Below are 144,179 nucleotides of genomic sequence, written 5' to 3' on the forward strand. Positions count from 1 at the left end.
CATTTTTTAATTTATAAAGAATATATGAGATATATTTTAATATTTGAGAGATAATTTTTTTCTTTTTCTTTGTATTTGAATTTTATTGACAATATTCTGCAATTAGTACCACAAGTTACATATGACCATGGAAACTCATTTATGCACACAAATATCTTAATTATAATTAAACCACACTGAAATTTGATCTTAAACACAGAATTACTTTTGTTTTAGAATTACAGCTTCTGTTCAATTTTGCCTATACTATTTTTCTGAATTTTTAATATCAAGGTAAATCCAGATACATACCAAATGTCTCATATTTTCTTTTAAGAGATCTACAAAACATAATGAGAACAGACACACACACACACACACACACACACACACACACACACACACACACACACACATGTATTCAAAAAATACTAAGGGCAACATGTCACTTAGTGAATTGAGACATATTAGAGACACAAAAAACTTCCATTGTATGTCCGAATTTTCTTGAAAAAGCAAATGGTTTCATACTGAACTACCACCATCTCCAGAATAATTATTTTAAAAGTTTCCTAAAAATGTGCTGTGAAATTCATGATTTAGTTACTTTATATAACCCAGTTAAACTGACTGTTTCATTTGTATTGACTCTCAATGGAATGGTATGATAAGCAATTCCAAAGGTGTTTTGTGGTGTGTTGGTAAAACACCAAAAGAAAAATATGAAAATTTACAAGACTCATCTCAGAACTATTATGTTGCTTTCTATGTTTTAGTGGCCACAACAATTATTATTTGATGTACTCTCTTCAGCAGACACAGTGAAGAGACAGGCCATGTCCTATAAATAGAAAAAAGGAAAGAGAAAGAAATAGATCTGGACAGAGTGAGATGATTAGGATTGTGTGATTTTAGTGCCTCAGACAACCTGGAAATGAATAGTGGAGTCAAGCTAACTTGAAAAAGTATGTTTGATTGGGCCATAACGGCTGGAGTCTTTATTTTACCTTACTGATTCACTTTAAGCATGGTGACCTGGAAAGAAAATGAATCATATTTTTCTCTAGAACTGAGACAAACTCTGAACCAGTTCCTAGCTATGTCATGTCTATAGATTGTAGACATTATAAGTGAATAGTGACTCTCAGCTTGAAGGGAAGTCTGAAAAAAGTCAGAACACTAACCAAGATTCAGAGAGGCCCAAGTCATTTCTGTTTTATTGCTAACGGCAGGTGACATCAACCACGTCCTCACATGTAAACTTTCACTGTGTTCAAAGCTACCAAGGCACAACTTATAGTTAATAAATGTAACTAGCTTAATGAATTTCTAAGTACCAAATAAGGATTAAAAACCACTACTAAGCATATTTTGTAGTACATGTAGAGACAGTGCATTGGGCTACTCATTCCAAAGTGAAATTGTGTGATCCTCTTCTTTCTAGCATAGGTCTTGCCAGCTGTACACTTAGAATCATACATAAAATTCTTAGGATGCAAAGTCATTTTACATAGAAATTAATGGCCTTATCTTTTTTTATTTCAGACTAGACAGGCTAAGCAAGCTAATGCATTGATTGTCAGTCATTGACTACTGACATCTGATATAGCCAATTTCACTCAAAAGAGGATTTAAACAAGAGGCGAAAAAAAAATGGGCATAACATCAGGTATGTTCCTTTCCACTTTCTTGGGTTCCTTTGGCAGAATATGTACCTGTTGTACTTTCTTCTGCTGTAGGTCTGAGATTCCTCTTTCTTGCCTGGACATGTCTTTCGGGCCTTGGTGTTTCACAAATTATGTGACCTATCATTTCAAAAATAATTTTAGCGTGTGGTTTAGTTAATCTATAAAATCATTTCTGTTAAATTTTTAGCTATGGTATTCATTTATATGTGTCTAAAAGATATGCTGACTTTTACTAGAGTGTCATTCAGAAGTCTATCTTGGTACCAGCTTGCTTCTCATTTTGCAGAGGTGAGTTATCAGATGGGAGATGCTCCAGACATCAGTCTACTTGCCGTATGTTCTCATCAGCAGAAGTAACTGTGGATGGCTCAAAGCAAGCATGACATTGTGTGGAAAAAAAATCTCTTGAGAAATCTGTTCTTTACCTTCAGTAATTCTTGATAACTGGTTGCTTATGTGGAATGACCCTGACTGTGCAGTCTTTGGGGAGATGGTCTGTGTTGAAAGTGATTGGTCTCAGCTGTCAGTGTGATAGTCGTCACTTGTCACAAAGAAGCTAAATTCACACTCTGAATCTAAGCATGATGCCACCAACATCAGGAACTGTGGCCCAGACATGACAAATGCTGATAAAAGACAGAGATTGAACAGTTATCTGGACACATTTATTGCTGCACAACCAAGATCCAGTGTGGCAATCATTGTGCCGAATTTCATTGTACATATTAGTACTGGTGTTAGAATACTAGGAAAATATATCTGCCTGAGATGGAAAGACTGGAAAGATGAACAAAAATAAATAAGTAAATAATTAACCCATGAGGTATACAATCTGTTATTAATTTTAGTATATAGATAGTTTGTCAAGCAATTACTAAATGTTTAAGATAAATAAGTAGCAAAACCGAAAATTTGGGTCCTTAACTAAAATTATAACTGATAATTCATGACATAAATAAAATCTATCTCCATTACTATCCATGAATAGTAATTTAGTACCTTCAGGTTGGTTCAAATGTTCTCTTTGGCAATATTGTAATGGACTGTGGTGAACTCTTTGGTTGAATTTTTCAGTCAACTCTTCTGAAGGAGAATCTTCAAGCTGAACTTTAATGAGATTGCAGGCTTTCTTTTCCTTCATTGTTGCAGGAGAATGAAAGTCTGTTAAAAAAAGGATACCATTACAAAATGTTGCAGGGCAATGTTTTAGAAAAATATTTACTCAGAGAACAAATCAAATTGAGACCAACAGATCAAAGCATGAAAACAATATGAAGAACTTGGTAGCATTGCCTCATGACTTCTATTACCAAGGAACACAAAGCCCCTTCACTGCTATATTGAGTCTGTGCCTCCAAAGTCCCTCTGTTCCTTGACACAGTGAATCTTTGGGAATTTACCAGCATTATTCTATTATTAAAATCTGACTTTTCTCCTAGAATCTTACAGCTCACAAGTTATTCATATATCCCACTGACTCAATTTCTCTCTTAACTATGGGAAATACAAAGCAATAGAAAACTTAACATCTGGCAGAGCTCTTTACTGGATTAAGAAACAGTAGGTAGATTTATCTTACATTGATTAGTGTTGCACTGTAAGATAAAAACAATATTACCTCATGATTTAATAAGGAGTCTTCCATACATGTGAGGGGTTTGATAGGTTTGTTCTAATAAAATATTTTTACAATTTTTATTAAATATTTTTACGTATACATTCATATTATTTCACATATATACAATAAACTACCTACAGCAAGAAGAACCACAAGCAAATAAGAAATTATATATATATATACATAAAATATATAATGATATCTGTATTTGGCAATCTTGAAGAAAACATCTTTCCTATCTTGGTGAGTCTAAAATTCTGTATGTAAACCAATATCTATCATATCTCATCATTATCCACTTAACACATCTATCTGGACATAAGAACATCTTAACCCCTAAACAACTAAGCTTAATTGTAACACTAAACTATCTGGTCTTCAACCCCATCAGAGACTTGAGAAGGAAAATATTATTGAAACATTTTTATTACATACCTTAAATATTTCTGAATATACTATTACAAGTTTAACAGACCAAACTTCTTTTTCATAAATGCTAGGTAACTTAAGAAATTAAATTCCCAAACTACTCCCCCCGCCAAGCTTAATTTTCCACTTCCTTAAATTGGGTCATTGTCTTACCTGGAAACAGATGTTTACTTGGGAAATGTTGCAAATTTGAATGCCACATCTGTTAATATCAACTAGGTATTCATTAAGAAATCTGATTCTTTTCATCTTAAGACAAAGAAGCCAAATAAAGCACACAGGAAAGACCGTTGCGTTACATGGTTACACGTGTAAATTCTAAGATGTAAACCTTTGCTTACATTCCTATAGTTAACCTGGCTACATTCTGATTGCTTTTTACTTATGGCCTTTTCTTAGATGCTTCAAATAAATACATCAAAACCAAGAAAAGAGCTTCAGCATACATTACTGTGACTCGTGAGGTTAAGGACAGCCTCCACATGAGATTCGAGCCACAGTTGACTACTCACTCTTCCCGGCACAGAATCATGCCATGTTCTCCACTCAGCTCCAGAATAAAGCGACAGATTTTAAAGGTTGGAACAGGAGAAATCACAGGTGGCACCACCTACTGTAAATCTTTTCTGTTCTACTTAGCTCTGTAACAGCTGTTGGTCTTTTCACAGTCTGTTAAAAGCAAAACAAGGAATAGAATGTAGGCTATTGAGACGTACAACAATGCCATTTGTTTTCTCAGACCATGACAGCCAATCAACTTGAGGAGTTTCCTTTTCAGTTTTTGGAGGAAAAAAAAAATCATTCTATCTTTACAGCCTACCTTGCAAACAGTGAGGGTGATCAATTGATTAATTTTGTAAAGATTTTAAATTGCATAACTACCATTTGTCTTAATCACAGTATTCTGAGACTTTATATTATATATTTTAAAAGAATTTTAAGAATTAATGAGCATCTGTTTCACCCTGTTGAGGCATATGGAGGAGGTAGGTGAAAAGAAAAGAGAACAAACTGTTTGGAGACTAGTAACGTTGCCTTAAATGCCCCGGTTCAGTGAGGATAGAATTTCCGTTTTTTCTCTACCATATGATTAAAAAAAAAAAAAAAGACTTTCTCTTCATGGAATCTTAGTGTTTGAAAGAAGAGATGAATTTCATACCTTTTAATAGGACTGAGCCACCAAGGGAAGAAGCATAGATAAAAGACTGCCCCACATAGTGGATCAAAAGGACTTCCAATTAAGATAATTAAAGGAAGGTGACACATGTGGGCTTAATTCAGGATGTATTCAAGATCTAAGATGATTAAACTTGGTGGGTAAATCATGCAATAGGATATTTTATGGGGCAGTATTAATCATGCAGGTAAGGTGTTGTACTTCTAGTTGGTCTATTTTGAAACAGGATCCTAATTAAGCTGTAATGAGAGTGGAAAGCACTCGAAAATAGCCTCTAAGGAGCAATATTTATAAAAACAAGACTAGTATCAATCTGTTCTGCCTGATGAGTCAGTGAATGTTAATATCCTGAAAACTTATTCAGGATTAGATAAGAAACTACATACGGCAGAGTCTATGTTGGTAAGAATTGAGCCAAGAGTTGTGAAGAATTGAAAAATGCGAGAATGTTTAAATGGAGCCAGTCAGGCTGAGTTTGGTGGCACAATATTAATCTCAGCATTTGGGATGCTGAGGCTAGGGCACATCTTTGACTTAAGTATCAATCAGCACTACATAGCAAAGTTGTAAGTCAGCCATGAATACACAGTAAGAACCTGTCTGGAAAAGGGAGGGGTTCTGTTAATCAATACACCCCATGCTATCTATGCAGAGGATGATGACAAGTCACTTAGGTTCTAGCATCAGATTCAGGACTTTGCATCTTAACTCCTAGGAAAATTCAATGACAGAAACAGTTCCTTTTTATGAATCATAATTTAATGGTATTGTTTATTGTCTAGAAAGAAACTAAGTATATCTAAAAAAATGAGAGAAAATACACACATGTATTATAATAGAAAAATTTATAGCATTTCAGATGTCTAGGATGGTGTTAGGTTATTTTCTTATTTTTTAAAAATTTTTATTAATTTTATTATTGTAACATCTCAATGGTTATCCCATCCCTTGTATCCTCCCATTCTTCCCTCCCTCCCAATTTCCCCTTATTCCCTTCCCCTATGACTGGTTATTTTCATTCATTGGGATCAAGCTAATCTACAAACACTGAGCTTTCATAAATAATAAAACATCTGATGTCATTGGTAGCTTGCGGATCAAGATAGCCTGGTGATAGAGGATCCTCCCCAAGGAAGAACATAGCAACTGATTGTACAGTGTCAAATGGTCAGCCCTGAATACACACACACACATGCACACACACACACACACACACACACACACACACACACACACGTAACAATATGTGAACTGAACAGGTTAACTTTCAGAATTTATATTATGTATTACATACTAATTATGTTCATATATAGGTATATGTGTGTAATATATGTAATTATATTATATACTAAATATATTTAATGTTTATATTTGCATGAAATAACAACTAATGAAAAGAGGCTAAGGATTTGAAAGAGAGTAGCAAGAGCTATAAGGGGATTTAGGTGGGGAAAAAGAAATGTAATTAAATGGAAATCTCAAAATTAAACAAACTGAAAAATCACCACAGCTAAAATTTTAAAAGAGAGGATCAATTAAGTGAATAATGAAAAGCTGATGTAAAGAGACAGGTCCCACTTTGCAACGCAAAGATAAAAATTTCAGATAATTTACCTCTATAAATGTGACATTAGTCACTGAGCCAAATCCTCATCCGAGGGGATTTAAAAATTAATATTACTGCTTTAAATTATGGTTTTAGTATATGTGTGAGTGTGTGTGCATGTGTGTGCGTGCGTGTGTGCATGCGTACGTGTGTGTGTTTATGTGCAAATGTGACTACAGATACCTCTGGAGGCCAGAGGGATCTGCTCCTATTGAAGCTGGAGTTACAGGAAGTTATGAGCTGCCCATCATGGTGTTGGGAACCGAGCTCTGGACCTCTGTAAAAACGATGTCATTTCTTAACACGTGAATGATTATCCCAGCTACAGGTCTGGGTTTCTGAGAGAGTTTCGTTTTGTAGTGGTTTCTGGGAGTTAACTCAGTTGCTGTGCAAGTGTAGGATGTGCTCTGATACCTCTGAGCCACCGTCCAAGCACCAACCACTTATAATTTAAACTAGAGCCGATGATTTCAGTCACTTACAAATATTATCTTCCTTGAAGTTCGATATTCTGACATTCAGCTTAAATAAGAAGTACATTATCATGGATCATATGGACATTTTCCTTATCTATTTACTTATTGATTTTTAAAAACTGCTATCATCTTGGCTGAAGCTGATGCTTCAACATTATAGAGAAAGAAGGGGTGACTGACCAGGCAGAAAACTGTCTCTGTCATCTTTTAGTTGTAGAGGCTGTTAGCCTTCTCTTCCTACTTAGATAATAATTTAATTCCTTCTCAAGTCTTTGATGGGATTGAAGACTAGATAGTTATAATTTCAGTTAGGCTTAAGTTGGTTAGGGTTTAAGAAAATGTTTTAAGGTCTAGAAAGATGTTTTATAGGTTGATAAATACAAGGCACGTCAGAGAGTCGTTTAGGCACAAGCTTTTAGACTCACCTGGATAGGATAGATAGTATTTTCCTCAAGGTCGCCAAATACCAATAAGCTAAACATTTGAATGTAAATGTGGTATATTGCTTTTCTGATTATTTTACTATTGTTCTTAATGTATGTAGTTTATTATAAATACATAAGGTCCATGTGCAAAACAAAACAAAACAAAAAAAAAAAAAAACCCGCTGTCACTAATCTTTGCATCAAACTATTCAAAACAAATCAAGTGTTATTTTTGTAATTCAAGAATCACTTTCTGGAATTTGTAACAAAATCCCAGTTAGGGGAGACAATATCATTAGACAAAAGGAAGAATTGTATTAGTTAACAGTTTTTTCTTTTTGATAAATAGAAGAAAATACACAGTATATATACACAGTCAAAAACATATGTGAAAAATGTGAACCGATAGACATGAAGGAACAACACTGGCTCTCTCCACATGTGCCGTAAAAGATTCATAGATTGCTGTATCTGTCTATCTCTCTACCTGTCTAAACTCATCTATCTTAGACAGATCTATTATTGTCTTTCTGGCTAAGGGTTAAATTATTTATAAAATGCTCTTAAACTTTAAGTGAAATTTCATTCCCCCCAAAGGTTAGACAAGAAACGGAAAAAAGTTGAAATGAGAGCACATAAAATGTTGCAGCCAGCCACAAACCTATCACTCTTAGAACACAGCTTTGAGAGAACATAATTTTTTTTTTAATTTTGTGGTTGACATTTATTCAAGTTGATTTCTATCTAATGTACTTGATTAAAGATTCTGTGAACCACTGGGTACACATAACATTTTACTGTTAATTCTATTCATTCTCATTGTCAATATAAAATATATTCAGTGGTAGAATGTTTTTAAACAATTTTAATCACACAATATATTAGATATGATTTAATGGAGATATTGTTTTCTGTTACTACTAAGAAACTTTGACATTATATTCAGATTTTTTTGCTAACTAATAAAATCTTCAAACAGTAAAAACAAAACAGAAGACAACAACAAAAACCTTTAACTTCTATATGGGTTCCTTGATATCCAATAAGATATAAATTAAAAGACTACCTCGGACGTCTTTCTGGAAATGGAACCTGCCATTCTGCCTAGAATTTGCCATTTCTGTAATGAGTAGTGGTATTTCAAAATTATATCTGAATTCACCTTTCATTTGATGTTTTCAAAATTCTCTTGAATTTTGAATATCTCTTATGTGTTTACAGTCTACATATAGAATTGTTTGAGTATAAATATCTTTAAATTCATTATCTCTTGTACATCACAGATTTGAGAAGTGTTCTATAATTTGACATAACTAATCTCTCTCTCTCTCTCTCTCTCTCTCTCTCTCTCTCTCTCTCTCTCTCTCTCTCTCTCTCTCTCTCTCTCTCTCTCTCTCTCTCTCTCTCTCCCTCTCTCTTTCTTTTAGCAGAGTAATAGTTCAACTGGCCTCATGATACTTTGTAATTCCTGTATCATTTTCTCCCAAACCTTCTTCCTCCACCTGCATCATTTCAATGTCCTCATTTCCTGCCTGCTAGTTCCTCAGTCATATGTTCTAATCTCCTTGGGAACTCTCCATTGAACTTATTCCATTTATTAAGACTTGACCTTGGAATTGCTTTGTTATACAACAATTGATATTTTTGGTCTTCTTTTCTTTTTTTTAATTTACTGATATCCGTTAGTTATCGATTCTTGCTCTCTCATCACTTGGCAAGTGGTATACAGGCTTATATTGAGTTTTCAGCCACAGTCTATTGGCTTTGATTAAGTGATTACTGGTGCTGTTCTGATTTCTTTGGTTATGGTTTGTGCTCTTGGTGCCATCGTCTTCATACTCCAACCTTCGCAATCCAATGTGTGTCCAGTGGTCGGAGAAGTCACCTCATAGCCTTCAAGGCTGGGTTACTCTTCAAGGCTAGGTTCAGCTTGAAAATCTCCTGAAGCAATCTGTAACTTCACGACTTCAGTGGAAAGGCATGCTGGTATTGGTTGTTTTGCACAAATGTCCCTGATGCTAGCTCAAGTCAGGCCTGATTCAGCTTGATTTCATGATCTACAGCTGTACATGTTTGAATAGGATGTCCTGTTTCTTATGCATCTAGGATGGTGGCCCCATGATAGATTTCACAGTGGAGTTTGGCTGAGGCCCACATCTGCAATTGAACCTTGAACTAAAGGTTATTTATATACATGGAAATCATGCAGGTACCCATGGTAGGTTGGCTTGTGCCAGAGTCCGTAGACTGGTTTCTTCTGAGGGTCACAGATAACCACCGGCTCAGTGTGCTATTTCTCTCCTACTTATAAAAGATCTCATATTACTCTGCAATCTGGGCTCAAATTAAGAAACTTCAATTCATGGTTCCTAATTATAAAGATATTTCTGTGATCAGAAGAGGGCAAGCACCTCATATTCTGACATGGTACCCTCACCAATGCTAAACTGCAGTATTTAAATGCCAGTGGCTTCACAGATATTTTGAATCTTTGATGTGATTAAACTTTCCATGTTTTATAATTCTTATGAATCTTCAAAGGGTTTAATTAATTTTGGTAGTCTTTTCACCACATCTGAAATATAGCCTCTGTGAAGAGATCTCGTGTTATTTTAGAGTCATTAAACACCACTAACCACAGTGTAATATGCGATCTCATTTTTAAATTGGCTGTTCTGTTTACAAAATTATACATTACATATTTTAGACTCTGATACCTTTCCTCAACAACCAACTAAATGTATACAGATTCTTTACTGTAACACTTACATGTTTCTTCTTTTTCTGATGTCTTTCTTGATGTCTGGGCTTATTTCTATAAGGTTTTGCTTAACAATATTTTCTTCCTTGTGCTTTTAAAGTATTATTTAATTAGAATTAATTGTCTACATTCCACAATAATATTTTAAATATTCAATTAATGTGTAAGTTAGAGAGACATATCTTAAAATTTCCAAAGTTTTGGACTGTAAGGACAGACACCCCATGTTTGAAGTAAATGTATTAAATGTTTACCTCATACCATAATGTGTGCTTGCATCTAACATTTCCTTGCAGAACACTTCCCACAACATTGTGGCAGTAACTGTAGTCTGTTGTTAATGTCCATAGAATGGTTTATTAAAAGTCCTTCTGAGGCTATTCACAAGCTCACAGTGCCACTCATGAGCTGGTTTTATTAATTTTATACAAGTCTCTCTCCTGTAGAGCTAAACAAACCAAATTAACCTTGTAGAGTAGGTTTAAGCCCTTTAACACACACACACACACACACACACACACACACACACACACACACACAACCAAAATTTTAAACCATATTATCTCCGTGGCTTCTATAAAGAATGCACTGATCTATACAATATTTTTAAACAATATTTTATTTGAGGTAAGTCAACCCCAAATTTCTGAATTGAGATTAAAGAATTCCTTTTCTAAGTATGGAAATGCTCTGCTTACCCCTGCGTTCTGCATTAATCAAACCACCTGCTATATTTCCAGGGGAGATTCCATTCACCAGTTTAAAATACAGTTCTGTACATGACGAATAAAAGTACCAGGAACAAAAAAAAGGTCAGAAAGTAAACAACAGCAGGCTCTATTTGATATAGAATAGTTGAAAATTTAGGCTTTAAACTTTTAGTGACATTAATGAGGATGGTGGGACAAATCCCCTTCTGTTTTATGCAATCTATGTTTATGTGCAAGCACACAGGGGAGACAAAAATACCTGGCCTTAGCTGACTCCACTGTGCTGTGATATTTAGAGGAAAAGTGATGTGATATGTATTCTTCCTACTGATTTCTTGTATCGCTGTTTCTAGCCTTAGCATGTAATAGAAAATTGATTTCTGCAGAAGCCAGGTGTGTATGTGCATGCGTGTGCTCACACGACATGATCAAAGTAAAGACCTCTAGATTTCCTATAGATAGTGCAGTGCATATATTCTGGCCAGTAAATTACAAGTCTCAGCATGCACTGATGAGACAGAAAGTTATTCTTCATGGGAATGCCAGCACTAAACAAGTCCTTGTTTCACTACTAAAATGGAAAACTTCTTCTTCAGCTAAATAAAAATGCATTCCAGAAGCAACACACTTAATTTTAAATCATTGTTTATTACTTCTTTGTATGTATCTCAATGTGGGGGTGGAGGGAATATGTGTAGACATGAGTGGGAGCATTGCAGAGTGCAAAAGGTAATGCTAAATTTTTTCCCTCTCTTTTTACATTTAATTATTTATTTAAATTTTTTTTTTCAGTCAGGGTCTCTCAGTGACCCTGTGACTCAGCCTGAGTTTAGGCTGACTATCTTCTTAGAGAGCATTAGGTCCTTTTTGTTTCAGCATCCCCAGTGCTGGCACCACACACTAATTTACTGCCATTCTACTTTGTGTGTTTGTGTGAGGGGGTCCACAGAACCAATCTTAGGTCTTTGAATTTATAGGACAATGGCATTATAGACTAAGCCATCTCTGTAATACTTCTTTGACTCACTTTAATATTCCTGTACTGAAAATACATGACAATGAGCTTATGTTTTTGAAGTTTTTTTAAAATTTATTTTATTTAGTAATCCTCTCTCTCCCCATAACTCTATTTTACTATACTCTACAGTGATCAGAGCTAGCTTAGAACACAGATAGAAATGAACACTGCATTTTATGAATCTTGATGAAGATTCTATATTTCATATGAATATCAACACTAAAGGTTTTAACTTAAGTAAAAGAGCAAAGCATTTTAACTTATAAAAACTAGGCGATGTCTATGTGTTTTACATTTGTAATTTTTCACCTCTTTGGGGAAAGCTTTAGTTTGACCACTAGGGGGCACTAGATATACTGGTTCCATGGACATCTTGGCTTTCATTGACCGAGGGCTTTGTCTAATACAAGCAAAGAAAATAGATTATCAAGATACTTTATTATATGGACACACACAGGTCAAGAAGTTATGAAGAAAATTACTATATATTATATATATAATTATATATTTTTATATTTTGTAAGGTCGATGGCAATAACTGAAATAAGTGTCTTTGATTTGATTTCAAAACCATCATATTTATTATAAAATGTAATTAGATTTTATAACATTTGGAAAATATAAATCAATAAATGACAGTGTTTTTAGTTCTGGAAATTTTGTTATTTAAAGTGATTGTTTTATTTAGATTTTTCCAAACATTCACATTATCATTATAAAAGGGTACAAAATGTATTTACATTTTCATTTCATAGCTAATTATTTATATTATCCTTTCCACAATATTTTTCTTCTGTAGATTTAAAAATACCTTTTACATATGTATAGCATTTATGGCTTACATTACCATATAAAAATGTCTCCCAGCCAAATAAATGTTTATGTCTTACAGAAGTATTAGATACCACTGACTTTGAAGAAATGTGCCATAGACACTCCATGATTATCAGAAATGTTTTAGCATCATAACACTTAAAATTTTTTGAACGAGAACTGATACTGTGTGTTATTTATTATATATTTATGGATACATGCCGCCACCTATCAGTAACCAAGCAAAATCAAATACAAAATGACAAGCTCAGAAACACTTGCAGACATTAACAAAGCCTCTGTCACAGTAACAGAGTGGTTCCTTACAAAAGGAATAGCAAGTTTCTCACACACACACACAAAACAAAAAACAATGGACAAAAGTTCATGAGGGAGTTTCTCAGGCTTCTAAACACATGGATGTATGGTTACACTAAGATTTCATTTTGCCGTATAACCTTATGTAACAGACTTATCCTGGGAAGACGGGATACATACTTCAACTCACCCCAGATAAGGAACCTATGACCAAGCAAAGTATATATACTATGGAAGTCCAATTTGACAAATCAATGAATCTTACTGGAGTGACTTACAGGATTATGAATGCAGGTTACTTATTGGAGCAAAAGTGCCTCAGAGACAGCTGCATCACCAAAGGTCACCCACTATGGATGTGACTTCACATCTGAAACACACCATATAGCATGCCGGCAGCTCAACAGGTTACAGACTGTCCTGTGCTGTGGACTCAGGTGTTTTCTTCTCCTTTGAGTCAGCTTGGTTGGTTTATGTTTCTTGTAGAGTGTGTAGATTGTCTTTGGTTTCACTGCAGGTTGGTTTATTTGACAGTGACTCTCGAAAGTCTTTACCATTTATATGCTTTAGTGGAAAAAGGAGGCTATTGCATTTCTTCAGTTTCAGGGACTTTTGGAAGCTATTATGAGCTGTTTATTTTCTGTTCTAATGAGCTTCCCTGATGAGTGGGCTGTTCAACCTCAGTATCTAAAGTATGGCTAAGATCATTCTACTGGCTTTGATGTTTAAAATTTTCAACTTTCATTTATTGCTGCAAAGAAACTTGTCATACCTTCCAAAATAAATTAATTGTTGGTCTTGGCATTTTATATATGTAACACCAATAAGGATATTTCAATTATGAGGGAAAATTTTTGTATATTATATACCATGATAGTATAATAATGTCTACATTTATTTATTCATACTATTTCCCAAAAGATCAGGTGTAAAGATACAAAAACTAATTCATATATTAACCAGAAATTGTTTCTCCATGTTGTATAAATTTAATGTTCTAAATACAATTAAAACATCAAATTTCTTCATATTTTACTTGTGTAAATCTCCAACACAAATTACTCTATATAAACATGGTCTTTAAATTATGAAAACGATAGACACTAAGTGTAAACTAGTACTAGTGTAAATAACTTTCAAAAAGGAATAAGAAGCTTAAATGCTATGGACATACAATAGGGTATACGACTTTTAAATTGTGAATTCCGAGGATACTTTACAAAGCTCACTTGTGAATATCAAGAACTCAGCAACATTTTGAGGGGAAAAAAAGAAATGAAATGTGTTCCTTCCTCATTGTGATAACTACCTATGGCAATTGTATTATGTAATCAACGTCATCATTAGTATCTAGCATATAATGACAAATTTAAAAATGATTTCTCTCTTTTTCAAGACCTCACAGTGTAGACTCAGGAAGGTAAAAAACAACTTATTACCAGACATTGACAATAGTGATAGATATAAAAATCCTGTGGTGAGTAGAATAATTTTCTTACATAGACTTTTGTATTTTGGATTTATTTTAATATAAAACAATGTAATTCTAAACAAGAGCATTTACTGGGTACCTCTTTCTTCGTCAATATCACCAAGCACTAGGTGAGAAGAGTTTATGAATAGGCCAAAAGACATGTTTTAGTTTCCATTCCTCTTACTTTACAAAATACATAACAAAAGCTAGCCAAGGGATGCAGCTTTTCTTGGCTCAAAATTCTAGGTTTCAGTCCTTTGAAGGGGAAGTCATGTATAACAAACATAGCCTTGAAGCTATCCATCACATGAAGACCATGGTGAAATACCTAGTGCAACACATTAATATGCACATGGCCTTGCTTGGCGCTTTTCTCCTTTTCATTCAGTTTAGAACCTAGCCCATGAAAGTATGCTCTGCACATGGAATATGTCCTAAGGAATTCACTGAGCCTTATATTTTCATGGGAAACAACTCACTTCTTTTTAAGGGAAGTTGTTATGAACTGTTCCTGTCTTTGAGACACATACACTCACTTAGTACGCTGTATTGAAAAATCAGTACTGTCACATGCCATGCATTCTTAGCATTAAGAATTCATTAGTATTAAGTAAAAATAACATTATGAAGAGAAGATAGCAATACTTGTAGTTGCTTATTTTCTTCCATGGTGTATATTATGCAATGTGGTGCATATTAACATATTGGTAGTGTCTTAAGTGGATTTCCACATATATTTCCTAATTTCACTATCAACACCAAACTGTTTATATACTTAAGAAATTTTTGCCTCATCTTCCTTCTCTACAACTCTGATTTTCAATGGTAAATAATAATAGAACTATCTTTAAGGTTTGTAAAATTTCAATAATCAACCATTTTACGGTTTCTAAAGCTGACACTGTGTACTACTCGGATTAGTTTTTTATTTACTATATTGACTTTTTCTTTTTAGGGACACATGGATTTTCTTTGGAATCCATGCCTAATCTTTTAGTTTGTATACTTAGATGTACTGGTAACAGTCAGCTGATTAGCACAAGGGCATCAATAATCCACTCCCATGCCCTATATTCTCACAGTTTATTATTGTCCAATTTATTGTGAAAATAAGACAAAAAGGATAAATGCTAATTATATAAATCATGAGGGAAGAAGAGAGAAAAACAATTACTAAACCCTGAGAGAGCAGGTGAGCTTGTCAAGGAGTAATCCTTCGAAACCACTCCCTGGTGCTTTATCAGAAAACATTAGTAGATCTCTTCAGGAATTATTCATTGCCCAGCCTGTGATATCGAAGAAGATGTCATGGTCTCACAGACTAGTCTCAATATTTTCAGAGATGGAAAGACACAGTATTTATATGTTGTCCCCATGATTCCTAGATAAGAAAAAAAAACAGTTTTATTACAAATTTTATATGAATTAATTTAATTAATGTACACTAATTTGCAGGGCATAACTATAATTTACTGACCAGTCTTGCTTTTTGTCTTCATGTTTTTACCTTCATTATAGATACGTTAAAGCATTCTGCATATGTTATCATGGAGGAACTCTACAAAGCAAGGTTTATAGCTTACACTAAGTGACACTTCCTACTAGATATGGCTGGCTACATAGGAGCAAGAAAAATAACACAGGAGAAGAAAGTGCCAGAAAAATTTAGTCACCCAAGCAAATCATTTTCATAGATAATTATCTAACAAATGCCCCTTTTATTCTTGCAAATGGTCTTGGGATAAACATGATAGCATATGTCAGGAAAATGAAATGCCCTTATTTTGATATTGCATTAATGTCATATTATTTCAGAGTATTAAGCTATATTTTAGTAGCTAAGTATTAAAGTTTTAATTACTAACTCAATATTCAAATAGAAAGCACAGGTTTTGCCAAAAGCAGGATAATGTGAAAAACTGAAATTGCAACATTTAGAAAGATGAAGGCCAACCATGAATGTTTTCACTTGAGGAATAATTATGTTTTAATGTAAAAGTGTCATAGAATTATATTATAGACTTAATTTACTGCCAGGGTGATCATCCTGCATTTCTGTATTATTAAGTTTGCTGCAGATAGAATGATGGTAGATAATTCATAGTACTTATAACATATATTATCTCTCCTATCTAAAGAATTATGTATATTAATATTCAAGGTAAATTCATATATTTCATTTTCCTTAATGGATATCAACACATGTCATATATTAAGGTTAATTTTGCTCATGTCTTCAGTATGTTTACATTTCTTGATTCAGTCTTGTCTTTTCCAAAGACAGTAATTTTTATTTCCTTACTTTTAAATTCGACCCCTGAACAATTTCCTGGAAAGCTTGACCTCTCTTTGCATATAAGAAAGATTTTTTGTTTTCTAACTATATGGTGCACTCAGAACATATTTTATAGTTTGGTAAAAATGCTCAAAAGCACAGACATTTTCTATAATAACAGAGGCTGGATCTATGGCTACAATTTATCAGTGGGACAGTTCCTGACAATAGAAAAAGTCAGATAACTTTCTTTTAGTTAAAGAACTCTGTGCATATGAAAAAATAAGTTGAAAGAAATGAGAAATATTATTAAAGCACAGAGAAATCCATGTACAGGAATTTTTAATTTGCATGCTAGAGTTAAGTAAAAATTTGACAACAATATTTTTTTCTGAATATAGACTTTAAAAGGTACAAAGACATAGATGACCTTTTGAAAGCAATTTGTAAAATTAACTAAAAACCAGCCCTGCTAGTCTCTGCCAGGAGAAAGCTCCCTTGCCACACACAAAATTGTAGTGGCTAAAAAGGTTAAATAAAATTAGTAAAATGCTTTGATAGGAATTCTTAATGACTCTATGTCCCAAGGCATGAGCTTGACTCATGTGCTGTTCTCCTACCATTCTTTTATTTCTTATAACATTCATGTTCTTTTATAATAACTAAGCTGCATAGATATATATGGACTGTGGAACTGTGCTGGATAACATTGAAGTCCAACTTTCTCCTGACAGCCATTTTGTGCGTGGTCTACGGAAGTGGCCTCTGTTTTCTCAGTGAAGTTCCCGCTCCACCTGATCTGGTAACCACAGATTTTGTAAGGCATATCACATAGCCTTCAAGGAAAATTACAGGCTCTACGCTTTCCAGATAAGGAACTTGTTCAACAAGCATAAGAAATTCCTGTAAGTAATCCACCCTGAGGATCCTAGCCTTCAACAAATGACCTTTGATCATGCCTAGAAGTCATTCCTTTACCCATAGGATAACTAAATACTGTTTTCTCCTTCCTATTGTAGGACCCCAAGCTACAACTTGTAAATGAGGTAATGTACCACTGTATGTAGATTAAATATCCTGACATACTTAGCCCTAGTGAATCAGACACATTTACCCTCAAAATCCCTCCATTCTGTTCAAGGTTTATAAATAAAGGCTGGCTGGCATGCTGGCCACTCTCTTGCTTGCCATTCCTCCACCTTGGCTGTCTGAGACTACATTTTTTCTGGGGGGAACTGCTGCTGGGCACTCAGTGGTCAGACAGCAATGGCAGGGCTGCCTTTGCAGGCCCTGGGACCTGCTCCACCACTGCTGCTAGTTTAGTGCTGACTCCAGGTGAAGCACCACCAAGCCCGAGTCTCAGCTACGTAAGGAGATCCTATTTTACAGAAATGACAGCTTGGAAAGAAAAAAAAAATCTCTCTTGAGGCCAATATCTCTTGAGGCCAATCTTGTGTTTTGAATGGGTCTCCAAAGACAGTATAATTTAGAAATTTAAAATTCAAGTTAAGAGTGTTAAGAGGTGGTTTGGATATGAAGGCTCTTTCCTTGTGAACGATGAAGGCTCTGTTCTCATGAGTGTGCTAGTAGTGGTATAAAGCACTGGACAGATTCCATATAAAGAGGACTTTAGTATTTTTGTGTTGTTTTTCCTTTCACTCTCTCTTCCTTTTCTTCTATTACATTTCTTTCAGATGGTCCATAATTCAGAAAGAAGGGCCTATCAAAATTTTGCATCTCAGAGTAGTATTTTATGTTATAAAATGTGTGTCAGATCATAAGACTACATCAAAAAAGATACATGGTTTTTTTTCCTTGCCTGAGAGATAAATGAAGTTTGAATGCATTGATTATTTTAATCAAGAAATTAAGTTTGAAAATAATAAAGGTTATATAAACTCCTAACACCAAAAATATATGTAATATATTTTAGGGTGTACATTTTGCACATATCAACACATTCCATCTGGCAATATAAGACAGACTAAAGGATGAAAATCCAATAGACATGTTTTTAGAGAGGTCAGCAGAGGGCACAGGAAAGCAATGCAGTGTTTAATATTTTGCGCTACCAAGAGCAAAGAGCTTCTACTAACTTTTGTACTAAGGAAAAGAGGAGGGAGAAAACTTAAGAATCTCGAGTACAGAGGTCACCCTAGTACTGATATTCGTTATGCAGCTCATATAGCTCCCTGGGGAAGTAGGCCTAGTTGTATTTCTTTTTCTCTCGAGTGATGTTTTAGCCTGTGCTTCACTGTTGTTTTATTTTTCCAAGGCAGGAAGGACAATGAATGAAATTTCCATTACTTAGTAGATTCTGACATAGAGGTTCTGTCAGGTACTACTTTAATATTTGATATGGATGCATAATATTTTCTTATTTTAAAACTCTACATAATAGTAAGTAAAATTTTTGCTTCCTCATATTAGGTATTAATAAATTACAGTTTTATTTAGTAGTTTCATAATAATCAATACATGAGGATTGAAAGCCATGACTGTTGAAAATATGTTTTCACAAAGGTAGTACTCAAGTGCAAAGTATATAACTACAAAGGAATAATTGTCTTTATTTTTTCCTTTTTATTAATTCATTCATATTACATCTCAATTGTTATCTCATCCCTTGTATCCTCCCATTCTTCCCTCCCTCCCACTTTTCCTCTGCTCCCCTCCCCTCTGTCTGTGACTGAGGGGGACCTCCTCTTCCTGTATATACTCATAGGGTATCAAGTCTCTTCTTGGTAGCCTGCTTTCCTTCCTCTGAGTGCCGCCAGGTCTCCCCCTCCAGGGGACATGGTCAAATGTGAGGCACCCGAGTTCCGGTGAAAGTCAGTCCCCACTCTCCACTCAACTGTACTTAATGTCCAAATGTCCTGTCCATTAGTGAAATTAAAAATAAAGTTTTAAGCGTAAGATCCTGACATTTAAAATATTGATAATACCAAGTGTGCCAGTTATGTAGAGCTAATATAAGTCTTTGGTCACTACTTAGGAAATTGAATAGTTTATACCATTTACTAGGTCTCTATACATGTATTTTATATAGAAGAACACAAACTGATATGCATATATCCAAACTTAGGATGAATGTTAACTAAAATAAATCTACTTGATGAGGCTAAACACCCCCTATATGACACACAGGTGGAATAAAGAAAATATGTATTGGTTTCACAATCACTGAACTAATAGTAACTGTGGAAGGGTAAAGTACTTTAAGAAATGAGAATTTATAAATAGTTCTTAAAAACCCAAAGCTTAGAGATTTTTAAAAATGAATAAGACTTAGGGAAAGACATCTGAGGCAATAAAGTATGCATCTTTAATTATACTTTAATGAAATTCTGGAACAGAAACAATAAAGCTGTGTTAAATTTAAGCTTAAGAGAACATTGTGAAGACTATACTTTCGTTGCTTTGATATTGCTATATATCGTGATAGAATACCTAATAAGACGGACAGGGAGAACTCTTAGAAAATTTTTAATGTTTTATACATATATCCAGTATTGATTTTATAAGTTTCTTCTGGTTTCAAAAGTTTATTGATTCTGATAGAAACTTTGAGCAAATATTAGCTATATTATACTTCACTAGCTAAAATTCATCCCAAATATATTGAATACAGCTTAAACTTTCATACCCACCTCTGTTCTACTGTATACCAATATATGTACATTAAAACATTACTGTGAATTTTGAGGTAGCAGGAGCTACAAAATGCTACATACATATTAGCTATTTGGTCATGCTAAAAACCAGCATGAATGTAATGCACCTACTGAAATTGAAAGAGAGCTATAAGCAGTTAAGCATCATAATATTTTCAAAATTTCTTGTAAACCATTAAAAGTTGCTGTAACTTGGGCAGTATCATAGGTATTTATATTGCCCAGGAAGCCATGTAGGAATCATTGAGAAATTAAAAGAAAGTAAGGGAGAAAAATATTATTAATGGTGGTTCATGTGTAGTCAGTAAATATTTGTCATCTTCACTGAAGTTTTTATTTTTATTTTTCTAAGTTGGAAATGAGGTTTAATTTTATACTGCAGGTTATAAATAAATTTAAGTTTAACCAGCAGTTAATTGGAATGGTCCTCATGTGTTCCATAGTATTTGATTATTCCTCTTCAGAACAAGCAATTAATATGATACTAGGAACCACAGAAAAATAATGCTTTTTAATTTTTTGTCCTACTTAGACATAAAACATGAGTATGCTATCCATAACCAAGAAATAATGTTCTATACTAGAATTTATTACAATCCTTATGTGCAATTTAAAAATTCAGGTAGGTGTTGTGGATGTTCATACATATCTATTATTCTACATTTGTATCTGTGATAATCCTCTTTAGAGGGAGGTACTATAACTAATTGAACTTTATCTGTAATTTCCTCTCACTTTTTAAGACTTGGATATGGACTGATTTAGCTTACCAGTACATGCTTTTCCTTCCTCTAGAAATCTTTGAATGTCTTCAATGTTACACACTGGCAAACTTTTGATTTCTTGTTATATGAACATGCCTGATTTTTCATCTTTCAGGTCTAGAGACTCTCTTTGCGCCCATGCTACACTTTTAGCAAGGGAGCATAAGCAATATCAGTCTCTAAAGCATGGAGTGAGGATTTCCCGGAGCACCTCATGTACAGCTTTTGGGCCTCTCCCTCCTTACAGCAGCTTCCCACTCTTGCACGTTTATATCAACACTTAACTCTGTTAGTAAGGTGTTGGAAAAGGCACTTCTTGTTTTGTCTTTACTCTTTGAAATTCCTAGCAAAATCAGTATTTTGTTTAGTTTGGGATTTTGTAAACCACAGAAGAACCATTGACTTAGAAACAAATTCTAACACCTAGACAATGAAACTCATTCAAGCAAAGAACTATAGTCTTCGATAAGAAACATAAAAAATTACATAGTTATTTTTTAATGTGTCCTTGTGAAATTTATACATATATTGGGTATGAAAGATTATATTACAGGTTAGAGGGAATATTCTTAGGATTTTCTCATTCTTTTGTTTGTAGTTTCAGGGTCTATTTTTTATGTTGGCACAAAGAAAGGATATTATTTCATCTTCAAGTGTATTGTACATTTCAAGTAAATACTTTGTATAATTATCATCCTCCTAAAAAACATCCAGGCATAGGAAGAGTTCTTAGTTCATTTCTAATCCAATTCCTCTTCCTTTTTCTCCTCTATTTTTAATACAATGAACCATATTTTTTCAAGCATACAGTTTCTGGTCTTGTAAATGTAGACTCCTGTAATTTCATTTAAAATATTCAACCACATAAATTTCCTTTCTCTTCAACTCTTATGATTTGAAATGAAGTAACAACCAATTCAAAGAAGTAATACTTTAGAGTTTTCATGGAGAAAATACTGTTAGACTGCTCATCCATTTCCACCTTCAGTAATGTGCATAGCACCTTCCATCACTATAGAAGTTGGCTATTAGGATTCAGTTATATTGTATGTTCAGCAACAGGCTTTTAGCAACAAATTTTGTTGGTTAACCAAGAACATTGACAAGAGCCTATATGTTGGGGGTCTAGGAAAACTCACTGGTTAAAATTTTTCAATAGGCATTTTATTCATGACACTTATTTTTATTTGATAATCCATAGTTTCTGGTATGTGTGTTTTCATATATAGGTGTGGTGTAGTGGTTTGAGTAGGAATGGCCACCATGGGCTCCCATGCCTAAATGTTTGGTTTGTAAGTAGTAGTGCTACCTGAGACAAGGAGGCAGGGAGACTAGGGGATGTATTCTTGGCGGAGGCTTCTATAGCTCACACAAGGCTCAGTGTCCTGTTGTCTTCCTGATGCCTGGAGATCTGGTTCTAGAACTCTCAGCTACTATGTCTCCCTCTGTGTCATCATGGTCCCACCATAATGATAATGGACTAAACATCTGACACTGTAACCTTCTCCCAACTAAATGCTTGCTTTTAAAGCTGTCATGGGACTGGTGTCTCTTCACAGCTAAGAAAGAAGTTGTTACCAGAAGTGGGGTAGGGCTGTGATAGCCGTGACCATGGTGCTCATTGGTGGAATGTGGACTTTGAATCAGAATGCAATTGAACATGTTTAACAGGGATTAATGATGCATATTTGTGGCAACACGTAAGACAGTGATATTGAGAACAATGTAGATTGGTATGGCACTCCTCAAGGAGTTTCTGAGAAGATGAATATTAATAAGTGGCCTAGAGGTAGTTGGTGTAATATTTTGATAAAAAATGTGACTTTTCTTCTTTCTTTCTTTTTTCTTTTTTCCTTTTTTTTTTTTTTTTTTTTTTTTTTTTTTTTTTTTTTTTTTGCCTGTGTCCAACAAATCTATCTGAAGCCAAAATGAAGAGGTTTTTTTTGGTAATTTTTAAATTTTATTAATTTATTCATATTTCATCTAAATTGTTAGCCTATCCCTTGTATCCTCCTATTCCTCCCTCCCTCCTGCTTCCACCCTACTCCCCTCCCCTAAGTCTGTGACTGAGAGGGATCTCCTCTCCCTATATATGCAATGAAGAGTTTGGATTAATGACACTGGCAGAGAGGATTTTAAGACAGCTTAGTATTGAGAGTGTCATGTGATTATTAATAGCCTCTTTTATGCAAATATATGATGAAAGGAAGCAAGCTGACCAAGGAAAGAATGTACAGTTTGAGAATAAAAGAAACCAGGAATGTAATGGAGTTAAGTCCTGTGCTCAAGGAGCTAAAACAGTTAAAGAAAAGTCTGATGCTAAATGGAAAAAAAGGGAGTGGTGAGCTCATGCCAATACCTCACATGACTAAACTTCCTATTTGTAGAAAATAATCAAGGAAAAGAAGAAGTGAAGGAATCTATAGGTGACAGAAAGCTGGTGAAAATATATTTTAACAGTGGCAGAATGTTTCAGGCCAAGCAAGCACCAGAACTTTTCAGTATCTGCCTACTTGTGCTCTATTTTTGTTTATTTATTTTTTAATAAAAAGAATGCACCAAGTACAGTGTATAAAGAGAAGGGATTAGATGTGGGAGAAGCTGTGGTGGAGGAGGTGAATAAGAAAAAACAGATTGTTCTAAAATTCCCAAAGGAACTAATAAATGTTTCCGTCTCAATGAATCATGATGAAACAGTGGGAGAAATTAAAGAGAAATTTGAGGAGATGAATTAGAAATTTTATAGAAACCAAACTCTGGAGAAAAGGTATGTCACAGCCCATAAATCAGATAAACTAAGCACATAATGGCAAACATATATTTTAGTAATCTAAGTGGAAATTATCTTCATATTGTATGAAAGACATATGACAGATGGAGTAACTATATGGCTCCACATACTAAAGACCAATATATTTAAGTTTTCAGCAACTTGTATGCTTTACATAACTGAAGATGTCTTCCTAATCCTCATTGAAATATTCTCAAATTGTTAAAAGTGAGAGTTGTCTCCGAGATATTAATAAAGCCACTTTATGTGATTAGCAAGTTTTGTTAGTAGCTACCATGTAAAAAGTTCAGCTTGAAGAATAGGTGGAGGTGACAGACTATGAACACGTGGGTTTAGCACAAACAAGAAAAATATTGTGCGACAAGAAACCCAACAAGCAGAACAGCAAGAAGACAATGTCTAAAACACAGCTGCATGTAACAGTTTCCTGACCTCCATGAACTTCCTATAGGGATTATTGATGAAGGACAGAAATATGTAAAAGTTGCCATAGAAGGTAAGTTCTCAAACACAAAAAGTATTTCTGAGATTAAATAATAATGATGATGATGATGATGATGATAAATAATGAAGGACTAAAATGGTTCTGATTCATCTCTTCTTGTAAAGTGACTTTTATCAGTGGTTCATAATGTGAATGCTACTGAAGGAAAAATGAAATAAAGATATTTAAACAATTTTGTTGATGGGGAAAAGGAAACAAAAAGGCATGAAACTACTTGTTAAGGGAAAGATTAAGTGATTAATTTAATGCTTATGCTTGGATTAATCTGTTTCCAAATTTCAGGAAATAAAGCATTTGGAATGATTTTCAGATCTTCAGGAAAAAATATGCATGCATATTGAAGATTGTGTCAGGTAAAAAAATAACCAAGTCAGCAGAAAGACTAATCTAAAGTTACTACTGATAATATAAAATCCAGTATCTGTAGGAAGAACAGATATAGAAAATATTGCAAAGTTCCTATAAAATGATTTTGTAGTTTATATAAATGGTGAACTTAGAAATAACATTTATATTTAAGACACAAGAGAAAGTAGTTGTTCTTATGCATTTTTGTGTGTATGTATATACACATGCATAATATTAGTTCATGTATAGTATTTGTATATGGGCGTCTGTGTATGAGGATAGACTGATCAATTGCAGGAGTCCTTCCTCTCCTTCTATCATATAGATCATCATATTTGCTCACTGAGACCAATTTTTCCCAATTATCTCTTTTCATAGTTTAGAGCTTTCCTTACATAAACGATGATACACTTAATGATTATCGTACCTTGAAGTTTGAATGTTCCCTATTGTCTCATGCATTTGGTTGTCCAGTTGGGGGACTTTTAATTTGTGCAGCATATTGGGAAGAAGCATGTCACTGGGGGCACCCCCTGACTCTTTCCAGTTTACTTTCCGTGCTTTGTGCTTATGGTAAGAGAGGTGAATCTCAGTATCCTGTTCCAGCCACCATACCTGCTGATTGCTGCCTTGTTTCTCTGTCAAGACAAACTCTTCCCCTGTAGAACCATAAGTTAAAATAAACTTTTTATTCTACAAGTTACCAATGTTTCTGTATTTTGTCACATAATCAGAAATGTAACCTTAAAAAGTTATATCCAGACATTGATGCACACATATTTAGTACATTGGACTTTTGTGAAGAATCTGATTATGTAGTCATTTGCAGAAATTAGAAAGACATTCGAATTTTAGATTAAAAAGTTATTGGATGCTGTAAGCAGAAAAAGCCTTTCCGGTAGGAGAATTGAATGAGAACAATGTTGATGGTGGAGATGTGGGTCAAAGATTTCACACTGGAAAGCGGTTAGCATCTGGACTAGGAGCAATTCCTACAGTAAAGGATCTGGCTTCATTTTGCTCTTGTTTAAGAATTTGCCTAGTCTGTTTTTATCACATCTTAGGTGCAACAGATAGATATGATTCTATAGAAACATAAGGTAAAATAGTAAAATAGTTTTACAAGGTCTTCAGAGACCTCAGAGGCATACAGAATATATCTTTTAAAATGTTTTTATTATTTTATTTTTTCATTTTTTATTATTTCATTCATATTACATCTCAATAGTTATGCCATTTCTTGTATCCTCTCATATCTCCCTCCCTATTGCTTTTCCCCTACTCCCCTCCTCTATGACTGAGGGGGACCTTCTCCCCCTGTATATGCTCATAGGGTATCAAGTCTCTTCTTGGTAGCCTGCTATCCTTCCTCTGAGTGCCACCAGGTCTCCCCCTCAAGGGGATGTGGTGAAATATAGGGCACCAAAGTTCATGTGAAAGTAAGTCCCCACGCTCCACTCAACTGTGGAGAATGTCCTGTCCATTGGATAGATATGGGTCGGGGTTCAATGTTTATTGCGTGTATAGTCCTTGGCTGGTGTCATAGTTTGAGCAGGACCTCTGGGCCCAGAACCGCCCTTCATAATATTCTTCTTGTAGGTTTCTAGGACCCTCTGGATCTTTCTATTTCCCCATTCTCCCATGCTTCTCTCACCTAAAGTCCCAATAGGATGTCCTCCCCTCTGTCCCACTGTCCTGCTAAGAGTAGACTTTCATGAGATGATCGTGTACATAATTGATCCCCAAAATTCCCCCAGAGAACTCCTACAGATGATAAACACATTCAGCAAATTGGCTGGATTCAAAATTAACTCAAAAAAATCAGTAGCCTTCCTATATGCAAATGACAATCATAGGAAGAAATTAGGATGTTTTCATTATTTTAAAGATTCACTGATAATGAGATAGGTTAGTTCCTGCAAACTCCCAGCCTACCTCAAGAGGATGATGAGTATAAAAACCTCCTTATGGAGATGGCTTCACATGTGGCAAACAAGCCACCAGGCAAAATGTCCTAGTTTCTACCACAGACAGAATTTTGCCTCAAAACGGGCAAGCTTGAATGCAGAGAGAGTTTATGGTCAAACTCTGTCAAGACATGGTAAGCATGTCCTCAATAGTTCCTGTCTCACAAATATGTTTGTCAGATATATTGAGACAGAAGGCTGAAGAAGATGCTTTAACATTATAGAGAGTTTTGGGTGACTATTTGGGTAGCAAACTGTCTCTGTCATCTTCTCATTTGGGAAGCTACTAACATACACCTCCTGTATACTCAGGTAACCAATTTCATTTATTTTCAAGTCTCCGATGAGGTTGAACACCAGAAAATGTAGTTTTACAATGAAGCTTAGTTGTTTAAGGGTTAAGATATTTTTAGGTTTAGATAGATGTTTTAAATTGATAATAATGAGATACAATAGTTATTGATTTACATTAAGAATTTTACATGCATCAAAATAAGAAAGATGTTTTCCTCAAGGCTGCCAAATACAAATAGCCAAAACACTAAGAATGTAGCATTTATATAATTCTTGATTGTGTCATGGTTTTTCTTGATATAGCTAATTTACTATATATATGTGTAATAAAATAAATGTATATGTAAAAATAAAATAATATTTTATAAAAATATTTAATAAAAAGTAAAATAATAAAAAATGATTTGTCTAATGTTAACTTAAAACATAAATTTACTAAAAGTATTACTCATAAAAACATAGTAAAGAGTATACAATGTATCATTTTAAGTACACCAGTAAAATTACTTATATGAAAAAAGTCCAAAAAATGAAGATAGACATGAAAATGACAGATTTGTTCAGAAGAATGCTTTGTGGTTAAGGAACCTTTGTGCTCCTCACAGGACCCAGTGTTGGTTCCCAGCATCCAAATGTTGACCCCAAACAATTTGTAAATCTAGCTCCAGAGAATCTGATTTCATTTTCTGACCCCTGTGGACATCAGAACTTTTTTAAAAGATAAATTTTATTTATTTTTATCTAAGTGTATTGGAAAAAAATAAACTAGGAAATAAAATGTACAACAAGATCATGTTTCCTATGTCCTTGTAAAGTCTAGTATATGTCTTTGTAAAAAATGTTTACTTCATACCATTTTGTAAACATTTTAAATAAAAATAGTGTCATAAACCTTGCAGCATTTATATTGGCTCAATAATTTTTGTTGGATTCATGATATATTCTACTTTTCTACAGCTTATGGAAGTTGTTCAGAATACTGAAATCAGAAGTTTATTAAGGAGGAAATTGGACTTCAGCACTTATACATCACATAGTGCATATATATGAAAATTTTATAAATTTAATGAAACAAAAACAGACATGCACATATTTACAATATACAATATATAACTTTAAGAAAATACAAAATTCTTGAAATATCAGCACAAATATTAAAGATGCTCACTGGAGGACTGCAGTGATTGCTATTTATTCTCTAAAGGTGATGGATGGATATATTTTCCAATTCTTTACTTGTAATTAGATAATACACAAATATTATATGTAGAGAATATCTACTGCTGTGAACTAATGTCACAAAATAAAATGAAACTAAAGATTAAGGTAACAAAAATCAATTTTAAACTCTAAATGTCGTATTTGCAGCCACCCATTAATGCATAAAGTCTTCATTTTAAAACAATCATCCTTACACTTAGTGACTGGCTTTTGATTTTCAAAAATGTTATATATTCCTATTTATTTTATTCAGTTGGCTTTCTGAAATACAACAATATGAGTAGCGGATTAACACTTAAAGACTGTAGTATACATTTAGTTTTACAAGACATAATTTTTGATGATAGAAAAAGGAAAACTTGATGTTTCTTATGTCAGAATTTCATACTAGTGTTCCTCAATTACTGAAGTGTATGTACTCTAAAGAAAATGTCTAGCAAAAATAAATAAATAAATAAATAAATAAGAAACATAGAATGATATAAAGTATAAAGGAACTTATTTGTATAAATAAGCAATATCCTTTAGTTCAAATCACTAAGTCATAACTTAGAGCCACAGGAAGAAAAAGGAACAGAGAAAGGGTATGGAGTCCAAACCACAGTAGATGGAGAAAAGTAATAAAATACTAATTTTAAAACAGGAAGCTCTACCCTCAAATTTGTCAATCTAGATAAAATCCATGCTGTGTTGTAAGTAAATGGGTTTGTGAGTCCATAATGCTCACAATTAGAGGTGAAAAATTGTTTCACTGGTTTTATATGTAAAATTAACTTTCTTCATTGGTAGTCAGATTGTTAATAAATGCTAATTATTCCTACAAAAGCACTTTATATTCTCTTCAATAAGGCTTTTTAATTTTCAATTTTTCATTAATTATATTTGATTTTAATATAATGTAAGTAAAATAGTAGGTTCCATTAACCATCAAAAATTAAAATGACCTTTCATTAAGACAAAATATTGCACATTAACATTTCACATATTTATGTTCAATAACTGAATATCAAAGGTCATAGTACTATTGTTCTATAGTTATACTTTAAAAAGTAATAAGCCTTGTGAATTTGGGGTTTTAAGGAGCTAAACTTTGTAATCACCTTCTATAACAAAGTAATTTTTAAGAGAACCTAACTGGATTTCACTTGGTGTTGGTATGGTCTTCCTCATGTTTCAGGGAATGGAATCTATGGAAGATACATTACCATTAAAGCTGGATCATAAAATTAATGGACATACATAAGAATATAAGTGACTTGTGTAAATGAAAGTATCATAAATTACACAACTATCCAAAACCAAATATTTTAACTAAACTATTACTTAAACAGTCACTGCAGTCTTCCACTAAGCATCTTTAATATTTGTGCTGATATTTCAAGAATTTCATATATTATGAATAATTTCTTTGCAAATATTTTCTTAAAGTTATATATCATATATTGTAAATATTTGCATGTCAGTTTTTGCTTCATTAAATATATAAAATTTTCATATATATGCACTATGTGATGTAGAAGCTTAGAAACAGAAATCTATTTCACATCATATACAAGCAGTAAGCTAATACTTATTAATCATCTACCATTATATTTCTCAAAGCATCATTCATAATACAAAGAATTAAAAAAAAAAGCATACTCCAGGCTTAGTAGTAAGGGTCAAAAGCCACAATTACATTCACTTCTTTTTTTATAACCTAATGAATAATTCACAACATGAGGTATTGGCAGTTAATTTAGCATAGAAAATGCAGGTGCTAGACAATTAAAGAGATTTGTAAGCATAAATACACCTGAATTTAACAATATTCTGATACGTAAGCATATATTTCACTTAATTCTATACTTAATAAAGCCTGTATTTTAATGGCAACATAGAGAATGTACTTTGAGCTGTATGTTAGGACTTATTTCTCTTAGGAATCTCGTTTGTAATTACAGAAAAAGCTACTCATTATTTAATGTACATTCATTTCTTCATTATTCACAATTAGCCATCTATTTTATGATTTATCTGGGCTTCTTTTCTATGCAATCATCTATTTTAAATTTTCAGTAATTTGGAAAGTTTGTTCCCCATTGAGACGCTTCTCAATTCCCCATTAGTTTGTTCCTCACATGCCATTCATTTTTCCCTATCCTCCCTCTTATAACTCCAGAATAAAGTCTCCTTTAGTTCTGAAAGGTTCTAACATAAGCATAATAGCATTGCTTATAGAGAAAATGTAATAAGCCATTCTTGATTTTGTTTCCTTCATTTAAAAGCTGTGAACCACAGGAGCTGGAAAGTTGGCCTAGTGGCTACCAATATTTACAGCTCTTGTGTTTGACTAAGAATCAATTCTCAGCACCCGGGTGGTAGCTTACAACCATCTGTAATTCCAAGGTCAGAAAATCTGATACCCTGTTCTAAATTCAGTCAGTAACAGTCATGTATGTGGTACATATACATGTACGTAGTTAAATGTTCATAAACATAAAACCAATTTTAAAATGTAAAATATAACACCTTGAAGATGCATAGGACAGCAAGGTGATTTATCACTAGAATACTTTTTTTTTGTTTTTTTGTTTTTTGTTTCTTGTTTTTTTTTTAATTTTTTTTATTAATATATTCTTGTTACATCTCAATGTTTATCCCATCCCTTGTATCCTCCCATTCTTCCCTCCCTCCCATTTTCCCCTTATTCCCCTCCTCTATGACTGTGACTGAGGTGGATTACCTCCCCCTGTATATGCTCATAGGGTATCAAGTCTCTTCTTGGCAACCTGCTGTGAATACTTTCCTCTGGTGTTTTTAAGTTGCTTGTATTTAGTCTTTCCCTACCTCATTGTTATACTTAAATGAACCAAATGCTACAGCACTCAGATTCTATTGTCTACTTTGTCATAAATAAACCCTCAGTTTCCAAGTGCCTTATGACATGTTGACGAATATAAAGCTCTCAGTAACAGTGAAGCCTTGATCAAACACCTTTGGTTCTTTATGGTCCATATATTACTTACTCCTTTCTTATTAATGTTATGTAAGGCAATGTTTCTGTGTCTTGCAGAATTTGTTTGCAGGAGGAAATTAGGACGAGGATCTAAAATTGGTGTGTAAGGCAAAAAATTTTACGAAAATAAATCAAAATAAAAAATACTCAATGTGTTTAGTCATCAGGGAAATGCAAAGCAAAATGACTCTGAGATTCCATTTTACATCTGTCAAATGACTAAGATCAAAAACTCAAGTGAGAGCTCCACAAGAACAACAGAGCTAAAACTACCCATGGGGCCAGAGATGTTTGTGGAGACTGAAGCTCCAACCGAGGACTATGCATGAACTGGACCTAGGCCCCCTCCACATATGTAGCAATGGGCAGCTTGGTCTTCATATGTGTCACCTAGAAATGGGATCAAGCCTTGTCACTGACAAGGTCTCTGGTGTTTGCTTCCTTGTTTCAGTTTTACATCACAATGTTTTAAATGACATTCGAGTGTGTTTCTAATTTTAATGCATATTATTGTCATACAAATTCAAATTCATTTTTAAATCCTTACAGGTAGATTTAGGATAGTCACTCAAATCCAAATTTATTGTTCATTGTTTATTGTTTATTGCTCATAGGTAAATTTTCAAAGTTATTTTCAAATAAAATAATTGTGAATATTGTACTTATATAGGTAACAAATTGACTTGTTCTTTTTTAACCTTTTTTATTTATTATATTTTTCAAATATACATTTATATTATTACACATAAATAAAATAAGTGCCATACAGCAGAATAACCATAAAAAATCAGGAATTATATAAATGTTACATTCTTAGTGACAATTTGTATATGGCAATATTGAAGAAAACATCTTTTCTATCTTGGTGAGTCTAAAATTCTGAATGTAAATCAATTTCTATCATGTCTGATCTCTATCAACTTAAAATAGCTATCTAGACCTAAAAACATCTTAACATCTAAACAACTAAGTTTAATTGTAAAACTAAACTATCTGGTCTTCAACCCCATTAGAGACTTGAGAAGGAATAAAACTTAAATACCTGAGTGAACCAGAAGTGCAGTTCAGCAGCTTCCAAAATGAAAAAAATGACTGAGACAATTTACTGCCTGAACAATCACCCAACACTCTATAATGTTGAAGCATCATCCTCGGCCTTCTAGCCCAATATAACTGACATATTTGGGAGGCAGGAGCTATTGAGGACTTGCTTACCCTGTCTTGGCAGGTGAAGAAGTATAGGGAGGTCTATGGAAAATACATTTCACTTTAGGAAGAGATTACTTTGTGTGAAATGTGCAATGACTCTTCTCTTTGATGAATGTATGGGGAGGCTTTAACATGAGCATTAAGCCTTTTATCAGCCTTTCCCCTATACCCCCTACTCTGTCTCCCTCCCCCGCCTCTTGTTTTTTAACAGAGGAAAAATAATTAACTTTTACATTGTTGATTCCACGTTGGTCTTCGGCCAACTCACTGTTGATTTTCCTTTCTTTGTGTGTGCTCAGAAATTTGTGTTTGTATTCTTCTTTTATCTACTTGGGGAGTCTGAATATTAATTGTTGAAAATTAGCTTTTTTGTTTATAGATGCAAACTAAGGTTATATAATTGATGCAACATTCTGGAATAACTAAACTAAATCAAAATTAGCATCCTGCATTTATTTTCCTTCATAAAAACACATGAGGTTAAAAAAATGAAAATTTCTCTTTAGGATTAGTATAGTTAGCATTACAAAGTGAAGAACAGAACACTGATTCTAATGAAAATAAAAGTGCTGCTCAACTGCACTTCCAGTTTACTTAGGTAATTAAGTTTTACCCCTTCTTAAGTGTCTGATGGGGTTGAAGACCAGATAGTTTCGGCTTACAATTAAGCTTAGTCGTTTAGGGGTTAAGATGTTTTTAGATCTAGATAGATGTTTTCAGTTGGTATATATGAGATATGATAGATATTGATTTACATTCAGAATTTTAGACTCATCAAGACAGGAAAAATATTTTCTTTAAGGTTGCCAAATGCAAATATTCAAAACACTGTGAATGTAACATTTATATAATTCATGACTGTTTTGTGGTTCTTCTTGCTGTTGGTAGTTTATTTTATTTATGTATAATAATATAAATGTATATGTAAAAAAGAAATATAATGAAAAATTAATAAAAATACGTATAACCATGATCTAAAATTACCTTATATGTTTCTATTAGTACATTATTAAAATATACTATATTCCTTTTGTTCCATTTTCTTTTATGATTTTATATTTTTATTAGTTTTTTTCAACATTTCGTAGAACATGTTTTGATCACATTCACCTTCTTTTACCTAACTCTTCCCTAACTCATGATCCCCTTCCATTTCCACCCAAGTTTGTGTCCTTTTCTTTTCTTTCTTTCTTTTTTTTTTTTTTTTTTTTTCTTTACTTTCCAAGAAGCACAATTTATACGGCACAAATTGCCAGAGCTTTCCACTGGAGCGTGGTTGACTTATCAAGGGCCTCACAATTGGAGAAAACTGATTCGTCCTCTCCCAGAAGCTGAGAATATCTAAGAGCTCCTGTGCTAGGACCTGAGATTCATGCCTAACTCACATTAATATTTCTGGGATTAGGCCTGGTATGGGCTTACTTATTTGTTGTATAAGCTGTCACATGTATTATGTGTTCATATGTGCAACTGCCCTGGTGTGTCCTGAAGACACTACTTAATGAATTTATCAACAGCTTCTATCTCTTGTAATTGTTAGTCCCTCTCTTTCACAGTGATCACTGATCTCTGGAGGACAGGATGAAGTATATGTTCTATGTAGGGATAGAATGAAGAGAAACCTGAACACCAAACCAGTTACAAAACTGTTGACCTATGTAATCTGTCCTGCCTGCAACATGCGGTGGGGCAAAGGTGACAAGAACTTGTGGGAGTGGCCAACCATATTTTGCTTATATTGATGCCCACACCACACATGAAGCCTATTCATTGCACTATCTGGAAGGCTATGAACCTGAGACTGGATATCCCGGAGACAGAATATAAGCAATCAGGACTGGGAAAATAATCAATGAAATTATTTCTAATGATATTCTGTTGCACTCATAGACCTGTATGTTGTGAGTCTTCTTCATCAGAGATGCTTCTTAGAGCAGCAAATAGTAGTGGGTACAAAGACCCATAGACAGGTATTGTGCTGACAGAGACTAAATTGGAAGTCTCTGATGCCTTCCTCCTCAGAGAGATCTCAGTACCCACAGAAGAGGGGAAGCAATAACTATAGGAACCAGAGGGTTGAAGGACACTAGGAGAAAATGGCTGACTGAATGAACTAGTCAGGGCTCACAGAGACTGAAGTGGGAAGCATGGGACCTGTATGGGTCTGCACCAGGTATTCTGCATATGTGTTATGGCTATCAGCTTGGCGTTTCCATGTGACTCCTAACAATGGGAGGGTGCTTCTCCAACTCTTTTGCCTACTCTTGTGATTATTTTTCTCCTCTTGCGTTACTTTGTTCTGCCTTGACCTGGGGCTATTCCTTGTCTTGTCATATTTTATTTGTCTTGTTTGACTGTCATCTCTTGGAGGTCTGCTTTTTTCTCAGGAAGAAACAGAGGGAGGGTAGATCTGGGAAAAGGGGGAGTTGAAGGAGATAGCTGATCAAAGTGTAGGAGAGAGGCTATGAGAGGAATGTATTTTCAATAAAAATTTTGAAGTATGAATTTTATGATTTCATATAAAAACTGTATGTTGAAAGTGTGACTCACTTGCTTAAATATAAATACACTTTTTAATTAAGTTCATAATATTTACTGAAAAGTATTATCAGATAATTAAGAAATTATAATTAAAGTTATTTTCATAATTTTGCCTTAAATAAGCTATTCTATCACAAAAAGTATTCTTTATAAAAGTTTAAATCTTTGAGGCTGAAAAGATGGCTCAGTGGTTAAGATCACTTTATTCTCTTGAAAAAACTTGGATAATTTTCCCAGTGTCCATGTATTTGGTGTCTCACATTCCTCCTAAACTATAGTTCAGGGGATCTGACACTTTTCCGATCTTTACTGATAACAGGAACACACATCATACAAATATATACATGGAAGCAAAATGCTCATATGCATCAAATAAAATAAATAAATCTAAAATAAAAAAGTAAAATTTAAGTCAAAATGATCTTCATGTTATGATTTCCCAATAGGTGTTTCTTCTGAATAACATTTCTAAATGTTACACTTTCTGTGCTGAATATAAAATTCACAAGATTGAAACTGCTAAAATAACTTACTTGTAAAATTCTGGGTTCTCTGTACTGTCCCACATATCAGGAAGTTTTGCTCTATTTTTCCCACTTATTTTACTTTTTAAATTTTGTTTTTTGTTTTCCATATGTCTGATGACAGTATCCCCTCCCTCCATTCCTTCTGTTCCTCTGGATTGGACTCCACTTCCCTTTTCCCTCAGTCCCACTCTTCCTGTCTCCCTATGGAAAAAAGCAGGCCTCTCAGTAAAGTCCAACAAACATGACCTCTAGCCAAACATTTGCAGTAAAGAGAGTGCAAATTGGAGATCTCCAATGGGTCTCTCCCCTTGGAGTCCTGAGAATCAGATGGAAAAGGTGAAGGAAGAAATGTAGTAGACTGAGTTAGACGATATTTTGCTTTTAAAAGAAAACATATTAAAAGTAATTTCATATGTTTGGTATTCCTCAAATGTTGAACAACTTTCAATATTGAGTTCGAGTTTCTTTTTCTACATGATTAATAGGGAAGAAATTTACACACAAAATCATCCAAGGATTATGAAAAAATGTACCCATAGGTTTTTGTAATGTAACTATAAATCATAATTTTAACATAAAGTTGTATCAATGACAGGATTTATTTTTATTTATGTTTCAGCATATGAATTGGAACAACTGCTTATAAATTAACTTTATTCATAATTAATGCATCAATTAGGGAAATTAATAAAACTGTAATGTGTTGTTATTTAACCAAATACGCTAATGATTAGTGTGCATACAATTACTTCTAGGATAGTAACTAAATTTATGAGTTCTTGTACATTAGAACAAGATGTTGAGCAAGCAGGAAGGGTCATATTTGCAGGATGTGGATAATGGATGGTGACTAATAATACCATTTACAAATGGTGCACTAGGAGGACATGGCTGATGTAAAAATTGGGTGATTTATGATAGCAACCCCTTTTGATTTGAACAGTGTGGTTTTCATATGTCCTGACTGAGAAAAGATCCATTCTTAATTACATTGAGAAGCCATCTTGTTTAACAGTATATAGATCAGCCTTAAACAAAAACGGCGAAAAGAAGTAAGACAAACAAGAGAACAAAAAGGAAGTAGAGAAATTATGATGCTTCTGGAAGATCTATACAGATCTAACCGCTTTCCATTAGATCATGTGGCACATAGACTTTACTATTTAGTCTGTCTATTTTCTGACGTACAACTATGAAACTACTACTTTTCTATTGTCTCTTCTTCCTACTTTCTCCTGAAGATTTCAGGATTATAGTCTCACCTCTGGTTTTCGGAGCACAATCTCTAACCTGACTCCAATTATCTGTGTTCAAATTCCCTTCAGTTTCTCTTCTATACTTCCTTTTCTGTGAGACAAAGAACCTAGAATCTATACTGTACCACCTTATCCACGGGCGTGGTCCCTCAATTGAGGATGCCATAGTTTTACAGGCATCTATGGTTGTTCACTAAGGGCATTGTTGCACACCAAAAATTTATTTGTTTTACTATCCTAATGAAGATACTTTGAATATATTTTACATTATTATATAGATCCATTTCACTTAAGTAGTCTATTGCATCTAACACATACTCCATCAAATAAATGTGCAATTCTTATAGAATTGTTAAGTGTTGAAATCTAAAATGAGATATCCTAGCATAATTTAGTTTAAAAATACATTTTAATGAGAGATTTTTGGTGTTATAGAAATGGCTAGAATGTAAAAATGCTTCCTGTAAGACCATAGACAAATACATCCAAACCTTCCTATCCATTACAGAGCTAGAACACTATTTTTGCTTGAGTACCTACTCCTCCAGTACTGTGAGATAAAGTGTAGAGAATATTGTGGGACTATTGCTTGCCAAGCTAGCTCTACATTCAGTAAAAGACTCCATTTCAAAGGAATAAGATAGAGAATGCTAGAATAGAATACCTGAAGTACTCTTCAGGCCTCTGTGTATGCACTTGAAAACATATGTGCATGCATATAGAAACAAACAAATAGTTAAATTATATTACACTAAATTAAAAAAAATTTTTTTCTTTATAATCTGACCTTTAGTTCCATAGAAAAGTCACATTGGTTTGTACAGTTTTTTAGACTGATTAACTGATTAGATGTTCATGTTTCTGAATGTTTAGAATTGTTGTTTTTAAATTATCCGTATTAAAAGTATGCCCAGCTCACAATTAATCAAGACACAGACACCTGTTATATTTTAAAATAGCCTTAGTTAACCTGGGGCAAGGCAGACATTAACTCTCTAAACTACTTCCCATAGTGGTGCAGGTATGGGAAACCTGCCCCAATTCTATGCCATCTGCCTCTAAAAATTTCTATCAAGCTACCTCCCATCCATAATCCCATATACTTGCTAATGTTCTTTATCTGGGCCAAATCTTCATCCACACCAGCCATGTACATGCTTTTCTTCCATCTAACCCATGGCGGCTTTCTTTTCCTCTTTTCTCCTTGGGACTTCTCTCTCTTCCTTCTTCCCATGATTCTCTCCGTCTAAACCTGGGAACCTTAGCCACACCTATCTCCTTTATGCCCTGCCCAGGTGATTGGCCTTTTATTGGTCAAAAGATGGGTCACAGAGACAGCAAGTCGTAATCAGTATCAAAATACATCAGGCCATCCTCCAACATATAATCATGGAGATGGGCATCAAACTTATCTAGGCTCTCTTCACTCCTCATAAGAGGCATTCGTCACATTCTTTATCTGATATAATTTTTGTTTCACTACAAGGTAAAACCACACACACACACACACACACACACACACACACACACACACACACACACACATTAGTAGCTTCTGCCAACTGAAAGATGACAATATCACATAACATATGAATCATTTACTCACTAAATAAGTTTTTGCCTTGCTGTAATTCAGTGACCTGATCTCCTGACTGCTCTATTCGATGCATGCATCTAATTCATCACAAACTTGCTCTATGATGAAACATGTTCAGTCCAACTTGAGGCTATACTCACAAGCCATGGTCATTATTCTTTGGTATAAAATAAACAGCATTTTATTTTCCTTAGAATAAAAAATATGCTTTGCGTTGATAATTCGGAACATTTATTATTCTAGTTAGCAGTTGGAAGAGAAGACCACAGAGGAATATTCAAAGGAATATTAATGCCAGCACTTCACTTTTTCTTGAGCATCTTGGTAATATATATGGTACATAGATCCTTAAATGCTTTCATGAATATCTGTGACCTCAGGGTATGATCACTAACATCGTGAAAAGTCAAAACACCAAATATACCACTCCCCAAGGCTCTTAGCATCTAAATACTCTTAACTCTTTATCTTAGTTATGAACTAAGGAGCCAACATCTTTAAATTTAAAAGCTCATCTCTCTGTTCTAAACTATCTTAAAAATTAATTCATTTTAAGCACAAGGGTCTATAAGCTCAAAGGTGAGTCCATGGCACTCAGAGTCCAAGAGAGCATCAGATACCTGAGAGCTAGAGTTGTAAGTGGCTGTTTACTACCCAGTATTGGTGCCTGAAATACAGTGCACTCTTTTAAATAATGAATTACCTTCCAGGGCTCAGTTCCTGTATTTATCCTCCAACTTAATTTAACAAATGTGTTTTTGTTTGTTTGTTTTTAAGACCGGGTTTCTCAAACTCATGGAGATCTGCCTGCCTCTGTCTCCCGTGTCCTGGGATTAAAAGTGTGTAACAACATGCCTGGCCCAAGAAACCTGAAGTTTGAGTGAACCCTTCCTTGAACTGTTTAAAGACTAATTTAATATTTTGCTCCCTGTGGAAAACTTACTATAAGCTATTTTTTTCTTATTGCTCCATGCTTAATAAATGCTTATTTAATTGATTTTCTTTTTTCGTTCTTCTTTTAGAAATGTATTACATATATTTTGTTGTATATAAACATGTTTAAAATGTATATGCCATAGAGCAGCTAGATTAGTAAGTATTGCAGAAAGTGTTTTAGGAATTTAGAAGAAAAACTGTCCAATTCACTGGAAATTGAAGAAGGGGAGGATTAGGAAATTTCTATAAAGTAAGTATTAGTTCAGTGGTTAGTAAGCCAAAGTGGCTAATTTTGATTTCTGTTTCTTTCATGGTACTTGTCCCCAGATTATTAGTACAATATTTTTAAGACAATGAATTTACAGGACTCCAAGTTCAAGATTCCCCTGTCACACTTGTGGAAACTAACCCAACCATTCCATTGCTATACATTGCTGATATTAGAATAGAAATAATATCGAATTATTTTCCTCTCTGCAATAGTAAAAGTCAAAAACATTGTATTCTTATCCCTTGACACCAAGTTTTGTAGTGTTTAGTAAAAGAATTTCACATTTTTGAGAAAATGCTTAAATTCAGAGGATGGATTCATTTTTAAAATGTTCAGGGAATCTTAGCACACAAAATCTCCAAACCACTGAAAGGCCAACTTTGCCTGGAGGCTACAGACCCATTAGCAGTTGTTCAGGGTCCTCTTCTCTTCCCAGGAGATCAGTCTTTGCAAATAAGAAATCGGTGACCATTAATTCTTTGCCTTTGTAAGGGAAGTTGCTTCTGAACTTTTATTCTTAAACCAACCCCTGGAGAATATGATTCTTAAGTGAACTGACCTCTGGTCTTGTAGCTGGAATCCATACAGAACTGTGTACTAGTTCAGGTTTCACGGAGGTTGCATTTATTCTTCCTGGAGTTCCCTTTGACTCCAAGAGATAAATGAGGTTAAGATTTCCCAAGGAGATAGATTTTAAGTGATATCTCTTCATCATGATTTTTTAACTTTTATAAGTAGTTGTTTCTACTCTTCTTTTTTTATTATATAATTATCAAACCATAAATACAAGATGTGCATTAGTTAGCTTTCTCATGCCTGTAACAGGATATCTTACAGAAGCAATTTAGGGAAGAAAGGTTATTGTGGTTCACAGGTCCAATGTAGAGGCAGTCCAGTGTGGCATGGAATTTATGATGGTAGGAACAGGAAGTGGATGATAACATTACATCTTCAGTTAGGATACAGCCAAAGAGGCATGGTTTTACTTCAAGGGTGTATGTGTTTTTATCTATTTTATTGGATTCTTACCCCTCTACCTTCCTTCCAACATTTATTGGAATACAATTCTCAACACTAGGTAGAGGAGAAGGAAAGTTAGAGGGGAAAGGAGCCATTGAGTGCTTTTAGACTACTTCCAGGTGATTAGGGTGTTGACTTCCTTGAGGCAAGTGCAATTTTCATCTATTCATCCCCTGGATGGGGAGGCCTGATGGCGCTTAGAGGAAGGGCAGCAGGCTACCAAGAAGAGACTTGATACCCTATGAGCGTATACAGAGGGAAGAGGTCCCCATCAGTCACAGTCATAGGGGAGAGGAGTAAGAGGAAAATGGGAGGGAGGGAAGAATGGGAGGATACAAGGGATGGGTTAACAATTGAGATGTAATATGAATACATTAATAAAATATATTTAAAAAAAGAATTTTTTTGTTTTGGCAATGCTTTCCTTATCATCACTTGACAAACCACCAGCAGCAAGAGCAGGATCTAGCAGGAGGAGCAGATGCAGCTCTTTTCTTGGGACTCTGGTCTTTCTATGTCCGCTCTAGAGTTCCCAGAATTAAACTATCTCGTGCTGGCAGACAATGTGAAGCAATCCCATATCCCACACCTGGGGTAAAACAAAAACATGTTCCATAACATAACTGGGTTTTCCTAAGGCACCCAAATTCTCACTGTTTCGTGACATTAAAAACAGAGACATTATGAATGAACTAAATGCTGTTTTCAAATCAGAGATCAAGGTTTTGGGCTTTTTTCTTTTTCTTTTTCTTTTTCTTTTGTTTTTTGTTTTCCCTATAACCTGGTAACTCTCAGCTGCTCTTGTCTGAAAGGGCTTACACTTTTTGCTACTGAGCTACCAGCTATGGCTCTAAAGCCATTTCCTGATGGCCAGATATTGTTTTCTATGTTTCTCTTGGACATGCACTCCTTAGTCCACTGCCATCCCTGAACATCTGCAAAACCATGGGAAATTTCTTTTGGAGGAACATTGCAGCCAGAAATGGATTCTTTCCTTTTTTCTACCCAGTCATCTCCTATACAGCATTAGAAACCAGAATTTCCGTTATTCCAAGACCCCCATTGGGCACCACTTGTGGGCATTTTTAAAGCTACTTTATTGGGTTTTCCGAGCTACCACCTCTCTCCATTCCCTTCCACCACACCAGCACTATGTAATGGGAAAAGGAGATATTGAGATATTTTTAGACTATTTCCTGCCAATTAGGGGCATCGACTTCCTTGGGGCAAGTCCAATTTTCGACTTTTCATCATATCTTCAATTTCTTCTTATTGTCTCTTTTTTCATGATCACTTGAAAACTGGCAACAGCAGCAGCAGTAGGATCAGTTAGCAGCAGGAAGAACCATATGTTAATCTTTTATTGAGATATGGGATTTTCCAAACATTTGAATATAGGCATTTCTTAGAAAAAAAATTTAACTATTGTTATTCACTGTGAGAATTAGTGTAACTAAATAATGCAACAGCTTCTGCCTCAACCTCTTGGAACACTCATTCTTGAAGAATTTTCCCAGACATTTTCCTAAGCATATTATCAGTTGTAATATGTTAAAACCTATTGTCTGAAGCTCAGGTCATGTGGAAAATTCTGATCAGAAGAGATAATAGGAAAAGACAGAATATATATACATAAAACAAGACAAGGGAATCATTAGTTGGAATTCTCCTTTAAGTGTCTCTTACCTTGTTATCCATAGTAGCTAATGCTATTTGGATCAAATGTAAGTTTCACAGTAGAAGCCACCTGCTGTGATTGGGCTTCATCTTTTCTGTTACTCTATATGTATAAACCTTTTATTTTTTTTTCCAGAATGTGTTTGCCTTGACAGACATGGGACAGACAAAATGGAGAATGAAATGTCAAAATGGAAGGTCCACTCTTGTGTCCACTCCTCTCTAGAGTAGTCAGCACTATCTCTTTGGTACCACACACCCAGTATAGAGAGACACAGGCAAAATTTCTAGGAGTACAAATGTTTTGCCTATAGGTTTATTATGGTAAACTAGGAATCGAGAGTACAAACTCACATGAAAATCTTATCAGTAAAACTAGGCCCAGGAACTTATTAGATACACCTTTCCAAAACAAAGGTGTAAAGCCCTCACCTGGACACTATAAGAACATGGACAGTTAACAATGAAATGAGGAAACCTCTACTGACCTGTCATTTAAATAGCTGATGTTCGCATCAATGGAAAAACAGGCAGAAAACTCCTTTCTGTTGAACAGGTTTTAGGTTGGCTTAATTCTAGCTGTTGACAAGTCCTGAATTAATTGCCAGGTTCTCATTTTCCAGTGCATTCACCTGGACTTGTTGCCCATCTGTGTACACATTTCTTTTTAGATATCCAGTCCTTTGTGGGACCTTTTCCTTCACTTTACCCTGCTTTAGTCTTGCATATTACTTTTACCTCTGCCACCTGATATATTGCCAGAATTCAGAAGCCCTAATAGCTTTTCAATTTTTCTTGGTAGCTCAGTTTGATTGATAACTTATCAACCCAGACCATTTGTTTCTATGAGCTTCTTAAGTTCGTAGAAATTTTGAAAATATTTGAACTCTATTGTGACACCTTAACCATTCATTGTTTTTAACACTTACACATGTATATGTATATACATATGTATGTATGTATCTACAGATATATAGGTATATATATATATACACACACAGATATATTTACATAGAGAGAAAAATATGCTGTGTAATGTAGTCTAAGTATTAATATTAATAATTAATATGAAAATATACCTATATTTAGGTGGATAGATATATTTACATAGAAAGAAAACAAGTTTAATGTGTGGTCTAAGAATTAATAATAATAATAAAAATCAAAATAGGAGAATTGTATTCTCCTAGGCTGGGGTTTTCAAGAAAGGCTGAAATATCTGACAGGCTATTATGAAATACCATACCTTGTAAATTTATTGTTATTTGATAAGTTTCATATTGTGGAAAGAGACAGGGTAATCATTTGCTTTTCTAACACAGAAAATATATGGCACCATCTCTTACTCCTAAACCATGAAATTATAAGTATAGTGGTACAATAAAATCACCAATTTAAACCAATTAGGCAGAAGAGGAGTTGCTTTTAATGCAACTAGCTAGCAGATAATTTGTTGGTGCAACTAAGCCCATTTCTACAAATAATAAGTAAAATAGTTTACATTTCTTTGAATTATATATCAGTCAAAAATGAAGCATAGATTTCAGTGATTCTTTTAAAAAATTAAAAGGAAACTATATTAATAGAAATTGAATAAAAGGAAAAATAACATATAGTGAAAGATGCTTGTGCAAAAATGACATCCAGGCTAAGATGGGAAATGGAAACAGTAGATAATTCTTCTTAGAAGTCATTTTTACTAGAAGTCTTGAAGGCTTCAAAGTAACATTTAGAAAGTTTTAATTTCCTTATTTTAGACACCAATGCTAAAATAGTAGGGAGAAGTATCTCAAGAATAGAAGCCTTCAGTTCTTAAGTAGAATTTGGAGGAAATATGAAAGGTACCGGCTTGCTGGCTTCAGAAATAAAACCACTTTTCATCTTCAGCACCTCTTAGTAAAGATTCTCAAGGCAAGAAGAGTTTTCAAGTGAGAATCAAATCCAGTGTGGTAAGAGGAAGGCAAGGCTTCAGGGTAAGTTCATAATAGAATTCCTCTAAGATCCTGTGATGAGGACTGGGGAAATTTTAAGGACAGACTTATTAGGGCTTCCTAGAATCTTACAAGGGTATTCTTAGAATCCCTCCACTAGAGAAGAGCGTCTCCATGCACCTTGTGAACAACCTTTCAAGTGGAGCAAATTACATGTAAGAATATTCAGAAAAATAGCACAGTTTTAGATTCAAGGTTGTATGAGGTCTGTCTTGTCAGGACATATAGATACCATTTGTACATAAAGTGTGCTAAAATATAATAAACCGAAAGCTCAGCAAACTGTAAAAATCATTCTATAGCACAAGCTGAAAAGATCAGAGATAAGACAAAACTGAAAGAGCATTTTGAGTCTCTCACCTTCTCCAGTCAGGAACCAGGAGGAACAATTTATGTCACTATGGTCACATTTCATTTCCTATAGCAAAGGATGCTCATAGCCAGGTTATTGGAGGGTGGAAAGCACAGAGAGAAAATTGTTGTCAGAACGCTAATCAGGAGACTGGTTCCATAGGCCAGGTTTGAGTAGTTCTGAAAGATAAAACGTCATGGGGAGAAAGAGGACACTGAGAACAGAGGCCTCACATGAGAGGAGCCAGCAGTCTCAGAGTGGATTATATTGCTCCAGCCACACCACCTGATGCCACATGAATCAGACCAAAGAACGTCCAGCTGCTTCCTGTAGGGATATGTGCACTGGATAACCGTAAGCAAGTGGATGGCTGCTTAGCGCACTGCTACTTGCAATTTGTTCTTGCACTGTGATACACACATGTGTTACTGGACCTCTCTTTTATTACTTTCGATATTATCACAAATATCAATTAACGTTGGTTTCCTGGCCAGAAGCAGTGTCCTTCTGGGAAAAAAAGAAAGAACTCCACTTCTTCCCTGCCTTTGTTCTTCAGGCTGTTTGTCACCACCCTCACGTCTCTAGTTCTGCTTCTCCTCGAGGTGACAAGCCAGTCAGCTTCTCTCTCTCCCCCATCTTCCTACCACATACTTAGTGCTCACGTGTTGCATGCCGGTGGGTGGGGACCTCTAGCTCAAAACAAGTGCAAAATGAACTATGTTCTCACATAATAGTAAGTACACGGCTTTATGAGATTTGAAATTTAAGAGTCAATTCCTTACCTATTTATTGATTATTTTATCTCACTATCTTGAAAAAGTCTTTGTTTGCAATATCGATGTAAAATAATTATCCCTTCCAGGAAAACATACTTCTTATGTTCCAGGCATCCTTCCAAGTTTTCACATGAGTATACAATTCTCTACAATAACTTTGGTTGGTATTGTTAATGAAATTAGGTGACTAGCATAGAGAAGTAAATTATTCTAGTATTTTTTCAAGTAAATAAAGTGATTAATATTTACCCATAGACCCATTCTTTTATGTTATATTTGGTGTTCTATATTGAAACTCTGAGACTGGAATTTATATTTTCAGTGCTACAGGTAGAGATGCAGCCTACTGTCTTGTGACTATGTTTGTATCTTGAAATATCACACCTATAATTAATTTAGTTAATTCAAATTGTTATAAACATAAATTTTCCTCCTGTTTAGTGTTGTTCTGAAGAGGGGAATAATGTTTCTAATATTTAACCATCAGTTTTTTATTAAATTGTCTAGCTATCACTTTATGGACTTCCATTATTTCTTTACTCTTGAAGAATAAAATGTTAAAATGTCAAAGTGTATTTTTAGTCATTAGAAACTTGCAAAATCCTGTCTGTCTCTGTCCACCAGCTTCCTGTCTCTGTTCAGCAGCTTCCTGTCTGTCTCTGACCACCAGCTTCCTGTTTCTGTTCAGCAGCTTCCTGTCTCTGTCCACCAGCTTCCTGTCTCTGTCTACCAGCTTCCTGTCTCTGCTCATGAGCTTCCTGTCTGGCAGAGAAAGGAAGCTGGTGGTCAGAAAACTTTGAAGATCTACAGTCATGCTGTTATCATTAGCTGATATTTTTTCCTTCATCAGAATTGTTTATGCTTTTAAAAATCCATTTATTATTGTTTCATGAAACTGATGAATATTTTGGGTACTTTCCCTTTTTTGTTTAAAAGTTTTATACATAAAAAATAAAAAAAATATTTAAAGAAAAAAAAAGAAACATACAAAATCACAGAAAATTGTACCTATTAACAGAATTTCACGTGCAGTGCACTGATGATCACACTTGCCTTTACATCCTTGAAAGACAGTTTATTTACTTCAAACATCTATCTTGTATTTTATCTCTCTCTCTTTAAATTTTCTTTCTTTGAGCTTATGCACTTCTCTGAGAAGAAGCAGAGACCCTCCATGGGTACCAACCAGCATTGGCACTTCAAGTCACAGCAGGACTAAGGGCATTCTGATCCACTGAGGCTAGCCAAGGCAGCCTAACTATGGGAAAGGGATCCAAAGGCAGGCAACAGAGTCAGAAACAGCCTCTACTCCAATTGTTATGGAATCCACATGATAACTAAGCTGCACATCTTTTACATATGTACAGGGGCCTAGGTCAAGGCCATGCATGCTCTTTGGTTTCTGGCTCAGCCTTTGTGGGCCTGCATGAGCCCAGATTAATCTACTCCAAATGTCTTCTTGTGGGGCTCTTGACCTCTCCAGCTCCCTCAATATTTCCCCAAACTCTTCCAGAAGAATGCAGGAGCTCAGCCTATTGTTTGGCTGAGTATCTGTATCTGTTTCCATCAGCTGCTGTGTGAAGACTCTCAGCTAACTGTTATGCTAGGTTTCTATCTGAAAGTATCATTAACAGTGTGAGGGGCTGACTCCCATGAGATGAGTCTCAAGTAAAGTCACCTTTGCATCTTTTCCCCCTAAAACTTTCTCTCTCTTGAGGTACAGTGTTAGGTTTAATTACAGCATTTTAAAGAGCTACAGCAAGCATTACTAGCTCCTCCTGCTGATACTTTTCTTCTCACATAGTTCTCTAATATGGTACTTGTTCTTTTTCCTTCCTTAACAACAACAACAACAGCAAATTGATGACCAAGTTGATAAGTATTCTGATGTCTTGGTATTAACTTATTTTCAAATTAGAGCACTCTGTATACATTTTGCTCTCTTTTATAAATGTTTTCATCTGCTCCTATTTTACTTTTGAGATCATTTATTTCCTCAATCATTTTTTTTCCTTTCCTAAAATATTTCACTATTGATTCAGACACTTAAGCATCAATTTGTCTTATTCCTTTCTTCCACTTAAATTCACTTGAATTTCAGGGAATTTAATAAAAGAAGAGAAATATGTTCTCATTTGAGGACAAAATCCTGGGGGAAAATTTCATTAAATAATATATGTAATAATAATTTCATTTTTCCTCCGTGGTAAAGGATTTGTGTACTTTAACAAAAACCTCAAAGAAGGTTAAAATTACCCCTACCTTAAGCTTTGCTTGAATCTGTCATCCTGCTGGTTTTAAGCTTTTTGCTCTATTTTTTACATCTACTTTACAAAATTCCTACATCCACTTTTATTCTCTAATGTCTTAATTTACATATATTTACACAATTCTTGTAATTATTTGAAGGCTGAATTTTATGAAACAAACATTACACCATTACATGATGCATTTACCATTTTCATTTGTGTGAATCATAGTTTGAACATTATTTCAACGACACGTATAACTCAAATCACATAGTAAAAATCATTTTACATCAAGCATTCTTTAGTTTAGTAAATAATTCACATATATATCTTACTCATAAAGCCTAAAAGTATATTTTTGCAGAATCTTGTGCTTAATTACCTGCTAGATATCATAGTTAACTAAAATATTACATTATTTTGAAGACAGAGGACATGATCATGCTAGAGAATCTACAAAAATGTCACAGTCATGTTACAGTCACATACCTTAAGCTAAGGTGACATCAACTCAGTACATAGCTCTTTGGTGTCTAGTTGTGCAAATTCAATTTATTTACAGCTTGCGCCAGATGCCAACTAAGAACCATTTGGTCTGAAAACCAAGTGGGAGAAATCAATGCTTTTGAAATAATGGAAAAGTCTCTTGAAAAAAAAAAAAGATGTATCATGGTTATATTGCTTCCAGGTGTTGCTATAAGAGATGTTATTTATAGTGAAATATAATTGGGCCAATTCCAGTGACTAAATTTTAGTTTCCTTATTATCTTAGACACTATGGCCCATCTCCTATTCCAAGTGCTGCCTTGATTTTCATTGTAATATCTTCATAATGATCAAGAGCAATGGCTCAGTTAATGGGGTTATCAGTGTACTGCAGTTGCTGCCAAAATCTCTTGGCTGGAAGTCAACTAGTATAATTCTGCCCATTTTCAATTGATATGCAGGAGCAATGCCATTCAGGTATTGAATTAAGGTGTGTGCTATATGATTATGTAAGCAAAAATAAAGCATTTACTCTTAAAGACTAAATTACATTGTTTTATTTAAATATGACACCTGGTAGTATTTATATGAAAAATTTTTATCTTAACATAATCAGAAAATTATATTAATAGTTTTGAGCTGGTATAAGCTGGTCAGGTATGCTGAAAAGAAGAAAAGAGAAGAATAAAAAGCTAAGTGCTGTTTGGGTTAAGTTGGCATGGGGACAGTTGCAAGGTAGGGATAACAGGTTTTCAGAGGGCTTAAGAAGCTCAGTGTGTTACAAAAGACATGTTCTGCTTAGTACTAGTACAAAAAATAAAAAATAAATAAATGCCTAAGTGATTCAGGATTCAGAAATGTGGATATCACCAGCAAAACATCACAGTGGATTGAAAACAGGCAGTACTGTGGGAGAATTCTCATAAGTAAAATTATAATATATTATTAAAGAGTTAATTATTCATTCATTGCTTCAGCATGTCTTCAGATGAGCTAGTCTTCTGAGAAATGGACCTTTATCCAGGACATATACTAACTTAACTGAAATGCTAGGGCTCTACTCAGGCCCAATATTTCATTTTCTTGACCCAAAGGAAGTATCATCCTTTAATGGGTCTTTAATGACAGTCTCACAATTAAATTTTAAAACATTTTTATAAAATACTAGCCAGAGAGAACTATTTTCTTATTCTATAAGCAAAAGTTGTTATAGTATTTATGAATTATGATTCAATAGCTTATTTAACAAAATGAGAAGTATATATGGAAATTAATTTGGATTTGAATGACAAGAATGATTGTGAACTGTGTGACAATGCCTTTTCCAAGAAATCAAATGGGGTCACTCATATTTTCATGATTATTTCCTTACAAATCAACTAAGATTAATCTCCGTGATACTTAAAATAATGAGAATAGACTCTTTTTAGACAATGTATCAGGGTATTATTTACTTTGGACAAACAAGAAAACACTATTTGGATATATTGACCATAACTTAGTTTTTTAACATTATCCTAACCATTAGGTTTAGTCAAGTTAGTTGTTAGAAAGTAAGGCTTCTCCTTGTGTTTCCTGATGATCCTAAATCCATGTAATATTTTCTCATGCCTGAACTCAGTTAGAATTTTCATATGATACAATATTATTTTAAGCATGAACTGGATTTTTAAAAAGTAGTATAATTTAATTCACATATAATCTTTGGACACATTACTTTTTTCCCAGAGGAGAATAGTTGGTCATATCAGCATCCTTTACATTGCAGTTCAAGATTCACTATGAAACCATGATTCATTCCCTAAGGAACACAGACATGATTGCTCTGCCTTTCTGTACTGTTAGTACCTTAAGATGGACTGCTTTACCTGGTCATTGCAACATACAAACTACACAATGACCATGAGAACAATATTGATATAACGCAAAAAGGCATTTTGTCTGGATGCATTCCTAGACTTTATCTATGTATACAATCTTGTGGCTAGACCACTAGAATTTGGAGTAATTAATATAATAATAAAATGTTACTTTTTAAAACTCTTGTTGAAGTAAATGAAAACTTACTGTTGCTTACAGGAGACATCATTTATTTGTGTGTGTGTGTGTGTTAGATTCTCATAAATATTTACCTGTACCACAATGGGTGAACTTAGCTTTCTGATTTATTTGTTCTATAATGTCAGCTTTTCCATGTATTTACTCATTACTCTTATATTATTATCAAAACAAACATCATTTTACTAGGAGGTTCATATAAAAATTGAAATGTGTTACAAACTAAATTTAAGTTTGTCAATAAATAAAAAAAAAGAGTTCTGTTAAATGTCTTGCCCCTTGTTATTTCTCATTTTAACATCTTCAGGCTGATGCTAGCAATACACATGTATCAATGTTGCATGGTCTAAAGGGATGTTGAGCTTGTAGTCTTCCCATATGCAGGAGAACACTGTTATATTCTCTCCTTCTTCTCAGAGAAAGGGAAGATGCCAAGGGTTACAAACTTCTGTGGCACCTCAAGTTGTAACAGGACTAATCACATCATCTTCCACTGAGGCAAGGAAGGCAGACTACCTAGGGGAAAGGGATCCAAAGGCAGGAACTAAAGTAGGCCTCTACTACCATTGTTAGGGGACCCAAATGTTGATCAAGCTGCACATCTGCTACATATGTATAGGGGGTTTAAGTCCAGATCATGCATGTTCCTTGGTTGGTGGTTCGGTCTCTGTGAGCTCTCATGTTCCAGGTTAGTTTACTCTTTAGGTCTTTTTGGGGTGTACTTGACCCCTTTAGCTCTTTCAATCCTTCCTCCCACTCTTCCACAAAACTCCCTAAGTTTGGCCTCTTATTTGCTTGTGGGTCTCTTTATCTATTTCCTTCATCTGATGGATAATGACTCTCAGAAGACAGTTATGCTAGGCTCCTGTCTGCAAGTACCCAGAATATCACTAATAACAACAGGGGTTGGCTATTTCCCTTGCTGTGGGTCTCAAGTTGAGCCAGTCATTGGTTTGTCAACCCCATAATCTATGTTTATCTTCAACCTTACCCTTCTTGCAATCAAGACTTATTTTGTGTTGAAATTTTATGGGTGGGATGGTGTCCCCATCCCTTTGCTGGGGGTCCACATGGCTACATGAGTTGTTAAGTTCCTGCCTCTCAATAGTTGTTGCTTGGTATTTCAGCTTAGGGTCAGCCCACAGATTCCTCCTCTGTCCCAGAGATGCTTCCACACTGATTTCCTTTTTCTTTCCTGGTCATATCCCACCACTGCTTTCCCCACACCTGATCCCCATCCCTGTTATCCTTCATGCTCCTTGTCAATCCAGTTCCCTTTCCCCATTTACTCCAGATGTGTAGCTTATTTTCTCTTTTGAGGGAGATTCAAGCATCCTCCCTTGTGGCCTCCTTGCTTTTATTGGGTCTGTGAATTTTAGCATGGTTATCCTTGTTCAACGATGTTCATAACAGCTTTATTCATAATAAGCAGAAACTGGAAACAAATACATGTTCCTCAGCTGAAGAATGGATAAAGAAAATGTGGTATATTTACACAATGGAATACTACACAGCCATTACAAATAAATAAAGACTGAAATTATAAATCAAATGGATAGAAGTTGAAAGGTCATCCTGAGTGAGAAAACCCAGAGTCAGAAAGACATGCATGCTATGTACTCACTTATAAGTCAATAAGAGGCACAAAGTATAGGATAACCATGCTACAATTCATGACAATTCTTAAAAGGAAACTATTTAAATATGACTTGATTATAGTTTCAGAGGTTTAGTGCGTTACTGTCATAGTTGGAAGTATGGAGGCATACAGGTAGACATGGAGCTGGAGAGGTAGCTGAGAGTTGCATGTCAGGATCAGGAGACAGCAGAAGATATAGAGATACTGGGCCTGGTTCGCACATTTGAACACCAAACTCTACAACAATGACAATCTTCCTCCAGGAAGACCACACCTATTCCAGAAAGACCACACTTATTCCAGCAAGGCCACAACTCCTAATCCTTCAAATAATGTCATTCCCTAATCATGAAACATTCAAATATATGAACCTGTAGGTGCTTTCCTATTCAAACCACCATAATATAGAAGTATATATTAAATTCTTTACTTGTAGTTGTATATTTTTTAGATGAAAGAATTATGAATGCAGTAGACAAGAGGAATTAAAAGCTTTACTTTAAAGTATCCTTCATACATACCCACACACCCACCATATACATATCTTATTATTTGAATGTTTGTGTTGGATGATATTATTTAACATTAATAATATAGCATTAAACTTTATTTCTAAAAGAGGAAAACCTACAGGTTACATTAGTATGTGTTATTCTATCTTTCTTAAGCTTACTTAAGGTTTAATGACTGAGCATTTCTTTTATTTAGTACCAATAATATAGCCATGACAGCATATTCTAGGAAATAACTTCAGTGGTAAATTGAGGATACAAGTGTAACTATGTTATTTAAGGCATTTTCAGTCTACTAGATTTGATGTTACATTTTATATGCATTTTAAAGTTTTACTTTGTTCCTTTCCATTTTAACTAAACAGTGGGCTCTTTTATCATGGGAAAAGCCTAAGAGAAGTTTTGCTCTCTAATTTTCATTACTTTCTCCATATAGAATATATTTCAAGTTTGAAATGTGAGAACTGCATTGACTTTAGTTTTTAGGAATAATGTTTAACACGTGTTAGGATTTTCGGTGGAGATGCTGAGCATTGGATAGACACAGAAACTGGCTTCTCTCATTAGCATCTAGAATGGAAATGGATTTGGAACCTGAAGGTAATTTTTATTCACTGAAAAATTAATATTATGAGTATTTGGAAGTTAATTTCACATACAATCAGTAGTAGCCTGGGAAATTCCATGACTTTGGGGAATCTTTATGGTGTTTACAAGATTGTGTGACTAGCCATTACTTACAATTGCCTTCTGTAGGGAGGTGGGCAATCTGACTGGCTGATGATTCTTGACAGAAAATTATACTTTCCATTAATTTTAACTGTGTATTAAGTGTACTAAGGTGGGATTAAAAACTAAAAATTTGTAGAAAGAGTTTTGTGTAGGTAGAGAACAATTGCTGCGTTTTTCTTGCACTTTTTGACTCTCTTTCCCCTTCTCATCAACCATCCTGTGACTCAGAGATGACTGTGTAGATAGCATGGCTGTTCTACTTCCAAACTCAGATAGTTTTTGCTCATCAGTTGTCTTTTTCTTCAATAAATGACCTATAGAACTCTAGGCACTACTAATGATGATGCTCCATAACTCTGATTATTTCTATAACATCCAAAGCTCAGGAATTTTTGTGGTGTTCAAATGAGAATCCTTATTGCCAAATTAATACAAGTTATACTAATTGCTGATTTTCCACTAAAAGGCCACCACTAGTTTGCTCTTACTTGCTTACATTGTACTATAATTTGGAAGTAAGTGATATTAATGTTTAAGTATTTCAAATTGAAACAGTATTTTATAAACTATAATTACAGTAGAATTTTATTTGTAAATAATTGTAGATGAAAAATACAGTTAGTGATTAAATATCAGTTTTATATGAACATTAACTAATTATTAATATTAATTTTATTAAATATCTATAATTGTAATTACCATTAAAATGTCCTCAAGTAAATGGAGCATAGGCTATCTCTAACACTGACTCTTTTGCCAGATTTTCAATCCCTTCTCCCTGGAGGGAAAGCCTTGTCAGTCCACAGGGGAATAGGCCATGCTCAGTCCTGATATGATGAGCCAGGGGCATGAGAAGAGGGGGCCACCCTTTTCTGAGGAACAGGGGAGCAGGAGTTGAGAGGAAAGATGTAGCTGAGAAGTAAGAAGGGATGAGGCTACAACCAGGATATAAAGTGAATAAATAGACAAATAAATAAATAAATATTTAATAAATGTCATATATATGTGGCAAATATAAAATAATATGTAATAAAAATAGATTTGTAGTCATTATATTTTATTTTGTGTTCTACAATGAATATCTTAGAGTTTGTAGCTTAATACGGGATATCTTGCCAAAAGTTTTAAAATTGGGAACTCATTAATTTACTATAGCAGAAAATTTGAGGTGAGTTAATGTAGTCATTATCTATTCAGGAATTCAAAGTCTTATGTGTGAAGACTTTTCCTTCCTAGAATCATTTGCCATTTCAAGTACAGGCTTTATTTGATTCTTTATTTTCCGGGACTTCATTATCTATGCTAAGCCTGACATTTTCCAGACTGAAGATACTAAATTTGTCTTTTTCAACCATCTGTGTTAATTCTGTTGCTAAAACCATCAGTTATCACTTTGCCCTAATTAAATCTAACTGTATGTATCACCCAGTGCCTTAATAATGCCTTCTCTGCAATCTTTCTTCCTTGACAAATCCAACTTGCAGTAGTGCTGAGAGCAACTCCAGCTCCATGTCTCCAAGAAAGATTTGCAGTTACTCTGAAAAGGATCACCCTTTAAAGGGGCCTCTCTGTTACTGCTTTGGGACTTTACATTTTTATCTACTATAGTTTCAATGAATAACTTCCTTTACTAGTAATTCTAATTAGTGTCATACAGTGCTAATCACCTTCAACTCTACTGATTGTGCAATTTGCTACCAGTGTCCCCATCCTTCATGCATTTTCCTTAAACATTGCCGTGTTTTGTTTCCTGTCTGTAAGAATTACACATCTCAAAAGGAAAGAAGGGGCTTATATCCTTACTTGATGTAATAACTCGCATAAGCACACATTCATGGCATGTCTTACTCATTCGGTCAATGTATTTTCTTCTTTATTGCTAATATTTTTACGCAATTAGCTTTCTGTGCATAACTATGTACTTTGTGCTCTACTACCTTGATTTCTAATATGTGAAGTTTTGTTGCTGACTGCTATGCAAGAATCACTCATGAATCACTGCACACCTAAATAATTAACTTCACTGACTTTATTTCAGAGAAATTATACTTTGGATTTAAGCATTCCTGAAAACTACAACATTTTTGTATATATGTTATAAATATCATTTTTATCTGGATGAAGAAAATGTGGATCGATTTTGAATGGGAGATTGTGTCCAACAAAGACCCCAACATATTGCCCCTAAGTTTAGTTTTAATTAAGTAATTTGTTTTAAGCAAAATTTGCCTTACTGTCTAATTATATAGAGAGCACAGATACCTCACATATAGCACTGTATCCATTCCCTCCCTGGGTCTTTCCTTTTATCAATGCCTTTCACTACAATGATTCATTTTTTTTATAATTCATGAAACAGTATTTATATGTTATTATAAATCAAAATCCATCAATTACATACAGATATACTTTGTGTTTTGCAGTATATGTGTTTTGATAAAGGTAGCACTATGTTAAGCACTGTAGTATCCTTTTTTATAATTTAATAAATTTATTAAGATTACAACTCAATTGTTATCCCATCACTTGTAACATCCTGTTCCTTCCTCCCTCCCACTTTCATCCTATTTCCCTCCCCTACATCTATGACCGAGGGGGACCTCCTCCTCCACTATATGGTCATAGGCTATCAAGCCTCATCTTGGTAGTCTTCTTATTCTTTCTTTGAGTGCCACTACGCCTCCCCACCAAGGGGAAATGGTCAATTATGAGGCACCAGAGTTCATGTCTGATTCAGTCCCTGCTCTCCACTCAATTGTGGAGAATGTCCTGTCTATTGGCTAGGTCTGAGGAGGGGTTCGATGTTTACTGCTCCTGGTTTCAGCAGTAGTTTGAGCAAATCCCCTGGGCCCAGATCCACTTTGTCATGATGTTCTTCTTGTAGGTTTCTAGGACCCTCTGGATCCTTCTATTTCCCCATTCTCCTACATTTCTCTCACCTAGAGTCCCAATAGGAAATCCTCACATCTATCCCAATTTCCTGGTAAGTGAAGACTTTCCTGTGACATGCCTTTTAGACTAGTGTCCAACTATAAGATTATAAGTGAGTATATACTATGTGAGTCTTTCTGCTTCTGGGTTAACTCACTCAGTATGATCATTTCTAGTTCCATCCATTTTTACACATATTTCAGGAACAGAAATAGCCTAACTATCCCTCAGTTGAAGAATGGATAAAGAAACTGTGGTTATTTACATCATGGAATACTACTCAGCTATTAAAGCATTGCAGTATTTTACCAAAAGACTTCTTTGTCTCAAAACTACAGTTTTGGTCTACTCCTATCACTTTCCCTGATATCTCTATCTATGACTTCTCACAAATTCATAAGATACAGCTTGGTCTTGAGTGGCCCAGCCTATTCTAGCCACACCTCCTGCAATTAATCCCTGGGTGTCTTCCAGGCTCTTCCTTATAGGCTACTGAACATAGTTCCCTTGTGAGCTGGCTCAACTTGTTCCACCAAGCTTAATCTATAACCCTGAGTGTTTCTGACCCATCCAATCCATACATTCTTGCTAATCAGCCAGATCTAGCCAGAGTTCCACTTTCAGTGTCTAGCCTAACTTGGCCTCCCCTGGTTGTAAAGCACTGATTTCTAGGCTTCTTCCAGAACATTCCCTACATATTCCTCAGACAACAGGCTCTTTTGATGACGCATACAACATTAGCAACGAGCCAGATAAACTCCTAAACCCAAGGCTCAGATCAGAAGGCACATCTTCTACATCAGCCCAGCCATTTCTGTCTGTCTGAATTCATTTCATCCTAACTATTCCCACTTCCAGGGCTAATGCTCCCAACAATCCTCCTTTCTTTCCCAACCTGTTCTATCCATACCAAACTTAAAAGAGAAGTGCACATGTACATGTCTTATTGTAAAAATACAAACAATATGAAAGACAAAGGCAGTGTCTGCTCTCAAAACTTTACGAGGTCTCTAAAAAGTTTAGGAATGAGAATTACCTAAATTGACCACAGGACACAGTACTTAAAAGAACAATAATAAACATCATTAAAGAATTCAAAGAGTTTAAGTAAGACACAATCATACAGCGCAAAGAAATTAAGCCAACAAATTACAAATAAATAAATGACTGAGTGATGCCCAAGGAATCACAAAGCGGCAGATGGAAATGATAAAGACAATCCAAAGATTTATAATGTAATTCAATAAGGAGATTAAAAGATAGAATTGGACTCCAACTAAATTGAAAATGTACTAGAAAATCCCAGTCGCTCAACCGAAGAACTCAAAGAAAACCTTTACATGTAGAACAATCAGAAGACTGATGATCAGGACTCAAAGATAAAGTATTTTATAGACCAACTAATCAGCAGGTATAAATAATTTAAGATTAAAATATAAAACAAAGTGAAAAACCCTAAAAAAAAGAGAAAAGAAATAATAAAGAAAAGAACTTTGGCATATAGGCATAGATTAGGGAAAAAGAATGCTAAAAAAGTCTTCATCAGATGATAATACTTCCCCAAATAAGAAATCACACACACACACACACACACACACACACACACACACACACACACACACACACGGGGAGAGAGAGAGAGAGAGAGAGAGAGAGAGAGAGAGAGAGAGAGAGAGAGAGAGAGAGAGATCACACAACATATAAAAGAAATAAACAACATAAGAAAATAACCAATGTCATATTACAATTAAAACACCAAGTATACATAACAGAGAGCATATTGAAAACTACAAGCTACATATCACAGCAAGAACTTAGAGAATTCACCTGGGCCCTCTCTTGATTAAATGACACCACGTGGGTGGGGTATTAGGGATGGGATGCTTTGATTACTTACCTTAATGTGACACTAAAACAGGCATTGAACTGAACCACACTAGTGATGATAAATTCCCTTAGCTGTGTTTTTATGAGAACGTTTTATGCCATCTTTAGTTTTAAGTAACATATTAAACCTATTTAACTATTTGCTATTATTTATTTATTTATTTTCGTGTTCATGGCTATTTGACAAGAGTTATAATATCTATACATGTGGTGGCTCAGATAGAATGCTGAGGCAGTAGGATTACACACATTAACACTTTATTTTATTGAATAATTTTTCCTATTCCTATTGTGGCATGGATGTCAGACTGAACTAGTCACTGGTTTGCCACTCCCACAATTTCTGCACCACCTTTACCCCAGCACATCTTCTAGGCAGGACAAATTTCATATCGAAGATTTTGTGGCTGGTTTGGTGTCCCAGTATTTGCACTGGAAGTCTTATCTGGTATAGGAGATGACTAGTTCAGGCTCCATATGCCCATTACTAGAAGTCTCTCTCCAAGATTCTTGGGAGTTTCCATTGCACTACATTTCTAGATTGTCCCAGAGATGCTCCAGGTTTTAGTTGCTTCTCCCAGTACTCTCTCCCTCCTCCCTCCCCCTAACTGATCTCTCCTATTCCTATTCCCATGTGACCCCAGTCTCACTTTACAGCTAATATACGTATAAGCAAATACATACAATGTCGGTTTTTATGGGCCTGGGTTATCTTACTCAGGATGAATATTTTTTAGTTCAATCCATTTGCCTGCAAATTTCATGATGTTATTTTTTTTTAACGGCAGAGTATTATTCCGTTGTATAAATGTACCATATTTTAAAAATCTGTTCTTTGGTTGATGTACATCTTGGTTCTTTACAGTTTCTTGCTATCATGACTAAAGCTGCTATGAGCATAGTTAGCAAGTGTAGGAGCCAGAGTGGGCAAGGACACCACAAGAAAATCCACAAAAGCGACTAAACTGGGCTCATAGTGGCTCACAGAAACTGAAAAGAGAACACGATGTTTCGCGGGACTGATATGGGCCCTCCATTACGTATGTTACAGTTCTGTAGCTTTATCTTCTTGTAGGATTCCTAACGGGGAAAGTAGGGGCTGTCTTTGACTTTTTTTTTTTTTGCCTGCTTTTAGGGCCCTTTTCCTCATATTGGGTTACCTTGTCCAGCCTTAATACATGCTGCAATTTGATATGCCATGTTTGGTTGGTATTTATGGGACACCTGGCCTTTTCTGAAGAGAAATGGAGGCGGTGTGGATGAGGTGTGGACAATAGGAAGGTGGGATGAAGAAACGTGGAGGAGAGGACAAAGGGGAAGCTGTGATCATGCTGTAAATTATAGAAATATTACAGTTGTAAGCAGTTGAAATTATGCAATGATAAATTGTAACTAAAATTCTAAAAAATCAGTGAAATAACCAAAGTTCTAGCACGAAGGTATGTTTATATACTTTGCACATACTTACATAAACATATATATCAGTAATAATCAATAAAAAGAGTCTCTCAACCTGAGAATGGAAAGTCATGGGAGTGACTGGAGGGAGTGAAGTTAAATGAAACATGATCTATATCCATTAAAACATATTTAAATAAACTATGAAGTCAATTTTAAATAGTTAGAGAAAGAAACAAAGAGGGAGAGATACTATTATTGTTTTTTCATTGAAGGGAGAGTGTTAAAGCATCATATAAGAACCAGAAAGAAACAGGAAGCAGTTATAATTCAGGCATCTAAAAAGTATATCTCCTAGTTGTTATGGATATGATATAAGATAGTATATGACTGAAAATAGACAAATATATACAGAAAAAAGTCTCTCCAGGGAATTGCAGAGTAAAAGTTTCATTGACTACAAACTAAAGTTTGAGAAAAGAAACACCAAAAACAGCATATTGACCTGTCAGAGCCCACAATGTCTTAGATCCACCAGCCAAAACAGAACACCTTCATAAATTACAGTGTTTAAGGAATAATCATACACTTACTATACGTAAATTACCAATAAAACTGGATTCATTCGAATTTACTTTGGCAAACTTTAATGGAAAACTTGGAAAAATATAAAAGAAAAATATACTTATTTACTAATAAAGTCTATATCAATAAAAGTCCAAAGACATAAACAGGAGTGTTAAAAATAGCAAACAATGTCACAAAACATAAAACTCACAATGTTAAATATTACATTAGAATTAACAGAAGAATAGTAAAGCAATGGAGTATGAATACTGGTTTAGATACATTTTAATGCATGTGAAAAGAACTATAAATGGCAAAGATGAAGGAAACTCTCAGAATATGACATTAAAATTTTTATGAGGTATTGAACAAGTATAATAAAGGATTAAATAGACACTTTAGACTTGAAAACAAAATGTAGCTCAGAAAATCATGACACTGTATTAATATTTTATTAGAAAGTGGATACAGATGAACTAACTTGATAACAAAGCTACAGATATTATTCACAATAAAGCATAAGAAACAATACTTATCCAAAATAGACAGAACACTGTTGCCATAGTAGGCAACTTCCAGAAATTGCACATGGGTTCATTATGTTTGAAAAGAAAGGTAAAGAAGGTATAAAATAAGAAAAATTTAATAAAGTGTTACATATAGTTATATATAGTTATACATAGTAATTCTCAGGCCAGTGATATCTATCAACTTATAGAAGGTGCAGCTTGATTCTCTGTGTTTTCTGAGTCGTGTACACCATGTCTTCACCAATAGAGTGTTATTTTCAAGTTCTAAATAGTAATGGCTATCATTGAAAATAGCCTGTAATGTTTAGGAACCTATAGGAACTTCTTGTACAAATACTTAGAAAAGCCATTTGGTATAAAGCCTATTACTTATTGTTATTCTTTATTAGGGTAATTAAATTTAAACATTGTATATGTGTGTATGTATAAATTTCAGAAAGATTCTGTAGAACTAGTTATTTTTTTCTTCTATTTTTTTTTACTCTATATAGCAGTTTACAGATCCCAGCAGCCACCATTTACATATGGGCATGATTAATATGGTTGCTTATGAGTTTTTTGAAGTTTCTCTAGTGTTATTCATCCCTCCTGTATTTGCTGCTCTACCTTGTTCTCCCATCCCTATCCATTTTTAGGATTTTAATGTGTTTTAATATCATGAACAATGAAGATACAACATAATATATAATACATTAAAAGTTGGAGTGAAATGTCTATAGTAAGCTGATGCTAATTTCAATTCCCAAGGCAGATATTCATTAGAGAGACTATTAGGTCAATTCTATTTCATATTATTTTTAATTAGTTTTGAGACCCAGTCTTTTTCACTCTGCAGCTCAGGTGAGCCAAAAATACCCTTGTAAGCAAAGAAGACTAAAACAACTGACAAATTTTCTCCTTAGCCTTTAAACCTTAGGGATTATACATGTGAATCATCATATAGTCTTTATTTGCAATTATTTGAGAACTTACAGTATTTTCTATAATTGAATTGCACAATTTATATTACAAACAAAAATATGTTGTTCTTATTTCTCCACATACACACAATTATTACCTTATTATCTTTGATATTAGCCAAGTTATACAACAAGAAATAATTTAAAAAATTTTGATTCTACAATGACTTTAGAATAATATTGAGCGGCTTTTCATATACTTGGAGTGATTTTAACATACTCCATTAAGATATGTTCTCTTGATTTTTGACAATTTATTTTTTCTCTCTCCTATTCTTTCCTCTCTTTCTCCCTCTATCTCTCCCCTTACTCTCTTTCTCCACACATGCATGTGCACAACACATACATATGTATGATTAAATTATATACACATACATGATCACCACAAGTAAATATGTATATATTGTAAATATGTATATATTCTGCTTTTGCTACTGCATTTGTGATTTCCTTATATAGTTTGACTATAAATGCATTAGCATATACTAGTTTAACACTGTTCTTTACCATGAATTCCTTATATTTTATTGACAATTACTTTTGAAATGCAGAAGACATTCATTTTGACATATTTCTATTTTATTTTGCTCTTAACAATGAGAATCTAAACTTATAAAAATAAAAGTTTTCTGTATATTTTAAGTTTTTGTGACTTTAGGTTTTACTCTATAATTGTGACCCAGACATGATTAATTGATTTCTATGTGTTGTGTAAAAAAAGAATAAGAAAATAAAAAAAATCAAGTTTTTTTTCAATTACTTGCTTACTATAGACAATGACTTTTGATTAATTGTACCATTGAAACCCATTAGCTTACTAGTGGGTGTATTTCAATTCTTGAATTTATTTCTATGTGTTCTGTGCTGTTTTGTTCCTTTGAGTATTCTGTTTAGCTATGTACTCCCTATTTAATTGGTTTTTTGTTTCCTTAAAGTCCATTTTTTGTGTTCTTTATATATTTTGAATATTATGCCTCTATCATATTTGTAGTTGTTTAGAATCTTTTCCCAGTCTGGAGGCTGCTGCTTTGTCTAATAATAGTGTCATTTTAGTTCAGAAGCTTTTCATTTCATGAGGCCCCATTTATTGTTTTTATTCCTTATGCTAAAGGTATTGTGTTCAGAAAGTTTTCTCTTGTACCAATGGGTTAAAGACCACCTCCAACATGGTGTGCATCTCAGGGTGGGCCAGGTATTGTTTGGACATTCCCTCAATTTCTGATTTATATATATCCATACACATCTTGTAGGCAGGGTTAATTTTATGTAGAGGTGCTTGTGGGTGAGTTCATCTTTCCCTCCCTCCACTCAGAGACTTGTCTAGGTAGAGGATGTCTTCTTCAGTCTCTGTGACCCCTGATACTTGAAATCTCGGCTAGAGTCACCACATAGTTTACCAGAAGCCTACTCTGTCCTATGTCTCCAGCTTGTCACAGAGATCGCTTCACCCAGAGTTTCTCTTCTCTCTATAGGCCTGCTGTCCTCCTGCCTCTGCTCTCCCCCTGAACTATTAAAGATACTCTGCTGTGCTCGAAAACAGGAGCCTAGCATATCTGCTCTTTGAGAGGATACAATCAGTAGATGATCCAAACAGATTTTGGAGACTCACAGCCAAACATTGGGAGAAGCATAGGGAGTCTAGTGGACAAGTTGGGGGGATAGATAGAAGCTACCTGGAAGTGACAGAAGCTTCACAAGAAGACAAATAGAGTCAAATAACCGAGGCCCAGAGGGGCTTGTAGACTCTGAAGCACCAACCAAGGACCATGAATTGACTGGTTGTTGGCCTCCTACACAGTTATAGAAGATGAGCAGCTCAGGCTTCATGTAGGTCTCCTATTAAGGGGAATGAGCGATGTCTCTGACATGGACTGGGTTGCCTGCTTTTGCCATCCCACCATGCCACTGGGAAGAGGATATGCTCAGTCCTGATACAACTTGTTGAGCTGGGGTGGGTGAGTGCGTGGGTGGAGGCTCCCCTTTTCTGAGGAAATGAGGACAGGGGATGGGGGAAGAGGGAGAGAAGATGGGACATAGATGAGAGGAGGGAGTGCGCTATAATTGGGATGTAAAGTGAATTAATAAATAAGTTTTTAAAAAGCCTATTCCCCTACTTTTTCTTCTATCCTGTAAAGTGAATCCAATTTTATGTTGAGGTCTTTGATCCATCTGGAGTTGAGTTCTGCGCAGGGTAGTAAGTATGGTACTATTTGAATTCTTCTACATGTAGCCATCCAATTTGACCGGCACCATTTCTTGAATATCTTAAGTTTTTTTTCCAGTGTTTGTTTATGACATCTCTATCAAAAATCAATATTTTTCCATAGGTCTTTGGACTTGTTTCTGTGTGTTCAGTTCTATTTCATTAAATAACATTTCTTCTGGGGGCCCAATATCATGCTTTTTATTAATGTAGCTCTGTAATACAATCTGAGATCAGGGATCATGATACCTTCTGCAGTTCTTTTATGATTCCGAAGTTTTTAGCAACTATGTGATTTTTGTGTTTCCAAAGAAAGTAACAAATTATCCTTTTAATCCTGTGAATAACTCTGTTGTAATTTTGCAGGGTAATTCATTGAGTTTATAAATTGTATTTGTTTGGGAGGCCATTTTTATTATATTAGTCGTACTGATCCATTAACAATGAGAATTTGTTCTGATCTTTTCTTCAATTTATTTCTTCAATGTCTTAAAATTTTCATCATGCAAGTCTAATTTGCTTCATTAGCTTTTTCTTGAGAGGTTTTGTATTATTTGAGGCTACTGTGAAAGTTATTGTTTCCTCAATTTCTTTTTCTGTCCACTTGTCATTTGCGTATAGAAAGCTAATGATTATTGTATATTAATTTTATATCCTGCTACTTTGCTGAAAGTGTTTATCAGATGCAGGAGTTTTCTAGTGAAGTCTTTAGGGATACTGATGTATACTATCTATCTTATCATCTGCAAATAAATATACTTTAAACAGTTTACTACCCCCAGGTTGTTTTTTGTCATAGTGTTTTATCACACAATAGAAAAGCTAAGAAAACTGGTGTATTTTAAAATTCTATTATATATTTAAATTTAAAATGGCTTTTATACTTTCCTATATTTTTTGTTTAGTATTTAATGTTCTTCTTTTTGTTGAAAAAAAAGTTTATTGAGCTGTAATTAACTTCTTCAGGTTTTGAATTGGAAGGACAGTATACCAGATGTATTATTTCGGGTTAGAATGTTTCCCCTAAATCTTTGGTTATTTAGTATTGTCTCCCCTGGCCTGCACAATTGCTTCTCTGAAAGCTACTGACTTTATTATTGGCAGCTCTTGAATGCAATGAATCAATATCCAGCCTCAAAGATTTTCTTAACATTTAAGAATTTATATGTAGTGTGTATTGATGAATATCCTTTGGGACTGAGAATTCTATTAGCTTTATAGTTTTGGTTTTAAACCTCACTCTCAAATTTTGGAGAATTTGAGCTAATTCAGAGAACAATTTTTATCTTTTTTCTCAGATTTTCCTGTTTGGATTGATTTGATGAATGATTCCTTGAGACCAAATAACTACCATATTTGAATGTTTTTAGCTTTTTTTTCTATCTCACTAAATCATTGGGAAGTGGCTATGGGTTTTTTTTAAAGTCCAGGGGCAAATTCTTTCTCTGTCAGATTGAAACTGTTGCTACAGTGTATTGCAATATTAGCTTCACTCCTTGTATCTTACCTCCAAAGTTTCTTCTTTCTTCAAAAACTTTTCATTATTGTATTTATACATTTTTTCCAGGGTAGATTCTGGTGCTTGTATGACGTTCTTATCACATTGAATCATTTACACCTGTTCTTTTGTATGTACCTAAAGTTTTACAAATTAGTTTTCTTTCAATCTTTTTCTCATGACTTTTATGTTAATATTGCATGGTGGTGAGTTACTGGAGAGCTGTATACCCCTGATGGTATCATGTTTTCTTTATGATTTTATGTTTCTGTGGACTTTATTTGAAGTCTGTGCATTTGGAAAACCAATGAGCCACATCTTTACAGATTGTACTTTTTAGGGGCAAGATGGTGGTTGAGTTCAGGATGGTGGATTATGCTCCAGATAGGCAGCATTTTACTTTCTGTGCATCTTGGTCATCTGATCTTAATGTCTAGAAGTTTCTATTAAAGTAGTTTGTGGTCATGATCATGGCATTCACTTTGAGAGATGTCATGGCTGCCATTGTCTTTTCTCTGCAGATGGAATTAACCTAGAAGAATCACTGCTGGCAAATTCATTTTGACTCATAGCCAGCCACTCTCTGTGCCAGTTTCAAGTCAGTACAACTGCAAGTCTAGCAGCTTAGGCATTTGGAATCATATACCTTCTGTGACACAGTTGGTCACAGTGTCTGGTTGGATTGTCAAAGATGCAGATGTACACATATTTCTCCAGATTGAAGCATGTAGCTTTTCAATATTCCCCAATGGCTTTTATATAGAAGCACAGCATAAGGTTGTGTCTTGGATTTAAGTGAGGAAAGAGAGCAGCGTCATTGTATAGAGACAAAGAAATGCCCACAAGCTTGGGTCTTGAGGAACATAGCACACTTGGGATTAATCATAAAGCAGTAGAAGTATGTTAGTGATATGGGATATAGAGAAAGGACTTATAGTACAGAAAATTTCAGACTAGGAGTGAGAAGCAGTAGCTGTGAATGGCCAAGAATAATTGGGCCCAGATGTGATTCATGCTAAAGAATTTGTTTGTTTCTGTGCTAATACAGTCAACACAAATAAGCAGTGGCAACTGAGATGCTAGGATTTATGACAATACACGGTGCTCACTATAGTCCATGGGAAGATAGGATACTGGATTTGCTAAGTGAGCTTTGTGCCATAGTTCACAACAGGAGAAAAGCCCTGGGCTTTTCAGTTGTTATAATATAGAGTACATTGAAGTAGCAGTTTAGTTCTTTTAGCATGTAGAATGTTTATCTATTCAACTATGACGAATACTATAGTACACGTGACAGGTGTATCTGGAAAGGATAGGATACTACAACAGCATAGGCATATGGAATAGGGTTTAGTTAAAAGGAGGATCTGTGTTTAGTTTGGTGAGGTGCTATCACAGCACAGATGCTGCAGTTAAAATGTGGCTTACAGTATTTACTCTGTCCTTTAGGAGTTGGGCGATACAGGAATGTCTCTGATCAGTGAGGTGATAATGCTACTCAGAGTCTGATGACGACAGTGTTGCTAAAGCTCCAGTCCCAGTGGTGGAGTCATGGACAGTGATACTACTGTGTTTCCTGGAGATTGAAACAATTAATATATCCTGCAGAAATGCTCTTTAAGACAGGTAGTAAACAACTCAAAATAGCTTCAAGAAGTCCTTAAAACTGCCCATAGGCTCCAGGTTCTTTTCTCCCATGAAGTAGATAAAAAGAAAAGATGGCTGAAAGTCATCCTTAGACAAGCAAGGCTGCTAAGAAGACAAAGGAAGGCCACCATTCAGCTTGTTGACCAGCCTTTAAGTTGTAAAATATGTTCCAATTGCAAACTTTGTGAGTTGCTACTAATTGTGGAGGTGGGTTTTAATTTCTCAAAAGTATTTCCATACATAATGTCAATAAAACTCATTCATTCACTAAATAGGACTTTGGTGGTATCTGTATTTTGTGTCTGTTTTTGGCTCACTATCTGTGGAGAGCGGACAAGTGTATTTCATCTGCTAAGCAAAAGTCTATCACACAGTATATATCTAAAGAGGATATGACCCTACTCAAAAGACAAAGAGGAATGCAGGGCTACTTACGTTGCTTTATGGCTACTGTTCAGTGGGAACTCTGTTTAATGCTCACTTATTCCTCTTATAAAGGGACATCACTCATGTCATTGTCATAATTTTGAAGATAGAAGTTATGATTTGGGCAATACATTTAATATCATTGTTTGAAGGATTATCGTGGTTTCTGTGGTCCATAGCAATAAATTCATGGCTTTTCCATTTGTGTCAAACCTTTTGACAGGTAGTTGCCTATTTTTTCCCTAGAAGCAAGACAAGAATTAACTTTCACATTAGGTTTTCTACAATCTCAATTTTATCATTCTTTTCAATATTCTACAATGATCACTATTCTTCTTCTGTACAACATCCTGTGTGTATCTGTGACTAGAACAACTCTCTGCCAATCAGAAACTTGCTTTTGCTAGACTTTTTTGTGTCTTAAAACCAATGAATGCAATGACTATTGTGTTGGTACCTTAAAATGTAGTTATTTTGCTAAATGCTCATGGAAAATATCCCATTTATGTTTGAATGCACATGATGGTCAGAGGGCAACATCATGTTCTCATTTCATTTATTTTTCACCTTTAAAAATAAAATTGGTAAAGATGTATACTAAAAATTAATTTATTGGCAGTAGTATTTAGAGAAAGCAGGTAACTTCTATATTCTACTTTTATTTAGAGTTTTGAGTGAGATAAACTAATAAAGATATTGCCTCACTTTTAAGCCCATAGAGATAGAACTTTTGCCTGGCTATGGTTTCCACTAAAGAAAAAGTCAAATATATGAGGAATTGACATACTGAAGTCCTAAAAAACAATCCATATTCAGAAAGCACTTATATCTAAGTGAGAGTATTGTGCTTTCCAGTGCAGAGAGATAATAATAATTTGGGACTAACTGATCTCTACAAGATGTGTTCATTTGCCAACTTGATGGTTTCTGAATATATTGAGATATGGTGAGACTTCTTACTATATTTTGTTACTTTGAAGTAAATCACAGCAAGGTCTACATACAGTCTCTGCAGACATGCTATTATAAAAATGAATCTGTATTGCTTGCAGATATCTTTTAACAAACAGATGCTCAAACATTTGCTAGCTTGCTGTTTGTTTTTGCTAAAGTTCAAAAGGATGTCTTTTAGCACATTTGGCCTTCTATAATGTAATGAATGCAAGTCTAGACTCTGAGTCCCTTGGATATGTGTTTCTTTTGCTGTATTACCATATCAGGCAGGTTCTTTAGAGAAACATAAAGATTAAATGTATAGTCTATTATAAAAAAAAAAAAAGAGACTTATTACTTTGGCTTATGAAGTAGGGGCCGGATAGTCAACAACAGCCATCTGCACAATGGAGAAACAGCGTAGCAAACATCTGCTCAGTCCACAAAGATGTAAGGCTCAGCACCGCTAGTCAGGAGTCGAAGGCTTGCAAGTCCCCGGAGAGTTGTTAATATTGAATCCAGTTGAAAGGGCAAAGAAACTGGAATCTAGTGTCAGCATAGTTTGGCAGTAGTGGTGACAGATGGATTCTTTCAGTAAGTAGCAAAGACAGGCAGGTGCACACTGTATTTACATCAGAGCACATTAAATCTGGGCCACTCATTGAGAGATACTGTTCTCTTTGAGGTTGAGTCTTTCATCATCAGTTAATCCTTGGTGGAAATATCGATGCGGATATATCCTGATCTCATTCTACTCTTACCAAGTTGACTGCCTATACCAACCAACACAATCTTCCATTTTAAAAGTGTGATAGAGAATCAGCCAGAGTGAGCCCTTTGGGACAGTGGAAGGAACTGAAGGAGGATGAATTAGAACAAGCATAATAAATGCCACATACACATGAAAATGTCATGTTGAGCATAATTGTATTGTGTGATAATTTTAAAGAGTGTTAAAAAGAAATTGAAACATGTATATGAGAAAATGTATAATATTAATTTTTAAACCAATGAGAGGATTTATCCAAATTCTGTAGCATGTCACATGGTACTGATAGAATGACTTTTAAGACTATCTCTATTTAATCTTGTACTTTTAATCATATTATCTTTGGCATTGGGTCCTGCTTAATGAGGCATTATTCACCTAAACTATTAGTTAGATCTCTTGATTGACATTGTGCTTTTCTAATATACTGCTTCCATGTTCTAGAGGCTTCCTAGCAAGCAGCAATGCTCACATTTTCTGTAATGTCTTGTGTGTACTCCTGCAAGGCCACACTGCTTTCTGTGTTTGCTGGATATTGTCCTCTCATACTTGTTCAAATACCCAATAGCAAATTTTTAGCTTAACTGAGGACTAAATTTAGACAAATCTGAGATAGGGAGTTCTTTTTATTTTCTGACACAGACAAGATCAGGCAACTGTCATAAGGTTTTGAGTACTGTATGTGAATTATAACCTTAAACATCTCTTCTATTCTCTCCCTGTTAGCATTGTGCATGCCCTTCAGGTAAATATCTGTTTTTATGGATCTTTAGCTGTAAGTCATTTCTATGGGAGGATATGACATACTTTCAGATAAGGGAGCATGTCTCCTTATAGCTTTAGACATATCTCAAGTATAACATGTCTCACTTATGTTCTCTAAAACTTTGTTATATTGAAAGTAGAATAAAACTCTTTGGATGCACAAATGGTAAACACATTCCGTTTTCATGTATTCATTTAGTAGTGATTTAAATTTTGTATTTTTTTCTGACAAACAATAAAAATGTCAAAGGCATGTTTTTCTGTAACCTTCGATATTAAAGCAACTATTTCTAGAAATAAAGAGAGGGTTGACTAAATCATTCTTCTGTCTCCTTAAACTTACTGTAAAGCAAACTTACTTAGCATTAGATTTGGTTTTATTTTTATATTTCTATTTTTAAAATCAATATATAATATATAATTTTGCCATTACCTCCTCCCCCTTTTAACCTCCCTCCAGCTCCTATATTTAGACACATTCTTTAAAAACTACATCTGGCAAAATTCACCTGTGTGAATCAATAATATGAACCCCATCAATCTGTATGTGACTCTCGCGAACTAGTCAAAACAGAGAAGGGAGGATAAGCAAAAGTCAAGGGAAAGAAAGCAAGTGAAAGGACAAGTTTTGAATGCTCTACTCCCAGGCCAGTTGAACGATGGCTTCAGAGCCCCTTCTATACCCTTCTCCACCTAAAACGGGTTGCAAGAATACCTTGGATTTATTTTATTTTTAACAGTGAAGAATTTGTTGTAGCTCCTCTTTGTTAAAATGCACAAATTATTCTTATTTCTTCTTGGTAAGGCTTAGAATGTTTTCACTTATTCTTAAATGAATCATAAAATGAACCTGTAAGCAAATACTGATAAATTAATGAAATCACCATTGCTGGTCTGAATTTATTGAGGTGAAAAACAAAAGAAACATAATCTTGTTCCCTCTATTTAAATGGATTGAGTTTAGTTAAGACATAGAATATACTCTTTACACTGCAGTGCTTTCTCTGCCCATCCTCATTAAGCTAATTAATTTGTTGTTTAATTCAATCAAGTTTTTAGGTCAGAAATTGTATGCTCTTAATAATAATTTTGCCTCTTCTTTCTAAAATTTACACATTTTAATTGCATTTTATTAACCTTCAACAAAATGCTAAATAGGGATAATAAGCATTGTTAGAAATATGTTTTCAACTAGAGTAAATCTAATTCATATTCATCTATATCTACAAAACAAACCTAATACAAACAATGAGCTGCTCAGTCAAATACCAGAGAAATGACTGACATTAGGCATGACTAAAAGTGGAACTGCAAAACATATTCTGGAAGGTTGTTCTTTATTTCAATATCTATGTATTCTGCTTTTACTTGTGAGCTGCCCTCATTCTTTCCTAGAATAAATTAATTATATCATTGCACCTAGAAGAATAGATGTCAGGCAAATCAATTTATGACATCCATGCAGCTTCTAATCTTAAAGCTGAGGGGAAGACAACTGAAAACCGTTTGCAAATACCTGAGAGACTATGTTATTGGCCCCACTTGGCCTGAGTATCATTATTGAGACTTTCATTGTGTCTAGCTGGGATACTGTTGGCCGTTTACTGGTCAAATAAGGGTCAATCGTCAATCACAAATATTTGGGAAATCGTCTCTTATCAATTTCACAGATAGAGTGAGCTGGTTCTCAAAGGGGAAATGTTATGTTGGCTCTACTAAATGTAAGTGAGAAAAGAATCCTGAATCACAGTGGACCAATAGAGAAATGGCTCCTTACTCACTTGCATCATTGCCAAACATGGTTAATGAATGTCTTGGTGGCCCTGATTATTACACTGTCTCAGGGACCCTAGATTGCTCTAAACTGAAGTTGTTATTTTGCACAAATGGAGAAATCTCTCAAAAATCTTTAGGCAGAAGCCAATGAGTAAGATTGAACAGTAAATACACTAAAGTTAAGATGAACTCATCATGTTAAGCAAATGTATTGCCTTTTGTGCTTATATTTCACTGGCAAGATATAATCACATGGACACAAAGAGGTGTAATGTATCCTCATAATGCAGTTTAAATATATATACCAGAAATGAAAATATGTATGCTAATGATGTCAGTATTCCCCTCCATTGGATGTCAAGATGAAATGTTTATATGTTCAGTACATTATCAGTCTGTTTGTTTTTCATATTGCTGGGGAATTTGATGGTGATTCACTAAGATACACTATAATGTTGAAAATAACCGAATATTTTAAGCTAGGAGCATTTCTTACATACATAATTTATCATACAACAATCTCCAATATTTTGACACAGCACAATTCATACTTTTTGATGAATCTGTGGTTTGACAATGTCACCAGCTGTCTTTGGATTCCCTTGGGTTAGATAAAGGTACATGTGCTTGATTGTTCAGTGTAGATTTAGAGAGTCTCAGATGGCTTCATACTTGTTTGCTGTGTAAGATGCCTTCAGTGTCTTTGATATTTGTCACTTATATTTAAGCATTCAGGATTTCATCAAAGGTACTCTAAGAGAGTTGTGACGGGGTGAACACAGAAGGTAAAATGGTTCTTAAGAGATATGTTATAAAGATAGTGTTTTTAATGTTTAAGGTGTTAAGTTGTTAGATAATATCATATATGCATACAGAGCCTTTTGATTTTTTCCCCACATCTTGGCTTATCTCTTTCTCATTCCTATTATGCTTCTCCCAAATAAATCCTTTTCCATATCTATGACTTTGGTTTTGCTTTGTTATTAATTCAGTTCAACTAGGGCTTTCTTATGACTATTGGGTTGGAAATATTCACTGGAGAGGAACTATTCATTGGAGCCTTGTATTCTCATTACTCAAATGAAGGCAGTGATTCTCCTTCTTTGGAAACTCTTAGTAGCTACTAATTCAGCACTGGGAAAATTGGGTCCCCTGAGAGCCTGATCTAGCCATGCCAACCTATTGATAGGCTCATTGATGTAGGTATAAAATGGTCCTATGGGAAACTACTATTTTGTATGGATATATGGTATGTTAAATATGGTTATATTTACAAACAATCAAGTTTATATTTTTAAAACTACCTGCATGCCTGACAAAGGCTGTTTTTAGATAGATCATTAAATAAAGCACCCAGTGCCAGGTGTGGCAATATTTCCTCCTGAATTGGTCAAAGAGGCACCAGAGCCCCAAAGCAATATGGCCTCTGGTCAATTTTTTCAGTTATCCATGATATCTTTATGATAGGACTCTATTGCTGGAGACACCATACATTGCACTGGATGAAATTGAGCTAGATTTGTTTCACCCTGACAGTAGATAAAGTCATAGGCCTTAAATAGAACTTAACTCTGAGGTTTAGTTAAACTATTTATATTCATTTCAATGGATAAATGTTACTTTATTCTTGGCTATAATGAGAACAACCTCACTTTCTAATGAAAGGCAAAGAGTTGAGAAACTCCTGGCTGCACAGTGCTTAGAATAACTGATACTCTGTTGTTCCCCATAAAATAGACTTTTCTTTGCTTCTACCTCTAAGGCTCAAGGCACACACAGAAGATGGTATGGAAAGCAAGTGAGTGCCAGAAGACAGGGATAAGTTCTGTTAAATACCATCTTCATGGCAAGATACAACAATTGGATCTATGACCTCATAGACACAGCAAACTTCTGAAACCTTGCCTATATTCTATTCAGAGGCCAATATTATTCAACTGGATGTAAAAGTGGAATCTATCACAAAACTAGTGTTACTTATTTGTCTTAAAACTCACAGAGATATGTAGGCTGAGAATTGCCAATCCAAATCTTTCTATTTGAGAATACTTACATGAATGTAGCTTCTAAACATGTAACATTTCTGTATTTGCAGCATAAAAAACATTTTACATATAGACATATAAAAAGAGTAGAGAATGTATTACTGAATTTCTCTTGCAATATTCACTCACTGAAAATTTGAAAGTTTCTAAGTATCTTAAAATTTACACCAATTTTCAGTTTACTTGGAACTACAGTAACAGTTTTCTTTTACATTTATAAACATTAAATGAGATAAAATGTTTGTTGTTAAATAAATCGTGAATGTTTGTAGGTAGTTGTTCAGATGAAATTTATCTTTTTCACCTCAGACATGTGGTGAGGACAATTTTCTTTAAAAAGTATAAATATCACTATAAAACAAATTAATAATTCATGAAATTTGCTTCCATTCTGAGAGTTTTGTTGCTAACTGTCATTTAAAATTTTATTTTATCTTAAGATATATCATTTTATAAATTCTAATATAAACTAATATCTTCTTGGTTTTTTTCATACTTTTTTGTTTTTTTGTTTGTTTGTTTGTTTTTTGAGACAAGGTTTCTCTGTGTAGCCTTGACTGTCCTGGACTCACTTTGTAGACCAGGCTAGCCTCTGGTCTGATTCACCTGCCTCTGCCTCCTGAGTGCTGGGATTAAAGATGTGTGTCACCATGCCCGGCTTCCATACATTTTTGATATCACTTCAGCCATTGTGATAAATAATCTCTACTTGACAGTGGGTTGCAATTTTCCACAAATAAATGTGATTTGAATCTTGCCCTCCCAGCAGTTAATTCAGATCATCACTGAACAAGCAAAGATGTCATTCTTGGGAGTCACCTGATCAGTGCATCTGTAAAAACGTGTGTTATATAAATAGTGCTCTCAGCAACATATTAGAAATATTTTTGTGAAAACATGTGCATCATGTGGAGGGGGGGAGTTCACTTTGTGAGAAGCTATATAGTAACTACATAATTTAAAGAATACCATGCAGGGATGGAGAGATGGCTGAATGGATAAGAGTTTTTGCTGCTCTTCTAGAGAACTTAAAAACATCAAATGCCAGTACCCCTTTTAGGCAGCTCATAGCTCCTTGTAACTTCAGATCCAAGGGATCCAAAAAACTTTCATGGCTCCTACAGACCCTGCCCTAGTAATATGTGTAACTATATGTGGTTATATTAAAAATAAAAGTTAATTTAAATAAAAGATACCATACAAGGCATGTTATTGTTTATAACTCTTTGAATTCTTGGTTAAAATTTATACAACATTTAATAGGCTTTATGAATAATCAGGAGAAAATAGTATAAATTTATGTTTAATAACTTTTATCTTAGAAAAGTTTATATGCATTCTTCTTTGATTTATTTTATAATTAAACAAGAGTAATATTCATGATTAAAATATAAATTAAATTACACCACAGTAATTACATAGTTATTTAATAACCATGGAATTGTTAAGACATTTTCAAAAGTGTTTTGCTTTATATTATTATGTCAACACTATATCAATGAAACCTATAACATCTATGAATATTGAACACTAGTTGGATTATTCTCAGCATATCCTTAAAACATATATGTAGCCGGGCGGTGGCGGTGCACACCTTTAATCTCAGCACTAGGGAGGCAGAGGCAGGTGGATCTTTGTGAGTTTATGGCCAGCCTGGTCTACAGAGAGAGTCCAGAAAAGACAAGAAGACAAGGCTACACAAAGAAACCCTGTCTCAAAAAGTTAAATTATATATACATATATGTGTGTGTGTGTGTGTGTGTGTGTGTGTTGACTATGCATTACTTATTATGTTACAACCAATTGGAGGTAGCAACTTTTACTCTACATAATCTATTCATAGTTATTCATAACTTCCGTTTGTTTTAGATTGTTGTTATTGTTCATGCAGCCATTTCTGTGTATAATCTGTATAAGCTGAATCCCCAGTACCATCACTATTCCTATTCTCATCTAAATTTAGTTTTGAAACATATCTCCAATATACATCTTTTTAGTTGAGGCCCTGATTATTATTATTATTATTATTATTATTATTATTATTATTATTATTATTATTATTATTAATTTATTTAGATTACATCTCTATTGTTATTCTCTCACTTGTACCCTCCCATTCCTCCATCCTTCCCTCTTTCACCCTATTCCCCTCCCCTAGGTCTGTGACAGGAGTAGATCTCCTCTCCCACTATATGGTCACAGCCTATCAAGCTCATCCTGGCAGCCTGCTTATCCTTGCTCTGAGTGCCACCAGGCCTCCCCACCAAGGGGAAGTAGTCAAATATGATTGAGTATAAATGTAAGAATGTAAGAAGGACATAGAAAATGTTACTGACAGAAAGAAGAATACATGTGCATTCACAACTAACATGAGATATCAGAGCCCTGTTAAGTAAAGTATAATATATGAATAACATTTAGATTAAATCCAAAGAAAATAGAATAACCTTTGAATGATTGTTTTCAATGTTTTATGTTTCCTTAAGTCCTCAATATTTTACATGAATTACAATTGAACTTTATTACTTATTTTTTTTAATTAATTTATTCTTGTTACATCTCAATGTTTATCCCATCCCTTGTATCCTCCCATTCCTCCCCTCCCCCATTTTCCCATTATTCCCCTCCCCTATGACTGTTCCTGAGGGGATTACGTCCCCCTGTATATTCTCATAGGGTATCAAGTCTCTTCTTGGCTACTTGCTGTCCTCCTCTGGAGTGCCACCAGGTCTCCCCCTCCAGGGGACATGGTCAAATGTGAGGCACCAGAGTACGTGAGAAGTCGTATCACACTCTCCACTCACTGTGGAGAATATTCTGACCATTGGCTAGATCTGGGAAGGGGTTTAAAGTTTACCTCCTGTATTGTCCTTGGCTGGTGCCTTAGTTTGAGCGGGACCCCTGGGCCCAAATCTCCCTATCATATTGTTCTACTTTTAGATTTCTAGGACCATCTGTATCCTTTTATTTTGCTATTCTCCCATGCGTCTCTCATTTAGAGTCCCAATAGGATGCCTTCCCCTCTGTATTTAGACAATCTTACATGTATATTATATGATCTCACTATTCACTACCATTACTTTGCCTGTATTTATTTATCTCATTGCTACTGGTATTCTCCGCCTCCTCATTATATTATCATTTTTTCTTCAGCAGCACACTGAACTTGGTGAGGATTTAAATAAGCATCCATGAGGAGTTATTTGATGGAATATGGGCAACTAAGAACTGGCATTCCTACTAGTAAAATTGTCTTCTATTTTCTCCTGCAACCTTTAACTGCTTGGAGATCCTCCAGGCTGTGAGGGATCCAATGAAACCCTTCACAGGTTTCCAGAGAGAGTCAACAGTTCCAGTCTTGTGCAGGTAATCATAGCCATGATCCATTCATAAGTTCAGTCATGAAGTTATTCCTAGAAAGTAGCCTCTTATAGCATCCTTCCCATGGATCTGAACCTGCACTCAAAGTCTTTCCACTCTTCTCTGCAATGCTTTCTGAGGCTTGGGGGCACTTGTTTAGATGTATCATTTGTGAAAGAGCATTCATTGCTCTATTATTTTCATTAGTTTGAACATGATGGTTCTCAACTGCAACTGCTTCAAACTGAAGAAAAAAAAAAACAAAAGAAATTCTATGCTGAAAGATGACTAAAGATATAATGTAAGATAATAAACAAAACATTCAAAAACAACTAAATGGTCACAATCTTGTCTGTCAAAACAACTATTCAGACTTTCCCACTTGTCTATGTCCTGCTTAGGCAAAGGATTTTGACCAGCTCATTAAACTTTCCATGTCTTAATTTTAGCTTCTAAGGTGTTTAGTTAGTATGCTTTATTTGCTAAGGATACAGGAGTCATAATTACTGTAAATATAGCACATATCATAAAAAGTTGACTAAGATTTTGAAAAGAAAAATGCATATGTAGATATTTGTGACTAAGAGAATAAATATCAGATAAAGAAAAGTATTTTTAGATTGTGGATAGGGTGGAATATGTTTCTAAAAGTTCTTGGGTTGCCATCTGGCTGATTGTTTTTGGAAAGTGGGGTCTGATAAGAAGTGACTAGATCATAAGGGGTCAAGCCTTATGATTTATATTGTCTGAAATGTGTTTTAGATATCATCAGAAGTTTGTTATAAATTCAGCTTGGCTGTTCTTTGTACTCCTGCATATTATTTTCATTCTCTTGTTTTCTTGGGTTGTATTTTTTCTTTTGAATTCTTTCTGGTTTTCTTTCAGACTTCCCTCATGAAAAGCCAGAAGTAGGAAACCCAGATGTAGAACCTTTGTCTCTGACTCCCTGGCCTTCAAACATAAAGAAAAAGCATTCCTTTCCTTCCTGGTGCACTTAACCTCTGGCATTGCTTAATTACCACATAAATAAATGGGATAACAAAACCTATAAGATACTTATTATATTATATATATTTATAAAAATGACCACATGTGTATGCTTGTACATGGAGAAAACAGGAAGAAAATGTCCACTGGCTTATTATCTACATCTTCTGTAATAGCAGACATCCATTTTCAAAAGTCTTCATCAAGTGAAATAAAGCCCAATGAGAAGTGAATTATTAGATGTGAAACACATTACAAACAAACATGTTGTTCATTCAGTTCATCTGCAATTTCCTTTTATGCATTGTAATCTACTGGCAATATGTGATAGCTACATGAAAGATATGCTTATTTACTCAGAGTAAAAACTTGTTTAGAATATCACAATTTGACAATTGCTAACAACTATCTTCTATTTGTCTTCAAAATACATTTTAATTTAATATAATTCCTTTCTTCAATTATTTATTTGCATGGTAGACCACATGTCTATCAATTTATTAATAGTACAAAATGTCTCTGAATTTATTATAATACTGACATACTCCTGATAATGATTTATTTGAGTAGTTTATTTTGTTCATTTGCTACATAACATTGACAAATAGTTTCAATTGATATTTAATGATTTCTGGGTATGTGAATATCTTACATTTTCAAAAACTGTCACCATAAGTTTTAAGTCATACTCCTTGTCTATAGTATTTGTTCTAATGTAGCATTTTATGGTAATATAGTTTTAGAGCCCCATAATGAGACTATACTATGAATGGTATCTCTAAAATTTTAAATAAAAAGTGTTAATTTAATTTTTCTTAGTAACACAGCTAAGACTTGAAATTAGATAGAAATATCATAAAATGACATCTGTAGTGGTTAGAGATATGGTTCAGCAGTTAAGAGCACTGTCTGCTCTGCCAGAGGTCCTAAGTTCAATTCCCAACAACCGCATGGTAGCTCACAATCATCTATAATGAGATCTGATGCCCTCTTCTGGACTGCAGATAGAGCACTTATACATATATAAATACATTAATACATTTTAAAACAATGGCATCTCTAAAGTACACCAGTTCAAAAAGACTTTAATTTTTCTCTTCCAATATCAACCACTCTTTAATTGGTAAAATTGTTTGTGTACATAGAAGCAACAAAGATTGTATATAGTAGTGTGTGTGTGTGTGTGTGTGTGTGTGTGTATGAATGCTAATTAAAGCAGATGTTAAAGATTTGTGAGAGAGCAGAGATGCGAGGGGAGTTGAAGCAATGAGACTGAACAGTTAAAATGATTTAAGTACAATAAGTAATCATGTATGTAACAGGAAAAATATTTTAAAAGACAAAAGATAACATTTTATAAACTGTCTAATAACACTTTAACCTTTGAGTTCTGTGTAGAGTTATTTTTCCCATTATATTAGGTTACAGTACCAATATTTTCTATTTACCTCATTTCTGTGGTTATGTAAAAGACTATGTAAAGTATTTAAGCTTTCAAGAGCATTTTATAAATAATTCATATAGTTTTATAATGTTTTATTGTGAAAAACTATATATATACATATATATCTGTTATATTACAAAATGAAATATCAAACATTTTATTTTAGACATAGATGTTAGTATATTACAGTAAGTTTCTGAGTGGCAGGTATTATATTAAAATTCAATTATTTTTATTAACTGTAGCAAGATATGGTATAGTTAAGTTAAATAGGATCTTACATGAAGCTTGTTTAAAATAAATTATAATGATAACTATAGTATGAGACCCGTCTCAATAAATCATAATTGCCCAATGTAATATTATAAACATGTTTTAGACAACAAAAACAAAAATAAATGGAAGGTGCAATCCTTTCGCATTGTACAGAGTCCAAGTAAAGTCACAATTCCTTAATGGATTGGTGGGGTTTGACATATTATACAGACCAATTTCAATGAATCACTTTGTCTATATTTATACATAGATTGGATTCAAAGCTGTAAAGGTATTTAACTGTTTCATCCATTCCTGTTATTTCAAATTACTACTATGTTGTATAATTGACAAATTTCCAGACATAAATAGGCTTTGTTTGCAATATTGTTCCATACAACCCAACTCGCATGCTTACTAAAATGTGTTCTATATTAATTAGGCCATAAGAGACAGGCTACATTATATTTTCTCAGATAACTAATGATGACTGTAGACTCAGAATATAGAATTACTGTAAATTAATAAACATGCCTTATATTAATGAATAGCTACCATAACAAGACCCAGACTGCAAAACCTTACTGCCTTCTCAAAAAATACACAAAGCCCAATTATGGATTTGAAGAATGAAACTTAAAAAAGGTTAGAAACTAGTTCAAGGTCAAATAACTATTAAATATTTGAGAGACGGAGGTCCTTTGATCTTTATTATATTGAGTAACTCTAAGAAACATTGCTGTGAAGCGCACTCAATTTGTTCAGGAGGAAGTAAATGTTGCAGGATTTGTTTATCAAGTAGCCAAATGTTTCTCTTCCTCATCTTGTGAGAGAAAATGCTCCTGAAAGATTTTCTCTTCTGAAGGACCAAGAATGATTTGCTTTTCATTCCTGAAACTTCCTTCTTTAATCTTATTGTGTCTCAGAGTTTTACTTTCAGTGTGCGTGTTTATTGATAAATCGGAACTGTGGTTAGAAATAAATGTTTTGAATAATAATTTTCTCTTATTGGTCAAAGGCATATTCTTTTTATAATTTTGGAATTGATTTATGATATCATGAATGATGCATACAGATCATGAGTTGGACCTAAAAGTACGACCATCCACTATATTCTTTTTTTATTTCAACCAACATCGGGTATGGTCATGGTTTTATACCTCTGAGACAAAGCTCTCTATGTCAGAAAAGGATTTACCTCATAGTCAAAAAGGGAAATTATGGGGATGGAGGGACATGGGGGAGGGCCTGTGGTATCAGAAGCTCCACAAGAAGACTATCAACGCTGGCAGGTCTGGACCCAGGAGGATCAGCAGAAACTCATCATCAACCAAGGTCATTGCAAGAGGAGGAGCTATACTCCTGTTCACCTGTAGCCTATGGACCGCTCATTCTCCACTTGGAGAAAGGGAGAGGAGAGCAGGTGTGGGGAATGCTTTTGACATGAACTCTGTTACCCCTTAGGGGAGAGGCCCTGTGTGGACACTGAGGAAGGGGATGCAGGCTATCTCCATGAGACCTGGTAGGTTATGTCAGACTGTGGGGAGAAGGACCCCACAGGTCAAAGGTATAGGTGAGGGGAATAGGGCAGAAGAGGGACAGAGGATGGAGACAGGAAGAGAGAGGGGACTACAATTGAGATGTAATGTAAATACTTTATAATAAATATGTATAAAAGTAATTAATCACAAAAAGATGAATGCAACAGGATAATAGGTTACATATTTTTATCCTTAAAATTCAACATTTCTTATCTATGTATCCATTAACTAAGTTCATAGTGATTTCAGAATGACAGAAGTTGACAAGTCCTAAAGATTAATAAGGTCCAAGAGGTTACAACAGGGCATATGTCTTTTGGTTTTTTGAGACACGGTTTCTCTGGGTAGCCATCGGTGTCCTGTACTCACTATGTAGACAAGGCTGGCCTCGAATTCACAGCCATCTGCCTGTGTCTGCCTCCCTGAGTGCTAGGTTTAAAGGTATAAGCCATAATGCCTGGATTCCACTAAATTCTTAATGACAGTTTTATTGCAAGTTAAAACATTTATCAAGGTCAATGCCATTCATATAAATACAATAACCTTGTAGATATCCGTGAGCCTAAATGCAACTCGGTATAATTGAGAAATATTATTCCCTTGATGTCTCAATTTTAATGACTGCATTATAATATTATTGAAGCAATGACAGGACAGTGGCCTAACCTAACTAGATAATAATGTGATAATTATAAGAGAATCTAGTAACTGTTAGTTTCACTATAAAATTCTTATGAGCCACTAGATTTTAACACCATATAGAAATAATAATCATAGTCAGTATGCTTCTTTGCTCAAAGCTCTAAAAGTAACTTCCTGTTTTGATTTTCCATTTCAAGTAAAATTTAATGAGCTCTTTAGGAGATTTGATCTTTAAACTATGCTTGTCACTATTCACTTTTACAAAAATGCTAAAGAATATTATACTTGAGTTTGTGCTATATCACCCGCTCAACAGTAAGAGGAAAAATAATCATCTGTCCCCACGAGCACTGTGATGTGCAATTCATTCTTACATCAGAGAATAATGCTCTTCTTTCTAGTTAGTTACACTCTGTAAAATTAAGTCACATAAGGAACACATGGGTACTAAAGAAGGAGCGATGCTTTCTTATTAGAGAGAGGGAGAGAAAGATAGAGAAAGTAGGAGGAAGAGAGAGAAGGGCGGGATATATCTTTCTCAATAGAGGAGATATCACATTTGTAAAAATGTCAGAGTTTGTGCACCATGTTGCCATTAATAAGGGCCCATGCCTGTAATCCGTGCACTTGGTAGATAGAGTAGAATATCAAAAAATTTTTGTATATGTAGGAAGTTTGACATTAGCTGGAGCAGGAGACTCTGCCTAGAAAAGAAAGTACCAAGGAGAAGAACACAGTAGAAGAGTGGAGAAAAGAAGAGTAAAAGAGAGGGAGCAAAGGGGAGAAGACGGGGAAAAAGAACAGGAGAAAAGAACTTTACACTGAAATTAAAGCAGCTGGAGATAACCCCTAATCATTAAGAAAGCATATATAATGTGATAAAAATGGAAGATTTAATTTATATAATTTGGAGACAAGTGTGTTGAGAGTTAGAGTGATCTGGGTTTAGAATGATAAAGTTCTACCTGATGCTAGAAGAATTAATAATAGAATTGTGTATAATCCTTATATTTCAGGACAGATGTTTCCATTAAAAAGAAAATAAAGGAAAGGGCTAAATTTATCTTTTGGCTTCTCAGTGCTTTCTCTTAATTATGTATCAGACTATGATATAGAGTGTCATTCAGGAGGCAGAGGAAGTTCTTAAAATTTGAAGCTGTTAAGTAGTGACTTTGGCAAACAGGTTAGTTGGAGGTTTTTTTTTTTTTTTTTTTTTTTTTTTTTTTTTGGTACTGTAAATGCTCTATTTTCTAACAATAACAAAAGAAGTTGAAGGCAGACGTTTGAGATAGGTTTCATTCTACTGGGCTGGAAGGAGTTTAGGAGAAGTTTCTCTATTAGTTACGTCACCTGTTGTACTACAAACACCAGACAAGAGAAGCTTAAGAGAGGAAGGCTTGACTTCTGTCCAAAGCGTGAGGGCAAACCCATCATGACAGAAAGGCAGCACATCAGGAGGGTATGACAGCTGGTCACATTGTAGCCACATTCCAAAAGCAGAGAATGAATGCTGGTGCTCAGCTGGCTTCAGTTTGATGTTTAGTGCAGACCTCCAGCCTATGGGGAGCTGCTGCTCCCATTCACGGGTGAATCTTTCCTCCCCAGTTAAACTTCTCCAAAAACACCTTTACAGACACATCAGGATTTGTGTCTTAGGTGATTCTAACCCAGGCAACGTGACAATGCCATTATAGCAGGGCAAGTGGCACTTACTTTTATATTATTTCCCTCTTTATAATAACAGTACAAATTCACCTCTTTTCTTGAGCTTCATGGGTAAGGAAAACACTAATGGCCAATGACTATCATTCTGTCCTGTACCTTTATAAAACGCTCCTCATAATTCCTTATTTTTTCTAATTAAATATAATCATTTTAAAATTGAAAAATAAAGGCTACATATATAAAAAAAGAAAATAAGATAAATCATAGACTGATAAAATATTCAGTTTTACTATTACAAAGTCTTCCTCATTTATTATGTGTTTCCAGAATTAGACGCCGCTTTCTGGTTTTCATTTGTAACTTCTTCCCACTGATGGTTCCAGTTTCAAACTCACATTTTAAAATCAACTTTCCTCTACACAAGAAATCCAGGAGTGAAAAGGATGTAAATACAATATTAAAGTTGACATATATTCTGGAAATGACATCATATGGGGATTGGACACTACAGTTTTTGTATGTGTAACTTAAATATGTTAACATTGTGCTTTGCTACTTCATAGAATGTTATAAACCCAAACTGATCAAATTAAGAGACATGTTGTAATGTTCAAAATGTTGTATAAAGTGATTTTTACTGAGGAGAAAGAAAGAAAATTTAAGGTCATGGTTAAAACACCCTCAAAATACACTGTAAATGGTTTTTGTAAATGATGTTTTATATTTGGTGGGTTCGGTTAAATGTTTGCTATAGAGAACACATCTCTGAGTTGAGTCCTGCTGACATTTTCAGTATTTCACTCTGGGAAACAGCAGCAGCCTTGCTGAATGGCTGCTATCCTTTCTGTACAGATGTTGACTCATCTGGAGTGAATGCACTATAAGAAGGAGAATTGGGATTTTAATTTACTAAGCAGGGAGGCAAATTATGTAATTAGCTGATAAGCAGTTAAGCAGAAATGCAACAGAAGGAATCTTGTAGGGAGCACGTTAGAATCACATGCAGACTTATAAATATTGCTGTGGTGCAAACACCAAATGTGGGAATACTATAATGGGCATAGTGTCACCACGTCTTCTATGACAACCTTGATATTTTGCTTTATTTATAATAGGATTTTTTCTTCTCAGATTTTCTGTGTTCCTTCCAAATAACCACCTATGGGAAAAACAAATTGAAATAAAGTAGCCAGGAATTATGATATACTAGTACTGCACAACCCAGGCTTTTTATAGAATGGATAATCTTTATTTGTGAGTTTTGTAATTAATTTTGTAGAAGAAATAGCAACTATGGTTTCATATCTTGAAGAATACAGTCCAAATAATATATATATATATATATATATATATATATATATATATATATATATATATATATATAATTTATGCAAGTATGTAAAACATCATCCAATCCCTAGACTATGTCATCATAACTTTCATCATCTATATTGACCAAACGTTTGTACAGACTTCTTCAGGAAGATATAGAAAGACACAATAGTATTGAGACTGAAAATGGTAACTATTATTTCAAATACATGGTATATTCTATTTCAAATCATTAATATGTATCTGTATATAAAATCCAGGATTTTAAATAGGAATTTAAATGTTATTTTATTCAAAGCAGTCAGAATTGAACTCCCTGATTTACTTTTAATGATTTGGTGGTATGACTTGTCAATCTCTCAGGCCTGAAATGCTCTAGTATCAAAGCACAAGTGCAGAATGATGGAGGATAGAGAGACACTGAAAAGGAGGGACCTTCTTTATTTCAGATTTTATGGCAGCAGTTCCTGGAGAATCACTGAAGATGTTGCAAAGACTTCAGGGGAAAGGAGTGCACTCTTCCTGATGCTATTTTTATTTAGCCCTTCTTTACTCAGAGAGATCAAAAAATGATGAGAAATGCAATTGCTTTGGAGTTCAGTGTCACAGAATTCTGACCCTGAGAGTTGAAGGCTCAAGTTCTAATGAATGAATGAATGAGTGTGTGTGTGTGTGTGTGTGTGTGTGTGTGTGTGTGTGTGTGTGTGTGTAGATGTTTTATTAATGTTACTTAGAGCAACAAACATTTTCTAAGTTGATGACAATACATGCAAAAATGTCCTGATGGCGATTAATTTTGATTTTATACAGCAGATGTTGCTCAGTGCCAAATAAACCTGTTCAACTTACCCCATGTCTTAATGTACTCTATCTATTATTTATGTGTGAGCACATGCACCACTGAGAAAAGGAATAGCAAGGGCATGGCAGGGGTGTATCAAGACAGCTGGTAAGGTGATTGCTTACAAAACCAAAACTCTTGGCTGAAACTCATGGCTGAAAATAATTTAGAAGCAGGAGACTGTGGGTTTTGTTGTCATCTTTGTTTATTTTGTTATTTGCATTTCCCCTTTTCTTTGGTATTATGTGCTTAAAACCTTAAAATCTCATGTCCAGAATGTGCTTTCTCATCAAATATTTTATGAAATATAAAATAAAATATATAAAACCATTACATTCTATAGACCTTCCAGGTCCCATGCATAACTCACTAAGATCTTGGTATATTTTATATGTAACATTAATTATGATAATGGAACATTCAACATCCAACTACTTTGTGCATTTGTGGACTTTTTTCCTTTCAAGAGTAAAAATAGAATAGATTTCAACCTATAGTGGAGAGGCTACAAATCATCTTATTTTGCTCTTAATAAGTAAAGTCTACCTGTGAAAATAATATAGGGTGACTTCAAAGGTAGTACACTGACATTAATAATTTGTATTGTTTTTACTTCTAGCTAGTTTTCCATGTGTTAAAGAAATACTGAATACCTAGTTTATGTTAAAATTTGTAATAATAGCTATTATTATCATTATTATTTACCTTAGACAATATTTAGAAGTAAAAATTGAGGGGAAATAGTCACATTAAGATTTTCTAATTCATGTATACGTTGAAACTTTTCTTCTTTTACAAAATATATATTAAGATGAAAGAAAAACAATTATATTTACGTTAGACAAGCCAGTCCAACAGAAAAATAAAAAAGCACTGATAGAGGGCACAAGAATAAGAGATCTACAACTTGATACACTCAGAAGTCCCATAAAAGTAGTAAAATGAAAACTATACTATATATATGCAGAGGACCTAGTGCGGACCAGTATAAACCAGTACTCACTGCTTCAGTCTCTGTGAGCCCATGCGAATGCTGCCTAATTGAATCAGTGACCCACGTTCTTCTTGTCTCCTCCTTTCTTTCGGACTCCCCACTCTTTCTATCTCTGCTTCGGTGGGGTTCCTGACCTCTGAAGGGAGAGATTTGATAGGAACATTCCGTTTAGAACTGAGTGTTCCAAGGTCTTACTCTCTTCATAATGTGTGCCTCTTGATATATTCCTTTCTTCTGCAGAAGGAAACCTACTGATAACTGCTGAACAAGGCACTTCTTTGTGAGTATAGAATAATATCATCAGGAGTAATTTTATTGTTATGTATTTTTCGGCTAGTAGTATCAGTTTTACCCTAGGTTTCTGGGACATCTAGACTCTGGTTCTTGTTGACTCCAGCAGTGTCAGGTTCGGGTTATAGCTCATGTAATGGGCCTTAAGTCTATTTAAACATTGGTTGGTTACTCCCACAGATTTGTGCCTCCATTACCCTAATGTATTTTTGCAGGCAGGACAGATAGTAGATCAAAGGTGTTGTGGTTGGTTGGTGTTTACTTTTCTCTTTTGGTAACCTACAGAGTATCTTTCTGTGTTATAGACACTACCAGAAGAACATGGTTAAGGTTCTACATAGTCACCAGCTGGACTTCTTCATGTTCAGTCAGTTATGTGGGTGTTGTCTTCATCAATGGGGAAATTGCTGTCAGTTGTGGAGGGTAAAATATTGATTTGGCAACACCCTGGGTTGTTTGAGATTTCCATGGGATCCTTTCCACCAACAATACAATTGGATGACACCTAGTCCTAGCAATTGATACGTCCTATAGTGAGAAGAAATGGCCAATTGTTATTTTAGTGTTCTCATTATTTGGAGACTCCCACAGGATCACCTTAATATGTTATAGAGCATCTTCACTACAGTAGGTTTCCATACTGTCCCATAAATGCCCTTTAATTCTAGTTGTCTCTTTCCCTGAATTCTCTACCTTAATCACATTTCCTCTTAAAGCTTCTCACCCGAACCTGTAGATCTCACCCCACCACCGTGCTATAGTCCACAAATAAAATATATTTTATTTCCCCTTCCCAGGTAGATCCACATGTCCCGCTAGCCTCTTCCTCTATGCTTAACCTCTCTGCATCTATGAATTGCAGCTTGGTTATCATTTATTTAACAGATAATATAACTTTTATCATGCTGGATATACATGTATTCCTAACATAACCCCTTTAAAAGCTTGTAAGCAATTAAAAACTGTTATTTGGTGTCATCATTTTATCTAAAGCTTCAATAGATTCTTATAGGAAAAAAACAGATCTTTGATAATTGAAAACAAGGGTCTGAGATACAGAAATTTACAATAATTAAATTAAGATAGGATAAAAAGGGCATCAATGTTTGCAGAAAGAAGCTCTGATTTGATGCTGCATTAACCTTGCCCTGGATATGTTCTGGTCCTTGATATCAATGAAATGGAAAGCTACATGCAGTAAAAATAGCCAAATTCAAATGACTAAAATTCCAAGAGCCTGCTGAGCATACCACTGTGAAATTTTGCTCTACATGAACACAGTGATTATTTGAAATGTCTTGGTAACTTAATCTATTATAAAATATTAACAATTCTAACTATAGGTTATCAATACATATTAATATTTCTGATAGTAAACTTCAGAGATAAATACATATTTTCACTGTGCCTTATTTCACTGAATCTTTCCATTAATTCTGACTAAACACCAGATTTTTCAGTAGACTTTTGGGATCATATTTGTATATTAATTATTCATTAATATACATTTATCTTGACCTTATAAAATCACTACTCAATACTTATTTCATGTAATTTACTTTAAATAAACTTAATGGTTCCAGAGATTTACTTTTGTGCATCTACTACATTTAGAATTTGCTAATTGTATTATCAGCAAATACTACAATTGGTAGTGTACAAAATTGGTAGTCTACAAAATGGTATTGTCTTCAAATGGAGCCTATTTTACTTATTATTTTATAAGGTAAGCCCACTTACTTTTTTACTGCTTCATATCTCAGGCTGTGAGTCTGGTAACATATGTAATGGAAATATCAAGAAAGAAAATTTAGTATCTCATTTCTGCCAGTAAGTTTGTCACAAAAGCTTTGGTTATGTTGAAATTAATTCATTTTTTACTTCAATTTCATTACAATGTTGATTTATGTAAATATAAAATTTCATTAATTATTTTTCGAATTCTAGTGAGAAGATTGTGCATTTTTATTCTTCATTCTATCATTGTGGTATATCACATTAAAATATATGTCCTATTGTATTTGTTTTACTTTTGCTTTCCTTATTGTAACTATGTTGGAGCCTTAGAAAGTGTTCACAATATATTAAAGGATACATTGTGCTGTTTTCCTTATTTTCTTTCTTCTTTTAAATTTAAACTTATTTTTTTTTAAAAAAATTTATTTGTTTGACTTCCCAACTGTAGCACCCTCACTTATTTCTTCCTGGTCCAACCCTCTCTTCTTCCTCCCTCTATCCACCTCCTCTAGTTCTCTAGGAGGGGGAGCCCTTCTCCCCTAACCAACTCAGCCTATCAAGTCTCCTCAGGATTATCTTCATCCTCTTCTTCTATGCGATGGTAAGGCACACCACCAAGGGGATGTGATCAAAGTGGAAGCATGGCAGAGCCAGCTCTTGGTCACCTTAATATAGGACCCACAGGAAGACTGAACTGCCTACTGCCTACATCTGAGTGGGAAACTAGGTCCTCTCCATGCATGGTGCTTGTTTGGTAATCAATATCTCCTGGCCTCAAGTGGGTGCAGATGTTGGCTCTGTTGGTCTCTTTCTGGAGCTTTTGTCCCCTCTGGTCCTTCAATGCCCCCTTCTCACCCATAGAACTCCCTGTGCTGAGCCCAAAGCTTGCCTGTGAGACTCAGCCTCTACTTTGATCCTCTGCTGAGTGGAGTCTTTCATAAAACAACTATGGTAGATTCCCATCCTGTTCTCTATCTTCCAGTGTCTATTCTGTTTGCCCCAATGACTGGGATTTAAGCATCCTACCTAGTGCCCTCCTTGCTACCTTTATTCTTTAGGTCTGTGGATTGAAATATTGTTTCCCTGTGTTATATGACGGCTAAGTAAGAATATATACCATGTGTGTCCTTCTGGATCTGTGTTATATTTACTCTCTGTTTCAAAGTATTACTGTTATCAGTGTGGTTTAAAAATTTTTTTATTAACTTATTCTTGTTACATCTCAATGGTTATCCCATCCCTTGTATCCTCCCATTCTTCCCTCCCTCCCATTTTCCCCTTATTCCCCTCCCCTATGACTGTTCCTGAAGGGGATTATCTCCCCCTGTATATGCTCATAGCTATAAAGTCTCTTCTTGGTAACCTGCTATCCTTCCTCTGAGTGCCAACATGTCTCCCCCTCCAAGGGACATGGTCAAACATGAGGCACCAGAGTACGTGTGAAAGTCATACCCCACCCTCCACTCAACTGTGGAGAATGTTCTGACCATTGGCTAGATCTGGGTAGGGGTTTAAAGTTTCCCGCCTGTATTGTCATGTTTTTTTTTTATCTTTTTTTTTAATTATTAATTTATTCTTGTTACATCTCAATGTTTATCCCATCCCTTGTATCCTCCCATTCCTCCCCCCCCATTTTCCCATTATTCCCCTCCCCTATGACTGTTCCTGAGGGGGATTACCTCCCCCTATATATTCTCATAGGGTATCAAGTCTCTTCTTGGCTACTTGCTGTCCTTCCTCTGAGTGCCACAAGGTCTCCCCCTCCAGGGGACATGGTCAAATGTGAGGCACCAGAGTATGTGAGAAAGTCGTATCACACTCTCCACTCAACTGTGGAGAATATTCTGACCATTGGCTAGATCTGGGAAGGGGTTTAAAGTTTACCTCCTGTATTGTCCTTGGCTGGTGCCTTAGTTTGAGCAGGACCCTGGGCCCAAATCTGCCTATCATATTGTTCTACTTGTAGGTTTCTAGGGCCCTCTGGATCCTTTTATTTTGCTGTTCTCCCATGCGTCTCTCATTTAGAGTCCCAATAGGATGCCTTCCCCTCTGTCCCAGTTTTCTGTACAGCCACTTTGGAAATCTATCTGGTGCTATCTCAGAAAATTGGGAATAGGGCTTCCTCAAGACCCAGCTATCCCACTCCTTGGAATATACCCAGAAGATGCTCCAGCACACAACAAGAAAATTTGCTCAACCATGTTCATAGCAGCCTTATTCATAATAGCCAGAACATGGAAACAGCCTAAGTGTCCCTCAGTAAAAGAGTGGATAAAGAAACTGTGGTACATATACACTATGGAATACTACTCAGCTGTTAAAAACAAGGAATTCCCGAAATTTGTGGATAAATGGATTGAGCTAGAAATGATCATAATGAGTGAGTTAACCCAGAAGCAGAAAGAATCAAATGGTATATACTCACTTATATCTGCATACTAGCCCAAGGGGCATGTCCCACAAAAGCCTTCACTTATGGTCATGTTTTTAAAAGTCATCTGCGCTCTGCTTATTACCATTTTGTTTCTGAGTTTGATATTTTCAGTGTTTCAACATTTTTTAAAAACTGTCCTAACTTTGCAAAAAAATCCTTCTGATACAATGTAATTTCATGGGGCCAGTAGTATCTTAACTACATGTACCCCTTACAAATTTCCCACATCAGTGAACATTGTTCAGTTGGATACATCATCTTTTCACTGTTCTATTGTCAAACTTTAAACATTATTGGTGAAATGCTTGTTGAAAGTTTATACTTATAGCAGACAATTGGTACTTAATGAAACCATTTTGTTAGCAGACAACTGACCAACTCTTGCAATGTGAACAGAACCATCAACAGCAGAAGCTCACCTGGAAATCTTGGCCACTGAGGGTAGAAAGCCTAGGCATAGGACTCAAAGACCCAAAGAATCACTCCAAACCTCACAAGCTATTATGTAGGTTTTTTACTTGTGGCTCCAACAATTCAGGTTGGCAGCATACGGATCTGAACTTCATCTACCAGCAGCCTTGACACTTTGAAGCATTTTAATTCTTGCCTTTGAGACATTGATCAGTGTCAAGAATAAATAGCTCCAAGTAAGAGCAAATCATATTTTCCAGTTTGGACTCTTGTATAGAACTTACCCACTGCCTCACTCAACTCAAAAATGACATCTGATGTTCCTGGACATTAAGACCTGGCAGTCCTCTGGGGAACATAGTCTACCACATATTTTCATCGGCTTGCAACAGCTCTCCTTTTCTGGTTCATCTGTCTTCTCTGTTGATTTGCTCTTGTTGTTTCTTGGAACTCTTGCTTAGCCATCTCTCTGCTTTTATACTCTCAGTGTTGCCGCTGTCTTTGCTTTGCTGTGCCTTTGCCATCCTCCTCATGCTGCCACAATAGCCCAACTTGCTAATAATAATCATAGGAAATACAAAAAAGACCACTCAAAAGTAGGTTTTTATTAGGCAACACTGCACAAAGGGACCCAAAGAGTTTAGTTTAATAGGAAGGAAAAGAGTAGACTAAGGCTCTCTGCTCCAATCACAATTAAAAAGCATATTATGAAAATTAAGTATCACAGTAGTAGCAATGACATTTATCCCTCATCTAAATGAAAGATTGTACTGTGACACCTGAGAATGTACTTTTTATTTGCCTGGGAGAAAATAACTACAGAATCATATTATGCTTATGCGTGCATATGCCAGTTAATATCCTGGTATACAATATCAAAACAGTCACTACCATGATAATATCTTCTTGAACTTGAGCTATTCTTTAAGAGCATGTAGCTGTGGATACCATGCGATTTCCTTAATCCTTCTAAAGAGGCTTCCAAGCAGAGAGTCCAACTATCAACTTATCTGATCAAGCTCATTGCTCAAAGCAGCCAGATCACCAGGGCATGATTAACAGTGGTCAATCAAGGTGAATTTGACATGGTCCACAAAATTTCAGTATGTTTATATAAAAAAACTAATTATAATCAAAGCAACAGTATTTTACACCGATCCAAGAATGTTTATCTCCTCCTACTCATTGTCAAGGAAAAGTGGGTCATTTTAATATGCCTGTTTATCTGTAAAGTTTTTAATGGAATAAGCTCTACTATGCCATTATAATTGATTCTGAATATACACAGCAGATAGCTATGTTTAGTCCATGGTAGTTAAGGTTATTACAAGTTGACCTTACACTTCAAATGCTGCTAGCATCACCTACTTATTGTGATTTATTATTTACTCAAAAATTTCCTATACTCCCATAGTTGAGATGTCCCCATATTTGATGACCTCTCCTTGGTGGGGAGGCCTGGTGTCACTCAAAGAAAGAAAAAGGAGGCTACCAAGATGACACTTCATAGCCTATGACCATAAAGAGGGGGAGGAGGTTCCCATGAGTCATAGACCTAGGGGAAGGGAATACGGTGAAAGCAGGAGGGAGGGAAGAATGGGAGGATACAAGTGATGGGATAATAATTGAGTTGTAATCTGAATAAATTAATTAAATAAAAAATTTTAAAAAGAAAAAAGAGTTTTCATTTTAGATTATTTTTCCAAGTATTTGCTTCTCTTATAGAGAAGTTGAAACAATAATATTTTCTATATGTTTTAAGAATTCTATACATGTGTATTATATATACTCATTTCTATCCCTTTCTCTTCAATTAGCCTCTGACCATGTCCCCTTCCCTCTTTCTAAAGTGTTAAAAATAATAATATAGTGTATATTGTGTGGTAATGTTATGTCTGTTTATGAACATGTGCAATTTGTTTTCTACAAAGATCAAGTCCATTTAAGATAAGCCAACACATCCTCTATGTATTTTTACTATTCTGTTTAGGTTTTATATCATATTCAAGAGTAAGAGGAATATTTTCAGTCTTGAATAACCCATTTCATTTCTAGAGTACGATCTTGTCCCAATAAGTGGAAATGTAGGTGGTATATGTGAACCTTCAAAGGAATGGCTATAGATAGATAGATAGATAGATAGATAGATAGATAGAGATATAGATGTGTGTATGTGTATATATATTTATATATATTCTTTTTTCTCCTCCTCCCACCTCCTACTCTTCCTTCTTTTGGTAAATGATTATTAATACAGATTCACAATGGACCAAGGGACAGAGACTACAACTCTGTTAAAGACTCATCTCCAAGTGGAACATGCATATTATACTGTCTACTCAAGTTTTTGGAATCATTTCAGAAAAGAAATCAAAAGAATGAAAGAGCCAGAGGTGGTGAGTGCAAGAAAATTTGGACAGAATAAAGCATTTGCACATATGAACACACAAAGGAAACAGCATCTGCTTGACTTGTGCAAGATCAATAAGACCACAATCCAGCATGAATGACGAAGGTGACCAAAGGTACTACCCTAGCTGAGAAGACATAGGTAATTGATAGCTGATGAGAGAGAGGAGTGCAGAAGGAGAGATGCAGGGAGGTAGGGAGAGAGAGAGAGACAGAGAGACAGAGAGAGAGAGAGAGAGAGAGAGAGAGAGAGACAGACAGACAGACAGACACACAGAGAGAGTGAGAGACACAGAGACAGAGACAGAGAGAGACAGAGACACAGAGAGGACAGAGAGGAGCGGATACAGACTCAGAGAGAGAGAGAGAGAGAGAGAGAGAGAGAGAGAGAGAGAGAGAGTCCATTTTCCTCATTGGCAAGTTTATTATGTTCTAAGACAACCCATCCAATAATATGTGTGCAGGTCAAATTTCACTTGGTTGTCTTAAAAATATTTTTAAAAAGAAGACATACATTTGGGTAGTTAGAGGAAGTAAGTGGATCTTTGAACGAGAAGGGAATATATATTGTAATAAAATTTTAATTTCAAGTCACAAATCAAAAGATTTAAAAAGTGATTTTAGTCAGTAAGATTAGACCACCAAGCATGAAATATTTCTTATTGAGGAAGCTTTAAGTCTAACAAGACTGTTGCTGGTTACCTCCAGGGCATATGTTCCATTATTTCATCCTTGTGTTTGCCTTCTGTGCTGATCATCGTTGTGGCTCATAAGCTTTACAGCTGGGTAGGCTGTTGATTCCTTTTCTCCTTTGGTAGCACTCATAACTCCTTCTTGTGCTATAAGAGCTAGTCATCAAGGAGGAGGATTTCAGGTCATTTCCAGCTTGATTTCTCCCAGTCCTGTTTCTGCAATGTGTTGTCTTCTACAATAACATCTTATATTCAAGTTCTGGAAGGCAATCAAGTACAACAGTAATAATTTATATTGTTTTGAGATTTGTTGTTAGTCATCTACCCACAACTGAAAATGAAATTTCTCATGCAAGTCTATTTTGTTGGCGATTAGTTTTAGTACCTTGGATCTCTTGTTATCCAATATGAATTTCATAAGTTTTTCTATTTCTGTGATGAATGTTTTAGTTTTTTAAATTGGGATTGCTTTGAATTTACAAATTTCTTTTGGTGGAAGTACTATTTTCACAATCCAGGAGCAGGATCGTTTTTTTTCCAGTTTCTAATGGTTTCAACGTTATTGTAAATTTTTCCCTATAGATTACTTTCATTTCATTTCTTAGGCTTATTCTCAATGTTTTCTTTTCTTTTTTTTTTTCTGAGATTATTGCAATGGGAATTTGCTCATGACCTCTTTCTCAGCATATTTTTGGTTGATATTTAGAAGTTCTACTTCTTTTTTTTTAATTTATGCAATACCTTATACTTTTAATTTGTTGATTAATTGTAGAAATTTTCTGGTGGGATTCTTGGTTGGTTGCACTAAATGTAATGCCCTATCATCTACAAATATTGATGTTATTATTTCTTCTCTTTCTATTTCAATCCCTTTAGTTTATTTATTTTTTTTACCACTCTAGGAAATTATTCAAATTCTATAATAAAAAGAAATAGGGGTGGTAGAGAGCCTATTTTTAGTCCTTATGTAATGGATTGCATCTGTTTTTTCTCAATTAGAATTATGTTGGCTTTTTTCACATATTATCTTTATTATGTTAAACTAAGTTATTTTTAGCAGTATTCTCTCTCACACATTTGTCAATAAGATAAATTAGGCATTTTTTGAATCTATTGACTTGATCAGGGTATTATTTTTAAGCTCATTTGTATCACTCATTACAATCATTACTTACATATATTTACTCATCCCTGAATTGCCAAGGTAGTCACATATTGGTGATATTGATAACATTTTGCATAGGTCTGCATCACTGATTTTCAGGAATGTTGGCCTATAGTTTTTCATTGTTTTATGGCATCTTTACCTAGTTTGGGTGCTAGAATAATACTTCTTTTAGAAAAGAAGTATGAAAGTATTTCCTCTGTTTCATAAACAGATTAGTAGTAGGTAGATAGATATATATGAAGATACATAGATAGAGAGTTAGAAATTCTCTTTGTTATAAATATAGCCAAGAAGAGACTTGATACCCTATGAGAATATATAGGGGGAGGTAATCCCCCTCAGGAACAGTCATAGGGGAGGGGAATAATGGGAAAATGGGGGGGGGAATGGGAGGATACAAGGGATGGGATAAACATTGAGATGTAACGAGAATAAATCAAAAAAAAGAAAAAGAAATACTGGTAGTGTATTGGTTTTAAAATACTGGAAGAATTTTACAACAACTGCTCTTGCAACTGGGCTTTATACAGCCGAAAAAGCTTTTTATTACTCTTTATTTTCTAGTTCGTTCTGGGTATGCTTAAAGTGTTGATGTCTTCTTGGATTAACTTTGGTGTTTTGGATTAATCTAGACACTTATCAGTTTTGTTAACAGATTTTCTAAAATATTTCACTAAGTTTTAATGTAACTTTAAATATCAGCAACAGATTAATATCTTATATTTGACAGTGGAGAATCAAACAAAATATTGTTTCCATTCTCTGATATAATTTGAATTCCAATTTGTTACTTAAGAGCTTCTAAAGAAGGAATATATTTTAGTATATGGGATAATTCAAATAAATAATTGAAGTATGGATTGTAGCTTTCTAGGAAGCATGAACAATACATATTAAGACCTGGGAAAATGTATTCTCTTGAAAATTTGAATATAATGAGGACAGAATACACAGAAGAATAAATTAGAAGGGTAAGGTGCCTGTTCTTATTTTTTCCTTTCCTCTTGGCATTATTAACACATATTTATATTCACTAGAAAGCAATGATTATACATGAATACACTTCAGCGTGTTTGGCAACTATGTTAACTATCCTAAGATAGGTAGGGACTTTCACTGACTTAAGAAAATTAAATAGATCTAAAATGTAGTTTAGACTAATAAAACATTGATTACATAAGAAAGTAAAATCCATCACTCATATTTTCGTTGAGCTAATTTTGAAAAGAATGTTATATAAAGTTTAGTTTAATGCATGAGTAAAATAGACAACTACGTGACATATACCACATGGAAGGCAATGAGTCACCAATCAATATTTAGAGTTCAAATAGCTCTTTTATGTATATGTTATTAATTTATTCATATTACATCCCAATTGTTATCCCAATCCTTGTATCCTCCCATTCCTCCCTCCCTCCCATTTTTCCCTTACTCCCCTCCCCTATGACTGTGACTGAGGGGGACTTCAAGTCTCTTCTTGGTAGCCTGCTGTCCTTCCTCTGAGTGCCACCAGGCCTCCCCGTCAAGGGGACGTGGTCAAATATGGGGCACCAGAGTCTGTGTGAAAGTCGGTCACTCAACTGTGAAGAATGCCCTGTCCATCGGCTAGATCTGGGCAGGAGTTCAATGTTTACAGCACATATTGTCCTTGGCTGGTATCATAGTTTGAGCAGGACCCCTGGGCCCAGGTCTGCCCAACATAATGTTCTTCTAGTAGGTTTCTACGACCCTCTGGATCCTTCTGTTTCCCCATTCTCCTCAAATAGCTCTTATGAACACCAATCATACATATTATTTTGTATCTACTCTCACATGTCTCCTAGATAGCTTAAAATTTTTATGAAAATCTTAATTTTTGATTTCTTAGCAAAATTTGTTTTTATCTCAATTTTCCTTCAATAAAAGTATTGATTAAATCCTTCATTCAAATCAAATGAATAATTTCACACAAGTTCCATGAGTTCATGAACGCAATGAAGTAAGTTTCATGAAGGCATAGCTGAGGTTTGACACAGATTCTGGAGACATAATATCTGTTGAGTGAGGAAAAGAATAAGAAATCTATCATTCAACTTGTTTCTGTACATCTCATTTGAAAATATAAGTTTATCTTAAAATCTTAATATCTCGGAAAATTATAAATTTTCATCTCATTCCATACATTTTACTTTTCATACCTATATACTTAACATAACATAACAATAAAAATAATAACAGAATCTATTATCTAAGCTACTTTTTTCACTATATTAAATGGCCACTAACAGTACTATTATGACAACCATACTTTAAAGTAGTTAAAATATTTTTGTGTTGTTAGCTTTAATTATATTTGATTGAGTTTTTTAAAAATCTATTTGTAATTTACCTTCAATATGACATAAATAAAAGAAAAATATAAAATAATTGGTTAGTGCCATTCTGTTTATGGTGTTTTAGATCTTGCTATAAATTTAGATATAATTTTAATAAAATTATTTGTATAATTATTGACTAAACTTTCTTAAATACCCTATATTTGGACTTCAAATTGTAAATGTTTTGCCACAGTCAATTGGTTTTGAAGGAAAAAAAAACTTAAAATATGAGAGATTGGTCCAAAGGGAAATTCACACTAACATAATATATCTCCCACTTTTAGCTGTATTCTAAAATTCTGTTATTCCTGAAACTGAAATAAATTTGCTTTTCTCCCTTAAGAAAAGCTTATCAAAATAGCTAAATATAAACCTGTTTGACAACACTTAAAACTTTATAATACACTCTTAAAATGCAAATTTATGTACTGTTTTCAATTGTGCTTTCCTTTACTAGATCACAGCTAAAAACTAACACAGTCTAGTTGTATTGCTCCTTTCTGCTCCCTTGCCTGGGATTATGTGGCTCTTACTTCAAATGAAATTATACATATATATTCTGTGCCCTCTTATGTATGATTTTACCAAATGACCAAAAACCCTAATTTCTTATATTTAAAATGGGTACAATACAAACATTTATCGGATGCCTGTAAATATGACTTAAATCGGCTGATACTGTAAAAATGAAATGTTAGTTAACTGTAAAATTATCAGTGTGTATTTGAATGTGTGTGTATAAATACATAGTCTCATAATTTTAGACAAGTTCAAAAGTAAGATTAATAATGGCAGTAAATCTGTATAGCATAAATAATTTTGTTTATTATTTAATTGTTACAAATAGTAAATAATTGATGTAGTAATTGATAATAAGGAGGCAAAAATTCTGTTCATGATACATGTATAATTTAGAGATTGTTGGTTCTGCATGTTACGATTACATATTTAATATCCAGGTCATAGACTGTTCTTTATTATATCATGTCTTTCAGTTCCTAATACAGCAAGATTAACTAAGACTTCTATTAATTTTCTCTTTTCATTGTCAAACCCTGTGTTTTGATCATGTCCATTGATTACAATGTGTTTTATTAAATATTCCTGACTCCTTTCTGGAGTTACTTTAATTCTATAGTAAATAAAACATTAGTTAGTTCTATTAGATTAGCGTAGTGTGAGGAGAATTTATCAGTAAGGGTGTGCCTTTGAAAATTAAGTCAGATCATGTCTGAAGATGGTGAGCAACTAACGCCTCTTGGCATAGGTAAGCCAAAAGATAGATGATCCCAACCATGAGTGAGCAATAAGAATCATCAAAAGTGGCAAAAGATCATCACTAAATGTGTACATTTGTAATGACAGTTTAAGTGTAAGATCTTAGAAGTTTTGTTTAATTCTGTGTTTACTGTTGTTTTAACGCAAATGTGTTATATGGCTAATTTTGCAATGTATCACCTCCACTTTACTAGGCAAAGAAAAGGATCTTCTTCTAGATAAATAATTATGTGTTATGATCCCTAAAGGTAATTAATTATGACTACTTATAATAAAATATTTTAGTTTAATTGTAGGTGAGTTTATTCATGTATACATATATATATATACTTTAGATAATAAAATTTGAACAGAAATCAGAAATATTAAAGTATATATGTATAATATTTATGTAGCATATAAATTTATAAAATACATATAATTTGTCCTAAGTTGTCAATTTATTATGATTTTCTTCTATTTCCTTTTATTGAAAAAGGATGGTTTTCACACAAAGTTCTCTGATTATAGCTCCCTTACCTTAAGTCTTTCTAGTTCTGCTCCACCTCACCTCCCATCCAGATTAACATGCTTTCTCTTTCTCATTATAAAAAGTTGAGGTGCACTAGTTCAGTATAATAATATAACCAAGCCCCTAAACCATCACCATGATTAAGAACATGAATTTACACAACCAATTTGAAATATTCTCATGTCACTTTGTTATAAGCCCCACCCATAACTGTCCCCCCACACTTCACTTTAGTTTATGCTGCCTAGTTTATTTCAGAGACATGTGCTTATCTCTTTTCTACCAAGTGACATTAAGTTGCACATACCAGAAATATGTGGATAGAAAAACATTAATATGTATTATTTTACCTGACATCTTTCACTTAATTTGTTATTCCTAAAACTTAACTTACTCTGTTGTCAAGTCAAAATTAAACATAGAAATTTTAAATGAAAGTAGTAATTCATTGCCTGAATACAGCAAAAGTGTGCACCCACAAATATTCAAATATTTGGATTTTTTTTTACATGTTGCTGAGTGAAACACTGGAGTATATGCATTTGCATTAGTGGTTGATATTAATCAGAAGTTTTACTTTGGAAATATTTTCCATGAATTTGGAATCACAATAATATCAACTTCCTAAAAATTCTCTGAATATTTTGTTTCTCATTTTATTCATGTCAGTGTTGAATAAAATTACTGTTTGTTACTTATTAATTTCAATGTTGAAAATAATTTTGAAGTTTAAATATTGAACAATTTTAACAAAAATATCTTATAATGGACTGGCAAGGTAGCTTGTCTGGCAAGAGTGTTTGCCATGATGACTGTTGTCATCATTTTTTTTCTCCTCAAGGCCAAAGAGACTTTCTCCTGAGGCTTGTTCTTTGATCACCAAGGAAACAATCAATAAAAAAGAATAAATACATATATGAAAATAAATACACAGTGTTCGAAAGCACTATATCTGGGACAGTAGTAAAACAAATAGATGTTAAGGTGATAATCACCAACACATTATTAGAATTAATGATATCTCCATAAGATGGAATCTGTAACTGGCACTTGTATTGAATAAAAAAAATGTTTCTTACATGACAGGGCTTAGAGATGATACTAATATGACCGTCCTTTGTCAAATATATTAAAATGACTCCTAATGATTCATTACCAAAAATTCGTGCATCTCTCAAGGATAATCAGATAATATTCTTGAAGTTGACAGTAATTAATATATAGACCCACAGGTAGTCAATGGGTAGAGAATATAGAATGTACTACCCTAAATGGGACATAACACACACACACACACACACACACACACACACACACACACACACACACACACACACACACATCTCAGGTATCACTGAGAAGGAAGGGGTAGAGAAATTTTAACAACTAAAGATGGTAGATGATAGCAAGGAAACGTATTCATTTTTGACACATTAAATTATGTACATATGAACTCACAGTAATTGTGCTATCATATACAAGATCTGTGCTAGGCCAAGAAGTTTAAATTGTAGCATGGAAGGTGGGAGCTGAGCAGAAGAGAAGATCCTGTTTCCCTTAAGAACATGGTTCCTAGTACTGTTATCACATAGAAATCTGTTAATTTTCTAATCATTGACAGAATTGAATAGGCCCATAATCAGGCCACATTATTGGATGAAAAAAAGCTATTTTTAATAAAAGGAAAAATAAACTAACTCACAATGACTTATCTGTATACACATAGGTCAATATATCTCTCACTTCTTAGCTGAGAAGCTTCTATTTTCAGGATATACTGATAAGCATAGTGATTACGGAAAACTCAGCTCTCAATGGGGCATGTATACCACAACTGCTCCCCGAGGATCCGAGATCACCGTGGAAGAGGAAGCAGGAAGTGTTTCAGACATTGAGTTGATAGAGGACTATAGGAAAGCATTATCCTCCGATCTCAGTGTGGTAGCTGCACATGTGAATTCACAGGGTTGGCAGAAGAAAACCTGAGCAAGGCCAAACTATAGCAATTCCAACACAGAGAGGAGAGTTAGGCAGAAAATGTGATCTTCTGGGATGGAGAGTTTTCTCTAAGAGAGTATTTTGTGTTAAGTCAGTCACTCCCCAGTATCTTCCATACCTCCAGTTCTGCTTCAAAAGAAAATCATCATCTGCGACAGGTATCCACTACTGAGAGAAACCATAACTGTCTTTACATCCTGTTTTTTTTTCTTCTTCTTTTTTTTTTTTTTTTTTTTTTTTTTTTTTGAGACAGTTTTCTCTGTGTAGCCTTGGCTGTTTTGGACTTGTATTGTAGACCAGGCCGGCCTCGAACTCACATTGATCCACTTGCCTCTGCCCCCAAGTGCTGGGATTAAAGGCATGTACCCCACACCCAGCCTACAACCTGATTTTTATACTTCTTGGTTATATTGGGAAAATTCAAGAATAGTCCAAACTTAAGCAGACTTCTATGCCTAAGGATTTATTGGGATGACTGTTTTTTCACGAGAGACAATTTTTAGCTTGTTGCAATCCATGAAAACTGTATGTAAGCAGGTTTTTACTTGTATGGTAGCTCTAGCCTCATTCCATGGCCGGAGATGCGCCAGCTTTTTCCTACCATCTTTCTTTTCAGACACCTGTCTATGCTTAGAAGCCAGGCTATTTGAATATCTTGCCACCCTAGCACCCTGGCATATTCAAAAATATTTTTAATTTTGAGATTATCTAGCTTTTTGTGTTTTATATTTAAAGAAACATGTTTCTTCCTTCCTTAAGAGTACTTACCTCTTAAGAGTAAGTGATAAGTAACCTTTGAGATATATTTTAATGTCCTTAATTGTAGTTTGCAGATGGCATACATTTGTCATTTGAACTTTGGAAGAACATTTGGAGATTTAAGTGTCTCTTCAGGGCACCAAAAAAGAATTGACATTTAGTTAAGGAAGCCAACATCATGAAGTCATTCCCAAAGATAATTCTGGCTTGTCTTTATACAGAACCTGAAAAATCTTCAAGCCTATACATGCTATCCCACAGGTAGACTTACTATCTCTATTTATGAAATAAATATGTGCTGACTTTTATTTATTAGTATACATTCTTAAAATCATTTTAAATATGCATATATGTGCACATACTGAGAGAAACAACAACACATACACACACACAGACATACACACACATACACAAAAACATATTTGATATGGTGAAACTTAGGCAAGCTTCAAACTCTTGATATACCTGAGGATGACATAGATCTTCTAACCCAAACCCATAAACCCTAAATTCTTGCATTATATGTGTATATCTACAAAGCCTGTTGCTTCAGGAAGTAGTATTTTACTCTCACTTCTGTCAGTTTTTAAGAATCAGGTATCCACATATCTTTCACCTCAGCTAATAGGGACATAAATGCTAGCTTAGTAAACTTGAAGCCAATGTGATACACCAAGTGAGTCAATCCAAGTTAAAATTTAGATTTTCATTGGATTAATGAATTCGCAGTGTTTATGAATGGTCACTTGGCCCCCGCCTTTTGGTTCTAAGGCAATGTCTGGAAGAGAGGGCCTATTTATCCCAAGGGGACCAAGAAGGAAAAAGAAAGATCATATAGCCTTGGTTTCCTTCAAAAGCACTCCTTCATGACCTTGTACTAGAGTTTGTAACCTTAGCATTGTGGGGTATGATGGAAGATCATTGCAACTTGATGACTGCCATCCCAAGTTCAGTGAGAGACCTGTTTCAATGAAAGAAGGTGGAGGCAGAAGTTAAGAAGTCCAAAGTTGGGTATATTCCAAGGAGTGGAATAGCTGGGTCTTGAGGAAGCCCTATTCCCTGTTTTCTGAGATAGCACCAGATAGATTTCCAAAGTGGCTGTACTAGTTTGCATTCCCACTAGCAATGAAGTAGTGTTCCTCTCTCTCCACATCCTCGCCAGCATGTGGTGTCGCTTGAATTTTTTATCTTAGCCATTCTGATGGGTGTAAGATGGAATCTCAGAGTTGATTTGATTTGCATTTCCCTGATAGCTAAGGACGTTGAGCATTTTTAAAAGTGTTTCTCAGCCATTTGATATTCCTCTGTTGAGAATTCTCTGTTTAGTTCCAAGCCCCATTTCTCAATTGGGTTATATGGTTTGGTGGTGTTTAATATCTTGAGTTCCTTATATATTTTGGATATTAGACCTTTTTGCTCCAGCACACAATAAGAAAATTTGCTCAACTATGTTCATAGCAGCCTTATTCATAATAGCTAGATCATGGAAACAGCCTAAATGTCCCTCAGTAGAAGAATGGATAAAGAAACTGTGGTACATGTACACTATGGAGTACTACTCAGCTATTAAAAACAAGGAATTCCCGAAACTTGTGGACAAATGGATTGAACTAGAAATGATCATAATGAGTGAGTTAACCCAGAAGCAGAAAGAGTTAAATGGTATATACTCACTTATATCTACATACTAGCCCAAGGGGCATGTCCCATGAAAGTCTTCACTAACCAGGAATCTGGGACAGAGGGGAGGACATCCTATTGGGACTCTAGATGAGAGAAGCATGGGAGAATGGCAAAGTTGAAGGATCCAGATGGTCCTAGAAACCTACCAAAAAAAAAATTATGATAGGCAGATTTGGGCCCAGGAGTCCTGCTCAAACTATGGCACCAGCCAAGGACAATACAGGCCATAAACTTCAAACCCCTACCCAAATCTACCCAATGGACAGGACATTCTCCACAGGTGAGTGGAGAGTGGGGTCCGACTTTCACACGTACTCTGGTGCCTCATATTTGACCATGTCCCCTGAATGGGGAGACCTGGTGGTACTCGGAGGAAGGATAGCAGGCTACCAAGAAGAGACTTGATACCCTATGAGCATATACAGGGGGAGGAAATCCCCCCTCAGTCACAGTCATAGGGGAGGGGAGTAAGGGGAAAATGGGAGGGAGGGGGGAATGGGAGGATACAAGGGATGGGACAACAAGTTAGATGTAATATGGATAAATTAATAAAACAAAATAAAAAATAAAAAAGAAGTACAAAGTCCTCCTCTTATTCTTGTTGTAAAGACATGCATGTGTGTACTTGCCACACTTGTATGCCATACACACCAACACAGGAACACACAAAAGAAAGGAGCGAGGAGGGGAAGGGGTTAGGGAGGTTAGAATCCAGTTATAAATGAGATTCCAGTCATACAGCTTTTATGTCTGGTCTGTGATGAAATTTTTATCAATATTTTCATTTCTTACATAAAATGTGGGATTATTTGTGTTACTTTTTGGATATACAAATACTTCGATTATAGTCACTTCCTAAACACTTTTGATGTCAGAAATGTTTCTATATATTTTTCAAAAACATGTAAATCTACTTCTGACATCTGAGCCCTTCCCTGTTGGAGTGATAATTCAAAGTTGTGATATAATGTTAAATGAACCAGTGTCTGATCCTGCAGTACACACTGGCTATAAATACAGATCGATAGGTTCTGAGACTATTAATAGTTTTATCACTGCCTACGTTGACAATTCAAAAAAAGAAAAGTTATCTGTTTCTCCTGAGTGTTCTCAGCTTGAAATAGCAGAAACAATACAGTACCTATAGATTCTGTATAAATTATTTGAGTAAATTGGAAATCTCCAGCCTGATAGACCCTGAAAGGCAGAGCACTCCACCTACTCCTACTAGTCTCAGGCTCCCTGTCAGTGCATCGTGTGGGAACGAAGCAAGGAGAAACCAGAGGCTGGAACACCTCAAGCTGAAAGTCTCCAATGGTTAGACTCCTGATGTACAACTGAGGCAGAGAAAACACAGAACAGGGGCCAAAAAGCAGAGTGTCTTAAATGCATGTTTTTCTACAACCTCATGAAGGAAAATATGTTTCTAATTACCTAGCTCCTGCTTACTCACAAATAAATCAAACTGCATACCCTTGTTGAGTTTTCTTCTGCTTTAGGTTCTAGAATGTGTGATTTTGAAATTATTTCTCCAAAATACATAACATTTTTTACCTGATCCACTATCTGCCATTGTTTGTATGATTCTCCTATCCCTAGAATATTAATTCCTCTAGAAGTACCATTAGTGAATTCTCCCATACATTGTCAGCATGGATCTTGTCCAAAGCTTCATTGGAAAATCTGTGCAGACATATTTGAGGATGATAACCAGTGAGCATGTGTGGAAGTTGGAGCCATCCTGAAATGGCAACACATGGGACATGTTTATGGTTTATGAACAGATACCCAAAGAATGCATACTATCCTATGAAATTAGCAATGCTGAAAGAGGAAAACAAAAAGTAACCTATCAGTAGAAGATGCTTCTGATTTGAGAAACACAAACACACATGCACACACACACACACACACACACACTCACACACACAGAGAGAGAGAGAGCGAGAGGGAAAGAAAGTAAAACCACTGAAACTCCAGAAAAATTGAAACATGAAATGTCATTTCTCTTTACATTTGGAGAAATGATATTTCACGGGACAGTGAATATTTTTTTAAAAGAAGGGACTTAATTATATATGTCTGTTGAACTTAACAATATGAATGGATTCTCGTTTTTGAGTCAAATTTATTTGACTTTTAATATAATAATGTTAAGAACAACATGCTTTTCATATTTGACCTTAAGAAGTAGTTAATTAAAATTTTTGAATTGATTTTGTAAAATGATTTTGAAAATGATATGGTTAATATTCACAATACTTATAACAACTATATACTCCATTTTATAAATCTGTCTTTGATAAGAATTGTGCTTTTAAAAATATCCATGTGGAATATTTCCCAGATTATCCATCTGTGTTTTTAATTTATTCTTTAAATTTCAAGGATGCCAAAAATGTCTGGTAGTGATAATGATGACTGAATTCATGAGCAGCGATTTGATTCCTTTGCTATGAAATAATTATGGTGGATATCCCTTCAACACAATATTTAGCTGCCAATTCATACAGCTAAAAATAAAGCATTGGAGGCAAGCTTTCTAGAAGCAAAGCAAATCCTCCATAGATTATCATTCTGTGAATAAAATATACCATAAATTGGCAGGACTATAGCTTGAAATGACTATTTCATATAGGTAGCAAAACTACATCATTAGTAGGGAAGAATCATGCTTCAGTTTCCAAAGTAGATTAATAATAAAAATATAAAGTCTGTAAAGCTTCAGTGAATTGTAATACTTAGATGACTTAGTATTTCAAGGCGTCTCACTCTTTACACATTGTCTGCCCGTGGGTCTTTTTATTTGATCTTGTCTGCTGCCGGTGTATGACGGCTAAGCATGACACAGATCTATGATTATAAAAAATGTTACAGGGGGCATTTAATTGCTATGCTTTTTAGCATAACAATAGCATTTGGTTTTATATAAATACCCTGGTCTATCTATCTCAGGATCCTTGTCACTCCATCAGTGTCAGGTATAAGTTCCATCAAGTGGAGTGAACTTTAAGCCATAGTAGACATATGTTGGTTACTCTCAAGAGCTTGAAGCTATTAGCATGTCTTGCAGACAAGACACCATTTTAAATCCAAGGTTTTGAAGCTGAATTAGTATGTACACTTCTTCTTTGGTACCATGCGAAATGCCTCCCTGTACCAAAGACTAATTACCTATAGGATGAAACCTCTATGTTGGCACAATCTTTATTTCTGCTTGTTCAGTGAGCTATGTAGGTGCTGTCTTCAGCAATAACATCTTACACTCAGTTTGTAGAGAACAACCTATATTTTTGGTAATATGATGGGTTGTTTGGAGTTTCCCATGGGTCCTCTTTTGCCAGTAATGCAATTAGATATAACACATTCCAGAAATGGGAAACTTCATATACTAATGAGAGATGTCCAACTGGAGTTCTGTCTCTCCTTTTTTCTTTGGCAATTTCACTTAGATTACCTTCATATGTGTATATATTTTATGAAGCTTCTACTGTATTGTTTTTCTATACTACCTTTCAAGTGGCCCTTAGTTTTATGTCTTTCACATCATTTACCATTATTTCCCTCTTTCTTCTCTCCTCATTTTTTTCCAGGTCTTCCAGACTCTCCTACCCATCTATATCTACCTATTTTATCCATTTCTCAGGATGATTTACCTGTTCTCTACCCTGTCTGATACTCTATCCCAACTGTCTGTTGTTCTGTGGATTGTAGCTTGGCTATCATAGAATCAACAGCTAATATCCACACATATGTGAATAAATCCCATATTTTTTTTCCTGTCTGGATTACCTCATTTGGAATGATTTCTTTTTGGTGCCATCCATTTACCTCTGAATTTTATTATTTTAAAAATATATTTCAAGCACTTCCCTCCCTTTAATAAAAATAAAATCTCTTTTTTAGAAAATATCCTGATTATACATTCTCCTCACTCTGCTACCCCCAGTTTCTACCAAGCTCCCCTTCCTTCCAGATCCACTCCATTTCTGACTCTCATTATAAGAGAGCATCCTTCTAAATAACAACTGCTGAGTAACATTGCAATTTTGTAAATGTACGTTTTATTATCCATTCTTTTGTTGAGAGACATCCTGGTTTTTTCCATTTATGTCTTTATGAATAGATCAAAAATGGCCATGTTTGAGTAAGTGTCTCTGCTGTGGGCTGAATCATCCTTTGGTTTAATGTCCAGTGGTGATATAGGAGATCAAATCTCATCTTTCTGAGAAACCAATACAATGATTTCCATAGTGGTTTCCAAGTTTTTACTCCCACCATGTTGGAGGGGTGTTCCCTTGCTCCATGTTCTTGCCAGCATCAGTTGTCACTTGACTTATTCATCTTAGCATTTCCCTGATAAGTAGAGTCGATAGGATGTCTTTCAGTGTTTCTCAGACACTTGAGTTTTCTCTGTTCAGAATTCTCCCTTAGATCTGTATACCATTCTTAATTGGGTTAGTTGTTTTCTTCCTATCTGAATTTTTGGTTTTTTTTCTAGCTTTTGAACATTAGTCCTCTATCACATATTTAGTTTGTAAAAATCATCCTGTTTCCTAGAATGCTGCTCATCCAAATGAAGGTGTTCTTGGTTGTTCAGAAGATTCTCAGTTTCATCAGGGTCCATTTATTACTTACTGATCGTAGAGCATGCACTAATGGTTCTCTAATCAACTTATGTACTAATTGGTTCTCTCAATCAACAGGATTCAACTCAGAAAGATTGTGGCAGCATATACAAGTCCTGCCCAAGTCTGCACCGGATGGTCTCCCAAGGGTGAAAAGAAAATGGAAAACAATCTCCCACCTGTAAGCCAGAAGCTATCTCCAATTGATAACCACTTGCAAATGAAAGTTAGTTTTCTCTAAGGGTGTGCCTCCGGAGATGCAAATGACTATTAAGATAGGCTGCATGTCTAGTAGTAGATACCTGACAGAAAATGACTGACTCAGACATGAACTCTGGTGACCCCTAATTAACCACTCCTCCTTGGTGAGGCGAACTGGTGGCATTCAGAGGAAGGGTAACCAGGTAACCAGGATAAGACCTAATAGGCTGTGCTCATATGGTGCAAGAGAAAGTCACCTTCTGTCACAGGACTAGGGGAGGGGAATAGGGAGAAGGAGGGAGGGAGGTGGGAGCAGGAACATACAAGTGAGGGAATAGCAGTCAAGATATAATCTGAATATGTACCATTTGAGTCTTTCTGCTTCTGGCTTAACTCACTCAATAGGATCATTTCTAGCTCAATCCATTTGTCCATAAACTTCGGGAATTCCTTGTTTTTAATAGCTGAGTAGTATTTCATAGTGTATATGTACCACAGTTTCTTTATCCATTCTTCCTTGATACCCTATGAGCATATACAGGGGAAGGAAATCCCCCCCTCAGGAACAGTCATAGGGGAGGGGAACAAGGGGAAAATGGGAGGGAGGAAAGAATGGGAGGATACAAGGGATGGGATAACCATTGAGATGTAGCAAGAATAAATTAATAAAAAATTAAAAAAATATATAATCTGAATAAATGACTTAAATTTAAAAAAAAAGAAAAGAGAGAAAAGGAACTCAACAGTATCTCTGAAGGTTCCTTATCTCAGTGTTTCTGGTAGGCCTCTTTTTTTTTTTTTAAACTTTTTACACTTTTTATTTAAACTTATTTTAAATTTTTATGTGCATTCATATATGTGTATGCAGATAAAATACAAATAAAAATAAAATAAATAAATATGCTGCCTGTCTTTCTCTTTTTTAAACATACAGGTTCTATGTTTCCAGTTTTCTGTCTTTATTGGACTCCTGAGTGTGAGAACATGTGGATCTCTTTGTCTAAATCTGATTTCTGTGCCTTTTCTGGGCTTTATTCCCCACTTCTGTTTGTTTTGCCCTATTTTATGCATTAGATTTTTGTTTTATTCTAGTGTATTATGTATTCTTTTTGAATAAAAAAGTCTGTGTGTTGTTGTTTTGTTTGTTTATTTTGCTAATGAGAGACAGAACGTGGTTCAATCTGTGTGGAAAAAGAGGTAACTGGGAGAAGTAAAGGGAGGGAAACTGTAATTGGGATACAGTATATAAGAAAATATTCTAGTAGCAATAAAAGCAAAAGAATAGAAAAAACTTAAATGACAGATAATGGAAAGATTCCCATAATTAAAAAGAGAATAAAAAATTACTTAAAAACAATTAGAATTTAAATTGCTACAATTTTCTACTATCTGGAAATGTTATGTATATATGGAGGTAAAAGTGACAAAGACATCAAACACTTTATAAAATGAAATAATGTTTATAATTTTGATTAAGTCTTTGTGTGAGGTTCAGTCACAAACCCTACTTGATTATGTAGTTTTACTCTTGAGAAGGCCTCAATACACAAGAACTGCACATTCATTTAAGACATCTTAGATCTTGTAATTATGTTTAAAGTTTTAAGATACCTTTGGTGACATTTTTTCCTGAAAATGATTCAAGCAATAATTTGTTTAAATTTCTCCATATATTACTAAAATGTATATTTGATTTATATCTTGAAACTCTTAAGTTCTACCCATTGCAGAAAGAAATACATTTTTTTCGACAAGCTCATTACCCATGGTACAAGATAGAAGGCATAAGACAATTAAAATATATGTATGCTCTCAGTTTAGAGAACCAGCAAATGCAAAAATGTTTAAAATATTCTTATGTGCTTTTTGCATGCTAGCAGTAAGTGAATCACATTAAATCGCCAAGTTTTATTCATGCATACCTTAGTATGAAAAGAACTTAAATTAATTGTCCATGGATTTTGTATTGGATTGGGAACTTAAATCTTTTAATTATTGGTCCCCAAGGAATTAAAAGCCCTATCATAATGCAATAAGCACAAGTCATTTGAATATACCATATATGAGAAAGGTTTCTTAAAAGCTAGAAATATGTGTCCACTGAGTCTACTGCTCACCTCATTCTCATTACTTCATTATGCTTTACTCAGCGTGAGTTCAAAAGGTCAAAAAAGAACCATAATTTTTTCCAGTTCTTCATTATTTTAATATGTAAATGTTTCAATTTAAAGGTCAGTCATTTCTTTTAAATATTAAAATGTAACATAAACCTAATGATTAGCAAGATGTTTCTGGAATATCTTTAAATCAATATGATTACAATAACTTCATCTTAATGATCATTATAAACACTAATGCTTGCACTTCAGAAAACTTTGTGTGAATAAGTCAATTTTCCTGGCCAGAGTTATTTTGATAGTTAACTTTGTCAATCTAAGGCATCCCAAATTGATAAAAACATAATTTGCAATTATTTATGTATATGTGATATATAATGTGTGAACACAGGACATTTTTATTTATCAAATAAAAAATTAGCCATTTTATTGTTTCTTTCTTTTTATGTTTTTTTTTCTTTTTTCTTTTTTTCTACTGGGTGAGGGGGCCTGGTGCCTACCAGGAGCCTTTCCCACTATCATCTAGTGTTCTTATTATGGGAGGTATCATGCATGGGTACCAAAGAAGAAATGTAAACACCAACCAAGTCACAAATCCCTTAATCCACAAATGTGTGCCACCTATAAGTTATGCTTGTGTAACAGTGGCACAAATCTTGAGAAAGTAACCAAACAATATCTGATTTGGTCTAAGGTCCACTCTATGAGGTTGAACCTATCCAGATGCTCTCTTAGTAGCCAACAGCGTGATGTCACAATATACCTCTTTTCCTAATACCTAATTAAAAATAAATAAGACAACTGAAGAATGGATGCAGTTTATATACATTTGTAAATTAATTTTCCTCAAACATGATACTAAGATTGTGTATCGTATCTAGAGGACAAGTTTTTGTTTCGTGAAATAAATGCATGGTTGGAGCAAAATCACTCCAGTGAGGAGACTCCAAAAAAACAAGTACTTCTGTGCAACAGTACTCAGTCAGCCTAAGCAGAACATTTGATGAGTTAGGAAACTCCTCTTGGGTTTTTTTTTTTTTTTTTTTGAGATGTCAATGAAGGTCTGAAAAAGTGGAATTATCCTTTTGTAGCCCTAAAGTATAAGAGATAGCAATTACATAACTGAGAAAAGGTCCATATTATCTAGCAACAATAAATTAAAAATTGAAGGAAATCACAAGTATTTCATGAAGGTATTATATTGACATTAGGTAGGCACATTTCAGTGTCTCAATCTAACAATAGTAGCTAAAAATGTTATAACTCTATTTTTAACTATTACTTAAACTTAAGAAAGCAATAATTAAAAAATTATGTTCTCCTGTAAGAGTTTATATCAGTGAGATTATTGTTTAAAATACATTGTCTTTTCTATACTTACATAACGTAATTTTGAAGTAAAGGCATCTAATGCAATGCAGAATGTAATTATTTTAACTTACTTTTTTGTCTTTTTTAAAGTACTCTATTAATTGAAATAAAATGCTAACACCTGCCCACCATTTCTTTAGTCCAGCTCTTCCCAGTTACCCTCACAGAAACCAGTCCAGAGTATACCTTGCCACTATCAAACTGAGAACCTGTTTTTTTTTTACTGCATACCTGTATATATGTAAATGCATATATCATGTACATATTTGTGTGTCCACAAATATTTCTGTAGGTATAGAGATATATAGATAATATAGATATAGAGATATACCTATGTAGGTAAAGAGAAGATAGTTACAATGTTGTCTTTGCAGAACTGTCAAATCATCAGTGAATTAATCATGGACAAAAAAAATTTTTTTAAGTTACATTGATAAAACCTTTGCCATAGGATATAATTCTCAATATTTCTTAACATAAAATATTTAAAGTTTATGTATCTTCTATATGTGATGTACTATCTTCTTTGTTTTAATTTTTCTTTCATTAATACTAGTATTTTTCTTAGGTTCACTTTCTTGAAGTTCAGAGCGCTCATTCTATAAAATGTATGACTTGATGTATCTAGTCATTTTATTACAGCTTTTCTGCATTCTAGTTTTTGAGGAAAAATACTAAAAAAGTAAATAGTTGTATTTTAAATCCTGTGGGAAGCAGAATATATAAATTAATGACAAATAATTTGCAAAACCTTGAATTATCCTCTAATTGTTATGCTGAAAACTGAGGTATATACTCAAGAAAATACTAAGATATTGGACATACTTGTGGGTGTACCCATGGAGTCAAATGATTTTATATATATTTTTTTTTCTATTATTCTTAAAATAAATGGCTTTTGAAAATAATAGTTGAATTGAGGCTAAGGTATTTAATCATTCTGAAACCTATTTATTGTGTTCATATCACATAGCAATAGAGATGATTTCTATTATAGCACAAACCAAAACACAATTAAAACAAATGGCTTTCCTATCTGTGTGAGTTTAAAATCCTTGCTATTCCCTTTATTTCATGGAACTTTTTTCGTGTGTAGGGGGTGAATTTAGCAGAGCCAGTGTCTGAGAAAAATGGTTGGGATCTCTGCAGCTAGAAATTCAAGAGATGTCATATCTTTGAAAAGACAGTAAAAATGAATTCCGCCGTAAAACCTATTCCTTGGGAATAGAGGTGATGTTATAGACCACACAAACAATTGCTGATTTCCTTGTGCCTTCAACGAGAATTAACTTGCATGTCTAAATTTTGTAATGCAAATTAATGATCGATAAACAGGATCTTAAAGCAATAATTGATATAATTTCTATGTAAATTGAATCTCTCTGCATAGCACTCTTCTGTTATTTTGTGTGTATAACTAAAAGATCAGGTATTCAGTAATAAGGAAGACTTATAAAGAAAGAGAAATATCTTCTGCTTCACCAAAAATTTGCTTATAAATAGTTATACATTTATGAGGGAGATCTTTAACACTACATCTGAAGGATGCAAAGCAATGCACAAGCTTCATTCACAGTATTGTAAGTTGTTCTTCCTTGGATGTGTGGTAAGAACTCATGCAATTAAACACATATAATTATTTTCAAGATGCAGTAAAACCCAAATCAGTTGATAATTCACATACATGGCTTTCTTAAAGATCCTGGTTGTATCTTACAACTAAAAAATTTCAAAACATTGATAAGGATTTCTTCAAGTGTCTTTAGGCTTGAAAGAAATAATTTGTAATTTAAATTAAAAGACAAGGTTTAATGAATCAGAAAACGCAGCATGTTCCTTTATTTCTGCCTACTTGATAACAAATCAAGATTTAGGTATGTTTTCTTATTTTGTTACTTTTGTCTCTGGTATATTATTTTAAATCAAGACACTCCTCTTGTGTCTTTTGACAAATTTTGTTTTGAATTTAATGAATGATTCTATATTGAAATTACAATTTTAGAAATTTATAAATATATGTCATTATACAGTCATTTCAGTGCATTATAAGGCCTACAAATGTATCTTATCTGATATTAAATCAAAAATCATAACATTTTTATATTGGATATGTGTCTGATGAAGAATTCTAAGCTTTGCATTTCAAAATATTTTCGTATCATATTTATTGCTTATCATTACATTATACCAGTATGTCTAGTATCCTTTCTAATTGGTGTTTGGTAAAATAGTTCATGAGGTCTTATTCTTCTTACCCACTATGTGTTTATTATTTGTCCTCATTTTAGAAAAATAACTGATACTCTTATGTTCTATGAAGTTCAAGGCACATTCCATTAAAAAAATTAACAGATGTTACAATGACATTAGCATATAATTACATGTACCTCTCAGTTCACTCGCCGTAATTGATTTGTTCTCATTATAATCCCAAGATCTATTAAATAGTTTTAAATTTCATATTCTTTATTTACCATTTATAATATTTAAAATTATTTCTTGATTCTTCCTAAGTTCTTTTTTAAACAACCGTTTCACCCATGTATATATGTTTATTTTGTTAGTCATGACATTATTTTAGGATACAAATCAGGCTTTTGAAAAACTAGGCTAAAACAAATACTCACAGTGTATTGAGTCATAAGAGCCAACTTTGAGCTATGATCTCTGGAGATGTGAATGAACTGAATGTTCCAGTTGGAAAAATGAAGCTCATCAAGAGATTTTGGTCTACAATAACAAAAGAAAGATTGAAATTTGGTGTAGGAAATTCCATATGCTAAAATATACTACTTTCGATGGTAATCACACCCATCTATGTTTTTATATAAAGTGTAATCCATAACTAGTAAACTTGGGCTGGATTAGACCATCAGACAGAGTTGATAAGACTCTCTTGTCTGAAAGACATACTTCCATACCACAAACTAATAATAGTCCTGAAGACCAAGAAGAGAGAGAAAATTTATTTCAAGATAGGGAGAATAGAATGTTTCGGTGCAAGAATGTGAATGCGTCAAAGAAAATTCTAAAGCATCCATAACATAACATTACAAGAAGACTATGTACTAAGATCTATAGTCCTTATGGGCATCTATTGGATTTATAGGTCCTGGTGTTTAAAAAAAAAAAAAAAAAGAGGTACTGGTCTACGGTATGAGATATACAAAAAGCTTCTGAGTCATTTCTAACAAACAGGACTATATTGCTTGTAAAATGTAAATACATTCAAAGTTGACAAAGTTAAAAACAAATCATAAAAGGCAATATATGTTAGAAAGTCTATATATATTGTTCATTTCTTCTGGAGATCTCTAATCTAGCATTGTTAAACAACTTCAAGCTTAAGAGTTTGCTCCTGTAAATTTACCCAATGGAATACTTCTCAGTTAGTAAAAAAGACGAGGGGAAAAAAGACAGAGATGGTTTGCTACCTGAACAGTCACCCAAAATATTCTAAAATGGTGGGGCATCATCTTTAGAGATCTGGCCCAGTGTATCTGACAAACATAGTTGTGTGGCAGGAACTATCAAGGACTTGCTTACCCTGTCTTGGCAGAGATTTGCTCTCAACTCTGTCTGCACCAAAGCTTGCCCATTTTAGGCAGAATTCTCTCTATGGCCAAAATGAGGACATTTTGCCCAGTGGTTGGTTTGCCACATTTTAAGCCCTTTACAAAAGGAGGTTTTTTTTGATTCTTAATGATTTTCTTTGAGGTGGGCTGGACATTGCCTGGAGTTAAACTTCCTGTGTACTCAGGTAATATTTTTATTTCTTCTCAAGTCAATCTCTAATGGGATTGATATCAGATAGTTTAGTTTTACAATTAAGCTTAGTTATGTAGTGGTGAAGACTTTTTAGATATGATAGATGTTTTAAGTTGATAGAGATTTGATAGGATAGATATTGATTTACATACAGAATTTTAGACTTACCAAGATAGAAAAGATGTTTTCTTCAAGGTTACCAAATACAAATAGCCAAAACACTGAAAGAAACATTAATATAGTTCCTTTTTCTAGCATCATTCTCCTTGCTGTATGTTGGTTATTGTATATATGTGTAATAATACAAATGTATATTTAAAAATAAATCTATTCCAAGATATTGTTGGCCCCAATTGAACCTGAAGAAACCTTAAAAGAATGGAGCCCCATTCTCTCAAAGCAGAAGGCAGGTTGACTAGGTTGCTGTTGGCTTACTTGATCTACAAATGCTTATTCTCATGGGGAGGTGGGCATAAGTCATTATTGGTCTTATACAGAGAATAAATTAGTGGAAACTCAGGAATGTCTCTCTTTGCATTTATTTTGCAGACATAGGCAAGGAGCTGAAAGGAAAGAAAGAGAGATTTAGGAACATAGAGGGAGGATAGAATAAAAGCTACATGATTGAACCTACTCTTTAACTCAAGACCTTAATTGTTACTTATAATGAAGGTTATATCTAAGTCATTGTCATAGAACTTAGGATACTGACACAAAACATGGGCATGTCAAATACCTGGCAGATTTTAACACAAGAAAATATATCCTAACTCTAACAGATAGATATGACTCTATCGATATAGGTGGTAAATTGGTTGAATAAGGTCTTCAAAAGCCTCAGAGACACACAGAATATGACATTTAAAGTTGTTCTTACAATCCTAAATTTCTTTGACAACTAGACAAGTTAACTCCTGACAACACCCAGCCAACCTCAAAGAAGATGATGAACTTCAAAGAACCTCCTTATGGAGAAGGCTTCAAAGGTGGCAAACCAAGCATGGAGCAAAATGTCTTCGTTCCTACCACAAACAGAATCTGTCTAAAAATGGGCAACTTAGATGCAGGCAGAGTTGATAGCCACACTCTGCCAAGTCAGGGTAAACAAGCCCTCAATAGTTCTGGCCCTGCAAACAAGTCTGGCAGAGATATTAGGCCAGAAACCTGAAGAAGAGACTCCAATGTTATAAAGTGTATTGGGTGACTGGTCAGGCAGTAAACAGTCCTAAGTCAATTTGTACATTTTGGAAGCTGCTAACCCGCACTGCTGGTTCACTCAGAAATTTAAGTTTTATTCCTTCTCAAGTCTCTGAGGGGCATTAAAGACAAGATAGTATAACTTTACAACCAAGCTTAGTTGATTAGGGGACAAGATCATCTTAGATTACGTTAAGTTAGGTTATTAGAGTTGAAATAGGATAGATATTGAATTTCATTCGAAAATTTAGACCCAACAAGACAGAAAAGACACTTACTTCAAATGGGACAAATGCAGATGGCCAAGTCACTATGAATGTAACAGGTATAGAACTCATTATTCTCATGATTGTCACATGGTTCTCCCTGCTGTATGTAGTTTATTTTATACATGTATAATAAAATAAAAGTATTAATAAAAATAAAATAAAAAATAAATTAATTAAATTTTATAAATCAATAATATTGAAGAAAACAAACAAGCAAACACACCAAAATCCCCAAGGAAATCTTTAAATTGGCATGTAAATTGATGGAATTAGAAATGATCATTCTGAGTGAGGGAACCCAGATTCAGAGAAACATGTATAGAATATACTCATATATAAGTGGATATTAGCGCCAATATAGATGTCTTCCGTGAGTCTCCCCTCAGAGGGGTATTGGGACAGATGCTGGGTCTCGGTGCTGGACTCTGGGCAGAGTGTTGAGAGTGGTATGGGAGGATGTAGGACACAGATATTTCAGGACCCTCACAAGGAGACTATGGAGGCCTGTGGATCTGGACCTAGGGAGCCTTGCACAAACTGTTGCACCAACTAAGGAAAATGCATGACATAACCCTAAATCCTCTGTTCACATACAGCCAATGAACAGCTCATTCTCCATGCTTGTGTGGGGAGCAGAGACACTTGAGCTATGGTGGCCTCAATTTCATCACTTCCCCTTGTTAGAGAGGCCTGGAAGGCACGCAGGGAAAGAGGAAACAAGCTATCAAAATATTCTGTGGCCACATGGTGGGGAAGGAGGTTACTCTTTTGTTCAAGGTCGGGCTAGGCATGGATAGAGTGGATGAAGGAGGGAGGGTAGTAATGGGAATATAAAAGCGAGGGCATAACTTTCAGGATGTAATCTGAATAAATTATAACAAATCAAAATCTTAAACAGAAACAAACAGACAAAAGTTTTATCTGAGGCCTTGAAAGTTTTACTGGTAATGCAATGAATTCAGATGAAATAATATTGAAATTTGAATTAAAATAAAAAAAAAACTGCATCCAGAAGTCAGTAATGAAGGCTGATGGTGAAGAAAGCAGAACCAGGAATCTTATTCCCTGATGCTGACGAACTTGATGAACTGCTTGTCGCCTCCTGAGTATTGTGGACCATAGGACAGACCAAATCCTCTACTTCACAGATTTAGCCATATATTTATTATGTGAAATTCAGGGTGTTAGGTCACAATGCTTCAAGGCTTCAGTGTTTTGTCAAAATTGTCTATAAAATATGAAGTCCTATAAATTCTTTCCTAGAAAGCTTTTAACCATCATGGTCTTATCTTACTTGCCATCTCCCTTACATACAATATCCCACATTAACTTTTAGGTAAAATTTTAGGTAAATCATAGGATTAGATATACCAAACTAGAAAATATGAAAAGGAAGTAAAGAGCCTGTAGAAATCCAAAACAATTTATCAAAGAATTCAGCGACAAAAAAAAAAAAAAAAAAAAAAATTGTGTGTATATACCATATGAGCCTTTCTGGGTTAACTCACTCAGTATGATTGTTTCTAGTTCCATCCATTTGTCCTCAAATTTCAGGATTTCCTTGTTTTTTGTTTTGTTTTGTTTTTGTTTTTTTGTTTTTGTTTTATAGCTGAGTAGTAATCCATAGTGTAAATGCTCCAGTTTCTTTATTTATTCTTCAATATTTTCATACCTTAAATCATCTCACAAACTTCCTTACAATCTTTTGAAAATATTTTATATGTTCTTATTTCATGAGGTCTGACGTATAGCAGAGTTTATTTTGCTGTAATAAAATGTGATGCCATCAATTCTTCTTCCACATATTTAAATCTCCACTCCTTTCGTTCATGTTTTCTATTTCTTTATTAAATTGTGCCCGAGTCATATACTCTCCATTAGGAAAACCTTCTGCAGCTTTTTTTTTTTTTCACAGTCTAGCATGTATTCTTCTAGAAATCACTGAAAATAACCATTGCCTGTTCAGAAATATTTTGCCCTGACTACAAGATATTCTGGGGTGATGGTGGTGCAGAAATTGTGGGAGTGTCCAACCAATGACTGGTATAGCTTGAGACACACACAAGTAGAGGAAACTCACACTTCACACTGCCTGGAAGGCCAGGAACCAGTGACCTAGGACAGATTCAAACATAACAGGAAAATCAAACATTACTATCAGGTTACCAATGTAAAAATCTAGTTGGTAAACTTTTATCTATGAAGACTTTTGAAAAATGTTTGAGAATAGTCCATGAGGTGCTCAGAAGAAAGTGTATTCTTTGGTATATTGATAAAATATCTTGTGGATACATGTTTTAAAAAACATTCGGTTGATAACATCTGTTAGCATCATTATTTCCCTGTTTAGTTTTTGAATGACATGTTCCTGAGTGAGTGTGTCATATTGAAGTCTTCCATTATGAATATTTGTGGGTTGATGTGTGATTTAAGCATTAGTAATGTTTCTTTTACAAAAATGTGCACTTCCTTTAAGGGCATAGATGTTAAAAATTGAAAGATCATCTTAATGGATTTTTCTTCTGATGACTATGAAGTGTCCTTCCCTGTCCCTTCCCTTGATTAATTTTGGTTCGAAGTCTATTTTGGCATATATTAGAATCTCTATACCAGCTTTTTTGTCAGGTTCACTTCCTTGTAAAATCTTTTTGCAACCCTTTACTCTTAGGTAGTACTTATCTTTGATGTTGAGACATGTTTTTGTATGCAGCAGAAGGCTGGAAACTCTTGTAGCACCCATTCTATTAGCCTGTGTCTTTTTTTGGAGACTCGAGTCCATTGATATTGAGAGATAGTAATATCCAATGACTATTGTGGTGGTAGTGTGGTGTGCTTGCATATGTGTGTGCACATGTGTGTATGTGTGTGTGTGTGTGTATTTTCTTTTTGCACATGTGAAATTATTTGTTTCTTTTTTTTTTCTGTGGGTTAACCTCCTTTAGTTGGAGTTTTTATTCTAGTGCATTCTGTAGAGTTGGGTTTGTGGATAGATAGGTTTTAAATTTGATCTTATTGTGGAATGCCTTGTTTTCTTCATCGATGATGATTGAAAATTTTGCCTGCTATACTACTCTGGGCTGGCATCTTGGTTTCTTAGAGTCTGAAAGACATACTTCCAGGCCTTTCTTGATTTTATAGTTTTTGTTGAAAGGTAAGGTGTAATTCTGATTGGTTTGCCTTTATATGTTACTTGGTCTTTTTCCCTCACAGCTTTAAATATTCTTTCTTTGTTCTGTATGTTTAGTGTTTTGGGTATTATGTGGTGAGTGAACTTCTTTACCTGTCTATATGCGGTTCAGTAAGTTTCATGTACCTTTATAGGCATCTCTTTCTTTAGTATAGAAAAGTTTTCTTCTATGAGTTTGTTACATATATTTCTGGCCCTTTGAAATAAGAATCTTCTTCTCCTTTTATTCCTATTATTCTTAGATTTTTTTCATACTGTTCCAGATTTCCTGGATGCTTTGTTTCAGGAAGTTTCTTGATGTAACATTTTCTTTAAACAATGTATCAACTTCTTTCTACCATCTCTTATATTCTGTTGGTAAGGCTTGCATTTGTAGTTGCTCCTTGTTTACCTAAATGTTCTATCTTCAATATCGTCAATATTCCTTCTCTTCGTATTTCCTTTATTACTCCTATTTTCATTTTCAGGTCATGAGCAATGCAGTTTTATTTATTTTATTTGCCTGATTTCTTTTCTTCTTCTTTTTAAGGGATTTTTTTTTTTTTACCCTTTAAGAGCCTCTATTATCTTCCAGAAATTGATTTTAAGGTCATTCTCCTGTGCTTCAGCTGTTTTGGAATATCCAGTGCTTGCTGTAGTAGTAGAGGTGGGCTCTGCTCATGCCATATTGCCATGGCTGTTAATTATGTTCTTATTCTTCCCTTTTACAGGTGGGTTTATATGGGTAATTATAGGGTTAGGTGCTGCTTTCTGTGTTTATCTTTGTTAGATGAATGTGTTTTCTATTGTGTTTTATTTCATTTGTGGTCTTCTTGCTGAGTGGCCTGTGGTTCTGGTGAACACTGACAAGTACTCAGATCTAGTAGTATGTCTCAGATGTGGTTTGACGGCCTTTAGAGTTTTAGGTGCCTGATATTCCTCTGCGGTTCTGGGGTTCTGAGAGGTGACATGGCTCTATGGCTCTGGGTATGGGTGTACCCTCTGGTAGAGCAGAGCAGGGAATTCTGTGTACCAGTACGGCTTCTGGGCTCCAGTTCCTGGTCTGGATTCTGGGATTTTGAGTACACTGAGGCCTCTGGTAGTGCAGTGGGGTTTTGTTGTGATTGTTGATTGGAATACGGACATGAGAGGAGGGAGTGCTCCTGAAAAGTGTTGGGCAGTGGGCAGGGGTCTTACCTGGGATTCCAGGTGAGCATCTTTCCAATGGTTCTGGTTATGGAGAAAAGGATAGTGGAGATAATATTTTTATTTTTTAAAAATTTATTTATTCATATCTTTTATGTATTGAATGCTCAGTCTTTATGTAAATCAAAAAAAGGGGGAATCAGACACCTTCCCAGATTGTTCTTGCCACCATGTTATGCTGAAATTGAACATAGAACCTCAGGAAGAGCAGCTCTTAAAGGCAAAGCCATCTCTCTAGCTCCAACAAGTCTTCTGTAGAGTTTAGTTTTAAAATAAAGCTGCACAGGAAAGATAGAAAAGGTCCTTGGCCATTATTTGGTAGAGGGGCAAAAGGATGATTTGCACTTCTGTATCATATAGTCTTAATGAGAGTATTGTGGGCATTCAGAGTCACAGCTAGAAATTAATTCTTTTCATATTTCATTGTTTTCATTCTATTTTTCCAAAATAGGATATAGCTGTGGGATAATGTTTGGTCAAAACAATACAATTCAATATAACAAATGAGGTTGTGATGCTAATAGCTGGCATTCTTACTATACATTTCCAGTTCATACAAGGTCACTCATCCAATTAATAGATTAAACCTTCCAAATATTTTACATCAAAGAGTAATCAAAATAAATACGGTATACGAACACCTGCTATTGAAATACAATTGAAGACAGATGCTATTTTAAAATCAGGGGCTGTTCATACAAATGTAACAAGATGGCAATTTACACAAGATCAGATACATTTTTATATACTTGAAATGGATTTAGAAACAAAAGAATTTAGAATAATTACCTTTACTAATTATTCTTTTGACTGAAGAATATTCAACTTTTCAGTTTTTTCCCTTATTATATTTTTTCTGAGAGTCTGACTTATCAATAATCTTGATTTTCTTTTAATTTTGTATGCTTGTGTTTATGACAAAAAAATTTTATAAGAGATTATTACATATTAGGTATTTTGATGATTATGCTGGTAACATTGTCCCCAAAATTAAATAATTTCTTATATTAAGGAGATATTAAACATTGTAATTTATGTATGATAATAATTAAAAGTAAGAACTAACAAAAATATGGTATGTGAATATTGTTTCTAAGTCAATATAAAATGGTGATACAGAAAAGAATCGATATTATATTAAATTTTATATTTTCAACCACAAATACCATGTACTACATGTTACAGTGAATAAAAATATAGAAATACTGAAATAGAAGAGCTAAAGTTTAGATATAGCAAATGATATGCATAAGAAGGTCCAAGAGAGAAAGGGAAATAGGGGAGCGTATAATTATACTTTTATTTTAAGTAAAACAGTAAATAATACTGTTCCAATATGATCATATACTAAGCTGAAGTTAGATCGTTTTGTCTACCTTTAGTACTTTTGAAAGGTAATCATGTTTCTTTAAATACCTGAATAGTATAGATATAACTGGGATATTCTGTGATTATAATATAGTCCTTAGTTGCAAATAGTAGAATATTCATGAAAGAATTTACCATTGCCATGACATTTTATGTGTTTAGTTATTATTTTTTCAGCATTGTATTATTTTATTTAATTTTTAAAAATCAGACGAAGAATGAAATGAGCTTCTTAACATAGTTTTAAAGCACAAAGTTATGAGAAAGAGATACTTATTAACAATGTAAGGCCAATCTAAGAGCATGCTGTGGGTTTCTCAAAAGAGAATTGCCCATTCCGCATTTTTTAAAAAAATTTTTATTATTAATTTATTCTTGTTACATCTCAATGGTTATCCCATCCCTTGTGTCCTCCCATTCTTCCCTCCCTCCCCTTTTCCCCTTATTCCCCTCCCCTATGACTGTTCCTGAGGGGGATTTCCTCCCCCTGTATATGCTCATAGGGTATCAAGTCTCTTCTTGGTAACCTGCACTGAGTGCCACCAGGTCTCCCCCTCCAGGGAACATGGTCAAATGTGAGGCACTAGAGTACATGAGAAAGTCATATCCCACTCTCCACTCAAGTGTGAAGACTGTTCTGACTATTGGCTAGATCTGGGTAGGGATCATGGAAACAGCCTAAGTGTCCCTCAGTAGAAGAATGGATAAAGAAACTGTGGTACATATACACTATGGAATACTACTCAGCTATTAAAAACAAGAAATTCCCGAAATTTGTGGATAAATGGATTAAGCTAGAAATTATCATAATGAGTGAGTTAACCCAGAAGCAGAAAGACTTAAATGGTGTATACTCACTTATATCTGCATACTAGCCCAAGGGGCATGTCCGACGAAAGCCTTCACTTACCAGGAAACTGGGACAGAGAGGAGGACATCCTATTGGGACTCTAGCTGAGAGAAGCATGGGAGAATGGTAGAAAGTAGAAAGTAGAAAGATCCAGAGTGTCCTAGAAACCTAGAAGTAGAACATTATGACAGGCAGATTTAGGCCCAGGGGTCCCGCTCAAACTAAGGCACCAGCCAAGGACAATACAGGCGGTAAACTTTAAACTCCTACCCAGATCTAGCCAATGTGTTTAGTTATTAGCCAACAGTGCTGCAATACATTTGAATCATCCTTTATAATTTGATGAATTTTATTAATTACAAATGGATAGCATTTTAATACCACATTTTAAAAATATGAAAGTATCAATATTTTAATTAGATGCTTTCATGATCCCTCACACAGTTTCTCATAAACCTAATGCAAGTTTTTTAGCAAAGAGACGCCATGTATTTGTTGTCTCATTCTACCTACTTTTCTATTCTCATGAGTCCTTTTATCTGCTTTTCATTAGGCTGCTCTGGTTTGACTTGGAACAAAATTCATGGTCCAATGTTAATTTTCATGGATGAACTAACTCACGTATTTCAACATAATTAACAACAATAAAATGAAGAACTACATCAGAAATATCCAGAGTTATGAATATGATCAGCATATACATATGTATTTAATGAAGTTTCAAATGAGATTCTTTCTTTAGAATCTAAGCTACATATAAACCTGTCTAGTGGTGCATTTGAAAATTATAATAGCCCAGAGTGAAGTCATTATTCTTATTTCATTACGTTTACAAGTTTCAAATTTAATGGGAGGTCATTTTGGCCAAAGTGTTTAAGTATTTGATGTTAAATATTAGAATTAAGTTACTAGATTATTTATTGTTTTTTTTTTAATTTTTACTTTACAGCACAGTAGAGTTTATATTCTAAATGTCATTTCATTATTATTTAACGATAAGAATATTGTACTATGTTAAGTAATATATCACACTCACTTAAATATTAAACTACTTGAATTATTTAAATCTGCTATGGAAAGCCTTTACACAGCTGAAGTGTGGAAGTAAGGAATATTGGAGATAATGTTTTGAGGAATAAAGTTGATTTTAGATCAGCAAATTGTAATACATTAGAGTTCATTACTGTTACATGATTTTCAAGAATAACAGTAAGCACTCTAAAATGATTCTTTGTTCGAATCTTTTATCCAAAACTGGAAGAATAAAAGATAAGATTGACACAACAAACTAATGAAGAGAAAAATAACAACAGGCCGGATGCCATAAATGTGTTTTCCTGAATGTCAATAAAACCATGAATATATATTTATAAGAAATTGTTTCCATTTTAATCTAAAATTTGCAGCCTAAAACAATGTGTAACTCTTTTGAAACTTGCTTGTATGTGAGATTCTTCACTGTCTATTGTACACTTTATGAGACCCTCCAGTTTTATTTAGAAATGTCCTCAACATAACATAACTTGATTGATAATGTTACAGATATGTAGCTGTGAATGACCATATGCAACTTAACAAAATTCAAGAAATCTCCTTGGGATGTAATCACATGCTTGATTTCCATTTGTATATGTAACTATGTAACATTCTTATTTGAAGGAATAATATTAAAGGACAAAACCCAGTACCATGGCCCTATGCAGGACTTCTTGAGCCTTAGTAATTAGGTTAGAATACTAAATCTGTCATTTTTCTTGTTGGTTACCCTACACCACTTAGCGTGTCTATATGTGAGTGTTATCAGTTCTAAAATAAATGTTATCAGTTCAAAAATAACAGGAAGAAAATATAGATGTGCTTTGTCTTATCAGGTAGTTTCATTCTGATAAGCCAACCTAAAAATTTAAACAAATACTGTAGGTCAGGAATGAATTTAATACTTTTACCCTTTTGGACATCATACTGTACACCACAGAGGATTGATAATTCTTGTGAATGCCTTGGTGACAGTCAGCTGTGAGATGCTGTAGCTGCTTAGCATTTCAAAAGTGTGTAATATAGGATACTGCTACCCCAAAAACATATTTATCGTCAAACTGTAAAACTTATAATGCACCTTTAATTGAATTAATATTATGCCCTACCACCATAAAATTAAAAAATTATGAGCCAATTATTTTAGAATGAGGACACTGTGCTTTACATGAAAGTAACTCCTTCCACAAAACAGAGATAATACTGCTTGTAAATTTTGTATTTTCAACCAAATAGATATTTTCTTCTCCAAACTGGTTAAAAATAAGTTTTTGTTTTAGAATGAGAATATATTAATTAAAGTCCTACATAAATTCCTATGTTTTACAGTAAATTTGACTCAGAGATATAAAAATCTTGAACTTTAGTAAAAGTATTTATAGTGCCTTTAACCACATATCTTAGGAGAATGTTTAAATAAATAAGAACTCTAGAAAATAGGTAGATCCTAAATAATTCTCATGAATTAATTTTCTTTGTTGAGCCACTGTCACAAATTAAATATTTATTTATAAAAAATATAAGGGGATAAAAGTTTGTATCTGATTAGATATTTTGTGTAGGATCCATATGTGAATAAGTTAAATTTGTTAACATTCTTTAATATAGAATGCCTTAAATATTTTTATCTAGGTTAGACCTCATTGCAGTCTTCCTATTAAATAGATCTTATTTTAGAAAATTTTAAGATTTAAAATGATGTCCTATTTACTTTTTCTCTCATTTCATTAATGGAGTTACAAGCTCAGCTTAACTTTATTCCCAGGGTATCTCATTAGAAACTCGATGAGACTAAAATAACAAACCATTTATTTTATAGTTCATTTGTAACAGTTCATAATATTTTCAATATTTGAAATATTTTCATAAGTCCAATCATTTGTATTTTTTTAACAATTAAGAAATTTTTATGTTGGAATTATATACATACTTAACATGAATAAAATTATTTGAAAATATCAGAAAGACATGCCCAGAGCTTATGATTATGTTTTAATGGTTTGTAGATATGTGCCATTTATCCATAAGTAGGAATATGTTACACATTTTTAAGAAAAAAATTAAATTCTTATATTTTAAACTCTATATTTGAAATTTAAAGTTCTTTGCAAATTTTTCTAACTTTAAAATCCTCTATTTAAAACTAATATATGTTTGAAGTTCTTAGAGTCTATACACAGACATAATTTTATTTGGTTATCTCTTGGCTATAAATTAATATTTATGCACATGTTCTACATTTTCCTGGAAAAAGAAGCTGCTATCTTACTTCCAAAGAGGAAGCCAACATAGTAAAGTTTTGATGGCATATAGCTTTTAAAGCCTTAAAGCCCTCCTCCTGAGGCATCTTCCTTCATCAAAGCCACATCTCCTAATTTACCACCATCCAGCCACCAACTGGAGACCAGGTATTCAAAAAGCCAGGATATATTGGGGGCATCTCATTTAAACTACCATGTTCCATGCCTTGGCACATTTTTCTCAAAGCATTTAAGAAATCCAAAATGCAGCCAGGCCATGGTGGCAAATGCCTTTAATCCCAGCACTTTGGAGGCAGAGGCAGGCAGATCTCTGAGTTTGAGGACAGCCTGTTCCACAAAGAGAGTCCAGGATAGCCAAGGACACCCAGAGAAACCCTGTCTCAGAAACAACAACAAAGAATCCAAAATACATTTACTTAAACTTCAAAAGTCAACATGGTTTTCCACAGTCAGAACACTATGTAAAAGTTCAAAATTCAGTCTCTTCTGAGACTCAGGCAATCTCTTTACTGTAACTCACTATAAAATCAAAAGACAAATGACCTTCTCCCAATATAAAATGGAAGAGAATATTACTATTCAAATGGGAGCATAACTATGGAATAATGGCCTAAACAAGACAAAAACTAAACAGAAAAACACCAAATCCTGTAGCTCTGTGTCTGATATTGGCCGGCTTAGATAGCTTCACATTCTTGTTTTGCTATCTGAAGAATCCTCTTCGGTCTTAGACTGGTTCCGCTCCCTGTCTGTAGTTTTCTTTGGCAAATGCCTCTTGACTGTGGTATCTCCACTTCTTCAAGTCTCCGTGGTCAGAGCTTTTTGCTGGATCTCCCAGGATCAGGGTCTCTCACCCTATCAGTGCTTTTCCTTAGCCTAAGATGATCATTTTTAAAAAATTAATTCATTATAATCTATTCAGATTACATCCCAATTGTTACCCCTTTACTTGAATCATGCTGTTCTCACCCTCCCTCTGTCTTCCACCCTATTCTTTTTCCCTAGACCTCCTCCCCCACCATATCAACCACAGCTTATTAGGTCTCATCTGCATAGCCTGCTTCCCCTTCCTCTGTGTGCCTCCCGAGCCTCTCCACCAAGGGAAAGTGATCAAATCAAGGGCAGCAGAGTCCATCAATCCTTCATGACTCAGAACCCAGAATCATATCGCCCATCCTGCAAGTTTCAGTAGTTACTTTTTAAAAAATTATTATTTTTTTATTTAAGACCTTTATTAACAGGTGCTTGCAGATTTTTGGAATCAAGTTCTAAAATTTTATTACAATTTAAAAATGAAGTTCTTAACAATCTCAACTGGACGAGATATGAAACAATTAAAAAAAACATTAAAAGTGTATTGAGAGAATTCGGGCTTTTTTTTTTTCCTTAAGAAACACATTTTTCACTACCCAAAAGAGACATCTTAAGTAAAAATAATGAAAACCCCATGCTGGCTGCATAGATAGTTCTAGTGAATCAGGCCAATGGGCAAAAAGCAATCACTGAAGGTCTTCAGGTCACACCTTGGTTCTGTTCTTATTGCTGAAATATCATATCCATTTTTTTGAGTGACTAAATCAAGTAATAGTAGAGATGGCAAGCAGACATTTACTCAGCCCTGCCCTGCTCAGCCTTGGGAGTGGACGAATTCTCAGAGGGTGGATTGGCTGCTTTTGCCTCCTTGCCTTGCTTTTGGATAAACACTGGCTCCCTTTAATCACATTGGCAGCAGCTTTTGTTAATTCCTCAGACCTTTTTCCTTTTATTAGTTTGAAGCTAACTGGGGAGGGTCTTGACCTGAGGACATCCTTCCATTTATTACAACACAGATCTGACCTTTCCTTAAGGATACTAATCTCTTTTACAGTTATAACCTTGTCATCCAGTAAAATCTTTCTCTGCTTCTGTGCCAACATGTTTCCTCTACACTATGCATTTTGTATTTCTTTTTGTCCCAGTTTTTTTTTTCCAATGTAGAACTTGGTAAGAGTGACTGCTATGACCATGTGTGTGGCATAGCCAATGTTAGGTTCTCTTGAACTCTCTGTTTGAAATAAATTAATCCATTGCATTTTAATATAACCTCAAGAAATTTCTCTAGAAAAGGGACAGAAAACAACCATATTCATTGCCAAAATATCACAAGAGTGATTCTTATCCCAACAGATAATTTTCTTTCACCCTAAATCCTCTTGAGCTAGTACTCCATATGGCTCTAAGCAGTGTCTTCTAAGCTCCAACCGGCTTCATCGCTTAAGCTCTGCCTATTTCATTCAACAACTTCGCTAGGTCAAGGTTGCAAAGCCTTCTGTATTCTTCCCCAAAAGGCTGTGGTCACTCCTGTCCCAGTCGCTCATACCATAGACCCAACTTCTTCATTAGTTTTTTGTTTGTTTGTTTGTTTATTGGTTTGTTTTCTGTTGTGATTACAAAACAATGTGACCATGTGGTTTACAGAAGGGAGGTTTTTAGGGATTTAAAGATTCAGAGGGTTAGGATCCATAATCAAGGGAGCAGGGGAGCAGGGGAGCAGACATCAGGTGGCTGGACCAACAGCTGATAGGTCACATCTCAAAACCACCAAAGGAAGCCAGGAGAACAAACTGACAACGGCATGTGGCTTTTAAAACCACAAACCTGTCTCCAGTACTGTTTTCTAATCATCTTCAAGCAACCTTCAACTAAATGCAAAGTCACCAAATGTTCAAGATTTATGGGAGACACAATTTTCAAGCCACTACACACATTTTACATGGCATTTGCACAGTAGTAATTTAAGCTTTCACTAATAAAAACATGTAGAATAGTAATAATAATAAAAATAATGTGTCTTAGTGACCTGGATTAGTACCAATAATAAAAAAGAATGAGTCTTAGTGACCTGGATTAGTACCAGAAAGGATGCACATGTATCAATTACTGTTTGCAATCACGTTTACTGACTACGGACATTAGGTTCACTTTGTCTAGACATATCTGATATAAGATGCTGAATAGTTTTAAGTTCTATAGTTGTTCATAACAAAATGGGTCAGTAGAAGAATTGTAGTATCTAACTGATTCTGAGGCTATAATCAGTAGACAATGCCTCAAATTCTGATATATATTTCATATATCATTTGCACTAATAGTTTCTCTGTTGATTTAAATAATTTATTGACAATGTGCTCAATGCTTTCATCCCTGGGAAACTCTTTGTCTCTAGTTACAGGGTAATTTTTAGACAAAGGCTGTTGTGTCTCTGCATTTATAACATGGCAATAGAAGAAAATAGATACAGTTATTAACAGACACAGACACTCTACCTCATTATATTTCAAAATTCCATTAGTCATTATATTAAACATAATGCACTACTCTTAGAAATCTGTTAACATTCCCTGCATTATTGCTTGCTGGCAAAAGTATTTGAAAATCATTAGAAAAAAATAGTACAAATACCTTTCCTTTTAAGTAGAGACTAAATATCAGTTATATTTTTTACTACTTTTTAGCTACATCATACACAGCCATCTTTTACTCACAATAATATACTTTCTTGACATTTTTCAAACATTTGGTTTCTAATTATACCTAAAAATAACCACATATTGGAAGACTTCTGTCATCCTCCATCAATTTCCTTTCTCTTCATTATTTACTCTTTTGTTACAATTCAGTTATAATTTAACAAATTAAAGAAGAAGCAACTATTCTCATTCATAACCTATCAGGTTTGGTCTAACTCAGCTGACCTTCTTCAGGAATCCTTTGTAGGCATGTGGAGGATCAGGCAACATCTGCATCACTTCGAATGACCTCATGTATTTGGCAGCTACTGGGCTTTTACTGATTTACTAAAGCTTTCTTTCAGAGGAGCTCTGGTTCTCAGGAGGAATGAATCTGAGATTCATAATAATAGTGGCAAATCAAACCCCCCTTGGATATTTCCTCTAAAGCCTCTGTTTGTAGTAGGCTTACTAATATGAAGTTGCAAAAATGTACTTCATGACAACACATATTCAGGAATAGACAGAGATTACCACAAAACTTTCACAATCAAACAAAAAGACAAGTTGTGTGGAATTCATTCTCACATATAAATCTACAATACAACTCCCATCCTGTATTAGTTACTTTTATATTGCCAAAATAAAGTCCAAGATGAAGGGAATATATAAAAACAAGGATTTAATTAGGGACTTGTGTACAGTTTTAGAGGGTGAGTCCATGACCATCATGCCAGCAGGCATGTTGGCACAGCATGTGAGTAGTAGCTGAGAGTTTAAATAATGATAAACAAGCAGAATGAGAGACACTGTCACAGAATCCTTCCCAAGACAGTCCAAGTAAGTGGCGACAAGCATTCAAATACATGAGCTGATTGCGGCCATTTTTATACCTAACGTTAAAAGGTCATCGTGGAAGTGGGATTGAAATGATTTTCAGGTACTTGGGGAACATAAATTTTTCTGTGTGACTCTATCATAAAGAATACCAGAAGCTAAACTCCGAAATTCACACACACACACATACACACACTACTATATATACATATATATATATACATATGCTATATATGTATTTATAGTGTATATAAACACAGGTGTGTGACAATTTATGAAAAATATCAACCATGAATTTTTTTAACCATGAATTATTTTTTGAGACAGGGTTTCTCAGTGTAGCCTTGGCTGTCCAGGACTCCCTTTGTAGTCCAGGCTGGCACTGAACTCACAGCAATCCACCCATCTCTGCCTTCCGAGTCCTAGGATTAAAGGCATGGGCCACCACCCCAGCTATAGACCATGAATTTGAAAGAGAGCATTGAAAGAGAGAAAGAAAGATTACATGCTAGGACTTGGATGGAGAAAGATAATGTGAAAATGATTTAATAATACTATGATTTTAAAAAGAAACAGTAACAAATAATTAAATGTGACAACTCATTGGTTGAGAAATGAATTATCAGCAGTTAAATATTCAGTCTATCTACTGTAAAGAGAAGTGTCCTCGGTGAGGGATAAAAACAAACCTTATCTCTGGGTTAAGGACAAATATTTAGAAGGTAGTTAAGTGTTATCTTGGCTTAGTATGTACATGTATGATCTATCTTACTCCAGAACTTTTGTCAATTCCTGTGCCACTAAATCTCTCAACCTACTATATCTGATAAATATACCTGAGGAAAATTAATTTACTTGTAGTCACATTTTGAAAATGAGTCTTGCAAATTTATACATTTTTACTTCAAATTTTAGGAAACAGCATATTTTATTTGTCCTGAACACATAATGTTTAACAGTTATGATTTTTCATGAAAAGCATATGTTTAAATTTTTGTAATGTGTTCATTTTATTTTCTAATACACAAGTACATTATAAATAATTCTAAAGTATTCTAATTCATTTAACCTGATGTCATGATAATATCAACAATATATAAATATAATATCCCTTAAAATATGCTGATGGTATGTGAAATTACCCTGAGAAAGAACCAGGAAAAATGGCATTAGGAAATGATTCTTTATGTATATTTTTATGTATCCCAAAAGGTAAATTTTTATTTTATTCCTTGTAATTAGTATTAAAAATATTCACCACACTGAAAGTGATATATGAATCAAAGTTATGGAGAATATAAATTCATGACAACAGATTATAAATTGATTATTACATGAATGTTAATATTGTGCACACTTTCTATTGACAATCAGCATAACTTATTTATTTGTACAAAGTAATGCTACAGTCTAAGCCAGCCATTAACTTTCTTTCAACATACATTTACTGAGGTACAGTTATACTTTTATAACATTCCCAATCAATTTTGTAACTCAGTGCACCACAGCCAATGTTCACTACACTCAATATGTATACACCAAGGTTAAATACAGGATTCTAAAATAAACTTTTAAGTTGATATATTCAATATTATGATATGGAAGGAAAAAGATAAAGCAACACTAGGCAGGGGCACCAGTCCAAGATCAGAATGTCTAATGGACCCACAAGCATTTTGGATAACAATGTCACAGGCAAGATATAACAAAAGAATTAACTTATCATTTTTAGATAAAGGTGAAGTATTTGTTAAATGAAGTAATATATGCAAAATATAAACATGCTTCTCTTAAAGACATTGAGACTTTAGAATGTAAAGTACAAACCATGAGAAAACAAATCTATCCTGACATCTTCTAAAATAGTAGACTGTTTTCTTTATCACTGAAAATAACTGTTGTAGATATCTCATACCAAATGGAATTTTGAATCGGAAAACTTTTGTTTCTTTCTGGGGATTGCTACTGAACTCCATGTTTAGTGGTTAGTTGACACTGTAGTGTGTATCAATGTCTTATAATTTTTCTACCTGTTCTGTAGTGAATGACTCTGTTATTTACCCTGTCTTAATTGGAAGGAATTTAGATGTTTGATGCTTTAGATATTTATGTATTTGTTTTCAATTGAGCTAATCCTTCCCCTTCCATATATGTCTTTGGTGCAGTGTGAAGAAACAAATTCTTGTTCACCAAATTTAGGGAAAGTAAGATGTCCTCACTAAGAAAATTGAATCAGACCTATATGTATTACTCTGCAGAAAAATCAACTTCAACTGGATCATAGACTTCATCATAAAATCTGAATTTCTAAAACTGCTAGAGAAAAATAGGCAGTCCACTACAAAATATAAGTAAATGGAGAGAATTTTAAATTAGATTCTGTTTCATTCGAAATTTAGCCTTACAATTGAAAGGAGAACCTCAGCAAACAACAAAGCCCCTACTCACACTGTAAGGGAAAGGTGTTCAACATTCTTAGCAAACAGGGAAATACAAATAAATTCTACTTTGAAATTTCATCTTGTCCCAGTCAAGATAGGTTATATCAAAAGCCTACTGATTGCAGATTCTGATGAGGTTGCTAAGAAATGAAGTACTCACTCATTGTAGCTGGCATTGCAAACAGGTGCAGCCACTACAGAGATTAATGTGCAGACTTCTCAAAAAGGTAAAAGTAGACCTGTCAAATGACTCAGCAATAATATTCACTGGCATATACCAAAATGATTCTATGTCCTATTACAATTATACTTTTTAAGCCATGCTCATTGTTGCTCTAGCTACAATGGATAAGAAATGGAAACAATCTAAGCCTCCTTCAATTGACTGAGTGGATAGTTTACTGCATGTGCGCAGTGAATTACTATTCATCTGGAAAGAAAATGATATCATGAAATTTGCAGGTAAATGAAAAAGAATTGAAAGTACAGTGAATGAGTTAACCTAGCTCCTAAAAGATAAGTGTCAAAGGTTCTCCTTTATTTGTCAATTCTCATTCTAAACTGTAGATTTGAGTACATAGTAACAGCAGAAATCAGAAATGTATAAAGAAACATGGAAGGCAGCACAGAGAACCAGCTCTGTGGCATCTTTGTCTTCCACAGCCAAGCTGCGTGGGGTGTCGGCAGTGCTGTAAGATGGAACTATAATATCAAAGAGCTGGAGAGGTTCTCCTCACTAAGGGCCTGATTTGTTTGTAACTTCTCAGAAATTACCTATAGAAATGTGTGCAGTTGAAATTGCTATATCAGTCACATCTTAAAGTTTTGATACTAAAATAATGCAAAGAGTAGAATTAAAAAGAAGAACTCATAGAAAACTTCTCTTGATGTTTCCTCTCAGTTGCATCTAAATTGTCATCTAGAAACTTGATGTATTAAGGAAATTAAAGTTATGAGACCTTGACAACATAATTATAGTTAATTTGATCCTCATGGAAAACTTGTTCAGAAGATTTTTCCTATCTGCTCAGTGTTATAATTCACTATGCACAAAGAGTGACTACAATTAAAATTATATTGACACTTCAGTTTAATTACATCATACAAATGCGTCCATCAGATAACCAAAGCTTTCTAGTGATGTACAAAGTAGTTCACACTTTAATATTACAAAGAAAGCTTCAGATTGAATAAACAAAGTTGTAAAAAATCTTGGTGGAGAAGTTTGAGATGTTATGTTTTTATAAACAATGGAACAAATAACATAGTACAACTAACATTTGAACACTCAAGGCATGGCAATGAAAGAGGAATTATGTTAATGTGATGCAAATAGTTTGACTGGAAACATTTTACTCTGGATATATTAATACTCAAACAACCTCAGAAGAAAAACATTTTATCCTATTTATTTTTATTTAGTTTTCATAATGATGATATTTAGAAGATATTAATAAAATAAGAAGTTTACATGAGTCACAATTTTAAAATATCACATAACCTTTGTGTTTAAAATTCATCTCATCAGCCAGGTGTGGTGGCACATACCTTTAATGCTAGTATGAAGGAAACAGAACCAGGCGATTGCTGTGAGTACAAGGCAAGCCTGGTCTAGAACGTAAGTCTTGGACAGTCAGGATGGTTACAAGACTTAACCCTGGCTAGATCTGGGTAGGAGTTTAAAGTTTACCGCCTGTATTGTCCTTGGCTGGTGCCTTAGTTTGAGTGGGACCCCTGGGCCCAAATCTGCCTATCATAATGTTCTACTTGTAGGTTTCTAGGACCCTCTAGATCCTTCTACTTTGCCATTCTCCCATGCTTCTCTCATCTAGAATCCCAATAGGATGTCCTCCCCTCTGTCCCAGTTTCCTGGTAAGTGAAGACTTTCGTGGGACATGCCCCTTGGGCTAGTATGCAGATATAAGTGAGTATATACCATTTAAGTCTTTCTGCTTCTGGGTTAACTCATTCATTATGATCATTTCTAGCTCAATCCATTTATCCACAAATTTCGGGAATTCCTTGTTTTTAATAGCTGAGTAGTATTCCATAGTGTATATGTACCACAGTTTCTTTATCCATTCTTCTTTAAACCCCTACCCAGATCTAGCCAATGGTCAGAACATTCTCCACAGTTGAGTGGAGAGTGGGATATGACTTTCTCACGTACTCTGGTGCCTCACATTTGACCATGTCCCCTGGAGGGGGAGACCAGGCGGCATTCAGAGGAAGGATAGCAGGTTACCAAGAAGAGACTTGATACCCTATGAGCATATACAGGGGGAGGTAATCCCCCTCAGGAACAGTCATAGGGGAGGGGAATAAGGGGAAAAGGGGAGGGAGGGAAGAATGGGAGGACACAAGGGATGGGATAACCATTGAGATGTAACAAGAATAAATTAATAATAAAAATTTAAAAAAATAAAAATAAAATTGCAATCAAAAAAAAAAAAAAAAAAAAAAAATTAACCCTGTCTTAAAAAAAAAAAAAAAATTAAATTCACCTCAGAATGGCAATCAATATGAGATGAGAACAAAATGAATAAAATGTTGTGCATGTATGTAAATTCTAAAATATTTTGCTTTACTTGCTGTTTTCTTAAATAGAGATACCTGGAATGTAACATACATATAATTTCTGATGTTTCATAGTTCTTTTTGTTGTAGTTAGTTTGTTATATATATATATATGTTTGTCATAATATAAATGTATATGTAAAAGTATTTATTTAATATTGTAAAAAAAAAGAAAAGTAAAAAATAGAGAACCTGCGATAAGCCACACAGTCCCCTGCACACATGTATGCTAGTCTTCATATGGCTCCCAAGGGTTGAAACAGGGATGCTCTTTGACTCTGGTGCCTCCTTTTGGATCCTGTTCCCCTAACCCAGTTGCTTTGTGTAGTCTCAGTGCGAGAGGATGCACCTAGTTCTGCAGTAACTTAATGAGCCAGTGCAGGTTGGTACCAATGGGGGAACTTTCCTTTCTCAGGAGGAGAGGGGAGAATGGGGCAGAGGTGGAGGGAAGTGTATGAGAAGGAGGCCAGGAAGAGGAGGAGGGGATGAAATCAGGATGTAATGTGAATGGATGAATGAATGAATAAATAAATAAATAAACACATAAATACATAAATAAATACGATCCAGCAGGGAAACACAGAAGTGTCTTTAATCACCCTGAAGACATGAAAACACCCAGGGCTTCAGAAGATGACTGACAAAATGTCTGCCTGACATATATCAAAGGCTCATGAAGAGAGGGTAGCCCAAGAATCTTGATATTTATTAATAAGTTTCAATTACAAAACGCCTTCTGCAAAAAATTACTGTATTATTATGAATATTTTCTATTTGCTTTATTTAAAGTTGTTGCTACATAGTTATTTTTGAATTTTATTAGCAATTTTAATTATTACATTTGAATAGATAATGCATAAAAGAACAGATAATAGAATACATACACTTTAATTTGATCAAATAAATGTAGTTACTATTTTTAATTTCATTATTGCCCTTTATCTTTATTAAGTATTCTAAATTACAATGTAGAATGAGACACAGCTATACAAGTGAACAAGGAATGCTAAACAAAAAGCTTTAGTGTTCTACAGATTAGTTCAATAAAGTTGTAATGATTAATATTATCAAGATGACAGGATCTATAATCACATAGAAACAAGTCTCAAGAAACCCCTCTGAAAGGTTATCTGGATTAGGTCCAGCTAGATATTAATCTATAAGGAATTATCTAGATTAGATCAATTGATGGGACCCACTGTGGGTTGCTCCATTACATAAGCTGTTCTCCAGACTGGTCAAAAAGAAAAACGAAAAACAAGCTGTACTGTTAGGGTTCTGTAGAGGAATATAACTTATAAAAAAAAATGAATATTTAGATATACATAAATATATTTTGTGTATACATAAGTGTATGTAAAGGGGATTCATTAGAATGACTGTATTTTTTTTGCAATTAATTGTTTTTATTTATTTATTTTTATATATACATTTATATTATTTTTTCCATTTTATTATTTTATTCATATTACATCTCGATTGTTAGCCCATCCATTGTTTCCTCCCATTCTTCCCTCCCTCTCACTTCCCCCCTTCTCCCCTCCCCTATGTCTGTGATTGAGGGAGACCTCCTCCCCCTACATATGTTCTTAGAATATCGAGTGTCTTCTTGGTAACTTGCTATCCTTCCTCTGAGTGCCGCCAGGCCTCCCTGTCCAGGGGACGTGGTCAGAAAAGGGGCACCAGAGTTCATGTGAGAGTCAGATCTCACTCTCCACTCAACGGTGGAGAATATCATGATCGTCGGCTAGGTCTTGGTAGGGGTTCGAAGATTAATGCCTATATTCTCCTTGGCTGGTGCCTTAGTTTGAGGAGGACCCCAGGACCCAGATCTTCCTGTCATAAAGTTCTTCTTGTAGGTTTCCAGGACCCTGTGTGTCCTACTATTTCCTTATTCTTCCATGTTACTCTTGCCTAAAGTCTCAATAGGATGTCCTCTCCTCTGACCCACTTTCTTGGTAAGTAAAGTTTTTCATGGTCCGTATCCCTTGGACTAGTGTTTTGATATAAGTGAGTATACACCATTTGTCTCTATTTTATATACTCATTCACATATAGGATTTGTATGTATGTATGTATATGGTTTATTAGAATGACTTACAGATGGTGGTCAAATTACCAGTATATATATGGAAGATCCAAATATCCATCAGTAGTCCAGTCCATGAGGCTGCATGTATAATTTGGACTTGAGTATACACCAGGATCACAAAGTAGTCACCAACGCCATTAAAAGAATGGAGTTGCCAATGAGAACTCTAGCAAGCAGACAAAGAGTAAAGACTTTTTTCTTCCATGTCTTTTAAACAGGCTGTCTTCAGAAGGTGTGGCCCACCTTAAAGGTGGATTGTCCCATTTGAAAAGATCTGGATTAAAGGTGAATCTTCCTACCCCACAAGTTCAGGATTAAGCATGTGTCTTTTTACGTCTAATGATTTAAATAAGAGAAAACTATTCATTACAAATATTAACTACAGCTTAAGTTTTAGGTATTCTCACATATAAGTCAACTTGACAGCCAAGGATATCCACCAAACAATCCGATCACAATCACTCATCTCTTTTTGCTTCTTGGCTACAGATACAATAGGACCATTGCCTACAAACTCTCCCTCTGCCATTACTTCTGGCAATAATGGATTGTGTCTTTGAATTGTGAGCTTAAGTAACCCCTTCTCCACTTACATTGCACTTGCTGAATCACAACAACAGGAAAAGCAATAATAAAATAGTTCATAAGAAGCTATTGCATATGATTGTGAATTTTATAATGATTTAACATTTCAGACAAATATGATACTCTTGCCATGATGTATTTTTATAAATGTATTTGTAGAAGTGCATTGTTTATGTGTATACACGATGCACACACAAATCTAACTGCCTTATTCTAGAAAATATTCTACAATAACCTGTTATCCTAGCTTAGACTATTTTAAGGTTAATGTTCTCCTGATTGCTGAAGAAATATTAGCTGATTAATTGGAAGTATTCACTCTTCAATTATATAGTTGATACCAATGTATGTATATTGATACATAAGTTGAATATAATCATTTCTTGTCTCAAGATGTTCTTTTTCCTAGTTATTATACAAGTAGTTATTACTAATAATCTAAATATATGTGCAGAGGTTGCTGAAGTTTAATTCTTAACACGCAGACAAGTGTGTGAAGATCATAAATAGTAATTTTTAGTCTCTTTTTAACCAATTATTTTTCAACATATATGTTGATATTTGGATTTCTGTCAGTATTTTGTCCTCACTCAAACCTTGACTATGTAGGGTTAGTGGTAATTTATCTCACTCAATATTCATAACTTGTGATGTTGCAATCAAGATAAAGTAATCTACTTTGAATTAGTTAGTATAAATTAATTTATATATAAAGATATGAATATGTTAATAAAACTTATTAATTCATATAATAGTAAACTGCAGTATATTTTCCTTTTTTAATGTATTCCCAAATCAGTAAATCAGAATCAAACAATTGAAAATATTATTTTGTTTATAGTGAATGAATTCTTGGCACCTTCTCTGTTTTCTTTTTAATATTCTTTTGGTTGGTTGGTTTGTTTTCTTTATTGATTTGTGACAAAGCTAACCTTGACCATACATCAGCCTCCACTACTCTTGCCTCAGTCTCCTGAGTCCAGGCTGTTCCTTTTTACTAAATATTTCTAATTGGGAGGGTAAATGTGACATTGTGTATATTTATTGACTAATTGAAAGCTGATTAAAGTATAACTAATATTGGTAGCTGCACTATCATGATATGAATAAAAATATTAAAATTACTACCTTCAGAAGTTATAAATTGTATAGTAGACTCAATTTATCAATCTAATAGAAAAGCCTTCGTTTGAGAAACACAATTTCTTGGAATTACCATGAACCTATACCATGAATTCCAAGCTGTGCTAAAACAAGCTTCTTACAAAAATTATTTAATTATGTTTCTTTTTAACATATACATTTATATTATTGCACATGAATAAAATAAACTACATATAGTAGGAGGAACCATGAGACAAACATGAGTTATATAAATGTTGCTTCATAAGGATTTGGCTATTTGTATCTATCAAACTTCAAGTAAATATCTTTCCTATCTTGTTCGGACTAAATTTCTGAATGAATATCAGTATCTATCATATTTTATCTCTTTTAACATAAATCATCTATCTTGATCTAAAAAGATCTTATCCCCTAACCAACTAAACTTAATAGTAAGACTAAACTATCTGGTCTTCAACCCCGTCAGAGACTTGAGAAGGAATAAAACTTAAATACCTGAGTGAACGTTGCAGGTTAGCAGCTTCCAAAATGAAAAAACACTGAGATGCTTTATTGCCCGAAGAGTTACACAACACTCTCTTTAATGTTGGAAAATCATTTTTGGCCTTCTAACCCAATACATCTGCCTGAAATATTTGAGAGTGAGAAACTATTGAGCACTGTCTTGGCAGAGTTCAGCCATCGACTCTGCCTGCATCTAAACTTGCCCATTTTTTAGCCAGAATTCTGTCTGTGGCAGAAATGAGGACATTTTGCTTAGTAGCTTCTTTGCCACATTTAAAGCCAACTCCATAAGGAGGTTCTTTGATGTTGATCATCTTCTTTGAGGTAGGCTTGGTGTTGCCAGGAGTTAATTTGTCTTGTTGTCAAAGAATCTTTAGAGTAGAAAAACATCTCCAAATGCCATATTCTGTAGACCAAGAAAACAAACAGAAATGTACCCACACCCCCTTGGGGGAAATGGGACATAATTCTCTTAAGTTGTTTTCAGCCGATTTGGGGCTAGTAATACCTTAGAAAGGACCTCCCCCAAAATTGGGGAAATGGTTCAGCAAGCCAGGGATTGCATTTGTGTTCCAATTTCTAAATGTTGAGAGACTCCAGGCTTAATAGGAGTGCTGTGTGGGACAGAATGAAGTACTGGACCATTTGGGATCAGAAGCTCAATTAGGTGTCATTTTAAACCATGACTGCTTTCTTCTACAAACTAACATTACCTTTACTTTTTGAGATTGTAGGTGTGTATTAAGGTTTGTATCAGCAAATGCACAATTACAGAATCAGCCATTTCAGTACTTAAAACAGAAGCCCATTGAAATCGTGATGATGTATCAATGGCATGAAGTACAAATTTTAGTTTCAAAAATTCTGCAGAGTGAAATACATCTGACTACCAAATTTAATTTTCTTAGGGTTACTTAAAACAGGTAATGGAACTTGATTATACAAAGACCAAGTAGGGCTTAAAAAATTTTTTTTGACTAGTTGCCAAGTAATGGAAAACTTTCTTTTTTAAATTTAATTTTTATTTAATTAAATTATTCAGATTACAACTCAATTTTTATCCCATCACTTGTATCCTCTCATTCCTCCTTCCCTCCCTCTTTCATCCTATTCCCTTTCCCTAGGTTTCTGACCAAGAGGGACCTCTTCTCCCACTATATGGTCATAGGCTATCAAGTCTCATCTTGGTAGCCTGCTTATTCTTTCTTTGAGTGCCACCAAGGGGAGAACTTTCTTTTTAACCCTTTGGTGTTAATACAATGTTTCTAGAGAAACGCTGAGGCTTCTAGAACATATCCTATTAATAATTAATTTGTCCCTTCATTTTCTTGTGCTAACTGGCCAGACAATTTATATGAGACTGACTATAGCAATGGATAATTTCTCTTTGAATTGTCTGCTGTAGTTGTATAAATAATGATGTTAATTCTGAATTATTAGGATGTTCAGCAGTTTCTATATGTAAAAGAACCCTCATTGAATATTGTGAGTCAGTAATTATATTTATATGTTGAGAAAAATCTAATAAAAGCATAAAATTGCATATGGCTCTGAACTGAAGCATATGAGCATTGAATTACATTACTTGTATTTCATGACCTATAACCTGATTTATTTGCATTACTAAATTATTTGTCTCTGTATAAAATGTAGGCGCTTCTAAAATCGGTGTCCCATTTACTATTCATGGGGGAATCCAGTTAGTTCTTATTATTAACTATAGCCACTTGCTTTTGAAATATTTGTTACTAAATTCTCCCAAGTAATTGCTATAAACTCTTGCCAATCTTCATTAATTGCCCATAATAAAGTAAGTTCATCAGTAGTATAAGGTCCTATGATTTGCTGGGTCTGTTCCTGATAATTGATAGAATTAATGCTGCATCCTTATAAAACAGAAGTAGATATAGTATGGAACCTTGAATTACAGTTTATATGCACACGCCTTAACCAAGGAAGTGAACATGAAATTGTTCATGCTTTGAAGGGATGAACAGGCAATCTGCCTAAATGTTGGTTTTATTTTCTCAGAATGAGTGACATGGTAAGAACTGTTCCCAAGCCTATCTATCTCTTTATAAACTTTCATTGGCTGGTTAAACTCAGTTGTTATGCCCTAAAGTAATCTGCAAACTGATTCAAGCTGGCTTCTCTTGGATTCTGACTGACTGCTCTGCCTGGCCTCAAACTAATTCTGGCAATATGTGTTAATCTACTGGCTCATTCTGTCTTCATTTATGTCTACATTTTTCTCCCTATGGCCTGTCTCTATAAAATCAACTCTCAGAAAAATAAACAAAGAAAGAGGCAACAAAAAACTCTGTATCCCTGCTTTTGACTCATCTTTTTCCTTTCCTGTTCTTCTGAGTTTGGTGTGTCCTATCTCTGACTTATTCTATCAAATCTAGGATTGTTTAAATTCAAATAATCTTGTAAAGTTTAAAACAAATGACTCAACTCTTGAGTAGTTAATCCAATAGTAGGCCATAACCAATTAATGTCTCCCAATAATTTCTGAAAGTCAGTAAGAGTTTGTAACTGGTATCTTCTTATCTGCATTTTTTAATGGTTGAATCTTTTGTTGACTTAATATGAATCTTAGATCATAGGTAGAATCTCCTCTCTGTATTTTTTAGGAGCAATCTGTAAAACCCAACCTAAAATCTGTTTTCTTCATTAAACATTCTTTTTTTGTATTAGAATCAGATTTGGCTAATAAGATATCACACATAATGGGACATTATGGATTGAGAAAAATTTTTACAAATTATTTCTAATGGTTGTTGAACAAAATGTCGATATGACATAG

Source organism: Acomys russatus, chromosome 8 (assembly GCF_903995435.1).
Source record: "Acomys russatus chromosome 8, mAcoRus1.1, whole genome shotgun sequence".
In the NCBI taxonomy this organism is placed as follows: domain Eukaryota; kingdom Metazoa; phylum Chordata; class Mammalia; order Rodentia; family Muridae; genus Acomys; species Acomys russatus.